This window comes from Mytilus edulis, chromosome 1 (assembly GCF_963676685.1).
Source record: "Mytilus edulis chromosome 1, xbMytEdul2.2, whole genome shotgun sequence".
Classification (NCBI taxonomy): domain Eukaryota; kingdom Metazoa; phylum Mollusca; class Bivalvia; order Mytilida; family Mytilidae; genus Mytilus; species Mytilus edulis.
Window position 1 is genome coordinate 39682914 of NC_092344.1, and position 144179 is coordinate 39827092.

Sequence of the window (144179 nt, forward strand, 5' to 3'; positions counted from 1 at the left end):
CATTTTGGTCTCTTGTGAAAAAATGACTCGGCAATCATACCACATCTTCTTTTTTATAATTAATCATTTCAAATTGAAACACACCCCTTTATTTTCGGAGAAAACTAGAGAAAAGGAAAAGAATAATCAGTTTCAGACATATGACATATTCAATTGTACGAGATTAAGATTTCTTTTTGGAATTTTTAATCTGAAGTTGGTACAAACGCTATAGTTGATACGGTATATTTGATTATTAAAAGTCAAACTTCGCCAGAAATCTTCACAGACAAGCCTTATAATGCTAAAGGAAAAACGTTAATTCTAAAAGCGTATTTAGACTTGGATGAAAGTTTGTCAAATTGACACTCATACCACATCTTATATCTATGTGTAGGGTTCTATTGATAAGGCTTTCAATCACCAACTTAAATTACCGGTTAACCGGTTAATCGGTCGAACGATTATCCGAGTAACCGGTTAGGCAAAAGTGTACGATTTGACAACACTACAAAAAACTCATTAGTTGTGCCGGAATCAAACAGTTGAAAGACCAAATCTAATACAAAGTTGAAGATCATCAAAAGACAAAAATTCCAAAATGTTGTGCAAATACGACAGCCTATATTTGGTTTAAATAAAACCTAGTTTGTCGAATAATTAAACAATTTATAAACTATAATTTCTCAGAAAACATTTAAAAAATAAATGATACTATGTAAAAAAAAAACCGCTGTTATTCAAACAATAAGATTCTTTGAAACTGCTATAATCAAGATGCTTGATTTTTTTTATTGGCAACATTATTTGTTATATTCGGAGGACAAACTTGCGGAATCATACCTTTATTTATTTGAGGCAGGTCAAATCATGTTACCTCACGTTTGTTTAGCTAAATACATGATGCCCTCTCACTAAATACCTTTAAGTTTAGTAACTTTGTTGAACGTATTTATCCCACCGGACTTGAAATAAAGATGCAACAGATATAATACTTGACTTTGACTTTTGAAATTGACACTGACGGTCTGTTGAAAACAAAACTGAAGGAAAAAAGGAATGATTTAAGCTTTCCAATTGTTTTCATTCCTTTTCTATAAAGCTATATTCAATCAGCTCCTGTATAAGGAGTATATATCTCTTTGTGCATATGTTATTGGAGACCTTGCGTTTCCTATCAAGATTTCCTTAATAGACGGTTGCTTCTTACAAAGATCTATTGAACCAAAGATTCCAAGTGGTATAGGTACCACAATCCCATCCTCTAATCCTCGATTGTGACATCACCAAATGAGACATATTTTTGTATTTACCATAAGAAATGACGAGCGACTAGTGAAGCTCGATTTGCAAACACTCCCAGGCATTTTAGATAGTTTTTATAGGGTCCGTGTTCATCAGTTTTTACGTTTATTAGTAGTGTTTTGTAGATTTGTTCGGCTTTTCATCGTCTTTCATTATTAGCAATGTCGTTGACAGTTTCTCATCATCTTATGAGGGTTTTTTTTAATGTCCTCTTGTTATCTTCAGCCACCTTATTTCGTGTTATTTCTTTTTAAATTTTAATTCTGTTCAAGTTGATAAAGTAATAAGGATATATGTTGTATTTTATCGTTGCATAGTATAGATTTGATATTATAACTTTCATACTACATTTGCATCTAAGTAAAAGAGATGTATATCACGTTTATCTGATTTTATTTAAAGTCCTTTGGTTGGTAGTCTGTTATCCAAAACTAATAAATTTTAAAGAAATCCTATTCACTTTTACGGAAAAAATTGATATAACTACTTTCAGTATCATGCAAGGACACCAGCCTTTTCAACTGCAATCCAGCTGTATGCGGTGATCCTCACTTAAAAGCTTTATGTCCTCAGACATGTGGGTCTTGCAGTAAGTACCGTAGTTTTAATTGTGAATTTTGTCAACCATAATTTGTCTCGAAAATTCTAAAAGAAAAGATTTGCATTTTGCAACATTCTGTGTAGTATTTTGAAAAGCGTGTACCTTAACACTGTGATTGGTTAGGTATGCGTTGTTGCTTAGATACTTTAATTGGCTTTGAGTGACATCAAAGTCTGCTCATCTACGATAAAGGGAATGATTCAAAAGGTTAGGAACTTCTTCAAACGGATTTCAAATCACGTATTTTAAGCTATTTTTTTTAGTTTCAGCGGAGATGTGACCAACAAAAAATACATGGAACTTAAAGACTTCAAGTTTCCATTCCCTAATCTTATGTCTTTTTTCAGCATTGGTACATGTTTCCTTATAATAAACATCCAGTAACTACTTATATGTTTATAAAAGTAACTAGAAGTATATACAAGAACGAATTTTTAAAAACGGTGCAAAACAAATGGCTAGTTTTTCCTTCAGTCATTTTTCTGCAGTCTAAGGACATATTCACTAAAAATAAACATTCGACCTACGAAAGACTCGTAAATAAATTTCAAATTAATTTTGTTTACAGTATTTTTGAGAAATGCCCGGTGTATTTTAATCCACTTTACAATCTACGGACTATCTTAAAAGTGTTCAGACCAAAATTTGTGTACTAACACGGATTGATGTAAGGTCACCTAATTCAAGCAATTCTAGCATTAAAATTAAAAATGATGTTACACCATAGGATTGAAATCCATTTAGGAACCTTGATAGGACATACTGTTATAATATTCGTTTATTTTTAAATCATTATCAAAAATGCATTAGATTATAATACAAACAATTGTGGAGTTTCAAGACATTGAAACGAGTTTCTTGTAATTATAACGTCGAGGAAATTATTGAACAAATGGATGCATATATACTTAACTAAGTCATCCTATTCTAAATTTATTATTTATAATAGTTGTTACATGATTTGGTGTATTGATTTTTTTCTTTCAGAATCGATTAAATCTTTATTCATAGCTTCCACGTTTGTTTTTGTTTTCTTACATCACAGTTTGCACTTGCGATATGTGGTTGTCAATTTTTAACGAGTAGGGTCATGGTTAATGTTATTGCATACGAACAAGCTGTCGTCGAATACGGATACAGGAAGACAACAATTCAATTGCAGTACTTTTCTGAATATTTGAAGAAAATACAGATTTTTATTTTAAAAGAATGTTCATATACACGTGTTTAAAAAAAAATAACATTCAAGTATGTAAACATATTCAACTTTTTTTTGAAGTCTCGTATGACTTTAATGTTGAAATAATAGTTATTATACGGTAGATGTATACAGAATAACTTTAAGAAAGATTTTTACCAAATAGCCACTTATAAACTATTCAGCTTTCTCATGATTTAATGCATAGTTGTAAATGTGTTTTTTTCTTACCGATTTAAAACTTACTATACAAATTGATTTCAATGGATTTTTTTTAAATTTCAGATTCGGGATAATCTATTAAAATCTTATTCATATTGATTTGTTATTTTGCAACGATACCAGCATCGTTAAAAGAAGAATTGGAAATAACGTCTACAAGACAACAACAAAAACATCTTTGTTTTGTTGTTCAATTTTTATTATAGCAACGTTTTTAGCATACTAATATGTTGTCAAATACTGCATTGCAGAGAGTAAATATTACAACATAGATCAGGCTACCGGTAAACACTGATGGGACACATATATAGTTAGTTTCCTCTTACATATATATATTTATAACATGATAAAGGAGTAAGCCACTGTACTATAACTAAATCAAAACATTCTTCAGAGCAAATTGATGAATTAGCCGATTTGTTATATATTGGAAAGTATTGATATAAACTTTCTTTTGAAACAAACCATACAATTTCATTCTTTACAAAAGAACCTGAATGGAAACATTTGTCTTTCTATGTTGTGATGTAACACTATTGTTTCAGGTAAGGGTGGAGGTTGGTACCTATTGAAACGTTCAAACCAGCTGCATGTGTTTGAACCTGTCCTAAGTCAGGAACCTGATGTTCAGTGGTTGTCATTTGTTGATGTGGTTCATAAGTGTTTTTCGTTTCTCGTTTTTTTTTATATAGATTAGACCCTTGGTTTTCCTGTTTGAATGATTAAACACAAGTCATTTTGGGGGTCTTTGATAGTTTGCTGCTCGGTGTGAGCCAATGTTTCATTTTAAAGACCGTGCTTCGACCTATAAGAGTGTGCTTTGACAAATTGTGACTTGGATGGAGATGTCTCATTGGCACTTATACCACATCTTCTTATATCCAGTTAGGAATCTGTATTTTTTAATCAACATAAAAACAGCCTGCAAAAATAAAGGCAACAGTAGTATACCGCTGTTCAAACTCATAAATCCATGGACAAAAAACAAAATCGGGGTAACAAACTAAAACTGAGGGAAACGCAAAAAATATAAGAGGAGAACAACGACACAACACTACAATGTAACACACACAGAAACGGACCAAGCATCAGACAAAATCCCACGAGAATAACAAATATAACATCAAAACCAAATACATGAATTTGGGATAGACAAGTACCGTGACACGAACGTAAAATATCGAAGCTGCAGATGTATGTAACTATCTTTATCTCAAGTAAATCACTCACACAGTGGCCAACAAAAAATAAAACGAAAACAAAGATTTATATATAACGATCATTTACACATAACGAATTTTTCCCTAACTTTAAAAACAGTTGTGATTACAATTGCAATTTGTTACATAAATAAATCGATTATCAACATGGAGTACAGGTGTTTCGTCGTTGTCTGAAGATTGAATCCATTCTCTTTTAAAACATTTATGATATTGGAGCTTCAATTATCTGACTCGCAAGCATGATGAGTTTGTATAAAACATAAGAATGTAGTGTTTTTCATTGTTATCTAAATACAGAGCAAAATGTATATTAAATTACATCCCATTAAATAACATAAGTCTTGACAAATATCCTTGAACTTGTTGAACAAACGTACTCATTTAAAGATTTTTTGTTTGTTGAAATTCACATTTATTCAAATCGTTTGTTTTCAATTATTCTCCTAGTTCCTTTTTCATTTCTTAAATCTATTTCAGAATGGGTTTCCTCAGGTCTGAAAATTAAAAATAATTAGAGAATTTAGTTTTCCATTCATACTGAACCTGCTTGTACTCAACGAATGATGCCAATCATTAACTTATTAAATTTGCATTTACATTTTTTTTATTGTTTGTTATATTAATGAATATTGACAAACAAATGAGTGCTAATTTTCTTTGATAATATTGCATCGCCGTCTCAGGTTAAAGGGTTAGAGTTAAACACTGTCTGTTCCAAGCTAGGAGCGTGTTGTGGTCTGTCACGTCCGTCTTTTTTTCTTTTTAAATACATTTGTTCCTTTTGAATTGTTTATTTTATTTTAATATTCAAAAGCCTTTCATAGTTTATCAAACTATCTGTGTTTTGCTCACTATTGAAGGTCTCACGACGATCTGTAGTTATCAAACATTCTCCTTTTTTTACTGTAGATATTTGTCTCAATGGCAACATACCACATATCCTTTTTCCCGATATAAACTAGTTTTAGAAAAGTGTTTTCATTTCTCTACTATTACTCACATAATTTTGTCAATGTAACAGAACTACACTCAACTGTCATTCAAGCAGGAGATTTATTTTGCTATAAATCCAGGGTTAACCCACCATTTTGTTCGGTAATGCCTGCGACTGCAACAAGTCATGACTTTAACAGTTGTTTTCAATGTATTCCGTTGGTTGATAAAGTCACGTTTGATTTTGGCAGTTTTCATGGACTTCCCTTTTTATAATTTATCTTAGAGTTCGGTATTTTAGTTAATATTTTTTTTCTCGACAAGCTCCAGGCTGTAAATGATATTTGGATATTGACGAAAAGTGTGCTTTCTACGTACATGTATGGTGGAAAAGTATGTTCAAGTATCACTCCCCGGCTAACATTAGGAGAGTTTTACAAAATTTACGAAATGAACTCAGTTTGTTTTGGTTTGGACTCACTGAACAATGTGCAATGAAAAAGGTACTACAAGTAACGAGGAATGCTTTAAGGTAACCGTTCCATTTGCAAATGGGTTGGCGGGTACTTTAATTCACAATGAAAACACAATGTTTATAATACAGACGATAATCTGATATATGAGGTATCAGATCAAGACGGGATTCAAAATAAAATTAGAATTGAAGATCCTGAAAACAAATTACCAGGGCCAAATTTGCTTTCTGGAACACACTTTAGAATAAAACAAACTAAAAAGGAACCGCAATCTTGGTTTTACGTGGTGTAAACAAATCGTTGTTATCACCAATAAAAATGGAATAGTCCTCAATGTTTTTCAAGAAAAGACGTAGAGTTTGAAGCTGTAGCAACAGATACACGGGTGTCATTCGGTTTAACGAGAGAAATGATCGTGAAAGAATATCTAACGGCGGTCAAGTATTGAGGGACGATCGTGAAAGTTCTGGTAACGGATAGTTATGGCAATATTTTAGTAGCCGACTACAGAAATGATAAAGTCGATATATTGTCAGAAGATGCCTCGTGGCATCTTTCGACAAAAAAAGTGATGGCGTCAATGGTCCTCTCCTAAAGGACATTGACGAACTTGGTTATCTATGTATTGTCGACACTGGTCGGACAGAAAATGATCGAATTAGGAAAATTTATTCATATAGGTAAATACATTTCAAATTAAACTTTATTGTTGACAAACTTATTTGGCATTAATTCAAATAATCAAACAGATACTGTAATAGTTAGTTAACGAATAGGTAAAATTGTTTTCTTTGGTATACAAACCAAGTTTTAATCTGACAAGAATAGTGTCTAGATTGCTTTGACTGATTGTGCTATAGTAAATTTTTGTATTCTTGTTTTTCGTTTTTCTAATATGCTTTGTCTATATGCCTTTTTGATTTTCTTTGTTGACATATGCGTTTGTTGTTATAGTGATTAAGTTAACACAATGTTGAATGCTGTCTCTTTATTTTAGACATTTTTACCTTTTATGTCTGTTTGTTATGTTCACACATCGTTGTCAATATAATGGAATTGTATTCGACTGTCATACAAGCGAGAGGTTTAGCTAGCTATAAAACCAGATTTGATCCACCGTTTTCTACATAAGAAAATGCCTGCACCAAGCCAGGAATATCTCACATAACCAGTGTTGTTTGTTTTTATTAGTTTGTCTGGGGTTTTTTTCCGGAGGAGTCGCTTGTTGATTGTTGATTAGTCCAGTCAATCTAGCATAAATTTGACCCTAACCTGAAAGTAATTGCAACAGAAGATTTTTGAGTTTTAATCTTTAGCATTATACCCCAAATATACACAGAAAAAAGTCCCAAAAAATCTAACTTGAGGAAGACTAAAAAAATCACCATTTAAAATTCCTATGGAGATTTGCATTGAAAAGGGAAATAACTCTTGCAAAAAAGGCTGAAATATCAATAAAAATTGATATAAAATTATAACTTTACCGCTTCTATTCATCAGAATGTATTGATTCTTGTTTTTTTAGCGGTCTTTAGAGTATAACAAACAACTCTAAAGGTGTTTTCATATATTTTATCAAGCTATAATCTAGATTTCATAATTTATTAGTTGACCATTTATTGAATTTTTCAACATGTCAAGGTGAAGAATCTCAAATTTAATAAAAATAATTAAGCATGTATTCTTCTTTTTGTGGTTTAAAGTTTCTTAAGATAAGTAAGTTGCTGAAAAAATATAATATACAGATATAAACAATACCAAATTTTCACATTATTTTTTCAAAATGGTTACAAAGCTTCAAATTTGCAATTTCTTGAAAGAAAAATGTGCGAAAAAAATAAAACTACCCATAACACTTCGGTTTTGTACATTTCATGAGATGAAGATTATGTAATTTAGTCAAAAACAAACTTATAACCCCATCAAAGTATCATACTATACATAAATTTCAAGAAAAACAACCAAAAACTGACCAAAAAAGACTAATTTTTGCAAGAGTTATCTCCCTTCCCAATGTTAATTTCCATTGAAAATCTAAAATGCTGATTTTGAGTTTTCCTCAAGTTAAATTTTAAGGGACTTTTTTCTGTGTTTATAAAGGGCATAATACTATAGATTAGAACTGAAACATTTTCTGTTGCAATTAGTTTGAGGTTAAATCTTAGTTTGACTGGACTAGATGTGGTCTGTTGTGCTGTATTTTTTTTTTTTTTTTTTGCGATTTCTGTTATGCCTTTTTATGTATTCTAAAAATCAGTCACTTCTGATTTGTATGCATTAAAATAATTCAAATGATGACACACATATTCCTTATAGTGCTCGATTTCCTTGTGCAGAATAACATTAGAAAATTAGAAAGTGTTCCAACAATAGAAAGTTCTTATAGTTATCATCTTAATAACGTATTATTTTATTTGTCTTTATGAATATTACATTTACTGATTAGTCTATTTTTTGGTGATATGCATTTAACGTGGCTCTGTACTTGTACATCCCGTCAATGCATGTGTTATTGTGCTATAGTAATTTTTTGTATTATTGTTTTTCGTTTTTCTAATGTGCTTAGTCTATATGCCTTTTTAATTTTCTTTGTTGACATATGTGTTTGTTTTTATAGTGATTAAGTTAAGACAATGTTGAATGCTGTACCTCTATTAAAGACATTTTTACCTATTATGTCTGTTTGTTTTGTTCACACATTGTTGTCAATATAATGGAATTTTATTCGACTGTTATACAAGTGAGAGGTTTAGCTAGCTTAACCAGATTTGATCCACCGTTTTCTACATTAGAAAATGCCTGCACCAAGTCAGGAATATGGCAGTTGTTATCCTTTCATTTGATGTGTTTGAGTTTTGATTTTGCCATTTGATTAGGGATTTTTTCGTTTAGAATTTTCCTCGTAGTTCGTTTTTTTTGTTGTTTTACTTTTTTGTACCGATTTATATAGTTTCTCGCGTATTCAAGTTCTTGTGCATCCTTGACTTTCAATTTTTGAGGGGTTTGAGCATTCCTGATACATGAAAGATCTTCAGACTCGTTAGATATATAAACTTTTATTTTAAATTTAGATCAGAAAATAGATTGATTAGGTATCATTTAGTCTTATGACAGTAAGTTCATCGAACATAAGAGCAGTGTATTTCATAAGGTTAAATGTAATATATAAACTTGAGAATGGAAATGGGGAATGTGTCAAAGAGAAAACAACCCGACCAAAGAGTAGAAAACACCTGAAGGCCACCAATGGGTCTTCAACATAGCAAGAATATCCCGCACAGGAGGCGTGCTTCAGCTGGCCCCTAAACATAAATGTGTACTAGTTCAGGGTTAATGGACGTCATACTAAACTCCGAAATATATAAATGAACTAAAATTCAAAATCATACAAGACTAACAAAGGCCTGGGACAGGTGCAAAAATGCGATGGGGTTAAACATGTTATGTAAGATCTCAACCCTCCCCCTATACCTCTAGCCAATGTATTTGAATAAATATAAATTTAATAGTACACTACTATTCTCTGAAAGTCAATGCAAAATATGATCCTCTAACATAAATAACGGGAGGGATTTCTACCACTTGTTAGCTGGCTTTAAAACAAGGTTTGTTATAAGTCAGGAATAAGAGTTGTTATCCATTCGTTTGACGTGTTACAGCTTTTGATTTTTTACCATTTGATTTGGGACTTTTTTTTCTCGGAGTTCTGTATTTTTGTTATTTTACTTTTTGTTATACCTACAGTATCTTATTTCTTATACGAGTCACTACTTATGGGTATTCGCTTTTAACGAAACTGTGAACGATCAGCCTGCAATAAATGATATCACTATTCAACCAAACAAGGTGAAAAGGGACAAATTAAATTATAAACAAAAATACAGCATAGCTGAAATATCTCAACTTTGTGTTACACAAATTTACTTTTATCTTTTTGTTCCTTATCAAATCCCTCGACTCATCATCCCTGTTCAACTAAATTTGGTGTTTGGAATGACTATAAAGTGCTAAAGTCCTGTCAGACAGCGTTCCTCTTATATTTACCTCATGTCATGGATCAGTTGTATACTTTCTTTTCATAAGTAGGTCCGTTTTTTCATTTTAAATAATCAATAGGTCAACTATGTTTGGCTTATGGGATGATAGTGAATTTACATGTCCGCTTCATCTGACATTTATACACCGTATGCAGCACCTGCATACGGGGTATATATCTCCCAATTGATACGATATTCCCGTGCTTGCATTTCCTATCATGATTTTCTTGATAGAGGTTTGCTGCTCACAAGGAAGCTATTAAACCAAGAGTTCCAAATGGCGAAGTTGAAATCATCCCTTCGTAAATTTTACGGACGCCATCACGAGTTGGTTGACCGTTATGGAATAACCGTTTCACAAATGATATCGGATATGTTCCTTACGTCGTAACTACAATCCCCTTCCCTTTCATGAATATGACCTACCGAATTAGACTATTTACCGGATTTGTAATCACTTAAGCAACACGACGGGTGCCACATGTGGAGCAGGATCTGCTTACCCTTCCGGAGCACCTGAGATCACCCCTAGTTTTTGGTGGGGTTCGTGTTGTTTATTCTTTAGTTTTCTATGTTGTGTCGTGTGTACTATTGTTTTTCTGTTTGTCTTTTTTATTTTTAGCCATGGCGTTGTCAGTTTGTTTTAGATTTATGAGTTTGACTGTCCCTTTGGTATCTTTCGTCCCTCTTTTATCTTGTTTTTCACAGATTATTGAGTTTGGAATAAGTCAATACTTAACTATTGAATTTACTGCCAATTTGTATTTGTTCTTATTTGAAATTATAATTATTTCTGAACAAAAAACCAGTAATTCCAAATGTTTACTTTATTTGAAACTACATATATTGATTGATTGGTATTTATGCAACTTTCAGCACTATTGTGCTATTGTGTGGCGCCACATGCAGGATTCGAACTCACAACATCAGTGTTGACAGGCTAGTGATTAGGTAGGTCATCTACTTAGACCACTCAACCACCTAGATAATGGCCCGACATATAACACCAGCATCTATTGAATGTTGAATTAACAGAATAGCCAAATTCAAAATGTTCAAAAACCAGAAGACAACATGCTTTTTTTTCAAACATACTATTGAGGCCTAGAGTTTGTGAAAGTTGCTTTAAAGGTAATATGACACGACTTTTAACTATTGGAGAAAAATATACAGCTTTCAGTATCTAGATCTTAAAATCGACACAGAAAAGAAGTGATCTAGTCATTTAATTGCTAAAGTAAAATCACAAAAATACTGAACTCCACAGAAAATTCAAAAAGAAAGACCCCATCAAATGGTAAAATCAAAAGCTAAAACGTAACAAACGTATGGATAAAAACAGTCATATGCCTGTCACAACCTGTGCTGTATGACTAAATTGAATATCAGTTAACTTCTGTTGCCGCTAATCAAAGTATGAAGTTTTTTAGTTATGCATATTCAAACTCATATTACGGTCCATTGTTAACTTTCTTTGACAAACAAGACCATCATTGAGTCATTGATTACAAATAATGGCCTCTGTTGAGTAAACAATCAGTTAGATCTTTATAAACATACACCTTTCTCTAGCAACAATGATTTATGTACAAATCTATACATATTACAGTTTAATATATATATTAATATGTAACTCAAGGTGATTAATAAATAATTGATTCTAACATATCATTCATATTAAATGAAACTATTAATAGTTATTCAAGTTACTAAATGAAATTAAAAAATTTTAGAAAATAAATATTGCTAATTTTTGAAACATAGACAATTTCTCTGTAAAACGAAATATAAACTGTGACAACACAATGCAACACGAAATTGTAATCTATTTGTCAATATAAAAAATCCCGACACTGCTTTTTTTGTCTTTATACTATTTTTTTTTATTCGTCCGTCAGTATGTTTCAACTATTCAAAGATACACTCTGTCTTTACAATATCACAGCTATACAGGCCAACATATATTTAACAACAATCTGTCCTATATCTTTAGACTTGTGAGATTCTAAATGGCACTCGATAAAATGGTTATACTTAACTAATACTTTAATGTTAAAAAGAGTAAACATCTTTAAATATGCTACATTGCACAAAACAAAGTTTTCAGAAAACCTTCAGAAGTCGGTTTAAACAAAACATAAACTCAAGTCGCGAGCGACGACAAAGAGCATCTTAATAAAATACGAAGGTCATTCTACAGTAAAAATAACTTTCATTTCACTTCTGTAATCGAATACATTGGGTTTTTTTTAATTTTTAAATTGAATACTTTCATTTACCTGTTTTAACATATTTATTAGATAGTTAGTAGAGCTATTATACACTTAGTCATTGTTAGTCTCGTATTTAACATGTTTAAATCGGTAAAATTCGTGATAATGTTTTTTATAGAATTTTTGAATTCCTCGCAAATTTTGAATGTGCTTTTGTTATATGAATACATGATTGATAAATAATCTTAAATTTAAAAAAGATGGTTTCACATATGCTTTACATTTTGCATAGCTGTTGTAGAAGTCTCTAGTGCTTTTGTTACATTATTTTGATTTGTGATTTTTGTTTTGTTTATTCTGTCTATAGAAGATCTGATATAAATAAAAAGGATAAAAAGTATGGAACAAACCGGCCAAGGAATCACAGCTATCTGACAATTTCAATGATGAACTATCAAATTAGACGATATATTTCTGAGAGGAAGACAAACTTAGGTAGTTTACAAGTAAAAAGTTTATAAATATTTAGAACATAAACGCTGATGTTTGCCTGCCGTATTCAAAATTAATGATCACGCTCACGTGTCTATATTTTTGTTATTAAAATCGAGCTAAAACCTTGACCTTATTTCAACCTGTGTTACCTGATGACGTAAGCTGTAAAGTATTTCCGTGTTCCGGATTAGTGATTGGATTTAGTACTTAACCGTGATAATGTTTGTCAGAAGTGGAAACATACGATGTGAATCGATTGGTAGTCAACTAGTATATACCATTTTATTATAAATATGGCGGAGGCGGTAAAAATTATAGAAAGTGACTCAAAGTGTAAAATATGTCTGTCCTTTTACACAGAACCACGGCTATTGGGCTGTTATCATACTTTTTGCACACCATGTCTTGCAAAACTCGAAGTTCAGGACAAAAATATAGCATGTCCGTTATGTAGAATGAAAACATATTTACCGGAAAATAGTGTGAACACTCTTCAACTTTATCCTTTTCAACTCAAAGGGTCGAACGAAGAACGTAACCCATTGGATATTTGTGGATTATGCACTGATGACAACATTTCAGTAGCAAAATGCGTAGATTGCACGATTTATCTATGTTTAAATTGTAGAGATTATCATGGGAAATTGAAAACGTCAAAGGATCACGTTATTGAATCATTTGAACACTCGAAATTAGAACAAATTATAGGCAAAAGTCTGGACGATGTCAGTGAAGAATGCAAAGATCACAAAAAAGATACCACATTGTTTTGTAAACCATGCAATCTTTGGCTATGTAGTGATTGTTCAGAGAAATCACACCGTCGACACGATGTTCAAAATTTAGCAATGCTAATTCAGTCAAAGAAAAAGATGCTACTGTGTAGAACTGCATGCTTTAAATCTAGGATTTCAGTTCTTGGAAATGTGGTGGAATTAATTAAACAAGAAGAAAATAAGTACTATAAACACTGCAATATAGTGAAAACTGATCTGACAGCCCATGCCGAATTTTTGAAGTCCATCCTATGTGATACTATCGACATTCTAACAAGCAAAAATTTGGATATCATAGACAATATTAAGAAAAAAGATTTAAAGTCTCTTTCAATTTATTTGACAGAAATAGAGACTGAACAATTGTCACTAGCGGGTCTTATCAAAATTACAGACGATTTGGTCATCAAGTCTTCAGATAAAAAGTTTTTGAGAGAATTCCCTGCTATTGGTAAACATCTCGATAAAGTCCTTAAGAAACCTGTAAACGCCCTTGAATCGTTGCACAATATAAGATATCGGTGGGGAGATTGTAATGAAGCTAAAATAGAACAATTATTCGGAGAAGTGACCACAAATGCAATAGGAATAGGAAATATTATAAAACCCGAATACCCGTTCTTGCCAATACCTGAAATAGCATCTATAGCAAACAGAGTGTTTAGCTTCGAGCTCCCCAAAACGGTTATTGACATGGTTCCGGCAGATAATGATAGAATTTGGATATTGACGAAAGGTGTGCTTTCTACGTACGTGTATGATGGGAATTTGTGCTCAAGTATCTCAACCCCGGCTAACAGTAACCGAGTTTTAAAAAATTCACAAAATGAACTTTTGTTTTGGACTGAACAATGTGCAATGAAACAAAATATCACCAATAAAGAGAAATGCTTTAAGGTACCATTTGCAAATGGGATGGCGGGTACTTTAATTCACAATGAAAACTTGATGGTTTATAACACAGACGATAATCTTATATACGAGGTAGATGATCAAGACGGGATTCAAAATAAAATTAAACTTGAAGACCCTGAAAACAAATTACCAGGGCCGAACTTTCTTTATGGAACACACTTTAAAATGAAACAAACTAAAAAGAAGCGTAATTTTGCTATTACGTGGCGTAGACAAATCGTTGTTATCACCAATGAAAATGGAATTGTCCTCAATGTTTTCCAAAGAGAAGACGCCGAGTTTGACGCTCTAGCAACAGATAACTATGGCAATATTTTAGTAGCCGACTATAGAAATGATAAAATCGATATATTATCAGAAGATGGCATCTTCCAACAAAACTTATTAGACAAAAAAAGAGATGGCGTCAATGGTCCTCTCCTAATGGACATCGATGAACTTGGTTATCTATGTATTGTCGACACAGGTTGGCGAGAACATGATCGACTTATGAAAATTTATTCGTATCTGTAAAAATAGTAATGACAGTCTTATTTTTCTTCCACTGTTTATAATAGAATCGGCAAATATATATCTGTTGTTTTAAAACCAAGTCATAATGTGACAAGACTAGGTTAACTAAAGCAATGCTTCGATACTGACTTGATTTTTGACATTTCTTTCTTAAATGGATATAATCTTATAAAGAGTTATTTATCTTTTCTTTAAACCCTTGAGTGTTCTTAAATGTTTTGTTTTAAGACGTTTGCATCTGTTTGCTTTTGTGTCTATGTAAAATGAATATATTCTCGGTGTTTACAAGAATACTTGTATTAATTTGATGTTAAAATTGGATAAAAAAATTTAACTTTCATATATTTGAATATTTTCCCTTCTGGTATTTAAAACAAAAAAGATATATCTATAGTTGTTGTCTTTTGAATACCTATTATATATGGATGGCTATTTGAATTCCAGTGAAAAATAAAATGCATTCTCATAACAAAAACATTTAAATTGCGATATGAATATGAACCCTGCTTTGAAATGGATTGACAAACCGCTAAGCAAGATTTTTAATGCGCTAGTTCAGAAGTTACAGTCTGTAGGAAGACATACTACACTATTTGCAAACATTTTTACTCCAGACCAACAAGTGTTTGCTCTTATCCATCAACACTGCATTCTTAACAGAAAAGCAAAACATACTTATTTTCAAACCTTTTGTTTGGGTTAAACCAATGGCCACAAGACAACAGAGTCAGCATATACCGAAAAACATTAGGTTTAATTTTTATGCCCCACCTACGATACCTACGATAGTAGGGGGGGGGGGGGGGGGCATTATGTTTTCTGGTCTGTGGCTCCGTTCGTCTGTGCGTCCGTCCGTTCAGGTTAAAGTTTTTGGTCAAGTAAATTTTTGATGAAGCTGAAGTCCAATCAACTTGAAATTTAGTAGACTTGTTGCTTATGATATGATCTTTCTAATTTTAAAGCCAAATTAGACTTTGAACCCCAATTTCACGGTCCACTGAACATAGAAAATGAAAGTGGGAGTTTCAGGTTAAATTTTTTGGTCAAGGTAGTTTTTGGTGAAGCTGAAGTCCAATCAACTTGAAACTTAGTAAACTTGTTGCTTATGATATAATCTTTTTAATTTTGAAGCCAAATTAGACTTTTGACACCCAATTTCACGGTCCACTAAACATAGAAAATGAAAGTGGGAGTTTCAGGTTAAAGTTTTTGGTCAAGGTAGTTTTTTTATAAAATTGAAGTCCAATCAACTTGAAACTTAGTACATATGTTCCCTATAGTATAATCTTTCTAATTTTAATACCAAATTAGATTATTGCCCAATTCCACGGTCCATGGAACATGGAAAAGGATAGTGCGAGTGTGGCATCCGTGTACTTTGGACACATTCTTGTTTCATATGTGTTAATATATTTCCTGCTCAAGTCCTATACGGATTTAGGATATTTATCAATAAACTATTGTTGCCTCTAACTAAAACATTAAATTTTCCTCATACTGCGTTCAATTTTTAAATTTTTTTGACAAACAAGACTGACATGTGTGTCATCTAATACCCTGTGTCTTACTTTTGCTGCTGTCAGTGTCAAAGTGTACTATTGACTGAAAAGATGAGTCCATGTGTCAGTAAAATAATAAAGACTTTAAAAACAAATCAAACTTTTTTCAGTATATGCTATTTCTTGGTATTTCCTGGTGTTGCAGCGAACGCTATAAAACGTACTATAAAAATCCATGTAGATTTACAAATGAATCATGTCAACAGATGTGACCTGGGACTATCATACTAAGTATAATAGTCCCAGTTTACATTTAGATTTGGTGGCATTACACCTAAATGAAACTGAGGTCAAGGTCAGATTATACCAGCCAGACATACATGTGCACCTTACAATTATTCCGAAAACCAAATATTCGCTTTTGGTATTTTAAACAAGCATTCTGTGAGTATCGCATGGAAATACATAGTCCCCTACCCATTAAAAATTCATTGTGTTGAAACAAAATTCGAACTTGACCTATAACTTGTCATGGTGTAAACTATATAACAAATATCAAGTCAATATCTTAAAGCAATTTATAAAGTGTTGGAAACTGATTATAAAATTTAGTTTTGTAAGTCCAAGGACTGTAACTCTGCACAAAATTATCCGACTAGGACAAAATTCGAACTTGATCTGTAACTTGTCGTGATAAAACAATACACCGAATAACATATCATAAACCTAAAGCATTAGGAAACAAGAATGTGTTCATAGTACACGGATGCTCCACTCGCACTATTAATTTTTATGTTCAATGGACCATGAAATTGGGATCAAAACTTTAATTTGGTATTTAAATTAGAAAGATCATACCATAGGGAACATGTGTACTAAGTTTCGCAAGAGACGAAAGATACCAGTGGGACAGCCAAACTCATAGATTGATTGGACTTCAACTTCTTCAAAAACTACCTTGACCAAAATCTTTAACCTGAAGCTGGACAGACGGACGGACAGACGGACGGACAGACGAACGAAAGGACTTACCCACAGACCAGAAAACATATAAATGTCCCTCTACAGTTGTAAGTTGGGCATAAAAAGTGCGGAAAACTTATTATTTCCGTGAATGTTCTAAGTCCAAGGACCATAACTCTGCTCAAAATTATCAAACCTAAACAAAATTCGAACTTGTTCTGTAACTTGTCATTATTAAACAATATATCAACAATCTAAATCAATATCTTCAAGCATGAAGAAAAAAAGTGTGGAAAACTGATTTGCCGGACTGACGGATGGACAGACAGAGAGACAGACAAACAACGGAGTGCAAACCTAAAGTCCTCTTCGCTTCATCTGTAGGGGTTTATAAAGACCAAAGCAAAAACCCTTAACAATGACTAATGAACCATAAAAATGAGGACAAGGTCAGATGATACCTTTCTTCCAGACAGGCCTTACGGTGACCTATAGTTGTTAATTTCTGTGTCATTTTGGTCTCTTGTGGAGAGTGGTCTCATTGGCAATCATACCACATCTTCTTTTTTATGTGTACAATAATTTCATACAACAAATATAGTTGACCTATTATTTAAAATAGTTGAAAACGGACAACATAAAAACTTAAAATTGATTGATGAACTATGAAAATAGAAGTCAAGGTCAGATGAAAAATGGCAGACTGACATGTACCCATTCAAGCATATCATACACCAAATATATTTGAACTGCATATGGTATTTGAGAAACAAATCTAATTATGTCACTTTAAACTTGATCACTGATCCATAAAAATTAATTCAAGGTCAACTGAACTCACTCTGACAGCTATGTAGACGTTACAAGGAACCCATACACCAAATATAGTTATCCTATTACTCATAATACGTGAGAAATTCATGACAAAAAAAACTAAATATTTTTTAAAGGCAGTTGCTTAACCATGAAAATGAGGTCAAATGAAAATGGAAGTATGATTGTCAGAAACTTTGTAACATAAGGTATCTAGGTCGTCTACCTTCTGAAATATAAAGCTTCATACAAATAGTTTACGCTGCCACTTGATAGTAATACCTAAGTGTCACATAATGTGACTTTCATTGCAGGCCAGACTAAAAAAATTGTCTATTTATTAGTAAAATACCAAAAATGAAAATAACATTTTCAAAATTTTGCTTTGGATACTTTATTTTTGAACTTCATAAAATTCTGTGAAGGTTTGACAAAGTTCTTGATGTCAGTAAAAACTTTCACCACAGACTGAAACTAATTGTTGATGCTGCTGATGACAGAATCTAGATCATTATGTTTCACTTTCACAACATAAATGATACAGGCTTGACAAAAATGTCCTCTGTTGAGGTAACAATTGATAAATAAAAAGTTTGTAAGATAAGTTTATTAAAAACTTCTTTATAAACACACACCTTTCTCTAGCAACAATGATTTATGTACAAATCTATACATATCACAGTTTAATATATATCAATATTTAACTCAAGGTGATTAATAAATAATATGGATTTAATTAATATTGTGCAGAATTATGCATCAAATAGTATACATTTACCTTCTCATGCCCATTGATTTTAAAGTATCCAACTTGAAAAATTATTATTTAATAAGTTACTTTACAAAGCTGAAATGCCGCAAAAAAAAGTTGATATCTTTTAAAATAATGTAAACTTAAGAAAATCAATATTCTTAAAAAGCAGGTCCTGTGTCCACACTTTGCTACAAAGATCTGACAACATTCCATTTTACTTTTTGTTTAATTAACCAATGAAGTTTCTTTAACCAATTTTTTGAAAACCTGAGGATCCCAAATGTTGATTAAACAGAAAGTAGACTAGAGTCTTGTCAAATCCATAAAGAGAAGTGTGGACACAGATCAGTGTTTTGATAAAATTGAAAGAAAATGAATTGTGACAATGTAATGCAGAATTATATTTTTTTAGCCAATAAACCAATGAATCACTACACAAGATGTGTTATTTCTAGTTTTTTGTATTATTAGTGACCATGCACGGGCTGTAGCCAGTCAAGGTCATTAGAAGTTCCTATCATTTTTTTTGTGTTTTCCTATTTTTTTTAATTTTCGTGTCAATTTTCAGTCAAATCTCTGGGTGTATGTTTCAACTATTCAAAGGTACACACTATCACAGCTATATATGCTAACATATATTTAACAACAATCTGTCCTATATCTTTAGACTCATGAGATTCCACAATGGCACTCTATAAAATGGTTATACTTAACTAATACTATAAAGTTATAAGGATTTAACAATTTAAATATCTTACATTGCACAAAACAAAGTTTTAAGGAAACAATGAACTCTGCTTAAACATAACGTCATGAAATTTATGTCTTTTTGTATATGTTACATTCCCCCTCAAGATCTGTTCTGTTTTTAAAATGTATCATAAACAAACTTTTTTTTTTTTTAAATTCCTTGTATCAAATATGACATAAAATATTGAAAAACAAGTGAGTATAAGAAATGTTAGTAATGCATTAACTTTCTCTTGTAGTTAACTTTTTGGAGCCTGAAAAGGGTCCTTTTTCTTCAATGTTATGACATAAAACAAACTGCAAATAAAACAGAATTAAAGACGTTGTCTTTAAACATACCAAATTTCACTCACTTCTCACAACAAAATGAAAATATTTGCTATCAAAATGATATTTATTTTAATTGTATGACTTTCTTTGGTCAATAATAAGAGTAGTTCCAGCACAGTTTCGGGGTACTACACATATTATGTGTCTGTGGTCAAAAGTAAACAGAGTTCAAAGTAACCTTTTACATTAATCTACTTGGTAGAAAATAAATAATTTATTAGGTGACTAGATTGTAATGAAAATATCTTTGTGGTTCTTTTTTCACATTTGATATTTTTTCTCATGCTGTATATCCTTTGAATTGTATGACTTCTTTTAGACTGTCAAAATCATAAATTAAAATGGTGTAATAAATAACATAGCAATAAATTCAATGAAAACTGTGAATCTAACATAGCACACACTTATTCCTATAGTGATAAAATAAAATGGTCTTCACATATCAATAAATGTTTTTCACATATCAATAAATGATCTTCACATATCAATAAATGATCTTCACATATCAATAAATGATCTTCACATATCAATAAATGATCTTCACATATCAATAAATGAATGATGGAGGCATTAGGCTTAGCACACATCAATTCCAACTTTTTAAATTATTTCATTTAAAAAACAAAACAGAACAGAACAAACAAACAAACATGATTTCTTCATTTAAATGATTCATTTTGCAAAATTATCTAAGGTAAACTGCTGCATAAAAAATTAAATAACAAACATAAATTTAATCCATAAACACTAAAGAAAAATAGGATTAGCCAGTAAAAAATCTTACTACAGTAAAACCTGTATAAACCGGCTGGCTACGGGACTATGAAAATTGGCCGGTTTGGACAGTGAGCCGGTTTATTCAGGTTTCCGTTTTGACCGGAAGTTAATGACTTGTGACGTCCGACATTTTGCATGTAAAAGTTCTCTCTGATTGTAAATTATATCTGATAAATTAAAATACCTTCACTTCGTTTTTCATTGTTTGCATTTGCATCATAATGCTCGCATTGTTTGGAATGTAAGACGAGAGTTTCGATTTTACTTCCATGATCAATAATTTGAAATGTTAGAATGGACGATTAAAAAGCCAGAATATTAAATTATAATTATCAAACGTAATTTCATCACTTTCGAAACGTTGTCGTACAGTGTAAAATATGAATTGATTGTTGTGATCCGGGTGTTTTTCATTATCAAGGTCATTTGTTTAGGGTTTCACAACAGGGAACCCTGGATTTCGAAATCTCGATGTGAATTTCTTACTCCGCGATTTAAATTTGATTATCCAAGTTAAAACGTAAATTCAATCCGAGATATATTCGGTGTGTCTTTTCGTTTAATTGACACGTTTATAATGTTTTAATAAATAATACAGCTCACTACAGTACGATTGTAGGTTCACAGTTTGACACCTGACTAATTGATTATCACGAAAAGCCATATTGTATAAACAAATATGTTTTGATTGCTAACGATCATTGAAATTAATTAGACAAACCGGTTTTGACAGGTAATAATTAATGAAATTCAGAGTATTGGGACTTCATAATTAGACCGGAATTCGGAATACACAGGGTCCGGTTTACAAAGGGTATTTTAACAAAGACTTTGAATGGAAAAATATGGGACTTTCATTTTCGGCCGGAATGGACAGGAAACCGGTTTATTCAGGGTCCGGTTTAATCAGGTTTGACTGTAAAGCACTTATTTGAAAACCATAAAAACTCCTGTATATCATTTTAAATAGTGTAAATTCAGAAATTAATGCGTGCATTTATTATTGCTATTTGTCCTTTTACACTAAAACGCATTTTAATTTTTGCGATATTGAGAAAAATCCTGTTTAATCATAAGATATATTTCCAAATGCCAGTTTAAATCATTGCGATTATAACCCTGTCGCATTTTTAGCAATAATTAAAACATTGCATTAATTTCTGAATTCACAGTAACAGAATTTGATTCAATGAAATGATTATAAACAGAACTTGTTCAATGTTTAAATCATATTAATTAAAACAGGGATATGTGTCCATAGGACAGTATGCCATGTTTGCACTACCATATTTCCAATTTAACTATAATATCTTCACTTGGCTTAAAAGGTCGAAAGTCCATATTATAATGAACATGTGTGTTAAATAAGGATTTAATGAACATCTTCATAACAAAAATTTTAACCTGAGAAAGAACAGATTTTACATTTTCACATTCCCATGTTAAACTAATATACCACAAATTACCTACAGAAGCAAATTCAGAAAACATAATGCCCCCCTTTCTAGCTTGGTGAGGATTACAAAAAAAAAATTACAAATATCTTATAACAAAAAACATTGGCAATGTCATTAAATGAAGATTTTTTTTGATTTTTATAAAATAATTAATGCAAAAACTCATAATATTTTTTAGAAATAATTCAAATTTATTTTGATATTGATGTACATTTTTTTTTAAAGATAAATACCATTCAAAAATACAAAAACAAAAACTTGGAAATTTTCTTAATATATGTATTATAAATTCATAAATAAAATTAAAGTTAGTATTGCTGAGCTATCTCTAATCTTTAAAATAAAAAAAAAACATATTTTTTGTGTCACATAGTAATGGTTAAAGAATATTACACGTTTCATAATTATACTGTTCATATATACTATTATTACATTCAAACTATCAACCTTTTCTTAATGTACAGAGATCTCATAATTTGCTAACAAATGCTTTAGAAATAATACAAAAGTGAAAGCTTTAAGCTTTTGTAAGATAAAGTAACAAATAAGTCTTAAATGCCACTTGATAAAACAAAGAAACAACCATTGTAAAAACTATGAAACATAAGATATCTGTAACTTACTTAACAGTTCTCCAAATTAATGGAAAAACATATCAAATATAGGAAGAACACCACTAGTTCTTGTCCCCATTGAAGTCTATGTTATATTCTTCAATTTCCAGCAATCATAGCACTTTTGTCTTAAGTTAAAATAAAGTGACAGTAATTTCATGCCAAACCACTACCGTAGCTTATATTCTATTGAGAAAAAAAATAACATACCTTTAATTGCATATGCTCTTATACTTGTTTCCATAACTTAGGAAGTACCAAAACAGGTACTTCAGATCTGAGAAAGAGGCAAAATGTACCCTCCTTTTAAATATCATCTTGCCAATGAAAATTTATATTGGAGGAAAAACACTCAATAATGACATTTCTTCTTGCATCTTTAATATGAATTGTAAAGTAAAACAATGCCCCATTTCACCAAAGCTTGTGAATCTTTATAAAACATGAAAAATAGATAGAAATGCTTTAATTGAGACTGCAGTTTTATTCTATGATTTTATAACAAGACTATAAGATTACATCTCTTATACATTTTGATTTTGAAAAAGGATTTCCAAGATGACTACAAAAAAATCATAGAAGTGAAGTATATAATTTTATTTTTCCATTGGCGTACTTTATCATAGGCTATGAGTGTTTTATAATCTTAATGTAACATGGCACTGATGCTTTTTAGTAATTAAACAACTTGTGTTTTATTTGCAATGTTCTAAAGAACATTAAAATTGGTCTAAAAAATCTGACATTCTTGCCACTTTCAGATATCTTTGTAAGAAATGCAATATTTATTTGTACTTATTCTGTGTGGTTCAGCATATTTTTGTCCTTTCTTTTCATAGGATTTATCTAATTAAAAGAGTCACTAATTTCATTCATTTACTATTTTGTTTCATAAAGTTTCAAAAATATTCCAAATTGTAAATCATTTTTCAATTGGGGAATCTCATAAGCACGGAGTCAAAAAGTTCTTTATTCTTCAAAATGTATTATGTAAGACAGTTAGTTATAAATTCCACAAAAAATGTATACAATCGGAGCCCATTCATGATTCTAGAATTTTTTTCCTAATGTATAAGAAGCTCTTTGTATACAAGTAACATTAGGGTGGATTCATTATTGTTCATTGAATAACAATTTTCGCAGATTATGTGGGTACAGGTGAACCAGTAATTTAAATGTTTAAGTAACAACAATTTTTCTAGAACGTTGTATGCACACTTTGGCAAAACAACAAAATAAAATATCCACAAAAATTGTTACACACAAATATAAATGAATCCACAGTTTTCTAATCATTCATTCAACAGTTGCAATGTACACAAGCTTGCAATAAAAATTTGAAATGATGATCTTTTCCAAAAACCCAAACATACTACAAAGCAAAATAGATCCCCCATTTTCACCAAAAAATAAAAATGCCCCTTAAATTCAAGCTTCAGAGTCGTCTACTCCTTCCTCTTCTTGTGTTACAACTAAATCCTGGACTTTTTGTGTCATCTGGGTGTCTACGTAATTTGTATCCTCTAACATCTCATCATCATCCTCCGTTGCAGTAAGCACCAAATATTTGCCGTCGGGTGAAAGAGGCAAATTGTTAAGTTCTTCATCTGAATCAGCATCCTCAAGATTTTGAATATTTTGCAATAAAATGTTCTTTTCCTTGGCTTTAACCTTCTGAATCTTTTCCACTGCTTTTTTCTCCTGCAAGGAAAGGGAAATTGGAAAACCATTACACATGGAGGATTTGTTTCTAAATGAATTTAAATTTATTTTATAAGTTATTCATAACCAAATGTTCAATGTTAATCCAAAATATGTTCATATACCGTAACACCAACAATCTTTCTTACCTACTGAATCTTTAATTCTAAGTTTCATTTGAACATAAAACTTATGATAAAAATATCTAAAGAAAGTGCATAGTGTCTCATGTAGTCTGTAATTTTGGAGAAAATACCACTTTTCATGTGTTTTTTTCACAAATCTCATTATCAAAAGAAATTCATTCTATAGTACACACAATTCCATTCAAATAAGGGAAAACCAACTTACTTTCAGAAAGAATTCAAAAATTTAATGGAACTTTCATATTTATTTACAAGACAATTTCAAGGAAACACACAGAACATGATGTTAATGCAAATAGCCAGTGTACATAAAACTGAAAAAGGCAAAGCATGTTCCAGTTATTCTAGTTTTTCATGACCAGTTAATTTTCAAAATTCAGTTAAAGCAGATTTATGAAAGGGTAGTTCGTTATGTACCTACCAGAAGTTCCCTCAAATGCTATGCATCCATATATATATGGTCATATCTTTTTTACACATGGATTTGTCAAAGTACAACATAAAATACAATTCCTTATACATTTGTACTGATGAAATAACTATCAATATAATATTCTACAATATATTTATAAATTAAGCTAGCAGGTATTTAACATTTTTTCCCAGTATATACATATTTTTTTTCATGACTGTAAGCATTTTAAACATTTAATGGAGCTTTTAAGGAAGCATTGGGCTAGATCAAAAATAATCTTCACTATCAAATGAAACATCAAGAAAAGCATTTGGTCCAGTCCATAATTTTTCATTCTTAACTTGCATTTTGAAACATGCAAATAAATAAAAATGTACAAAAAAATCTGGCAACTGACCCATGACCCTAAACATTCATCATGCATAACATGCAACACTGAACAGTATGTTAATTTTTTTTTATATATTTGACGCACTTTCAAATTTTAGTTTCTAACTGATATATAATTGTCCTAAAATTATTATTCACTATCATTTTCTTTTGGAAAAAAATTGTGATGACTGTTTTATTCCACCTCCCCCTTTTATTCATTCAACTACAACATTATAGATCCTGATTAGATGTATGAATATAATATAAAGATAAAGCAAAAGAAGATATATTATTTTACTCACACCTGCTAAAGAAGGGTCGTTAGAAGGCTGTAAAATATTCGAGCAGTATCATACAATATATGCCACAGAAAAAGGACTTTGAAAAAAGAAAATTACATGTGACAACTTGAAAAAAGCAAAGCTTGCTTATTAGTCAACGATGATCTACAATAATTGTAATCTCATTAGGACATACACATTTTTTTACGGCAATATTTTAATTTAGGTTATCAACAAAATAACTTAAATTTCAGTCGCACAATATCATAGTCAGAGCTTTTTTAATTTTATATTTGCATGTAAGTGAATATCATAAAAAAACTGGTTTCCAACAAGCGTGCACATGCTGAAATGTCACACTTGTTTTACTTATTATGAAATCTATGTGGAAAGTCAGTAATATGAATGTTTTACTACGAGTATCACATAAAGTTACATTATCAATGTTCAATGAAAAAAGTCGCAGTCAGATGAACCATGCCAAACGTCAAAACATTGACCAATAAACCATGAAACTTAGGTCAAGGTCAGATGAAACCTGGCAGACAGATATGTTCAATCATAACATACAAGAAATATAGTGACCATTTTACTTATAGTATCTGAGAAATAGACCAAACCACAAAAAAATAAACATTGTCCAATGAACAATGAAATTGAGGTTAAGGTCAGATGAAACCTGTCAGTCCAACATGTACACATTACAATTATTCCATACACCAAAATGCTTATAGTATCTGAGATATGGACTTGACCTTTTAAATTTAACCATGATCACTGATCAATGAAATGAGGTCTGAAGCATCTAGGTCTTCTACCTTCTGAAATATAAAGCTTAAGGTGGTACCTAACACTACAGGGAGATAACTCTGTAAAATCAGCTTAACGTTTTAATTACGTTGTGTTGTTAAGGGAATATTAAGCTTCTCAATGATCAAAATCAGTGTTTGTCAAACTGCTATATAACCAGTGTATTTTTTCTGATAAAACGGTTGGTTCAATTTTTTTGAAATTTTGATATTTTTGTAAAAGGGTCAAAGTAAATACTTTGTCAAAATTTTAAGAAAATTAAACGAGCCAAATTAATTTTAGTTAAAGTGTTGGGTACCACCTTAATACAAATAAAGACTTAGCTGGCAGATTGAAATCCTATGTGTCACATACTTTTGTCTGTGTAACACTAAACAAAACTTAGGGATTCTCAAACCAAAATTCTGAAAACTTGATACAAACTTGAAAAAAAAAGAGAACCAAGATTCCAAAATATATTTTTACACATACAGGCAATAAATTTTTCATTAAAAGTTATGTGTTGTGTATTAGTTAAATGATACATAGGTTAGATATCTATGTGCCTTACTAGTAGTTATAATACTGACCCTGTCCTTTATATTTTACATACCATATATTATGTTTGATTTGAATCAGTCTACAAATGCATTTAAAATGTGAATGTGTGATAAATGTTTCCATGCATGGTTGATACTCTGATCGGTCAAACTGCAGCATTATACAGAAATAATTATATGCATAAGAGAGGAAATTTCTTTCAGAATTTTGAATACTTTTATTCTTAGTCAGCTATTATAAGCCATCTCAATTTTCTTATCTAAGACTTAAAAAAAAATTTATTTGGTCCATTTATTCTTATATGATGAATAACATTTTTTTTGAAATGATTGCATTGAGCATCTTTGTAAAAGTCACAACTCTATTTTAAATAAGTTCATTCCTTGTAACTTATTTTTTTATGAATAGATTGTTTGGGGGAAAACTTTGAGGATAAATGTTAATCTTCAACTAATACACTTAAATATCAAATATTAGTATTCAAGATTTGCAAATAAAAAAAAGTAGCTCTTTTCACTAAAAACTCTTAAAAAAAAATAGATCCTATACCATAATATGAATATTATATTTCATCCATACATCCTGTCTTCAATAAAAACATTCACATGCTTTGAATAATAAATTTACAATAGAAAATGATGTTATGCTCTTGTCTAAATGTAATCAAATTTGCTGCAAAGAAGAACAATTCTTAAGTATTGTAGAATATTTTCAAATAAAATAAGTTTTCACTACAAAGTTTTAGTGAAATGGTATCTACTTATGCCTTTATTACTGAAATCCCTCTTAAACAACACTATGTTAAATTAAAAAGCCAAAAGAAAACCCATGCCACTGGAACAGTTCTTTCTCAATAAACTGTGTACTTACCATTAAAGCTTGAAAGGCAAGTTTGGTTGCTGTTTGTATGGCACTGCATATCTAGCAAAATAATAATAAAAACATCTTCATGATCTGTCTTGAGTTAAATTTAAATATCTATACTTGGCTACAGTAATTGTGGAATTAGCATGAAAATCAACTCAAAAAATAATTATGAAAGACTCAATATTGTCTCTTAAAAACACAAATATTCTGACAGAGCCTACATACTGATAAATGTTTAACAAGATTTATAATACTTCAGAACTATCTTAATACTTAACATTAGAAATGCTACAACACCATTTATTCTCACCTCTTCTGCTGATACATTACATTCAAATACATGACAAGCAAAGGATGGATTAGGTAAACCTGTCTGTCTGTTTCTGGTAATAAAACCAAACAACCTAAAATAGCAAGAAATCTTTATAGTAAAAGAAAATCAGTTTTTTTCTTAATCTATAACTTTAAGAGTCTATAAAGTAAAAGCAAATCATTGTTTTTTAACTTTTAACTGTCAAATCATCATAGCTTTTATCAAATTATTATTATTATTTCAGCAGATGGTCAATGTAAACAATTGTTATAGCATACATACCTTTTGTTTTCATTATGAGCTGCCCAAAATGATATGTCTGCTAATGCAAATACTGTGCGTACAATGTTTGTAGATGGATCTATCAATCTGTAATGTACAAAGATGTGACATGTTATAACGATAGGACTTTCTAAAACTCTCTGTTAATTAATCTATATAAGGACTTGCTAACAGAACATCTTGTCCAAAATATGTTTCAAAGTGATCCAAGCTGTGAAAATACGTAAATATGTAACCTCATCACCAACTATAAAGATATAAGGGGACATAACTGAAGAACAGTGAAAGTGATGTTACCCAAATCTGTAAGTGATCTGAGTTTTGCGGTAATAAGAATGGTATTTAAGTTTCATAACATTGGATTGACTCATTGAGGCAAACTAAAGTTAGAGAACAGAAACCAACTTTGGGATGTATGGACAGACAAGGGTTAAACTCAATGCTCCTTCCAGCTGAGGGGGTATAAAAAGGAAACTAAAATTATAACAGTAAGTTACTTTGGCTACATGTCACATAAGCAGTCGCACACACATTCATTATAAAGTCTATACAGGAAAAATTATTTTTTAAATTTTTACTGGCTTCTAGCATTGTTTGATTACTTAGTTACAACAAAATTAATCACTGACAACAGATTAGCACTGTAATTTAATTGTTCATATTTGCATATTAATTCAGTGGCAAAAAAATATGGAAATATTGCTATCAAATTTGAAAAAATGTCCAATCAGACTCATCATTTAAGGAATAGTGCATGATCAGGAAAAATTTTCAACTCAAATTGATGAGAGATTATTAGTGACTTGAAAATACACTTGATTTGTAAGAAGACTTTTTTTTTTAAATTTCAAATCTGTTTTAATATTTTGGAAAACTGTCATTTATATTTCCTGTATTTATTTCACCTCATATTATCTGACACTGGTCACTACTAATAGAGACTCTTATACATATTGTGAACAATGGATTCATTATTATTCATGGGTAACCATTTTTTGGTGGATTTGTTAAGTATAGGTAAAGCACTATTTCAAATATTCAATGAAGCATAAATTTTCTTCAAGCCTATAGGGAGACTTTGAGGTAAAATCAAATAATCAAATGTTCACAAACAAGAATATGATGTACCCATGAAAATAACTGAATCTTTAGTATTTTATATTACTTCATATTATCACTGGATACTACTAGTCTAGACTCTGTCATTCTAAACACATTGTGTATTGCCCTGGCTGCCATTATCTGTCTCATTGTTTCTAAAACTAAAGGTTCGCCTGAAAGTAAAGACAGATACATTGTAAGCTTTTTATGAAAGAAAAACAAGAATGTGTCCCTAGTACATGGATGCCCCATCTGCACTATCAATTTCTATGTTCAGTGGACTAAATGGGGTGAAATCTCTAGTAAGGCATTAAAATAAGAAAGCTCATATCATAGGGAACATGTGTACTAAGTTTCAATTTGATTGGACTTGAACTTCATCAAAAACTACCTTGACAAAAAAGTTTAACCTGAAGCAGGACAAATAGAAGATAGAACGAATGGGTGAACAAATGGACAGACGAATGGAGGAACAGACCAGAAAACATAATGCCAATAAATGGGGCATAAAAACCACTCAATTTTTTAATCAAATGAATTCGGAGTAGCTTACATGTAGACCTTAAGCTAAATCTATTAACGTACCTGATGCATGAAATGTAGGTCATTGTTACCTTAATCTTTAGAAGAACCTTTTTTCTAAACGTCTAGTACATGCAGTTCCTTAGACATAAACAATATTCATTCAAAAGTAAAAATAAGTTACTAATTCCTGCATATTTGATCTTTATATAATGTTATGAATAACTGAGGAGAAACTGATTACAACTGATGTTTTACTTGTATATAGGGCCATAAAAAAGAATAGGTTTGTTTGCCCAAACACTACCTACCCAGAAAAAAGCTGCCTACTCAAATTCTTTTATTGTCCTGATTTGAAGAAGTTTTTTTTTAATCAGATAGGCATGAAGACTAATAAACACCCGATACTTCAATTTCTCTTTTTGAAAAAAAAAGAAGAAAATGCCTACCTACCTACCCACTGTCTCAACCTTTGGGTAGGGTTTGGGCAAACCAAAATATTTTTGATTGTGGCCTAGAAGTGCAGATGACAAAGTCAGAAGAGAAATGGTAGCAACTAAAGTGATTTCAAAATGAAATTTAGCGAGGTATTTAGCTGGGCCTGTTTAGTTCTATTTCATAGGACCAGAAATTGATTTTTTTTCATTAAAATCATATCAAACAGAAACTGACCTTCTTCTTGTGAAAGGTGATTTCTTATAACAACTCCTAATCATTTCAGGTCACTTTGTAGCTAAACTCAGATATAAATACAATTCACTAAAGCTTTTATTATAGGACATGGTTACCTAAATTTTGCCAAATAAGGGTGAGGTTTGGCTTACCATATAACCAGGTTCAAAACACCATTTTTTCTTAGAATTCCTGTAACAAGTCAGGCATATGGCAGTTGTTATCAAATAATTTGTTTCTTTGTATTTTGACTTTTTTTAATAATTATTTCCCTTGGTTTTAGTTTGTAACCCAGATTTGTTTTCACTTATAATGATTTATGGCTATTGAACAGCTGTATACTACTGTTGCCTATATTTACCTCTGTCTGCTTTTACTTCCATTGAACCTAAAAATCTGACAACAAAACTTTCTACATAATGGGCATCTGCTATTGCTGAGTCTAAATTATCTAAAACTTCTCCAGTGGACTGGTCAAATGGATTTATTCTCCTTAAAGAAAAGGAGAAAATAAATTAACAAAGTTGTGAAGGTATATGTACACAACTTATAGATTATCATTGACCAACTCAACAAGATTGACTTTCTCCCTTGAGCCGTTACAGTGAATGTGAGAAAAACAATCAAGTTGAGATGACCAATGATAATCTGTTAATAGCTATTTTACCTATGACGACATTGTTGATTTCATGTTAATTTCATTAACAACAGCACATGCTACCTTAGTTTCTAACAATAATTTTTCATATCACTGGACTCTGCTTAGAAAGGAAATTATTAGTCAGTAAGATCAAAGAAAAATTTTGTAAAATAGCAATTAACAAATTATCCTTCTCACAAATATACATTTGAAAATTTCAATGTACCTATATTACAATGATATAAAAGACACAGTAAACATTGTTCACAATGTGCTACAATTACAAAAGTTCATGCAAAAAAACATGACATGCTAAAATCCAAAACTCAAGATAAGAACAACGGTTTTACATTATTACTTCTACCAATAAGTTATCTGTATTAATAAAGAATATTCATAACAAAATCTGCATGCCTGTTAGCTTTCATGAAAAAATAAACCATGCTTTGGTCACAATATTATCAATGCTTCAATTGCCATGAAAAGTGATTAACCTGTTTACATATGTTTTAAACATTCCTATGATAGTTGCAATTTTGGAACCTCATCAATCTATTTGTAATCAAAAGACAAAAAGAAAAGTTACCATAAGCAATTTCAGATAGCATTTTTTTATGATTTGATCATGTAACCATTATAATTAGCACTAATCATAGAGATAACAACTGCATTCACTAAAGGCAATAACGACTTCTCTCAAACCTAGGTTCACAAATCAAAACTAAATTTAGAAATTATTGCATGCATTAATATTGTAATTTTTTTATTTAAGACTAGATTGTGTTTTTAATTTTTGCGATATTAAGAAACTAGAGGCTCTAAAGAGCATGTGTCGCTCACCTTTGTCTATGTGAATATTAAACAATGGACACAGATGGATTCATGACAAAATTGTGTTTTGGTGATGGTGATGTGTTTGTAGATCTTACTTTACTAAACATTCTTGCTGCTTACAATTATCTCTATCTATAACAGTACTTTCTGTGGAAAATGTTATTGAAAATCTTCAAATTTTAAGAAAATTGTTAAAAATTGACTATGAAGGGCAATAACTCCTTAGGGGGTCAATTGACTATTTTGGTCATACTGACTTATTCTTAGTTCTTACGTTGCTGTACATTATTGATGTTTACAGTTTATCTCTATCTATAATAATATTCAAGATAATAACACAAAAACAGCAAAATTTCCTCAAAATTACCAATTCAGGGGCAGCAACCTAACAACCGATTATCCGATTCATCTGAAAATTCCAGGGCAGATAGATCTTGACCTGATGAACAATTTTACCCCCATGTCAGATTTGCTCTAAATGCTTTGGTTTTTGAGTTATAAGCCAAAAACTGCATTTTACCCCTATGTTCTATTTTTAGCCATGGCGGCCATCTTGGTTGGTTGGGCGGGGCATCAGACACATTTTTTAACTAGATACCCCAATGATGATTATGGCCAAGTTTAATTAAATTTGGCCCAGTAGTTTTAGAGGAGAAGATTTTTCTAAAAGATTACTAAGATTTACGAAAAATGGTTAAAAATTGACTATAAAGGGCAATAACTCTTAAAGTGGTCAACTGACCATTTTGGTCATGTGACTTATTTGTAGATCTTACTTTGCTGAACATTATTGCTGTTTACAGTTTATCTCTATCTATAATAATATTCAAGATAATAACCAAAAACAGCAAAATTTCCTTAAAATTGCCATTTCAGGGGCAGCAACCCAACAACGAAATGTTCGATTTATTTGAAAATTTCAGGGCAGATAGATCTTGACCTGATGAACAATATTACCCCCATGTCAGATTTGCTCTAAATGCTTTGGTTTTTGAGTTATAAGCCAAAAACTGCATTTCACCCCTATGTTCTATTTTTAGCCATGGCGGCCATCTTGGTTGGTTGGCCGGGTCACCGGACACATTTTTTAAACTAGATACCTCAAATGATGATTGTGGCCAAGTTTGGCCCAGTAGTTTCAGAGGAGAAGATTTTTGTAAAAGTTAACGCAGGACGACGCCGGACGCCGGACACCAAGTGATGAGAAAAGCTCACTTGGCCTTTCGGCCAGGTGAGCTAAAAAATCATATTTAATTCATTTAAAAAAATTAAAATGTGAGTTTAAATTATTGCGATTACAACCCTGTCGCATTTGCTATAATAATAAAAACATCACAATAATGTCTGATTTTACAGTAGCCCATATCTTATAGATCCTTTTTATTCGAAAATCTTTGATCGGGTCTCATACCATTTCATTTCTTAATAATATTTGACATTTTTATGTGATACTTGTTTATGGAATCTGTATAAATTATCTTGGATTCATTATTATTTGACAAGTTTAAAATTTTGATGGATCATGAACTTTTGTGGTCAACCAAGTAACAATTTTCTATAGGCTTATCTGCAAAATATATAAAAATCATGAGAAAAAAATCCCAGGAAAATATACTTTTCCTTAATCCACAATATTGGCACCTATAAATACAAAATGAATTCCCTATATACAATAGGGAAATTTATTTGTCAGTAAATCAATCAGAAAATACCTTCTATATTTTTTAAACACTTCTACCTGAAGTAAATTACAAATATAAGATGTAAATCAGTATTACAGACTAACTTTGGTGGACCTTGAAGATTAGGAGTAACGTCTGTTATATCATCATTAAGAGGTTGGAGATCAAACTGTATAGGTACGTCAGACAACAACATATCGTTTGTTGCAGGTGCTGGTTTAGGAGCATGCGGTGATCCTAAACTTGCTGAACTGTTAATAAAAAAATACATAGAAAAGTATACATCACAACAATCAAAACACTCAAACTTAAGATATAATGCACTCAGAAGCTATACAAAACAATCACAAAATCTCTGAATATATTTACATGCGTGTGCCCAAAATAAACAATATTGTTTCCAAAAAACTCGAAAAAGGGAGATTTCCCTTGAAGGTGAAATTTACTGGTGATTTATTATTAGTTGTATATAACCATTACTATATATGTTTTATTTATTGCAGTTAATCTTTAACCATAAATTAAAAAGATATATCTTTTTACAAGTAACTTTCACAAATATATCTAAAACAAACATGTATGGTATATTGGGCAATCTATATTGTTTTAAAAAACAAAGAATTCTTGTACAACAACTTCTACCTAACAAACTAAAGACTTACAAAAGGCCCCCCCAAAAAAACCCAGTAGAAATCATTATTATTTGTCATGAAAAACGGAGTTTAGAAGAAGTAAAGAGTTAAGATTACAAAATTTTCAGAATACAAACTCTGGAGGCTCCCATTAAAATCTGAAGAGTTGACGACTATAAAATAAAATAAAAACACATCTTTCAGGATTTTTTCTTTTCCCCCTACATTTGAACATCAAAATATGACATTTTACTACTAACAGCTGATTATACAGAAGCACTGTACCTGTTTACATTGGCCATGTCAGGACTACTGCCGCCAGACTCTTTGGTACTGCTAGTAGTGCTCGGTGTTCTTTCCTGTAAAAATTATTGTTAAATCAAAAACATTTCTAGAAGTGTTTCAATTCCTCTGCATCTGATAACCAGGTGCTCCGCAGGGCACAGCTTTATACGACCGCAGAGGTCGAACCCTGAACAGTTGGGGCAAGTATGGACAAAACATTCAAGCGTGATACAGCTCTGAATTTGGATTGTGATCAAATTTTTGACATTACATGGTTTTTTTTACACAAAACAAATGTCAAGATTTTACAAATCAATTAAAGATTTCTTCTTATTTAAATCTAAAATTAAATAGTTGACACAGCATAGGTTTCTGACAAAGAATGAATGTGGTCTAATGAACTTAAAAGTTTTTTTTTTGCCTTTGAGCAATTCACTATGCTGTTGAATATTAATTCTCTCAAAAAAATGTTTGAAGACATTTTCTTTTTATTTATGAAATCTGAAATGAGAAAAATTTAAACCCCCCCCCCCTTTTTTCACATCCCCGTTTCCCTTTTTCCAAAACTGATATCAATTCAAATTTCTAATGGAGTTTGCAACAATAACTACTCTTTTAAATACATCATAAAATATTAAAATGTAAAATAAAGTGCTTGTTATCACTGAATGGTAAAGATTGGTTGGTAGTAAAAGTGAATATACATTGTTTATTGTATAAAACAATAAAAAAAACTTCATCAGTAACATTTTATATTGGCAAATTTCCAATGAAGTTATTTACATAAAGTTATTGGCAAATAAAAATAGAAAATGACATCATAGTCATGTCTGGCAAATTTCCAACATACATTATCTAAAACATTTTAGATAAGATAAGGAAAAGAAGCTTCATCAGCAACATTTTATATTGGCAAATTTCCAATGAAGTTATTTACATAAAGTTATTGGCAAATAAAAATAGAAAATGACATCATAGTCATGTCTGGCAAATTTCCAACATATATTATCAACTACTATTCTATACAAAGAAAGATAACTCCAATTGAAAATTAATTGCTACTGCACAATATTGTGCAATTAGATATTTCTTGCTATTGTGCAATACTGTGCAATTGAAAATTTCTTGCTATTGCACAATACTTGATATGGAATCCTGATTTGGACCAACTTGAAAACTGGGCCAATAATCAAAAATCAAAGTACATATTTAGATAAAGCATATCAAATAAGCCCAAGAATTTAATTTTTGTTAAAATCAAACTTAATTTAATTTTGGACCCTTTGGACCTTAATGTAGACCAATTTGAAAACTGGACCAAAAATTAAGAATCTACATACACGTTTAGATTTGGCATATCAAAGAACCCATTTATTCAATTTTTGATGAAATCAAATAAAGTTTAATTTTGGACCCCCATTTGGACCAACTTGAAAACTAGGCCAATAATTAAAAATCTAAGTACATTTTTAAATTCAGCATATCAAAGAACCCCAAGGATTCAATTTTTGTTAAAATCAAACTAAGTTTAATTTTGGACCCTTTGGACCTTAATGTAGACCAATTTGAAAACGGGACCAAAAATTAAGAATCTACATACATAGTTAGATTCGGCATATCAAAGAATACCAATTATTCAATTTTTGATGAAATCACACAAAGTTCAATTTTGGACCCTTTGGGCCCCTTATTCCTAAACTGTTAGGACCAAAACTCCCAAAATCAAACCCAACCTTCCTTTTATGGTCATAAACCTTGTGTTTAAATTTCATAGATTTCTATTTACTTATACTAAAGTTATTGTGCGAAAACCAAGAATAATGCTTATTTGGGCCCTTTTTTGGCCCTTAATTCCTAAACTGTTGGAACCAAAACCCCCAAAATCAATCCCAACCTTCCTTTTGTGGTCATAAACCTTGTGTCAAAATTTCATAGATTTCTATTTACTTATACTAAAGTTATTGTGCGAAAACCAAGAATAATGCTTATTTGGGCCCTTTTTTGGCCCTTAATTCCTAAACTGTTGGAACCAAAACCCCCAAAATCAATCCCAACCTTCCTTTTGTGGTCATAAACCTTGTGTCCTAATTTCATAGATTTCTATTCACTTAAACTAAAGTTATAGTGCGAAAACCAAGAAAATGCTTATTTGGGCCCTTTTTGGCCCCTAATTCCTAAAATGTTGGGACCAAAACTTCCAAAATCAATACCAACCTTCCTTTTGTGGTCATAAACCTTGTGTTAAAATTTCATAGATTTCCATTCACTTTTACTAAAGTTAGAGTGCGAAAACTAAAAGTATTCGGACGACGGACGACGACGACGACGCCGACGCCAACGTGATAGCAATATACGACGAAAATTTTTTCAAATTTTGCGGTCGTATAATCACTGAATGGTAAAGATTGGTTGGTAGTAAAAGTGAATATACATTGTTTATTGTATAAAACAATAAAAAAAACTTCATCAGTAACATTTTATATTGGCAAATTTCCAATGAAGTTATTTACATAAAGTTATTGGCAAATAAAAATAGAAAATGACATCATAGTCATGTCTGGCAAATTTCCAACATACATTATCTAAAACATTTTAGATAAGATAAGGAAAAAAAGCTTCATCAGCAACATTTTATATTGGCAAATTTCCAATGAAGTTATTTACATAAAGTTATTGGCAAATAAAAATAGAAAATGACATCATAGTCATGTCTGGCAAATTTCCAACATATATTATCAACTACTATTCTATACAAAGAAAGATAACTCCAATTGAAAATTAATTGCTATTGCACAATATTGTGCAATTAGATATTTCTTGCTATTGTGCAATACTGTGCAATTGAAAATTTCTTGCTATTGCACAATACTTGATATGGAATCCTGATTTGGACCAACTTGAAAACTGGGCCAATAATCAAAAATCAAAGTACATATTTAGATAAAGCATATCAAATAAGCCCAAGAATTTAATTTTTGTTAAAATCAAACTTAATTTAATTTTGGACCCTTTGGACCTTAATGTAGACCAATTTGAAAACTGGACCAAAAATTAAGAATCTACATACACAGTTAGATTTGGCATATCAAAGAACCCATTTATTCAATTTTTGATGAAATCAAACAAAGTTTAATTTTGGACCCCCATTTGGACCAACTTGAAAACTAGGCCAATAATTAAAAATCTAAGTACATTTTTAAATTCAGCATATCAAAGAACCCCAAGGATTCAATTTTTGTTAAAATCAAACTAAGTTTAATTTTGGACCCTTTGGACCTTAATGTAGACCAATTTGAAAACGGGACCAAAAATTAAGAATCTACATACATAGTTAGATTCGGCATATCAAAGAATACCAATTATTCAATTTTTGATGAAATCACACAAAGTTCAATTTTGGACCCTTTGGGCCCCTTATTCCTAAACTGTTAGGACCAAAACTCCCAAAATCAAACCCAACCTTCCTTTTATGGTCATAAACCTTGTGTTTAAATTTCATAGATTTCTATTTACTTATACTAAAGTTATTGTGCGAAAACCAAGAATAATGCTTATTTGGGCCCTTTTTTGGCCCTTAATTCCTAAACTGTTGGAACCAAAACCCCCAAAATCAATCCCAACCTTCCTTTTGTGGTCATAAACCTTGTGTCAAAATTTCATAGATTTCTATTTACTTATACTAAAGTTATTGTGCGAAAACCAAGAATAATGCTTATTTGGGCCCTTTTTTGGCCCTTAATTCCTAAACTGTTGGAACCAAAACCCCCAAAATCAATCCCAACCTTCCTTTTGTGGTCATAAACCTTGTGTCCTAATTTCATAGATTTCTATTCACTTAAACTAAAGTTATAGTGCGAAAACCAAGAAAATGCTTATTTGGGCCCTTTTTGGCCCCTAATTCCTAAAATGTTGGGACCAAAACTTCCAAAATCAATACCAACCTTCCTTTTGTGGTCATAAACCTTGTGTTAAAATTTCATAGATTTCCATTCACTTTTACTAAAGTTAGAGTGCGAAAACTAAAAGTATTCGGACGACGGACGCCGACGACGACGCCGACGCCAACGTGATAGCAATATACGACGAAAATTTTTTCAAATTTTGCGGTCGTATAAAAATTCACAACAGGAAGTCCCTAATCAAATGGCAAAGTCAAAAGCTCAAACACATCAAAGGAATGGACAACTGTCATATTCTTGACTTGGTACAGGCATTTTCTTATGTAGAAAATAGTGGATTAAACCTGGTTTTATAGCTAGCTAAACCTCTTACTTATATGACAGTCATGTAAAATTCTGTATAAAAGTGACCTTGTACATTGGTATGGTATATATTTTATTTGACTGCCTGGTGGTGATGGCAATATACTCATGGCAAAGATCTACACTCAGTTTGACAGTTTGGTGTCAGTGGCAAATATTCCAAAGTTGAAAATACTACTTTGGTGGGGCAGAAGCAGTAAACAAAATTTAAAAGAAATTCACTCAGTTTGACCACTCAAGTGACAGTGCAAACTTAACCAAAATGAAATGACTCCACTTAGTTTGACTGCTATGGTGAAGATGGCAGACAACACTAGAAAATAATTAGTGGTGATCACTGCAATGATCAATTTATCATTCATTATTACTAAGTTACAAGTATTAAACATATAAATGCAAATATTACAATGTTTCTTGCTCTATCATTAAAAGAAAAATGCAATGCAGAAAACAAACTTTTGACAAAAGTTTTAAAGGATAAGAAAAACAATTTTAAAATAAAATTATTTAAATTGGCAATACAATTTTTAAGCTGTCACAGTCCTGTAAATCCGTTTCAATCAAGGTGTGGTTTTTATAAAGATATAAACCCTGTACTTACTTTGTTGGCTTGCTGCTGCAGTGGTGACTTTGATTTAACATAGCCACTCTCTCTTACTATGTTGTTAATTGTACATATCCACTAAAAATTAAAACAATTGTGCTTAGAATACTTTTTTGTAGTCTTACTTGTTATAATTATCATTTTTTTCCATATTCATAACATGTTAAATCTTAATTCTTGTAAAGATTTAAGTCTTCTGTGACTGCTATTGTCAGAGTAAATGTTGATTGTTTTTTTTTTATAGAGTGCTACCTCTTAATAATGAAAAAACTTATGTTCAGGATTCGGTAATTGACAAATTCATTCAAATTTTGATTTGATTTTATAACGAGAAACTGCATTCAAACGATGACCACAAATTAAATCCAAAACAAGAAAATATTACAATAAAAAAAATTCTAGTCAGTGATGTTTGACTGAATGGGCTTATACTCATTTTCAAAAGGATTCAGGAAGCCTTGTCGTAATACAGCCTTTTTCACTGATGCTGGGTAGAACAAACACCAATCAATCCATCCATTAGCAGGAAGCTGAGAGTAGTCATTGCTCTATCTTAAATTATCTTACCTCATCTCTTTCCCTTTCATTCTCAGCTTGTAATACAACTGATCTATAAAAACAAAATTAACAAATATTATACTAACATGCATTGACATGTGGATAACTAAATTCATAAACAACAAATGAAAATAAAACTGATTATAAATACTTTTCTTTTGTTTATCTTGCTTTTTAATTTGTCATAAAAATGATTCCATTTATAGTGTCAATTTTTCTTGATAGTTCATGTATATCATCTGACTTTTCCACAATTTCTTCTTTCAGATGCAATTTCATTCAACAATGTTTTTACTGAATTTTTATAAAATTGAAATTTTTTTCTCATATTCTTAAGTACTTCTACTTGCATTTTTCTCAGGAAAAAATATACTGCTTATATTATAATTGTCTTTAAGATTAAATTGACAACCCTATGCAGAGACAAGCATTTACTTTCTTATTTTGGGTGGTGTAATAAAGTATCAAATAAACAAATCTTTCAACATCTGTTTGCTCTGTCAATACTTCTGTTAGGCACCAACAATTTTTTAAGAGAAATGGATGGAATTACAAAAACATGTTTCAGAAGAGGTATATGGGCAAGGCACAAAGAAAGATGAACAAAGTGTAGTGTATATTGTGCTACTACAAGTTCCAGCAAAAGTTGACCTCTGCGGTGTATAAAAATCTGTAGTCAAAGGACTCACTTTCTTAATTTTGGTGATGATACATGGAAAACAAATCTTCTATCATCTGTGTCATAAGGTTCAGCCAACACACCTGGTTCATTCAAATCTAATGATAAGCTACCAGCCACCTGTAATAAAAAATAATAAAAATTAATGGAAACATTACCCATCAAGGCTCATCTTTTAGCTTATTGTTTAGAGTCCACCCAAAAAAGAAAGATTCCCTATAAAAAAAAGACAGGAAGATGACAGTAGAAAGAAACAGACAGACAGACAGTCATCATCAGTTTCGAAAATGGCAGCAAAAACAAACTTCACTGATTTCTGGAAAACCTGTCCTTAATATTTTTTTTAAATTATGATACTATTCAAATTTCTTATTTAGAATTCAAAACACATGAGGGTCATTTAGTATTTGCTGTTGAAATCATTCCAGAGTATTTGTGTATACAATGTCTTAAAGAATGGAAAAATAGGATTTCTGTGCAAAATTCATAAAATCTGAGAGAGCATATATGTATTTTACCATTTGCATTAGGAAGTCAACATGACTATAAACATTTTTATTAATTTTGGTGAACATGACAGACCTTATGTTTTTTTTTAATATAGTTTATTTCAAACCAGAAGCAATACAGCTTATAGGTATATCATATATATATATAAATGTAAACCACTTTCGATTTGGATACAAATTATCATCTGGTATATTGCATGGACAACTTTTTCTCATTGAAGACTTGATGTTCTTTTGTACTCTATTTGTAAAGTTGCTTTTTTATTGATATTTCTCATTTATAGATCATTTTCTTGACCCATGACATTTCTATTTTCAATGTTCAGTCTTTATCAATAAATGTAAAATAACAAATATTTTTTAATAAGTTGAATATGTAATACAAGAGGTTGGTTTGTTCTTCTTAAACATCAGACAGTTAGGTCTAATATTCATTTTGAAAATCAATAATTATGATTGATTGATTGATTGGTGTTTAAAGTCATATGAAACGAGTGACTGGTGAAAAATAATGTTTATTCAATTCTTGTACCAATGCACGTAAATATCATGAACTTAGTCTTCTGTGCACGATTTTATCATTTTTTACGCAAACATATTGTATTACTTCAATTTTTGTTCTCTCGTTCTGTTATGATGTGAAAAATATGGCAGCTACTTTATTGTCGTGTTTTGAAGCCGAAGTTTACACTTTATAGTAAACAATCAACAAATAAGCCTGGATATTGAGGACGTGTATTACATGTACATTCAGATAATAGTTTATTTTAATGACAGATCCATGCGTATTGCGATCACCGGATTTTTACAAGAAGGGTCACGCTAAGGTCACTTGCATATGGAAAATATGTTTGAGAATTAAAAAAAAAGTAAAATTCTTCTAAATGTGGACAAAGTAAAGAATTTTCTTCAGAAAAAAAGTATATGTACATAAGTTTTATAACGAAAACTATCCATTTAGTTATAAAATACATTTGCATCATTTTTCTTTAATTTGAGGTTTCATATGACTTTAACACAAGTTTTAGCAATACTGACTATTTCGTGGCGGACAGTTTTTGTTGGTGGAGAAAGCTGGAGTGCTTGTGGAAAATGAATATGACATTCTTTTATTAAACTATGATCTCAGTGTCAATGCAAGTTTTACATTAACCAATATAACATATATCTAATTCTTCCTACCGGTATTCCTACTGGTAGCTTTGTAAAAACAATAAGTGAAAAAAATAAACTGTAAAGGACAAAGGAATGATAAAGCCAATTTTCAAACTTCAGTTTCAATTTAATGAATAGTGATAAATTATGCTTTTAGATTATATCTTCTTTACAATGTAAATTAACAAAATGGTTCCATTAAAGTGTCAATAAAACTGTTTAATTTATCATAGGGCAAAATTATTTCTAGTTACATATTTTTTCTTTAAACAAATTTTTTTTTATAAAAAAATCAAATAAATGAATAATTCATATTGTTACTAATGTACCATTTCCATGATTTCAGTAAAAGAAACATTTAAAAAAATCAAACATTTAATTTTCAGTCAATTTCCAGAAGCAGAATCACTACTAAAAAGGTTCCCAATAAAAAGATCCCTAAAATCAGAAACAGCCAATAAATTACAACTTTCTAACAAAAAGCTAGTAGACATCGACATCTTTTTCTTACCAAATCATAATAAAATAACAAATTCTCTAAGCAAATCATACCAATCACATATTGTCAGAAAAAAAAATGGAAGGAAAAAAGCGACAATAAAAAACATTCATAGGGGTAAAAAGAGTGAGTGCACAAGTGTGACAACATTGAAGGGAACAATATAAAACCTTACTTCTTGTAAGACAGCCTTTTTCACCTGTAAAATAAGTGTTAGTAATGGTATCAAAGTTAGTAGAATGATTAGCCATGCCTTAAGTTTAACATTGTAGGTATTTTATAGAGACTATATCGATGCCATTCCTTGTCATGCAATATCCCAATCAATTTCATAGGAAACAGTTTGCATACCCATTACAAGATAGAGAACAACAATTAGTCATGTTTCGGTATGATAATACATGTAGTACCATCAAAGAGGAAAACATTTGCATGCAAGATCCTTGGCTAATATACATGTACTTGTATATAAAAATCTGGCTAAATATGATCAAGATTGATAAATTAGTTTTAATTTCTTGATACTGTTGACCCCTGTCACAATCATTACACGAATAAATTCATAATAAATATAAGTTGTATGTAACCTATAAGCTCTAGAAGCCTGGATCATTCCCTTGGCAAATTATGCCATTTTGATATTAAAATAAAACTTTTTTTCACAATAACCCTTACAGACAATAAAATGACAGTTTTTTTCGTGTCTTATTAGTTTATAATATCCTGCATGTCTCATGATAATTCTTATTGTTTACAGTTTTATCTATAAATAACTGTTTAAGGTGGTACCTTACACTACCAGGAGATAACTCTGTAAAATCAGCTAAACGTTTTAATCACGTTCTTTAGTTAAGGGAATATTAAGCTTCCCAATGATCAAAATTAGTGTTTGTTAAACTGCTATATTTCCAATGAAATTTTTCCGTGAAAGTGATTGGTTCAAGTTTTTTGAATTTAAAAAAAAAATAATTTCAACAGGTCGAAGTAAATATTCTGTTTAAATTTTATGAAATTAAACAAGCCAAATTAATTTTAGTCAAAGTGTTGGGTAGCACCTAAATAAAAAAAACACAAACACACAAATTTATCTTCAACTGTTATTTGCAATCAGATATACAATCAAAATTGTTATTTGTAATCAGATATAGAAAATAATTCATGTTATATAATATCTATATTTTATCAAGGTGTTGAAATCAAACTAATGCAATAAGGAATTCAGGTAAATCTACTGTTAAATCAGAAGAGGCAATTTTTTCAAACTTAGGCAATATTGATCTCATTAAAACTTAAATTAAAATTGGTATAACATTAAACTCAAAATACTATAACATGCTTATATGAAGCTTGGAACCAAATGTCAGGAAGCTCTGATAGACAGTTCTTGTGAAAAATGTATAAAAAATTTAATACATTGGCTTTTTTGCAAGAATATACCGGTACAGTATTTGCTTAAAAGAAAGTTAATGAGCCATGTTTGCCAGAACTCCTTCTTGCTTACATAAAGCTAAATACATGAGAAGCTTCAATTTGTAGTCCTGGGAAAAAGTAACAGAGATTTTACTACACAGACCCAAAGACACACATAATAGTATATTATATTGACCTTCTTTGGAGCTGAAGTTTATATTGACTATAATATTAATAAAATGCCTGAAGAGTTATTGAACTGCTTAGCATACTATGATTGAATGTAGTAAAAGCATAGCCTATGTATAGATTTTTTGGTAAATATGAAAACTATGACTAATATAACAAATAAATATCTATATATGATTACAAAAAAATTAAAAATTAAAAAAAATAATTTAAGAAAAATATATATAAATACAGATATTCCTGAAATTTATGTATTTAAAAATCTCAATTCTACAAACAATTCTACAAACAAATGTACAAACAAAAGCATAAAAAAATCACAACATATAACTGAAACAATAAACTGAAGCACAGTAAAAGAAGTGTAATATTCAAATTATTCTTACCTCATCTTTTGGTTGACACATAAGGTTCCCTCCTTGGGTGAAGAAAAAACACCTGTCCCATCTGGTGGCTATCAGCTGTTTACTGTAAACATTTTAAAAACTGATATCAATATCATCACTCACAGTATAAAACATGCACAATGAAATTTAAATTTGATATTTGAAATGAAATTAACGGTACGAATTTTCTTGCACCAGATGCGCATTTCGACAATACATGTCTCTTCAGTGATGCTCGTGGCCAAAATATTTGAAATTATGAGTAAAGTTTTCTTATCTTATGATTAATATCTGAAATGGAAGTTTATATCATTTCAGATATATTTTTTTTTTCTATAAGATCTGAAGTACAATAAAGAGAAACAAAGCATAATCTAAGTAATGGAAAGCATTCAAAGAAAGATTGTTTAAACTCTTTTCTCATTACAGTTGTGTAAGGGATGATTGCAATAAAACTTTTTTTTTGTATATATGATTAATAAAAAATTGCAAAAAAGACCTTTCCCTTCAGATGTATGTGTTATAACGTATCTTTTAATTGGATAACTGCTAGATTGGTTATTTGTGTTTTAAACAAAATGGCAATATCAAAGCATGTCAACCATAATTTTATCAAACTTTCAATTTTAAGAGGTCAAGTCAAACAAAATATCTGCTATTTAAAAAAAAACATCATTGTAATTACCTGCGTATGAACAAGTATCCCCCTTTTTGTGCCAGTTGAGTATTTGGGGGAATATATGGCATTTCAGGATTAGGTTCTGCATGGTAATGCTGCACACTTTGTTGTTCTAATGTATCTATCAGATCTACTGTTTTCTTTGTGTCTTGTTGTAGTTCTTTCTGTACACTGTAAAGCAAAGTAAGTTTTAGTCATCATGTATAAAAAAGATAATATAAGATAAGAAATTTATTAATCTAATCAAGAACCCATAAAGGGCATCATTTTACAACAATATTATGCACAATATGATTGGAAAAAAGCAAAACAGAAACCTAATACCATACTATAAAGTTATGGACAGGATCAGAGCCTAACACAACATGTGTCTTACATAACTATTCCTGGTAACTTTCAGTTAGGCTAAATACTGCAGATCATTTGAACAGGTTCAGGTTTAAATAGATATAAAAAGATGTGGTATTATTGCCAATGAGACAACTTTCCATCTAAGTCACAATTTGTAAAAGTAAACCATTATAGGTCAAAGTACTGTCTTCAAAACGTAGCCTCTGCTCACACCAAATAGCAAGCTATAAAAGGCCTAAAAATGTCTTAATAGAATTGAGAATGGAAATGAAGGATGTGTCAAAGAGACAACAACCTAACCAAAGAGCAGAAAACAGCAGAGAGCCACCACTACAGTCTGGTTTAAACATGGTTTAATATATTTACCCTTGTACACTAGCATTTATGTTGTTTAAGAATTCTTCTATTTCTTTTTTACACACAGCATCCTGACCCATCTGAAAGAAGGCTCGTTGTGCATGCATATATCCCAGTATTGGCTCCAATAAGGAACATTTTCTTTTGTACTGTAAGGCATTTAAACTGGAGTAGTAATGCAGACCTGTCTGTAAAAACAAAAGAAATCACAAAATCACTAAACTGTTGGTTGGTTAAAATTTTGAGGTCAACAAATTGAAATTGTCATTATAATTTTCCCCTCTCATAAGCATAACTATGGGTAAGTTCATGTTTTGCTATGGGAAAACCGATAACCATTGACTGATTAAGATCTGAAAAATAGGAGAGACACATAACATCTTTGAATCAAGGGAAAAGATACAAGAAAGAATTACTCAGGCAATGAGATAAGGGCCTTATTTAACCCTTATTTATATCTTACTGAAAGGGCCATTTTATCACTTTTGAAGATAAATTACATTTGTATCTATTTCAAGATTACATGCAATGAAACTAAAGGCAGGTAGTCATTTGACCAGAAATTCACAATAATTTAAACGTAGTTTTGACTATACAGGAAAGCAAGTTTTAATTTTTACATTCAGACTCGTAAATAAAAGGCAGCCATTTATTATAACAAAAGTATTTTCTACAGAATTTTTGAAGTTGGATGGAACACCTTTTAAAATATTTATTTTTGTTCTTAAATTGACTCTATCCTTCCAAGACAAAAGTGATAAAGGACTAATCGACAAAAGGTTAAAAAATTTATTGTGATGAGAATATATACTGTAAGGACTTACAAATTTTATTTTTCTTCCAAATTTGTTTGCTACTACTGTAAACCAACTTATTTTCAAGACTTTCCACAGTAGAAAAATATAGTGAATATAAATAGTCATGAATATGTAAAACTTGGATTTTTTCTTACTTAACTACATCAAGTAAAATTTAGAATCGTGAAATTGGCTAAAAAGGGCTAAACATGAAATAAAGTATCCCCGAAAATAAGTTGGTTTACAGATTTGATGATGTTCTTACCTGGTGGAACTTTTTTCTCATTCCATACAATTCTTCATTATACTCCATTCGTTGTCTATCATTTTCTTTCTTTTTTGGTAATTTCATATAATTCTTTATTGCACTTTCATGTTCTATAAAAAAAATAGTTTGAATGTAAAGAGTTGGAAAATATCAAGCTTTCTTTTCACAGATACTCAACTTGCCTAAAATAAAATGTAGAAAACAAGTGAATCTGCGAGCTACTGCTCACTGATGATACCCCCGCCGCAAGTGGATAATATAAAGTGTAAAAATATGCAAGTATTCGGTAAACAGGAAGTTGTCGAGTGATGAATCTGAAAACGCATCACACGGTACAGCTGACTTATATAAATCCTGAAACCAAATTTCAGAAATCCTTGTATTGTAGTTCCTGAAAAAAATGTGACGAAAATTTTCAACTTGGCTATCATGTGTAAAATCATACAAGTGTTCGGTAAACAGGAAGTTGTCAAGTGATCAATCTGAAAACACATCACACGGTATAGCTGACTTAGATAAACCCTGAAACCAAATTTCAGAAATCCTTGTATTGTAGTTCCTGAGAAAAATGCGACGAAAAATATTCATGGGACAGACGGACTGACTGACGGACTGACGGACAGACAGAGGTAAAACAGTATACCCCCCCTTTTTTAAAGCGGGGATAAAAAATCATGAAATATTCAATAACTATTATACATTGTATTTCTAAATACTGAAGATTATATGTTGACCTCTAGATGTCTTTAGGTTTTTTGTAATGTTGGATCTCTACTTCATAGGCATTTACCCCACATCTTTTCTTGCATTAACTTTCCTGTAACTTCCCGTTCAGTTGGAAAAAAATGACAAAGTTAAAATTATCAGCTGACAGCATCAAGCAATATTCAATTAAAAGCATCAGTGGCAGCCATATTAGTTAGAAGATCTGCAAAGTAACTTTCTTGTTGCATATATAAGGCATAGTTCTTTCAAATAATATTTAAAACTTTTAAAGGAGTTCTCAAAAAGAAAATTTGACAACTATAAGCTTTAGATCATTCAAGACCTTTCTCTTTTTCCATTATTGTGAAACTGAAATTCTGAAAGAACACAAATCAATGTGCCTATACATAGACTAACCAAAAATTAACATCCTGCCATCCCTTTTCTAGGTGTTACATATATTGCTGTGAAGCGAATGATTCAAACATAATGTGTGGTTATACAAAATTCATCATCAAAACTTATTAATAATTCAAATGAGAAGAATTTGATATGTTTAACAACACTAGTCATTGCAAGGGAGATAAATCAAATGCTACCTTTCTCCAATCATTGCCTCGCTCTCCTTAAGCTATAGGCAGTATTTATATACATTCAATAAACAGTTGAGCTACAATCACACAATAAGCCAGGACCAAGAAATCTTTTAAATGCTTAAAGGGGATGTTTAATAATGGAGGACAAAGGCCAAGAAAAAGTTCTTAAATTCAGTTTTATATATTTTTTTGGTCAATCCTTTATCTTACTAAGCTTTTTGGTTATTCCATCTTCCATCTTACAAAGTTATTTTTTGAGTCCATCTTTTATCATGCAAAGTAATTTGGAGAGTCAATCTTTTATCTTACAAAGTTATTTGGTGAGTCCAACATACTTGAGTGAGATTGTGACATTTTTCAAATACTAGTCTATTCCTTACAAATCCAATTCCAATAACTCTCCATGGTTACAGTGAAATGTGTGAAATCAGTCTAAGAATCCTCATAATTTATACAATTGTAAAGGAAACTTCCAAGAGGATATGACCCAACTTATAAATATGAACGAATCAATAAAGGGACATAACTTAAGCCTTTCAACGCTACACAAAAAAATAGAAAAATGGCTGCTGCTGCTGCATTTTTTTTGTGTTCATTCATTAGAACAGTATATTCCTTTTCAGACTGCTGTATCTTTTTTATTATAAGAGATACAGAAAAGGTTATTGCATGAAAAATGCTCAGGAGAGTATGAACTGTAATGTTAGGCAGTTCTTTCAGTAAAACTTTTATCAGGTTACCTGCATTTTCAGGTAATTAACAGGTAAAAGGTGTAATTTATTACATTGGTGTTGAGTTTTGAATAAAAACTACTTTTAGTCTTCATCTATTTTGTTTTTTTATCTGCCATATTATAAAGAAGACACCAATTGCTCGATTCCGTAGCGTATTGCACCATACACAACGTATTATGTAATTATGGCACATATCAGTGGCTCCGTCCTCGAAATTTTCAGTCAACCTCTGTTTTCCCCCTTTTTCTACGTCTCGTAATGATCGATCAAATCATATTTCCCACATGAATTGAATGTAATAAACACATTGAGATAACAAGAAACCTTTTAACTAATCCTCGTCGTCAGTTTCGCCATAGAAATGCTGAAATATTTCCGTATTTACAGCTACGTTTCCGATTTCCGCCATTTGCATTTGTCAAAATATTCGAAATATTTGTTTTTATTTTCCTTCAATTTTCCTTCTACTGCATGATTTTACAATAAAAATTGCCGGGATTTCAAGCGCAAATGAGACCTTGCATATCCTCGATTCATACAAGGAAAAATTAGAGAGGACCCGAATGAAAACCGAATGGTTTAAGAGTCCTTATGAAAAAAAGGGTTAAGACATCGAAAGTGGTGCCACTCTAAATTGTTCTGTATTTGGTGGTAACAAGCATTTTGTATGAATGTCATAAAATTTGGTTCAGGCAAACTAACATTGGGAAACGGAAACCAATATTAGTACATAGGGATGTACAGACAGACAAGGGTAAAACCTTATTGCTCACTTAGCCTTGTGGTGGGCATAACAATAAATAAATCTTTCTTACCAGTTGTTGCTATCTGAAACATTTCACACAGGGTTGATACCTCTGAAAAGCAAAAGAAAAGATGCCATATATTGGACCTTTAGAAAAGTTCATTAAAACATTCTTTAAATTTCTCAAATTCACTTTTGTACACACTTTCATAAATGTCTTTTATAGTTTTATTAATTAACTTGATTTTCTTTGATAATATACAACTGAAGATTTCACTTATCTTGATATCAGAAATATTTGAGGTGTCTATAAAGTGAAGTGTTTTATAAGTTAAAATCAGTTATTTGCATTCAGTACTTTGACTCACTGAAAAAAATATTCATCAGAAGTCAATATGAAAAAGAAGATGTGGTATGATTGTCAATGAGACAACTGTCCACAAGAGACCAAAATGACACAGACATTAACAACTATAGTTCACTGTACAGCCTCCAACAAAGAGCAAAGCCCATACCGCATAGTCAGCTATAAAAGGCCTCGAATTGACAATGTAAAACAATTCAAACGAGAAAAATAACGGCCTTATCTAAATAAAAAAATGAACGTAAAACAAATATGTAACACATAAACAAACGACAACCACTGAATTACAGGCTCCTGACTTGGGACAGGCATATACATATTTAGCTAAAACTGTTTAACACTTTGAAATGAAGTAATCCCAGTTTTCTGTTTGATCAGTTACTATTCTGATTACACATATTTTAGATGACATTCTCATTATTTTTACCTTCAAGATCTGCTTGAATGAATCTAGACATAGGATACATCATTGTTTCTGAATACTGTGCTGATAAAACTTGCTGTATTGAACTTACCTAGAATGAAAATATTATACAATAGACTACAGTAATGTTAAAATTGGAAACACATTTTACATATAGACTGATGTGTTTATTTTAATATTGCTTCATGTATATGTGTCAGGGTTAAGTATGGTGTCAATTTCTTTTAACAAGTATACATTTTTGTTTAGGGGACAGCTGAAGCTGGCCTCCAGATGCTGAATTTTCTTGCTGCATTGAAAACCCATTGGTGGCCTTGGGCTGTTTTCTGCCCTTTTGTCAGGTTGTTGTCTTTTTGATCAATCCCCCTTTCCATTTGTAATTCTATGATGTTAAAACTGTTATACTATCATCACTCATCTTTCAACTTGTATTTACATTCCTTGGTTTTAAATGATTCAAAATTCAAAAAGTTTCTCATTATTATAGACCTTATGACAACTTTAATATTGACTACAACCTACTACATTGTACTGTGAATTCATTAATATTCGTTGGATAATAATTTTCGTGGTTTTCGAGGGTACAGGAGAACCACGAATTCAAATATTCAACAAATTACAAATTACCTAAAGGAATGTGTGCAGACATTTGCAAAACCACGAAATTAAATATCCACGAATATGCAAATTTTCCTCAAACCACGAAAATTGGTACCCACGAAAATAAATGAATCCACAGTATCATTCATATCATGTTCAGTGTGTATCAAAAAAGTTCTAATGATTATTTTTGGGGTGTTTGTGATATAACCAATTGACTACCTTCTAGCACATGTATGTGATTTAGTATTGCATTTACTATATAAATGATGCTGATGTTGATTGGGCCTTTGTTATAGGACTGATACATGCAATCCATTCTTGAATCACAGTCAGGGGTTTATTAGCATTAATGATTTATTCATACTTAATTGTATCATACTAACATCATCTAAGTAACTAGAAAACTGTTTTAATGTTGTAGTTAGTATACTGTCTTCTGGCTCTAAAGGAAAAGTCTGAAATAATATAAATATTATATGTGAAAACAACAATATATTTTATTAGATACAGAGCATATTAAGAGTATTTCAACGTCTCAAATAATGTAGCAAATTAAACTTCATATGTTTGTGAATGACAAATAGTCTTCTAGATCTATGCAAGTTATTATACAACTGTATGTATTAAATTTGACACTGGACATTCAGCATTCATCAATCAAATTTATTTTTTTACAATACAAACCTACTAAAATGCATTCCATATAGAGCCAAGAAAATATCTTTGCTCTCTACAACTGCTTGAATTGTATTTTTGACTTTATTACTTTTTGTTTCTGAAACTTTTAAAAAGTTCTCATTCTGTAGTATGTAAGATCTTATACCTGTATTTCATAATCTCTAAGTTGCTGAGACAATGCTTGTGTTGCTGCACATAATTCATTCTGAAATAGTCAATTATGAAATTTAAAATATAGAATATTCTTCACATCTGAAGTTTACATTGATAAAAAATAAGTAATCTCTACCTTAATCTCTATGACAAAATATTCTGTATGACAAATTTAAGGAACTTTAATCCCATGTATACACAATTCTGCAGTTTTCCTAATTTCAAATCTAGTTCAAATAACATCGATAGCAACTGGTTCAATGCCTCAGACTAGTAAACCTTTATTTGGTCTATTATTTAAAGTACATGTATTTTCCAAATTTTGTTTAGACACATTAGAAAAGTACTGGAATATCTGTCTTCAAACTTAATAGTTGGAAAAGATTTTGGTGTAGACTGCTACTAGGGTTTAGTATGTAATGTAGATAAAACTAAGGCAAAATAAAAAGTAAGACTGAACGTTGACTTTTAAATGTCTTCTGGTTCTTTTTTATTAATATTTATGTGTCATGTGGTTGCTGTCTTATTGACATACTCCCCCATGTCTCTTTTTATCCATATAAATCATCATTATGTACTATTTTCAATTATATTCATTATGTCATTAACATTTCAAAGCATTTTGACAAGGGGTCAATTATTACACATTATTAATTGCTGTGTACTGATTTATAAACATAAAAAGAAACATTTCCGAAGATCAAATTTTTTTTTTTTTAATTTTATGAATTTACATTGTATACTTTTTTTGAATCACATAAATGTAATAAACAGACTTAATAACCCTGTTCATTAAAACGAATCACTAGATGTGTATTTCTTGAAGATTTCATTTTATAATCAGCTTTTGAAAAGAAGAAAAATGAAGCAGTTATTGTCAAAATAAATAGACCAAACTCTTTTTATCTGGTTGATTACTCAATCTGACTATGAAAATAGCACAGCAAATGATGTTAAACACCAAAAATCAAATTGATCTATTAAATGGTGAAATTTCTACATAAAAGATTAAAGAACCTTAGTGAGCACGCTCACATACCCCACGTCCCCACATTGTCATTGGAGAAATTAAATAAGTGTAAGAAAAAAAAATTGTATAAGAAAAAATATTGAATAATAATTTCCTGTCAATATGCACATCAACATAGTATGTCCTTATTATCTACAAAATTTCATGAAATTCTGTTGTGTGATTTCAGAGGAGTTGAGATGACAAACTGTTGCAGAAGTACATTGAAGCAAATAAGTTCAAAGGGGCGTAACACCTAGAAAAAACCAGATGCTCCGCAGGGCGTAGCTTTATACGACCGCAGAGGTTGAACCCTGAACGGTTGGGGCAAGTATAGACACAACATTCAAGCTGGATTCAGCTCTAAATTTGGATTGTGATTAAATAGTTGACACAGCATAGGTTTCTGACACAGAATGAATGTGTTCTAATGAACTTAAAATTTTTGTTTTCTCTTAGAGCAATTCACTATGCTGTTGAATATTAATCCTCTCAAAACAAGAATGTGTCCTCAGTACACGAATGCCCCACTCGCACTATCATTTTCCATGTTCAGTGGACCGTGAAATTGGGGTAAAAACTCTAATTTGGCATTAAAATTAGAAAGATCATATCATAGGGGACATGTGTACTAAGTTTGAAGTCGATTGGACTTAAACTTCATCAAAAACTACCTTGACCAAAAACTTTAACCTGAAGCGGGACAGACGGACGGACGAACGAACGGACAGACGGACGGACGGACGCACAGACCAGAAAACATAATGCCCCTCTACTATCGTAGGTGGGGCATAAAAATGTTTGAAGAAATTTTCTTTTTTATTTATGAAATTTCAAATGAGAAAAATTGAACCCAATTTTTTTAATCACATCCCCCTTTCCCTTATTCCAAAACTAATCTCAATTAAAATTTCTAATGGAGTTTGCAACAATAACTACTCATTTAAATACATCATAAAATATTAAGATGTAAAAAAAACTGCTTGTTATCACTGAATGTTATTTATTATAATTTATCAGTTGGTAGTAAAAAGTGAATATACATTGTATATTGTATATAACAAAGATTTAAGTTGATTCTGGACAAAGAAAGATAACTCCAATTAAAAAAAAATCTTGCTATTGCACAATATTTTGCAATTAGATATTTCTTGCTTACTATTCTGGACAAAGAAAAATAACTCTAATTAAAAAAAAATTTGCTATTTCACAATATTGTGCAATTAGATATTTCTTGCCATTGCGCAATACTGTGCAATTGAAAAGACTTGCTATTGCACAACACTTAATATAATAATTTTAGATCCTGATTTGGACCAACTTGAAAACTGGGCCCATAATAAAAAATCTAAGTACATTTTTGGATTCAGCATATCAAAGAACCCCAAGATTTCAATTTTTGTTGAAATCAGACTAAGTTTAATTTTGGACCCTTTGGACTTTAGTGTAGACCAATTTGAAAACAGGACCAAAAATGAAGAATCTACATACACAGTTAGATTTGGTATATCAAAGAACCCCATTTATTCAAAATTTGATGAAATGAAACAAAGTTTAATTTTGGACCCCGATTTGGACCAACTTGAAAACTGGGCCAATAATCAAGAATCTAAGTACATTTTTAGATTCAGCATATCAAAGAACCTAACTGATTCATTTTTTGTCAAAATCAAACTAAGTTTAATTTTGGACCCTTTGGACCTTAATGTAGACCAATTTGAAAACGGGACCAAAAGTTAAGAATCTACATACACAGTCATGACAGTTAGATTCGGCATATCAAAGAACCCCAATTATTCAATTTTGATGAAATCAAACAAAGTTTAATTTTGGACCCTTTGGGCCCCTTATTCTGTTGGGACCAAAACTCCCAAAATCAATACCAACCTTCCTTTTATGGTCATAAACCTTGTGTTTAAATTTCATAGATTTCTATTTACTTATACTAACGTTATGGTGCGAAAACCAAGAAAAATGCTTATTTGGGTCCCTTTTTGGCCCCTAATTCCTAAACTGTTGGGACCTAAACTCCCAAAATCAATACCAACCTTCCTTTTGTAGTCATTAACATTGTGTTTAAATTTCATTGATTTCTATTTACTTAAACTAAAGTTATTGTGCGAAAACCAAGAATAATGCTTATTTGGGCTCTTTTTTGGCCCCTAATTCCTAAACTGTTGAAACCTAAACTCCCAAAATCAATCCCAACCGTTCTTTTGTGGTCATAAACCTTGTGTCAAAATTTCATAGATTTCTATTAACTTAAACTAAAGTTATAGTGCGAAAACCAAGAAAATGCTTATTTGGGCCCTTTTTGGCCCCTAATTCCTAAAATGTTGGGACCAAAACTCCCAAAATCAATACCAACCTTCCTTTTGTGGTCATAAACCTTGTGTTAAAATTTCATAGATTTCCATTCACTTTTACTAAAGTTAGAGTGCGAAAACTAAAAGTATTCGGACGCCGGACGACGACGCAGACGACGACGACGATGATGACCCCAACGTGATAGCAATATACGACGAAAAATTTTTCAAATTTTGCGGTCGTATAAAAATTGAATCGTAATTTCCTGTCGATATGCACATCTACATAGTATGTCCTTATTATCTACAAATGTTCATGAAATTCTGTTGTGTGGTTTCAGATGAGTTGAGATGACAAACTGTTGAAGTAGTACCTTAAAGCAAATAAGTTCAAAGAGATGTAACTCCTAGAAAAAAAATTGAATCGTAATTTCCTGTCGATATGCACATCTACATAGTATGTCCTTATTATCTACAAATGTTCATGAAATTCTGTTGTGTGGTTTCAGGAGTTGAGATGACAAACTGTTTTTTTTTAGGGTATGAAACGAATGGTGCAAAATCCTGCATTCTAGACATTTCCAGAGAGTTTGATAATGTTTTGAATTTGGACACTTTTTATATAAATTTTTCATATTTAAAGACTTTTGCTACCACCAAATTTTATACAACTTTATCAAAATTTATATCCGGTAAGATAATCATCAAAATATCAATTTGAGTCTGTCACCAGAACATAGAACAAACATCTATTCAGAAGAGTTTGCCAAATTTTTCTATGGCCGGTTCAGTCAAATTGATTCAAAATATTTGGTCTGCTGAAATCCTTATTGCGATGAACATGGAGCATGGCAAGACCGCACAATCTCTCGCCACTCATGCATGCATGCTCTTTCCCAAGTTTTAAGTCGTTTCAGGACAGTCTGTGTTTCTAGAGGTAGCACATTATCATCAACACAATGAGCAATGTCTTCTTCCTATTAATTCTCCATGGGCAATTCGGTAGCAGCATCGGTAGTAACAGTTTTGTTTGCAAAAGGGAATTAATTAAGCTTTCCTGTAAGCACCATCATACAGTCGCAGTTACAAAATATTAAAGATCATTAAACTCGCTTTTATGCTGACAAAGTGTAAACAAACTAGGGATAGAATGAGATAAGATACATATATATATATGATTCTATCTAGAGTAAGTGTATATGATATGGGGCGTCCGATTCCGAAACCTTGCTTATAAGGACACGAAATTGCGTTACGTCCCGAAAAGTAAAGACAAAATCCTGTTTTGAAGGTCCTACCCTTACTCAATAATGTCAAATTGTAATATGGGATGTGCTTTTTAAGGTTGAAGAAACATGAATAAAATCTTATCCTTGCATGTTTCATATTATTTATATCTATTTATCTGTAAAGAGCTAGAAAGATTAAAGTTGGTGAATCGAAGAAATGAATATGCAGACAGGACTGCCCCCTTGCAATGCCCAGTACTAGATTTGTCAGTCTACTTATCGTTTTTGGATTATTAGTTTTAATGAAGTTATATTTAATACTCAGACTAGAATTATTCCTCCTTTACCTTCAGTATCACTTGTCCTTTTTTTTGCAAGAGCCTGTTTTTAACCAGAGATCAATGATGATTATCGTTACTAGGTAAATGTAATCGAGAAACATCACCCGTTGGGATGCCGAGTTATATCCAGGAAGAATAATTTAAAAGGAATGATGACAAGTTATAGAAATTAAGGTTAAGACAATAAATGACTATTATATTTATATATGTGTATAAAAAAAATCAGTGTCGAAATTTTAGTGAGGAAATTGCCTCACTTGCCTCAATGGTAGTTTCGGCCTTGTCCACTTTCTGTCAACTAGAAACACTGCAGCTTCTGCATATTTTATTTTATGTAATATCCTGCATCAAAGCCATAAAACAAGGAGAAAAGCATTTATTTTCATTCAAAACCAAAGTTTCTTCAAACTGATTTGATTTTTGATTTTTGATTAATGTCTCAATGTATACATGAAATATGGAATAAGCAGAATATATGTGTACAAATATGTGTATGTTTTTCATCAAGCAAACACCATTTCTTCAAGTGTCATATTCTTTCCCAGTGTGAAATTTATTACGTTTCACTATTTTACAGTGCCAAAACAACATAATACATTACATGCATTATGCACCTTGTAAATTCCTATGAATTTTATGTAAAACTATATTTCACATTTGTACATATATATATAGCCAGCTTGGATTAAAACCACATTATAATTTCAGAGCAGTATTTACATACACCTATATATATATAATAATTAGGTATTATTGTTTTTCTAAATGGCACCATTTGTTTATAAATCTATTTACATCCAACTTTTTTTCCTAAAAAGTATGCCTGTGTATGTGTATTCAGAAAAGTTCAGCAAAAAAATACCATCTAAATAAACCACACCTTTTTTATTTAGTCAAAATGTAAAAATAAATGAGATTACATTACCTGTGCTTTCATAATTCTTTGACAACAATTATGTAATCCTAATGTATACTTTTTCAATGCAAAGGCATCATTTTCAAACACTCTTAGGAGGTTTCTTGTCTGAAAGAGATAAATAATACATTTATAAAGCTGATCATCAAAATTTAACTTCTTTTAAACTTCTTTATGCAATGTCATCTAAACATACTTTTATTTAGAACATCTTTTTTAAAAGAGAAACTCAAGAACATTATATATATGGCTGATTAAACTGTACTGGTTTTGCTCAATGATGAAGGTTCACTATTATTCAATTGCAATAGTTTAAGTGAAATAAGAATTTTGCAAGAAAATATTCCTCTGTATAATGATAACTGATACCGGTAAACTATAGGTTAATGAGATCTACGTGTATGTATCTATATAACTTTTGATGTTTTCCCAAATCACTGACACATGCTCTTAAAAAAAATCCCATACCAAGGAAAAATGGAAAATCTCATCAATTATGCCTGAACAAAAGATCATATTACAGCTCAAACTTAACAATGCCTCTTCAAAGAATAGTCCAATACAAATCAGTTGTCTACTCTGACTATCCTATTGAGAGACATGTCTACTCTGACTATCCCATTGAGAGACATGTCTACTCTGACTATCCCATTGAGAGACATGTCTACTCTGACTATCCCATTGAGAGACATGTCTACTCTGACTATCCCATTGAGAGACATGTCTACTCTGACTATCTCATTGAGAGACATGTCTACTCTGGCTATCCTATTGAGAGACATGTCTACTCTGACTATCCTATTGAGACATGTCTACTCTGACTATCCTATTGAGAGACATGTCTACTCTGACTATCCTATTGAGAGACATGTCTACTCTGACTATCCTATTGAGAGACATGTCTACTCTGACTATCCTATTGAGAGACATGTCTACTCTGAATATCCTATTGAGAGACATGTCTACTCTGACTATCCTATTGAGAGACATGACGTCTATCCTATTGAGAGACATGACGTCTACTCTGACTATCCTATTGAGAGACATGTCTAACTAATAAACTAACAAGTATCATCAGTTGATACATATGTTAGCCCAGTAGTTTTTCATTTACAATGTAAGTGAGAAAAAAACCACATGTAGACATAGTCATGCTGCCAACTATGAAGGGTTAAAAAGCAAAGTCCATGTTAATTTAATAAGAGTATGATGTGAACAATTAGCTTCTTTTTTCAATCAGATTCTAACCAGTTCTCTCATTCACTAAAATCTTAAGTCAAATCTGTAATTCATAATTATTACTGGGCAGAGAGAAAGATTATAGGTTCATTCAAATTACTTTTATTGGTACCTTGTTATAGGTCCCCTGTTATTACCAATTTGATCATTGGAATTAGTTACAGGATCCAGGGGGATCAGGGGGTGGAACAGACTGGAACCCTTGATGATCAATGCTTTTGAATGGGGACATGAGGACATATGAATGAAACCACCAGCCCCCCTTTTAAAATGACAGGATCAGCCCCTGACTGGAACTAGCTTTTTTGTACAATTTTCTTAAATGTATATATAACTGAAAGCAGATCTAGTTTTGATAATTCTACATTGCCTGAAAAGACTTATTACATCATTTGTATATGCACTTGGAGAGATTATCTAGCCAGTATACATACATTGATTGTTACTTGCTTTGAAGTAAGTACATTAGTTATAACAGATTACTTAGTTAATTTCAATCAGTTTTATTCCTATTTCTGGTAAGCTTAATTATTGTTTATAGGAATACCTACATTTATTGATGAAAAACCACACAAAATAAACAGATTGCCGTGATGATCTGTGTTCTAAAACTTTAATCACCATGTTTTTGGATGTGGTTTGTCACAGAATCAATATCTGACAATGAAGTTTTAACAATCTAGACAAATTTAGAACGACATCAAATTATTACAAATGGGTTATAGATTGAATTTTACTATTGCGACATACACAGAGGATTAGCATTAATTGTATCACCTAGTTTAGGTATTGTTTATAGCCAAACCACAAAACACAACTAAAAATATCCAGTAGGTTTAATAATTCACTTTGACTTAACGACATTTCAGTAAAAGAAAACAATCACCAATTACATATGCATCATAATTTATGAGGTACACATGAAGTTAATTGCTTTATAACAAAGACAAAATCCATTCTTTATTTCACTGTTTAACAAGCTGGAAAGTATTCATTTCTATGTAACTTTTGTATAAAGAACATAGACCAGGCTAAAATGTCTCGCCTGCTTTACTTATGATTGAATTTATATAGATAGTCTGATATATGAAGGTTTTACTATAGTTTTCACATTAACATAATATAAAAAAGAAGATGTGGTATAATTGCCAATCAGACAACTGTCCACAAGAAACCAAAATGGCACAGAAATTTTAAACAACTATAGGTCACTGTATGGCCTTCAACAATGAGCAAAGCCCATATCCCATAGTCAGTTGAAAAAGGCCCCAAAATGAAAATGTAAAACAATTCAAACGAGAAACTAACGACTTTATTTATATAAAAAAATGAACGAAATACAAATATGTAACACATTTACAAATGACAACCACTGAATTACAGGCTCCTGACTTGGGTCAGGCACATACATACATAATGTGGCTGGGTTAAACATTATAAAAAATCCATGAAAATGAAGTTAAGGTCAGAGTAACTATGCCAGACTCTGACAGACATGTACATCTTGCATTTTGCATTGACACAGAGTGAATCCTAGCTGTTGTTAAATTGTACTCCATTTTTGCTTTATTAAAGTTATAACACATAGTGTACTGAGTTTCCAAATTATAAGACACCTAGTGCGTTAAAAATATGGAATTTGTATATACAATAGACTTAAGGTTGAAGTCAGTGTTAAGAATAATCATGATAATTGGCATAGACCAGCTGCTGCAACTGGTTACAGGATAGCAGTGTTCTCTCAAAGTAATCATAGTTTTCCTTGCCGATTCTTAGAACTTCACTGGTAAGAGACACACAAGGCGACTCAGTTTTAAAAACATCATTCTAGTACAAAAAATATCTAAAAAGTTTATGTTACAACTTAAAATAGAAATAAAAATAAATACAAACAAGAATGTGTCCATAGTACACGGATGCCCCAATCGCACTATCATTCTCTGTTTTCAGTGGACCGTGAAATTGGGGTCAAAACTCTAGTTTGGCACCAAAATTAGAAATATCATATTATAGGGAGCATGTGTACTAAGTTTCAAGTTGATTCAACGAAGGAACGAACGGACACACAGCTAGACCAGAAAACATAATGCTCATAAATGGGGCATTCAAAAACAATAGTACATGAATCCCCACCTTTTTTGTTAGTGTAAATGTTTAAATATTTAATCACTATTAATTAATTATAACAAATTCACCTCTTTATTTGCCAAAATCAATAATAATTAATGAACCTGGCTGCAAGTCATGTGCTCACAGTTTATTCACCAGTACATTTGTACTTCATTTAATTAATGTCTAGAATGAAATGGGTTTATTTCTTAAAAGGTGTAATAAGAAAAACTTGCCAAACTAAATTGGTATAGTGTGTAGCAATTATGCATTGAGTCTAGTTAGACTATATGTAATATATAATACCTTGTTCAAACCAGTAGGATTTTTCAAATGGCAGCATTATTAAGGGCTACAGTAACAAACCCAGGGGAAGAGAGGGCTGAAGTAGTCAAAACCACCAAAAATTTGTTATTGCTGAAAAATTGTGCATTTGATGGTTTTCTTTGAAATCTCAAACAAAATTAAAGTCATACAGTATTATTATCTGTACATTATGTAGTACTACATATTTGCTTAAATAATGAATGTCATTAAGTATACTATACTTCAAGTAGATATCAATTATATATGTCTGTATATATATTTATTATAAATGAATCATTGGAGGAAATACAAAGAAAGTCTGTATATGACACACAGATTGATTTTGTCACATCTGTTCAAATGTGTTGACTCGCTGTGATTACTTATTATTACAGAAGCTTAACATTATATATAATGGTTGATGAATTCTAAATCTGATAAGTACACTAAAAGATTGGATATAGAAATAAATACTGCTTTGAACAGCTACTTTTGAACATACATATAAAAAAGAAGATGTGGTATGATTGCCAATGAGGCAACTGTTCACAAGAGACCAAAATGACACAGACATTAACAACTATAGGTCACCGTACGGCCTTCAACAATGAGCAAGGCCCATACCGCATAGTCAGCTATAAAAGGCCCCGATATGACAATGTAAAACAATTCAAACGTGAAAACAAACGGCCTTATTTAAATAAAAAAAATAACAAAAACAAACGACAACCACTGAATTATAGGCTCCTGACTTGGGACAGGCACATACATAAATAATGTGGTGGGATTGGCTGTTATGCTGAATAGATATTCATGTATATTCAGAAATTGAAAATGTATTGCATGCATTTATCATTGCAATTTTGTCATTTGGGACTAAAATGCAATTCAATTTTTGCGATATTGAGAAAATTTCTGTTTCATTCATATAAAAAATAATCAAAATGCCAGTTCAAAATATTGTGATTATAACCCTGCTGAATTTTTTCGCAATAATAAAAACATCGCAATTATTCTGAATTTACAGTAAGTAAAACAAAATGGTATTATAAAAAAGACCAAGAGTGCTAGTCTTGTTGTGCTAAGCAAACCCCACTAGCATTGACAGAATCAGATGTCTAACAAACAAGAGTGAGTGAAGAAAAGTGCTTACACACTACAATTCATGATTGTTGAGCTACTGGAGAAATATAAAGTCTTTCTGTTCTGGATAGTTTTTGAGAAAAGTGTGACAAAAGATAACCATTGAGGACAGAATAGTTTCAAAGGAGCTAAGATAGGAAGTGCATAAGTACTATGCTTGACACATATTCCTATTCATAGGCAGTATATGGGGAGTCCAAATATCAGTTACATTACAAAACAAATAGCTAGTGCATTTCCAAATCTGCAGTAGATTGATTGATTGTTGGTTGCTTAATGTCCAGTCGCAAATATTTCATACATGTTTAGATCTGCTGTAGAAATTTTTTTTTTTAAAACTCAGACGGATTACTATAAATATACTTTCAGAGGAGTTTGAGATGAGAAAAAGTATGTTAAAATGGAAGGCAATGGAAGATTATTTGTTAGCCTTAGTCTGCTACATATAAACATATATGTAACATAATGGAAGATATCAAAATTAATGTTCCTCTACCATTAAATGTGTAGAACTTACTTTAAATAAAGCTAATGATAACAATGACCACTGCCCTTTCCTCGATCTTGATATCTATATCATAAACGGGAAGCTTAATACAAAAATTTATGATAAAAGAGATGATTTTTCATTTCCTATTGTTAATTATCCATTTTTAGATGGTGACGTTCCCTTGTCACCATCTTATGGTGTTTATATATCTCAACTTGTACGATTCGCTCGTGTATGTAACAATGTATTAGATTTTAGCGAGAGAAATTTATGTATTACTGAAAAATTATTACACCAGGGTTTTCGATATCACAAACTGGTCAAAACATTTACTAAATTTTATCACCGGTATAAGGAAATAATTCGTAAATATAACTCAACATGCAGACATCTTATACGTTCAGGTATTTCACATCCAAAATTTTATGGAAATATTCTTTATAAAGCACAAAAATGTCAGTATTCTCCTCAGAAACTAACAAAACCTTTAAATAGACTTATTAAAAGGGGATATAGTTACGATACTGTTGTCAGGTCATTAAAGATTGCATATTTTGGCTTTAACATTGATTCACTGATAGGGTCTTTGCATCGGAACTAAACACATTTATTTCTAAAAAAACAGTTGTTGGCATGACACGGGTTATGTTCTTCTCATATATTTTATGATAGTATGATACTAAACCCCTAACGGGAGGGATTGTACCTGATATTCATATGATGAAGACATAATCTTTCAATCAGTTTAATTGAGGTCTGGAGCTGGCATGTCAGTTAACTGCTAGTAGTCTGTTGTTATTTATGTATTATTGTCATTTTATTTATTTTCTTTTGTTACATCTTTTGACATCAGACTCGGACTTCTCTTGAACTGAATTTTAATGTGCGTATTGTTATTGTTTTACTTTTCTACATTGGCTAGAGGTATAAGGGGGAGGGTTGAGATCTCATAAACATGTTTAACCCCGCCGCAATTTTGCGCCTGTCCCAAGTCAGGAGCCTCTGGCCTTTGTTAGTCTTGTATGATTTTAAATTTTAGTTTCTTGTGTATAATTCGGAGTTTAGTATGACGTCCATTATCACTGTACTATTATGCATATTTTAGGGGCCAGCTGAAGGACACCTACGGGTGCGGGAATTCTCGCTACATTGAAGACCCATTGGTTGCCTTCGGCTGTTGTTTGCTCTATGGTCGGGTGGTTGTCGCTTTGACATATTCACCATTTCCTTTCTCAATTTTATTGACTATAGAAATGATACATAAAATCTGCACCTGAACATACACATATACATGTACATATGATACATTTTCTCTTATCAGAATCATATCAACACTATGTTGTATCTAAACTGTACTATCACTTGTATGATTGTTAAAAATAAAGAAATCAAAAGTATAATGTTCCTCTACCATTAAATGTATATGACTATAGAAATGATACATAAAATCTGCACCTGAACATACACATATACATGTATATATCATGCATATGATACATTTTCTCTTATCAGAATCATATCAACACTATGTTGTATCTAACTGTACTATCACTTGTAAGATTGTTAACACATTGTAGGGTCAATATTTAAGTTCACAGCAAGGTGTTTTACTTCTTAGCACAAAATTATTAAATGAATTCACTAACCATATATCTTTTTTGTCTGTTACTTATATAGGATTCAAATGTGTCTAAGATTCAGTAAAATAGCTTAAAACAATTGGTACAGATCTTTAAAAAGTTTTGAGAGCTAGAGGAAAGATTCCGATTAGAAAGGAATATACATATCATCTATTTTTACCTAAACAAAATAGGTAATTATTTATACTGCATTTTCCTTATTTGAGTTATCTCTTCTCATTTAGCCTGAAGTTGAAAACATTTTGTATTTGTAAAATCAGTTGTAATAATATCATGAATATTGCCCTATAACTTATAAGATGAGATAACTCGTAAAATCTAATTTTATGAAGGAATTATACAGTTGTGTTGGTTTCATAAATTTTTTTGTAGCAAGGGTAGAAGGACCCACTTTTTTCTTTCTATTTGCTGAAAATGCAATGTAATTTTAAAATTTTGATTGTTAAAGTTTCACACAAAATAGTTTTTTTTCTTTTTTCAACCTATAATCTTTACAAAATCTTATAATTTTGCATAAGCAACCTAAGCTTGAATAAACAGCTACATGTCCCATGTTTTGTATTATATTTTGAAAAATAGCTTGTTATAAACTACATTCTTTGCAAGGTATCAAAATCTTTTCCAAACAATTTTGGCCTACTTCGATTCGTCCAACTCTAGTCATGCTAGTTAGTAGAGTCTGTCAAGTCTATTCGACTGCCTGTATTTTGGAATAAACAAATATTGTTCATCTGCATAAAAATCAACTACTGTCCATGATGTTTATAAATAAAACAGAATTTTTTTTTCACTAACAAACTTTTTTTTTCTAAAATAATCATACAGGATTATGACTTTCCTTTCTGAAACATAATGTATTTTTATTTTATTTAATGCTCAGTAGATACTATTTTTTTTCAATTCCCTTATGATAGTCAACTTGATGGAAGATAAAATTGAGAATGAAAATGGGGAATGTGCCAAAGAGACAACAACCCGACCATAGAAAAAAACAACAGCAGAAGGTCACCAACAGGTCTTCAATGTAGCGAGAAATTCCTGCACCCGGAGACGTCCTTCAGCTGGCCCCTAAACAAATATATACTAGTTCAGTGATAATGAACGCCATACTAATTTCCAAATTGTACACAAGAAACTAAAATTAAAATAATACAAGACTAACAAAGGCCAGAGGCTCCTGACTTGGGACAGGCGCAAAAATGCGGCGGGGTTAAACATGTTTGTGAGATCTCAACCCTCCCCCTATACCTCTAGCCAATGTAGAAAAGTAAACGCATAACAATACGCACATTAAAATTAGAATTGACTTCGATTCGGAAAGGTTGCGAACATGCGCATAAACACTGATCTTTTAACTCGATTGAACCAGAGTTGGACAAATCGAAGTACATTGTAGGCCCTTAAGATTCTCAGAATGCATTATCTGAAAAGCACAGATTTCAAACTACAGCATGCCTTTGAAAGATTTTCTATACATGGTTCCCGAGTTTATCAGGAGTTAATCACAGACCCCTTTTACTGTGTTATGATTTTTTTCTCTGCTTTGGGCAAACAAAAATTATGACACTGACAAAAAACCATAACCACCACCCCTTGACGTTAAATTGTTGCTCCCCAAGAGACTTTTGTTTTGTTGCTGAATTCTCTAATAATAATAATTATTCTTCATTAAAAGAGGGTTACACAGTTAGAAATGCTTGGTAATCATAATTATTATCATATATTATAATTATGACATTTCACCAAATAAGGTCATGAATGTCTACATACTACATAGTTTTTAATCCTTTACTTAATGTTATATATATTGCCCAAAAGAACAGAGTCTTGCCATTTCTCAAAAGACAACCAAAGAACATGTATAGGGAGGAAGGTCAAGGAGAGACCTTGGTAACACAATATAGGGTAGTTATAAATATTAAGTGGTAAGAGTTAATAAAGAATGTTTAACATTGTGAAAATTATTGATACATCATTAACAGAAAAAAATGAAAGCAGTTCATGTTTAGCTACCTAACAGTAAATGTCAAAATTAATTGTCTCCATACATATGTACATAGTTCCTGACTTGTATTTATATTATAATGTTATATTTTTTCATTTCATTTGGATATCAAAAACTGAGTTATATCTTACATGAGCAATTGAAAGAGTAAACAGAGGGGAGATTATCTTAAAAGGGATCATAATACAACATCATTTGTTTCTTAAAAACAAACTTTAGAACGAAAACATAAATTTTTCAAGGATAAAAATGTACTTTATAGGCAAAGCATTGCTTTCTCTAAAAGATGGAATTGAGTCCAGAGAGAACATTGCAGAATGGAAATGTTTGATGTGCTGTGCTCATTGCGGTGTCAGTTATAGGAGAAGGCTGTCTTGAGCGGTTCCACCAAAAAAGTGACAGGCTACCTTAAACTTGACATGACCCAAAGAATTATGTCCAGTGCACATGTTTTGTCGATATTGTCAACCACACATTGTCAACTTTATAGTGTCGTTATTGTGTTTAAATTGTATCCTATCTACATGTTCAGAACCTTTGTGTTTACATTGTTCCCATTGAATATTCGTGATGTTAACAATGTCGTGCCAACATCCTGTTTATATTGTATGCAGAGTTCATACCTTTCTGTTTACATCTATCACATCGTATACATCGTAATGTTAACAATATCATGTTTATGTTGTATATAGACTCTATAACTTTCTGTTTACATCGTTATAACATTGAAAACATCATGATGTTGACGATATCGTTTTTAAATCGTCAACATCGTATAACTGTTGTGAACCAAGTCTATACCCTTATGTTTCCATCGTTCACATCATATACATCATGATGTTGACAATTTCGTGTCAACATTGTGTTTATGTTGTATTTAGAGTCTATTCCTTTATGTTTACATCGTTAACATAACAAAGTTGAAAATATCAAGTCAACATCGTGTTTATGTTGTATATCAACTATTTAACTTTCTGTTTACATCGTTAATAACGTTTACATCTTTAACATGGTTAACATCAGATAAATAATGTGTACCAAGACTATACATTTGTATTTACATCGTTCACATCGTATACATTGTCATGTTGACAATATTCACAAAAAAATGTTTATATTCATTAATATTATTCAATAAAGTCTGTAGATTGCATGTGTACAGTTTGCATTTTTATAGTTTTTTTTTAACAAAAACAAATCTTAAAAAAAGGTGATATTGTAGCTCTAAATTGACACAAAATAGTGTTAAAATCGTTTATATGGCAATGTAAACAATGTAAACACAAAATCTTTTTAACATTGTATACATCATGATGTTAACCATGTTAACTATGTCAACGATGTTGACACAACATCTTATTAACATTGTATACATTGCAATTTTAACGATGTAAACAAAATATAAGGGTTCAAACAATGTAAACGATGTGACACAACACCGTTTAAACATTGTGAACATCGCAATGAAAACAATGTGAACAGTATATATATTTTCCAGATTGTATACATCTTGATGTTAACGATGTCAACGATTTAAACAATATATAAGGGTTCATACAATGTAAACAATGTTGACTCAATATTGTGTTAACAATATTGTAGATATTGTGATGTCTACAATATTGAATTATCTTCGTGCACTGGACATGAATGGACCTAAAACTTAAAAGCACAAACTGGATGTGCAGATGTCAATGAAGTTGCCATTTTAAATAAACTATACAATGCATATATATACATGCAATATCTAATCTAATTTAGAATAAAATACTTTTTAAGCTACTCTATAATATATCACATAAATTGAAATGCATTTGAATGCCTCAGTGGTCTTGTGGTAATGTTTGCGTTGAGTGCTGGAGGCGTGGGGTCGAACTACGACCTAGCCAAACCAAAGACTTCTAAATTGTTATTAAATGCTGAGCTTCTCTTTTATGCACATAGCTTTAAGAATAAAAGACAAAGACTAGTTGGCTAGCAGTCATAATGAGGTATCTGGCTGGCGAGTACATTTCTTCTTGGGAGTTACCAATGTGAACTAGCATGATACAAAGTGGACTCAGCATTTCAGTTTAGTACCAAGTATAATATATATTAATATTATATTAACATGTTCTCAGCCAGAATATGTATTTAATTTGACGCTGGATGTTATTGCTAAGCAGTCTTCAAGATAACCTTTATAATCAATCTAAAGGTCCACAGCTGAATTTGACAAAAATTTAAGTAAGATTCTATTGGTCTATGTAGATGATTTTTACAGACCAACAGCATTTTTACAAGCCTGGGCTGGTGGGCCTGTGGTTGAGCTCGAAGACAGAGTTAAGCAGCCATCCACTATTAACATAATCCAAATGATTGACTTAACAATAACTCATTGTAACCATAGTCACAAAGTTCATTGTTTCTACGAATTACCATGATTAGTCACAGTTCACTTCACCGCCTGATCTGAAATTACGGCAATTAGTCCTTAAATGTAACAATAATTATTACTTATTGTTACGTTTTTAAAGTGAAATCAACATTACCTATAAGTACAGTAATACCTACTAGGCTACTTCATATTTTTTCTTCCAACTGAAAAACTCTATTTTATTTTTTTTTAGTTTTGAATTTTATGTGAACGCTCTACAGGCAGCATTACTTTGTCACATTTATGAATTGATACTTTCAGAAGAATTACAGCTTTCTGTGAAATGTAAACATGGTAAATAAAATCATGTAGTGAACTAATAAGTGAGATGTGTATTAGTGAATTACTGATTTTTAGCCTGTCAATGCCAAGGTCTACACCCACAAATCAATGCTTTTTTACCTGAGGACTGTCTTCCAGTACATCTTCCAAATGTAATTTTTCCATTCCTGGCATTCTGAACTACTTTTATGGACCTTTATCGTTTGTACAAGTGTCACCTCATTTGCTGTCAAATACTTTAGATTTGCAAAAATTTTGTCTGCTAAATTTCCAATATTTCACAGGCTCGGGCTAACTAACAATATTGGTTCCCACTTTAATACAAACGAAGGCATGATAAATTCAAAATTATCTAATAATGATGTATATTTATTTAATGTAAATTATCTACATAGGACAAAATTGGTACAATTGCTTATTTATTTCATATAAAACACCAAACAGATACTGTCACGCAGTAAATTGTATACTTCCGGTTGTCAACATGCCGGTGGAAAACTTAGAAGAAGAAGGGTTGGAGAAAAATCCAAATTATGAGCTAGCACAATGGAAATTCTTGTTACAAACACCTAAATACAAAAATGATAAAGAAATTAAAACAAAAATCCTCAAGTTTGCAGAGGAAAATAGTAAGAAAAACATATCATTTAGAGAAATTTTCATCAGTTATTTCTCAATTTTGCTTTGTCACTAAACCATTATTTTTAATTGTCAAGCTTATTTAGTCCAATTTGTATATTTTTTAAAGTGGATAGTGTTCCAATGAGTGTCTATCTTTATGCAACTAAGAAATTTAGTGACCTTATCATGTTTGTACTGAAAATGAAATGGAGAAATATTTTTTTTTTTGTGTGATTTCAATCAACACTAGTGTTATTGTTGACATTTTTATCAATGAATGGGAAATAATGTAGTATCTTAGTCTACCATAAGTGGTTGATCAATTTAAAGGTACAGTGGAGTACACAATGTGTCCGCACGGCCGGTGATATTGTGCATCACCTGATTTCAAATTTATTGTAGCAAAAATGTAGAACTGATTGCAGTACAAATAGATATAACAGATTCAAAATCCCTGATAATTGTGTCAGTTTATAGACCACCAAGTAAATCTGATATAAACTACTTTAAACAAATGTTATTAGAAATAAATAATTTAAAACTTAAGTTTAAAAATTCAACCTTTTGGATAAGTGGAGACCTTAATCTTCCTAATATAGATTGGCCATCAATGATAATAGAAGGCAAAATGTACCCGAAGGAATTAAATGAAACCTTCTTGGATACCCTTAACAATCCGGGCTTAGAGCAACTATCAGATTTTCCTACTAGGAAAGATAACATTTTAGACATCTTTTGTACAAACCAATTATCACTTATAACTAAAATTAAATCAATACCTGGAATATCGGATCACAACATAGTTTTTGTTGATGCCATTTGTAAACCTAAAAGGGCTACACAATGCCCCCACAAAATTTTCTTATGGAATAAGGTAGATTTAGATAAAAAAAATATTACCAAATCATTTATATCTGATTTGGTAAGCCAGACTACATTAGAACTTACTATAGATCAGTGGTGGATTAAGTTTAGAGATGGAATAATACTAATTATCAATGAAAATATACCAAGTAAAATGACAAAAACTAAATATACAGATCCTTGGGCAAACAAAGAAATTGATAATTTATGTAAAAAACAAAGACGAGCATTATAGTGACCCACAAACACAATCACAAACACAATCAAATATTTTAAATGAACAATTAAAAAGTGCATTTACCAGGGTTCTCCCCAGGATTTTTGGATAGCACCAGGGTAACGCGTGTCGAAATGATTTGTACAAAATGTCGTGTCGCGTTGCATCGCTTATTTTTTCTTCTTGTTAATTTTTGTGCCATTACCTTTTTGTCTTTTGTTTTGTTTACTGTGTTATGTAGACTTTGGGTAAAAAAATACTGGTAAAAAAAAAAGTAAATCAAACAGTTTGTATACTTTAATATCTTTTAAGAATAAATAACAGAAAGCACTTTTAGTTTTTAAACTACATGTAGTCACTTTTTATACTTTGATCAAGCCAATTTTGTCCTGATACTTGTAGTTACACTACACATTCCCCATTTTTGTTAGATTACACCATAAAAATTAACTTTAAACAAGATTAAATTTTAATGCAGAACCTTTAATGAATTAAATACTATTTTCCATAGCTTTAGACATGATTCTTTTAGACATCAATAAAATTATTATTAGAATCATTGTGTTATTTCATGATAGACATGAAAAGTATACTTATATTATCTATGTGGACACTCGTGAAAGTTATCATGTCTAGCTGAGTTCCAATCTTTGTAAAAAAAAAAAAAATCTTTTTTAAAAATTGAACTTCTTTAATACTATACAGCTATATATCAAATGGAAGTTTTAGTCAATCTTGTTTGAATATACAGCCCTATCTCAGTCGGTAGATATAAAATAGGATATACTACATATTTAATATAATATGTCTGTGCTTTAATTAAAGTATGATTGTCAAAAATAATTTGCAATATATTTTTGTTGGTATGTTCAAAGAAAGTTTTTATCCTTGAGGTAACATCCTTATATAATTTTGCATTCAATTTGTACTTTATTTCTATTTCAAATGATGGATAATATTTTAGGAGCACATTTTTGTAATAAGCTAAATCAGGGGAAGTAACTCACATATTTTATACGCAAATCATTTACGACCAAAGGCTGGAGTAATAGAGTTAATTAATAAATGTCTGCTTGTCCCTCAAAAGTCTCATTAGTCTGTGATCATTAAGTTATGATCTCTTAATTAATTAAAACACAAGAATCATGTCTATCGATTAAATCCAATCAAAATTATCATCAAGGTTAACCTCAAAAGGTAAATCGATCACGTGGTGTAAACAATCTTCGTTGTCAGAACTGGTTTGAACTGGTCAATTTTCATCTGAAGACTCTTAAATTTAATACCCCACGGAAAGGTTTACCAATTTATGATTTTTTTTACCGAAAATTTTAGCACAACGGTGAAAAATTATACATCGCGGCAAGAACGATACCACCACGGTAGAAAATTATACATCGCGGGCCCGCAGGTCCTTTAAGGGCCTGGGGAGAACACTGTTTACTAAGGAAAACAACAACCCGACCAAAGAGCTGAAGGCCACCAAATGGTCTTTAATGCAGCGAGAAACTCTCATACATGGAGGCTTGCTTCAATTGACCCCTAAACAAAAGTTACTAGTTCAGTGATTACGAACTTCATAGTCATACTAAACTTAAGTTAGAACAAGGATTTGTATAGTAAGACTAACTATACAAAATTTACTAAGTAAATTTCAGGATTTCTTTGCATATTTAGACAGAAACATAAATTCCAGACAAAAAATAAAAACTGATATTTTCCATAGGTATGGGTTCTAACCTTTCCACTCAAATTTCCAGACATATCGACAACATCATGAAAAAAAATCCAGTGTTTTTAAGTAGTGTTATTTTAATCTCTAGCAGTGTATGTATTAAACAACAGTCCGACCATGTCCATAGCAATATGCCATAGACCTCCAGCATTGCCACCAATCATCAAAATAAGATTTTCATTTGCCTTTGCAAAACCAAATAATAATTGTATACAAGATACTCAACTAATTAGCTTCTTGTTCAACCTGTCACCAGGATTATTACTCAACAAAGTATTTATTAATAAAAAAACTTGAATGTTTAAAGTTTTAACACCTGGCTTTATTTGTTAGGAAAATATTTTTTGAAGTTTCTAATATTTTTTCATTAAATCGACAATGTTAAGATACACAATTTGCATAATATTTTGAAAACTAATAACCAAAGAGTGATCGAGTTGTAAAGATAATAATGTTATTATTTATAGATATGGCACCATATTATGAGGAGGTTTGTAAAGAGTTCGGCTGGCCATGTGATTCTGGTCTGGTAAAGAAAATGAAAGATTCAAACACAGCAGAATTAAAAAGACTGGATGATGCTATTGAAGATGCTGAGAAAAACCTTGGAGAATCTGAAATTAGGGAATTTATGTTGAAAAAGGCAGAATATTTGTGTAAAATTGGAGACAAGGTACGTATGCATGCACATTTTTATATATAAATGTTTGACATCATGTTACATGTACCTTACATTTTATACAAAATTTAAAATGTAAATCAAATGTTGGATGGTGAGTCAATTAAGCATATTAACAACTTTTGAATGATTGATGTTCATTTCTATTAAAAATTTATAGGTATAATGTACATGATGCCAGGCAAGGATTTCCTGAATATTCACAGAAGTAAAAATTCACTCAAGAATTCCTATTGATTGGTCATTTGTAGATATACAAAGTAGTACATGTGAAACTAATTGACATTCAGAATTTGTGCTTGAGAATGGATAAATCGTCAGATTTTAGTTTTAAATTAACCTGACAAGCTCATATAAATTAAAGAGCGAGTAACTATTCTGAAAGAACAAACAATCTATGTAAAGAAGAGCTTTTGACAAGATATTTGTAATTAAATTTTAAAATTTGTAAATGAAGAAAATTGACAAGAGCTGGATTTGAAATTTGATATTTACAGAATACTCATAAATAATTCATCTACACTTACTACATATATAACATGTACATGATCATGATGATGTTTAAAGGAGAGAAGAAAATAAACGATAATAATTTTGAATAATTTAATGTTAATAGGAAGCATCTTTAGCACAGTTCAGAAAGACACAAGAAAAAACTGTCACACTTGGATACAGACTTGATTTGGTTTTTCATTTGATCAGAATAGGATTATATTATATGGATCATGATCTCATCACAAGGAATCTAGAAAAAGCACAAACGTTTGTATTTTAAAGTGTTTTCATTTTAATATGTAGTTTTTGTAATCTTTATTTATTTAACGCTTAGATAGAATCCAATTTAATTATTAAAAAATCAGAATTTAGTAAGAAATCCTGTTGATAATTTTAAAATGTATATGACTTTTAAACTAGTAATAAACGTTAGAAAGAATTAAATCTGCAGCTTACAGTCTAGATGAGTTTGAACTGAGCTGCCATTATGCCATTAACCAAAGATGGGTTTTTTTGGTTTTTTTTAAGAATTGTATGTTGAGCCTATAAAACATGTGAAAGAAGTTCCATAATATATAACTAAATATTTAAGGTCAGATTGAGAATTATTTGATAGTAAACATCATGTCCAACTGTGAAGTCAGGTCCTCAGTTAGAGTCAGCAGTTCTGTATTTTAAGTATTTTGACAAAATATTAATATTGGGAGCATGGTGACAGACATAGGTCTAATAAGTAGGCATAACAATTGCAGCTACTCATGCTTGTTTTCAATCAAGAAGCACTTAAAATCCAACTTATTGTGGAAACAGATTAAATAAATAATTTTAATAATTGATTTACATAAATATTTTACATACTCAATACATTCCTGGACACAAACTTGTTTCATATGGTATCTTTTATTGCTATAAAAAGTATGTGAGTAGGTTGGTTTTTTCAAATAAATGAAACACACATACACATTGTTTATAAAAGAATCAATTAATCATTGAAAATTTTAATCAGAAAAGATGATAACAATACTGTAAAACATTTGTTAAATTACAGTAGGTGGAATCATACTTCCTTTAATAAATCTTAACTGACATTTAAGGGGACTCCTGGGTATAAATCAATTATTTTTTCTAATATAGGATTTCTCTATATTTTTTAATAAATGAACTTTATCATATACTTAAAGAAAAATGAAATAAAAAAATGGGGTCACCGTTCATTTAAGCTCACAATATGCCTCTGGATGTTAATGTCCTTTTTTTCTGTTGAACTAATAGGAGAAATAGAGGTAATATCGAAATAAAAAAATAACCTAATTACAGAAATCGCTTAAATTTTACAATTATTTAGTTTATGTACAGCTTACACGAAAACATAATAAAAAATATAGGTCACCGACAGGGCTTCCAAAACGGTCATATATTCCGGTCATTTGTATAATGTCCGGTAAAAGTCCGGCTGGGCAAAGCATGAAACGGTCATATACTTTTTTTATTTTTCAAGGCTTTTTCGGTCATTTTTACGTAATGCACGATCTTTTTGACCCAATCTTTTGCCTTTAACATCAACACATTTCCGGTCATAAATGTGACATGATGATTAATTACTATCAAAACAACACCTACTTCAATACTTTCTAATTTTAATCAAGGCTAATTAGTAGTTGAACAGCTGAAATCTACCTGTTCAGGTGACAGGTGATCTATGTTCAGTACCGGACATCGTATAAATTGATCGGTTTAATTACAATTATTTTCTTACATTTCAGCGGTTTGTATCTAATTGATTTCGTTCAAAAGATTAAAATTATTAGAAATTAGTTTATCAACATGGTTTGATGAAAAAGGTTTTAAATAAAAAATCGTCAGAACTATGTCGTATGAACTAGAACACGTGTGCGCATGTGCATAGGTGGGAAATTTAATAATGCATCCTACATTTCTTCAAAAATGCTAAAATTATCAATGATACCTGTATCTTACGTTCAATTCAAGTATTTTGTTGAAGAAATAACGTGGAAAGAGCTTCTTCTCTCAGTCGTGCTTTGTAAAATTACACGGATTTTACGTATCCGTTTATGGTCCATGTTTTACCATTGTCAAGTCAACATCCGGTTGAAAACGAAAGTAAAGTTTTTGACAATGTCATTTTGCACAAATAAAAAGTCTATGGCAGATATGAGCACGCTGATGTGCACACTTTGAATGATGCACTACCAATTTAACAGTAACATCCTAACATCAAATTCATATCATATCAAAGTAAAGTTTGAAATCGTCTTTTTTTTAAAATGTAATGTCAATCATTGGAATGGCCATCTGATTACCATAATTGCCTTTTGTGACTAAGTCTTAATCCTTTCGCCGATGAGTCCCGGTTTACCGGGATTCACGCTTCAGACAGCTGACGATGAGTCCCGTTTTACCGGGATCGGAATACCTCTTTTATATTTCCCGCTCAAAACAGTGCAAACATGAGTTATCTTTCTTTGATGAATTCCTGGATGAAAGTGTAAACATGGCGCTTCCGTTTGTTGAAAACCGTGTCAAAATCAGACGAAATTTACGAAATTTACAAGAATTTGAAATGAGGGAACAATTTTTTTGAAAGAATATGGAAGAATTGAAGCCAAACTAGTATACTTTTTTGACATAAAATGTCGTTTTATATACAAAACACTTGGAATGGACATCGTTCAGTGTGAGGAATTTGTACAGCCTCATAAAATTTTTCAAAATTTTGCCGTTTTGGGTTAAAAAATTATGATTTGGGGTCTTAGAGCAGAATTTTGAGAATTTCACCTAGATAATGCCGAAAATTTGAAAATTTGAATATTTTATGAAGAAAAAATTATCAAAACATGAACAAAACTGTGAACATGGTTTAAGTGAATGAAATAAATACACAAATAACTATAAACAAGTTTTTATTGACATTTATTATGAAGGTCTCCCACTTGAGTAAAAGTAGCCAGGGAAGCCATCGTCTCAGAGTAGCTTCTGTCTGGGCAGCAATCGGTGAAAGGGTTAAGGGATTAAAATCGGGATCAGATATGAAATGTCCGGCTAGCTCAAACATATTTTGGAAGCCCTGGTCACTGATGAGTTAAAAAAGACATTTCAAATTTAATGCCAAAAAATGGTATTTTTGCACCAAAGGGAGATAATTTGGAGCTTTTTCAATGATGTAAACATTTTAAAAGTCATCTGGGGCCAAACCGAATCGATTTTTTGGGTTGATTTTTTTTACCATATCATAAAGTAATAACTAATAGTGTAATAAATAAAATTTGTAATGAAAAAATAAAGGTTCAATTTTTTGCTGAAATTTTTGTACCCACGAGCCACCTTAATGTATTAAATATTCTATTTTTTAGCTTGATAGACGAAGGTGGTGACTGGGATAGAAGAAACAGATTAAAAGTATACAGAGGAATGTATTGTATGTCTATAAGGGACTTTAAAAAAGCTGCCGGTTTATTTCTGGACACTGTTGCAACCTTTACATCTTATGAATTAATGGACTATCCTTCATTTGTAACATATACAGTAATCTGCAGCATGATTGCCTTGGACCGACCAGATCTAAGAGAAAAGGTAGCATTCTACTCTGCTTGAAGAGACATATTTTTATTAGTATAATTATGTGGAATTCATCAATGATCTGATATTAAAAAGCATGCAGAAAATAAAATGTTTTCAATAATTCTAACAAAATTAAAATGACTTGAACTCTTAGATAAAGGGAACCATCTCAGGGGGGGAGGGGTTTATAGTCGTGTACTTATCTCTAGCATTGGATGGTTATGATTTGACCCTTCACCAGTTCAAAAGAATTACTTTGAAGTTAGTAATGCTTAATCTTTTTTAAAAGTTTTAAAGGAATACTATTTAATAATACGAAATAGCAATGTTGTGGAATATTACATTTTTTTTAAAGAAAATATAGATTTATTGTAATAATAGAAAAATTGTCAATGAAGAAAACTCTTGACATGAATATGCTTCTTCTTATTTTGTTTATTCCATGTAATCACATTATATTCTTGACTTTCAGGTTGTAAAGGGATCAGAGATTTTAGAAGTATTACATGGTTTACCTAAAATTAGAAGATATCTATCCTCAATGTATGACTGCCATTATTCAGATTTTTTCAGGTTATTAGGTAAGGTAATATAAATATAAAAAAATAATAAAGATATTCGCTAAAACTTTATAATATCATGAATATTAAGATAACACCTTTGAAGGTCATTTTCTATAATACTCATTGACAACATCTGCATTTTGGAATTTTATTCTTTTCATTTTTCATTAAAATGTTTGGATTATCTTGAGAATCAGTTGGAATAGGAACTGATTTCTTAATGTCCTTCCTTTTTGCAGATTCAGATTTGTATCAATACATCTTTATCCTTTGAGAACATTTTCAATTGCATTCACTGCACAAAATATATGATAAGAAACCAAAACAAACAAATCTACACAACACATCACCATGCAGGGGCGGATCCAGCCATTTTAAAAGGGGGGGGTTCCTAACCCAGGACAAAGGGGGGGGGGTTCCAATCACATGTTCCAATTCAAATACATTGATCGTCCAAAAAAAAGGTGGGGTTCCAACCCCCGGAACCCCCCCTCTGGATCCGCGCCTGACCATGTGCCTAAATGAAACCTTTCTTGGTAGAAAAAACAAATAATGAACCAAAACAATCCAAAATATAAAAAACAAGAATGTGTCCACAGTACACGGATGCCCCACTCGCACTATCATTTTCTATGTTTAGTGGAACGTGAAATTGGAATAAATTCTCTAATTTGGCATTAAAATTAGAATGATCTTATCAAAGGGAACATGTATACTAAGTTTCAAGTTGATTGGACCTCTACTTTATCAAAAACTACCTTGACCAAAAACTTTAACCTGAAATTTGCACTATCATTTTCTATGTTCAGTGAACCGTAAAATTGGGGTCAAAACTATAATTTGGCATTTAAATTAGAAAGATCATATCATAGGGCACATGTATACTAAGTTTCAAGTTGATTGGACTTCAACTTCATCAAAAACTACCTTGACCAAAAACTTTAACCTGAAATTTGCACTATCATTTTCTATGTTCAGTGAACCGTAAAATTGGGGTCAAAACTATAATTTGGCATTTAAATTAGAAAGATCATATCATAGGGCACATGTATACTAAGTTTCAAGTTGATTGGACTTCAACTTCATCAAAAACTACCTTGACCAAAAACTTTAACCTGAAGCGGGACAGACGGACGAACGAACGAACGAACGAACAGACGGACGGACGAACGGACGCACAGACCAGAAAACATAATGCCCCTCTACTATCGTAGGTGGGGCATAAAAACAAGAATGTGTCCACAGTACACGGATGCCCCACTCGCACTATCATTTTCTATGTTTAGTGGAACGTGAAATTGGAATAAATTCTCTAATTTGGCATTAAAATTAGAATGATCTTATCAAAGGGAACATGTATACTAAGTTTCAAGTTGATTGGACCTCTACTTTATCAAAAACTACCTTGACCAAAAACTTTAACCTGAAATTTGCACTATCATTTTCTATGTTCAGTGAACCGTAAAATTGGGGTCAAAACTATAATTTGGCATTTAAATTAGAAAGATCATATCATAGGGCACATGTATACTAAGTTTCAAGTTGATTGGACTTCAACTTCATCAAAAACTACCTTGACCAAAAACTTTAACCTGAAGCGGGACAGACGGACGAACGAACGAACGAACGAACAGACGGACGGACGAACGGACGCACAGACCAGAAAACATAATGCCCCTCTACTATCGTAGGTGGGGCATAAAAACAAGAATGTGTCCACAGTACACGGATGCCCCACTCGCACTATCATTTTCTATGTTTAGTGGAACGTGAAATTGGAATAAATTCTCTAATTTGGCATTAAAATTAGAATGATCTTATCAAAGGGAACATGTATACTAAGTTTCAAGTTGATTGGACCTCTACTTTATCAAAAACTACCTTGACCAAAAACTTTAACCTGAAATTTGCACTATCATTTTCTATGTTCAGTGAACCGTAAAATTGGGGTCAAAACTATAATTTGGCATTTAAATTAGAAAGATCATATCATAGGGCACATGTATACTAAGTTTCAAGTTGATTGGACTTCAACTTCATCAAAAACTACCTTGACCAAAAACTTTAACCTGAAATTTGCACTATCATTTTCTATGTTCAGTGAACCGTAAAATTGGGGTCAAAACTATAATTTGGCATTTAAATTAGAAAGATCATATCATAGGGCACATGTATACTAAGTTTCAAGTTGATTGGACTTCAACTTCATCAAAAACTACCTTGACCAAAAACTTTAACCTGAAGCGGGACAGACGGACGAACGAACGAACGAACGAACAGACGGACGGACGAACGGACGCACAGACCAGAAAACATAATGCCCCTCTACTATCGTAGGTGGGGCATAAAAATCACAGATTTATTGCAATACCATTTCCAATGTAAGCAGATGCTTACTACTTACTAGATTAACTATGATTCAACCCAACAACTTATCATTCATTAATTTAATGTATCACAATATACTAGATTTCAAAAAAAATATTTCAACAAAAATGGCTTAGGCTTTACTATATTGAATCCATGACCAACAGAATAAACCAATTGAATGTGACAATATAAAGATTAAAAAAACAAATTTGTCCAATTTACCTTCCCATGTATGCCCCACCTACGATAGTAGAGGGGCATTATGTTTTCTGGTCTGTGCTTCCGTTCGTCCGTCCGTCTGTCTGTCTGTTCGTTCGTCCGTCTGTCCCGCTTCAGGTTAAAGTTTTTGGTCAAGGTAGTTTTTGATGAAGTTGAAGTCCAATCAACTTGAAACTTAGTACACATGTTCCTTATGATATGATTTTTCTAATTTTAAAGCCAAATTAAACTTTTGACCCCAATTTCACGGTTCACTGAACATAGAAAATGAAAGTGCGAGTTTCAGGTTAAAGTTTTTGGTCAAGGTAGTTTTTGATGAAGTTGAAGCCCAATCAACTTGAAACTTAGTTCACATGTTCCCTATGATATTATCTTTCTAATTTTAATGCCTAATTATATTTTTTACCCAATTTCACGGTCCATTGAACATGGAAAATGATAGTGCGAGTGGGGCATCCGTGTACTTTGGACACATTCTTGTTTTTCTGCTTCTTTTATGAATGGAGGAAGATGCAGAAGCCGCCGAAAGACATGAATAATAGAGATGAAAAGAGAATACTCAATAGGGCAATGGCATATTTTTTTTATAAATGAAAATATGAAATCTCCCAGAAACAACATTAGATTCTTATCCTGTAAATGACATATGGTATAAGAATAACATCTATATTTAATTTTGAAAATTTCAGCTGAAGTAGAAGACATAATGAAATATGACAGATTGTTAGCTCCACATTATAAGTACTATGCCAGAGAAATGAGAATAATGACATATACACAATTATTGGAATCATATAGAAGTTTAACATTACAGTATATGGCTACAGCGTTTGGTGTTACTATCGAATTTGTTGATCAGTAAGTAAAAACAGTCAGTCATTTCGTACAATTGACAATTGTACCATGTTTAAGATTGGAAAGGAGTAAGTTCGGTAAGGGCCATATTTGGCCCCAATTATAAAGTCCATAGTTACAAGACAATAAATGTTTTAAGTTGCCGTAAAGACATGAGAGAAAGTTGAACAGAACTATTTTTGTCAAAGTTTTATTCTAACACGCTGATTTTTACATCCCAAAAAGGTCAACATAAGGGAGTTTTGTGAAATTTGACAACATCAGCTGGATTTCAACCAAATAAAGGACCAGGAAACATAGAGCGCAGGCGTCGACAAGCTTAATATTCAAATGAGACATGTGAAATGTCTTCACAAACATTATTCTAAAAGATCTTTGTTGTCGACGTATGCGGTCTATGTTTCCTGTCAAATAATCTATGGAAATTTATCTATTTTCATTGATTTTTTTGTGAAAAATCAATATGAGTACAACTTGTGACGTCATAATGAAACGCAGAAACGTAAAATTTTCAACAAAATGGCTTATATCCTATCTAGTCAATGTTTTAGCTATAATTTATCGTGATTTTGGTCAATAAATCCGAATTTGAAATTTACGTTAAAAAAGGGGGCCATTTTAGGACCTTATCGAACATACTCCTTTATCTTGACAATAATTCTTTTTGTACAGAAAATAACTACTTCAACAATATTTATTTAGTATTCCCACACATAAGGCAGTTAATAGGATTAGCATGTTCAAAATAGAACAACATCTTTATTTACAACAGCTAATTACTCTACATGCCTACAATAACTATCTTCCCACTTACCATTTGAGACTAAACATTGAACTTCACCTTAATGTCTCTTATTTTTGCTAACTTCTTTCAAACAATTAATTGTATTTATGGTCTACATTGTAAACAAGGCTAAGACTATACAAACTCCTATGATAACTAATTATGTTGATGGTTGGTTTTAAAACGGAAGCATTTCAGCTTTGCATAATTTATCTAGCAGGTTGTCCATTGAACAATGAAATCTTTATAGATTGTTGATTCTTAATAAACATCCCAATATGTATGTGCCTGTCCAAAGTCAGGAGCCTGTAATTCAGGGGTTGTCATTTGTTTATGTGTTACATACTTGTTTTTCCTTCATTTTTTGTACATAAATAAGGCCGTTAGTTTTCTCGTTTGAATTGTTTTACATTATCATTTCGGGGTCTTTTATAGCTGACTATGCGGTATGGGCTTTGCTCATTGTTGAAGGCCGTACGGTGACCTATAGTTGTTAATTTCTGTGTCATTTAAGTCTCTTGTGGAGAGTTGTCTCACTGGCAATCATACCACATCAACTTTTTTAATATCATACAATATATACAATTTAAAGTCCTTTTCCCCTTATCTTTGCTGTTTCTGACAGTATCCAACTAAAATATTTTTTATAAATTTTCAGAAGTTATTTGCTTTTAGAGAATTGTTCATTTATCAAAACATTTTTGCTTTGTAGGGAATTATCTAGGTTTATTGCAGCAGGCCGACTCCATTGTAAAATTGACAAAGTAAAAGGCATTGTTGAGACTAACAGACCTGACAGTAAAAACTGGCAATACCAGGTAAGATTTTATATCAGCCTTTGTAACAAGAAATGAACACAGATTGGCATGTTTAACTTTACTGCTATACCAAAAAGGGAGATAAATTTTTCAGTATTTTATACATAAACGTAATAAAACTTACTTTTACTGCAAATTTCTATAATGAAACCAGTTGCCTACAAGAGGAGGACTGAATACAATAAATTAATATAAGTATACAATGTGCATCACAAGAAATTAGGCATTAAAAAATAGAATTACCTTCATATTGTATTGGAAATTTGAGGATATTTTTGTTGATATAACATTCTCTGACAGTGAAACTCTTGTTGAAAGTCCCCTCCTCTTTCAATTTATAACAGTCTGATAATTAATTAATTTTTAGGATTAGTCAATTTCTTCCCTTACACCTTCTGTTATTTGTTATATATATGTTACAGTAAATAGGTGAAATTAGGAATTACATGTAATTACTAAAATTTAGGAATTACAGGTAAATCCCGATGCACTTCATGCACTTAGTTAATACAAGTAATTCCTTAAACGGCCCAGTTATTACCAGTAATTACTAAATTTAAAATGAATATTTACACCTATTTACTGACTGCTAACACAACCATAACTTTTGATCACCTGACCATAATACAACATTGTTTTAGCTGTGTAATACTAACTAGAAGATCAGTTAGTACACTTAAAATTTTGAATGGTTGATATGTATAAAAAATATCTTTCAAATATTTGGTTAAATCAGAGTAACTTTAGTTTTAATCCAAAATGGTTTAAGTTGAGCATTATAATACAGATAATTTTTGACCAACTTCAGCAGACATGGAAATCAGAAATGGAAAATTCTCCCAAAGCATTATGTCTTAACTTTTTAAAGAACTCTTTGAATATGAAGAATATTTAGTCTTATTACCTTATAAAGATAAGATAACGTTATGTAGGTTAAGAACTGGAATGAACTGTTATGTGCATTAGCTTCGAGATATATAAAAAAATATCTTTTTTTTGTTGTTAAATCATTTATAAAAATGATATTGTAAAATTATAATTCACTGTTAGCAGCCATTCTGGTTTTATTTTGTTAAATTAGCTGAGAAACAAGGTTGATGAGTTGTGCACTTGCAAGTGAATATTTGAACCTCATTGAATACATATTCATGTGACCTTCAAATCAACCCCTAGCTGGAGATGGGTTATCGATGTATTAAGCTATTAAAATTGTAAGGGTTTTTGCAGAACAAATACATGTAGTCTCGGTTACTTTTGCTGTTAATCGCAGGCTCAACAAAAATGAGGAAAAAATATTAAAATTTTCCTCTAGATACTATCTGTTGACTAGTACTGTAAGAAGCTTCAGTCAAAATTGGGTAAAAATCCAGGATGGTTAATAAAATCTAATGTTTTAAAAACTTTAACTACAGAGTGTATGTAATGTTAACTGGGACAAAACTAGTCCATTTATAAGTAATATATACGAAAAAAAGGATTTTTTTCAAACTTTACTTTTGGATATTATTTTATGATCATAAACATTTAGCTTCTGTCCAAGTTCATGAAGTTTGGTAGAAATCCAGGATATTTGGAGAAAGTTTTTTTTAAAGTTTTGAGCCACAGTGCATGATGGAGATTTTAGTTTGATTTTGGATAGATATCATTGTCTTGCATACATATATTTACGGAGTTTCAAAACCTATAAAACAACCATTTTCCAGTTTCAATTCACAAACACTAAAGAGTATGCACTTTTGATGTGCATTATATTCCTACATCCTTAAGTTAGCGCCGTTAAAATCCCTACCCCTTTACTTTCTTATTTGATATCTTGAATTATGTTTTTAATTTTAAAACAAAAACATCAAGTTAGTAAATAGCTGTAAAAATGACCAAAAAAATCAGTGATTACCAGTAATCACTGAAACAACTAGTAAATACATGTAATTACTAAATTGGCTAGTAATTACAGGTATTTACTGAAGTGTTTAGTAATTACATGTAATTCCTAATTTCACCTATTTACTGTAACATATACCATTGTGCAAAATATACAAAACATATATCTAAAGTCAAATGAAAAACTATGGTAACTCTGACATGCTTGAGTCATATTTGTTCAGGTTTGCTTCAAAATTCTGTATCTGCAATCTATTTAATATTTGGATATATTATTTCTAGAAAGATTTGTAAGCACTAATTTATATGGTACTAGGCAAAAGAATTGTGACATTTGAACAATGTTATAAATAAAATGAATTAACTATTACTAATTTTAATCAGTTATGTACTTTCTTATTAATAAAATCTTTTCTTTTCAGGCTACTATAAAACAGGGAGACATTTTACTGAACCGAGTACAGAAACTGAGTCGTGTTATCAACATATAAAGGAACAAAGTGCTAGACTATATATATACACGTATTTAATTTCATTGCTGTTAGCTATTCATTTCAAGTAAACATGTTGATTAATAAAACTCTTTTTTGTAATATTTTTGTTTTCTAGCCTCATTTTACAAAAGACTATGAATTGAAGGGTAAACATTTTTTGATACAGTAATTGAAGATATCTGTAATTTCTTCATCAAAACTTTATTCGTGATTTATACCACTGTTATTTCAATATATCAAAGACAAACAAACACACAGTTACAGGGCAATCTCAAATTTAAAAATATAAAATAGGTCTCTTTATTTATATCATCTTAATGTAAACAAACCAATGTCTAGTCTGGACCTGCATTGTTGCATGCAATTGATACTGGAGCTTAACTCATCATTCCAATACCGTCCAAATACTTAACTTTTGTTATTCTAATTTTCCTTGTACAAGAAATGTTGTAAAACTTCAAAATGGCTACAAAGCAGATGTAAGAATTGCTTATAAAAAAGATGTGGAATAATTGCCAATGAGACAACTCTCCACAAGAGACCAAAGACACAGAAATTCACAACTATATGTCACTATACCGCCTTCAACAATGAGCAAAGCCCATACTGCATAGTCAGCTATAGAAGGCCTCAAAATTAGAAATGTACAACAAATCGAACAAACTAATGGCCTATTAAGATTAATGTACAAAAAAAGAATGAAAAAAATATGTAACAAACGACAACCACTGAATTACAGGCTCCTAACTTGGAACAGGCACATACATACAGAATGTGGCAGGGTTAAACATGTTACTCGTTATAACTCCACATTATCAAGCTGTAAACAAAATTTTAAAGTATTGCCCTTCATAGAAGTCCAGAAAACTTTGACAAAGGAGTAGGTCCGGTAAGGGCCAATTTTTGCCTCAAATTTCAAGTTCATCTAACAAAAGATTTTGGACACTTTTTACACTTAAGGGTCTATTTCAATTGATTCAATTAGTTTATGTGAAAGATTTTAACTGATTTAGTCATTAAAAACGCTCTGATTCAAGCTTAAATATGAAAAACCTATCAAATATATGCCAAAAAACATCACTTTTCAGATGGTTTTTGTCAAAAATGAAAGTGGCCGCATCCGTGTTCATCCTCAACCTTTAAATATGTTATGTATTACCATCAAATACCACTTACATTTCAATATTATGAATGAACACGAATGCGGCCACTTTCATTTAAGATGGAAACCGTCTAAAATTTAACTAAAATGCTAAAATTGTGAAGATTTCAGTAATTTAGCATGACTTAATGATGCTAGTACCCGATATATGTGCATTGTATTGTCAAAAACAGCCCATATTTATGTAGCAGAAGCATTATACTTTCCAGTAAATAGCTCAAAGATTACATTTTCACAATTTTTTTAAACTGCTATATTTTGGGGCCAAAAATGGGTCTTACTGAACCTACTCCTTTCTGATATATAGACAGACATAGTCAATTGGTTCAAAGACCTGCTACTGTCTCCATCGACCCAAGTAAAAAAAGAGAATTTGTATTTTAAACAATTTCAGCAATCATAAAAAAAAGTTGATTGTGTCTTGGGTTTTGCAAAGACATTCATAGTTTGGTGTATATTAAATTACTTTCCCTTGATTTCTCTTTCTATCATGTTAAAGGGCAGATAATTACTTGCATTAAATGATGTAATTGCTTCCACATAATTTGATGTTTTTAGAAAAAAATTAACTAAAGGTGTTGTTTTAAAAATAAGAAGATATGTATGATTGCTATTTGATCAACTTTCCACAAGAGACAAAATGATGAGGATGTAAGGAAAGTAAAAAAAATTTGATTTTACACCCTTTGACATTGAGCAAAATCCATACCAGCTGAAGTAAGCAATAACATGCCTCCCTATGATAACAATAATATAAATCATACTAGAAAACCAAGGCCTGATGTTATGATTTATGTCTTAGCCTTCAAACCAACATTACTGCGTTAACTTAAAAAATGAGCTAAAATACTAATCTATCTTGATTAAAGCTGAAAAAATATATTCTTGATAATGACTAGAAGTAAGAACTTTGGAATATGAAAATGAGGTTTTGGCCAAATGTTAAACTCACATAATTGGATTCCTTATTATTTGTTTGATTCCAATTTTCATTGGTATAGGTGAACTAGAAATTCAAATAGTTATTCGTTTCTGTGTCATTTGGTCTCTTGTAGAGATTTGTCTCATTGGCAACCATACCACATCTTCTATTTATATTAGAATAAAGAACAAGAGTGCCAGACACACAAGATCAACTTAAAATCATCCCATGCATCAAATTTAGTTGACCTATTGCTAAATATCTACGAAACAAAGTTAACCAAGAAAACTGAACACTATTGATCAATGAAAATGAGGTGAAGGTCAGATGATACCTGCCAGACAGACAAATACACCTTACAATCATTCCATACACCAAATATAGTTGCTTAATTATTAAGAAAAATTAGATCAAAACACAAGAACTTAACATTGAGCAATGAACCATGAAATTGAGGTCAAGGTCACATTAAACCTGCCTGGCTGACATGTACATCTTGAAATATTTCCATACACCAAATATAGTCCTAATGCATACAGTACTAAAATAACAGACCAAAACACACATTTATAATTTGAGCAATGAGCCTGAAAATGAGGTCAAGCCTCAAGGTCAAACAAAACTTGCCAGACTGACATGTATATCGTAAAATATTTTCATATACCAAATATAGTTGACCTTTTGCATTCAATATTAGCTAAACAGAACAAAACACGAAAACTTCAACCTGCCAGTTGGACATGTTCACCTTACACTCATTACATACACCTAACTAGAGGCCCTAAGAGCCTGTGTCGCTTACCTTGGTCCATGTGCATATTAAACTAAGGAAACAGATGGATTCATAACAAAATTGTGCTTTGGTGATGGTAATGTGTTTGTAGATCTTACTTTACTGAACATTCTTGCTGCTTACAATTATCTCTATCTATAATGAACTTGGCCCAATATTTACACATGAAAATATTTTGTAAAAATTTACAAAAATTTACAATTTTATGAAAATTGTTAAAAATTGACTATAAAGGGCAATAACTCCTTAAGGGGTCAATTGATCATTTTGGTCATGTTAACTTATTTGTAGATCTTACTTTTCTGAACATTATTGCTGTTTACAGTTTATCTCTATCTATAATAATATTCAAGATAATAACCAAGAACGGCTAAATTTCCTTAAAATTACTAATTCAGGGGCAGCAACCCAACAATGGGATGTCCGATTCATCTGAAAATTTCAGGCCAGATAGATCATAACCTGATCAATAATTGTACCTCGTCAGATTTGCTCTAAATGCTTTGGTTTCAGAGATATGAGCCAAAAACGGCATTTTACCCTATGTCCTATTTTTAGCCGTCAGCCATCTATGTTCGCAGGCAGGGTCATCGGACACATTTTATAAACTATATATCCTAATGATGATTGTGGACGAGTTTGGTTAAATTTGTCTCAGTAGTTTCAGAGAAGATTTTTGTAAAAGATTACAAAAATTTACTAAATACTTTTAAAAATTGACTATAAAGGGCAATTACTCCTTGACCATTTTGGTCATGTTGACTTATTTGTAGATCTTACTTTTCTGAACATTATTGCTGTTTACAGTTTATCTTTATCTATACTAATATTCAAGATAATAACCAAAAACAGCAAAATTTCCTTAAAATTACCAATTCAACAACCTAACAATGGGTTGTCCGATTCATCTGAAAATTTCAGGGCAGATAGATCTTGACCTGATTAACAATTTTACCCCAGTCAGATTTGCTTTGAATGCTTTGGTTTCAGAGATATAAGCCAAAATCTACATTTTACCCCTATGTTCTATTTTTAGCCATGGCGGCCATCTTGGTTGGCTGGCCAGGTCATCAGACACATTTTTTAAACTAGATACCTCAATGATGATTGTGGCCAAGTTTGGTTAAGTTTGGCCCAGTAGTTTCAGAGGAGAAGAATTTTTTTAAAGTTAACGATGACGGACGCCAAGTGATGAGAAAAGCACACTTGGCCCTGTGGGCCAGGTGAGCTAAAAAAGTAGACCTTTTGCTTAACCCTTTCCTCCATGGAATTGTTTTTTTTACATACTTGATTCGCATAGGATTTTTTCAATATAAAAAAAATCATCGGGTTTAAAGTCTTCATGCATTGTTAAAAAAATATTTCATCAATGAAATTCCAGTCGCATATTCTCATGAATATCGTTTTAAAATTAGATACAAATTTTTATTAAGTCTGATACAGATTTTTGGTAGGACAACGTTTCAACTGAGGCACTACACAGGCGTCAAAAAGCGTAATTATGGAGTAAAGGGGTGGCATCAAAGGCGTCATTATGGAGGAACGGGTTAAAGTCTCTAAGATATGGACTTGACCACCATGAAATGAGATGGAGTTCAAGTGAAAACTGTCTGACAGGTATAAATCAAAAATTAACATCATAACATGACAAAAAATCTTTTTTTTTTCAAGTAGTCGTGAAAATGAGGTCAAGGACAATGGTCCAAGACTGACAAAGACTTCATATCATAAGACATATATATACAAAGTATGAATCATCCAGGTCTTCTGAAATATTCAGCTTTTAAGAAGTTAGTTAGCGCTGCAGCGACTACTTCTTACAGATTGCTATCCCTATGTTCAGCCTTCTGTGACAGAAGTTGCAGGCTTGACAAAAACCACAAAATCAAATATTCATATATATAGTTTTGTGCCACAATCAAGGAATAAAAACGAATCCACAGTAACCACTTACACTCTTGCAGAGTACACACCAAAACTACCAAAAGTGCATTATACAGGAGAAACATGTCTTATCCTGAAAATAAACCAGACAACTCAAGCATGAAAATGAGGCAGGGTCAAACATACACTACAATAATTCTATACATGTATCATTGATGTGGTGTGGATTGTTTATGTTTGAATGAAGTACAAATGTAATCATGAACTTTTAACCTGACTAAAGCAGCATGCAAATGAGATATTTCAAGGGTGAGCTAACAAAAGATTGGTTTTTTTGTGTATTCAGAAATTTAAATTGATATTACTAAATAGTTGAAAAAGTTTAAGACAGATGAAAACTCTAAGATAAAACTAAGTTTCAACAGAGTAATTTTTGTTTTACCACCTTATATATTTCAAAATATCTGGATTACATTTAAGCAAAATAATAATTTACCAAAATTGGTTAACATGTACATTTCAAGCTGTCACAAAAAAAATCAAAAAAATCAATATATATATATATATATAACTTTTTCCCTCAATCCACGAAAATTAGGAACCAAGATGAAAAAAACTTCATTGTTGAAGGCCTTATAAGGTTATGGTCAAATGACCTTTTAAACTCACATACTGTGGGTTCATTATTACTTGTTGGATACTAATTTTCTTGGATTTCTTGGGTATAGTAGAACCACAAATTCAAATAGTTGTTAACTTCTGTGTCATTTGGTCTCTTGTGAAGAGTTGTCTCATTGGCAATCATACCACATCTTCATTTTAATATGCACCCTGAAAAACATAATGAAAATGAGGTTGATCTTTTTAATATTGTTTGAAGAACATTTGTGTGTAATAAAAAATGATTAGAAACTGATTTAAAGTTTAATCAGCAACATATGTTTTACCTTCAACAGCATTCATCTTACTGGTTAGACAAAAGAAAATTCCAAGGTTTTATTTACATTTATGAAATCCAGACATTTTTAGCTTTCTAAATGTCAACAGCAACACAAGAGATTGAGAGAACAGCAGAGATTGAAGGGGTTAAACTTTTAGCTTCTGTTCAGGAATGATAATCCCACTATAAGTATTCATTAAATAGAAAATAACAGGGTACTCTGATTCTTAGTTCCTAAGAAAATTTTATAAATGGTCACTATGTGTAAGAATATATAGTTTTTGCAGGTAAGCAGGAACTTGAAGGGTGAATGTTAAAATGCACCACACAATATAGCATGCTATAAGGTAGCTTTGATTTTTAGTTTGAGAAAAATGCACAACAAAATTTATCAGACGGACAAACTGAGAGACAAGGTGAAATCCCCTTCTTCAAGGGAATAAATTTAACAATAAGACATTTCAATTATGAATAAATTAAAAGCAGGAAGTCAAAATAAAAACATTTTATTTATCTTTTTAGCACATAGTCATATTTATTAACATCATTCTATAATCCAACAAGTGTTATCATTTTGCTCAAGAATTACAAAATGATTATCCATACCTAGAATAGCCTTTTCTTTTCAAGTTTATAATTCACATGATTGTAATTTATTCAACAAATAAGAAAAACATGAAATTGTGGTAAAATGCAAAAATTAATTCATAATAATCATAGATATCTCTGTACAACAAAGACAATGATTTATAATTTCATTCACACAGAAGAATGGCAGTGAATAAAAGCTTAGCACCTCATACTTTTTTCAAAACAACGTAAACCTGACAATTCCATCAAGGTCCAACACAGCGACATATATAAATAGGAAGTTAAAATCACATCTGCACATTTGGTCAAATTAAGTATGTAGAAAATGAGTCCATGTTTTGCTAAAGGAAACCCCACACAAAATAACTAGTAATATAGAAAAAATTGTATAAGCATGTTATATGACAATATGCATTTTCAATCGTTTTTAACACAAAACACATTGTGTTGTTGTTCATCAAATACCGTAACTGTACACAACTGCACTCCATTTTAAAAATATAAATATACATCTGAATATTGACTGTTTAAATAAATGCTGACTGAATAAAGTAAATGCTTATTAGACTGACTTTATAATTCTGTAATATGTGTTTGATTTAGTTGAAATTAATTAAAAATTTCATTTCATAATAAAAATATTTTACTGGTAAATATTTTCTACTAAGACTTAATTTCTACACTGACAAAATAATACTTTCATAACAATGAGTATTCAAGTGCATTTATAGTACTAACTGGATTTAGACATTTAGAAAACAAATAAACTTAACCTTGTTTTTCTTTGTACACTTTAAAAAATTAATTCACTCTGTCTATGTTGGGTGTGCCAAAAACTTTTAGATGTCCACTGAGCTGTCCCTATAGACTGGACCATTTATTTTATAATACAATGCTTGGGATTCATTATTATTCGTTGGATATCAATTTTCATAGATTTCGTGGGAACAGGTGAACCATGAAATTAAATGTTGAATGAATAACAAATTTTCTAAAGGCTTGTATGCAGATTTCGGCAAAACCATGAAATCCATGAAAATTGGTACCTACAAAAATAAATGAATCCACAGTATCTTGGGAAAATAAGTACCGGTATTACTTTTTTTAACTGAATACATGACAAAAATAACTTTTCAAAACATTTCACATATCTATTGCACATTCAAAAGTGTGAATAAACTATTCATGAATGGTAATTTCAAATTTTGTTTTGTAAACATGTCTTTCAGGTTATCAATATTTCAGCCATAAGCTAAGATAATAAATAAAATTCGTAAGGGTTCCACGGAACCCAGTGTCTCGCCTACGCTTGCTGTTAATCGCAGACTCAACAAAAATGAGGAAAAACATCAATAAAAATTTCCCTCTCGATACTGTCTTTTGATTGAAAGAAGCTTCCAAGTTTGGTAAAAAATCCAGGATAGTTTATGAATCTAATAAATGTTTTATAAACTTTAACTGCAGACTGTATGTAATGTTAACTGGAAGAAAAACTAAGTCCATTTATAAGTAAAATACGGAAAAAGTGATTTTTTTTTTTACAAAATTTACTTCTGAATAATATCTTATGATCAGAAACAAGCTTAGTTTGGTAGAAATCCAGGATAGTTTAAGAACATTATAAAAATTTTAAAAACTTAAACCACAGAGTGAATGTTTTGTTTCTGGCAAAAAAAATAAGTCCATTTATAAGTAAAATACAGAAAAGTGAAAATTTATTTTTACAAAATTTTCTTCTTGATACTATCTTATGATCATAAACAAGCTTCTGTCCAAGTTTGGTACAAATCAAGGATAGTTTATGAAAGTTATTAAAATTTTAAAAACTTTAACCACAGGAGACGTTGGTATCTCTGCAGGCCTAGTTACGGTATGTGATACCCTGCTAGGCCTAGATAGCCTCAACTGACTAGCACCAGGAGCGAAAGGCATAGTCCTGACAGGAACAGGTTCTGAGTCCTGTTCCATACCGACACCCGAAACACCTGGAATAAATTCCAAACTTCTATCCCAAAAGTCATCAGAATGGGTGGCCGAACGCCAAGGGGACAACAAATTACCATTGGAAGTGTGAATTTGACTGTCACTTACCTCTTGGGTAGCTGAAGCTGGAATTTTATCCATAATATTCAGATAAAATTATTATAAAATTATCCAAATATACTATAATTATTAACAAAAATATCAATATAAATATATAAATTATCAACTTGTTAAACTGTTTGCAAAAAATAAACTTTTTCCTCCTCCAGAAAAACGTGCAGCATGCGTTGTTGAACCGGAAAAAATGATGGAGGTTTAGGACACACAGGTGTCAGGTGGGAGAGGTTGTCACGGGGTCATGGTTCTTTTTCTGGCTGGTTTCCGGTTGAATAATGCAGCGAGTGGACTGATATCTAAATTTATGAAGGTGAGGTATTTAATGTAATAAAAACTTTAACCACAGAGTGAATGTAATGTTTCCTCGCAGAAAAACTAAGTTCATTTATAAGTAAAATACAGAAAAAATGGAATTTTATTTTTACAAAATTTACTTCTGTATACTTTCTTATGATCATAAACAAGCTTCTGTCCAAGTGTGGTAGAAATTCAGTATAGTTTAAGAAAGTTATTAAAATTTCAAAAACTTTAAACACAGAGTGAATATTTGTGGACGCCGCCGACGCCGACGACGTAGACGCCGCCGACGACGACGGAATGTAGGATCGCTTAGTCTCGCTTTTTCGACTAAAGTCGAAGGCTCGACAAAAATGATATGTGGAGTAAAAGTAAATTGACAGCAAATTTACTATACAAAAGAAAATATGACATCTACAGATCAAACTAAGGTTTTCAATAATGGATTACAATATGTGAAGCTCTAAATCACACTGAGTCCAGAAAAGTTGTGAATAAATTTGAGTCATAGATCAATTATCTGAGATCACTACCAAAGTACAAAGACATTATTATTTAACTAAAGACATTTTTTTGAATGGATTCCAGACTTTTATATTCCATATATTATATGTATACTTAAAATATAAAGTATTCTAATGCCAAATTGCTCAGGACAGTAACCAACTGGATAACAATTGCACACATGGACTATTTACGCTTATTTGGGCTCAGTTGACTTTCACAGTTTTGATTCTATATAAAGAAACTTCAGAGAGTCACATTTTATTACTAATGGTGTAGTTAGGTTACAGAACTGTAATTTAAAATGACAATACCATGATTGTGGAGAAACGCAGGCTGAAACAAGCCAATAGTGAGAGCTGCATACAATGTTAATAAGTTACATTACCATTACTTTCAAACAATATTTTGAAACATCAATCATTTCATACAAATCAAAAACTATGTAATGCTAAAAATTAAACAACTATTATCTTCGTCTCTTTGGTTTTGGTCGAGATCCTTTGACAGGTAAAGAATGTTTTGTTGGGCGGCCTGCATTGCCACTATTGTGTCTCTTCTTGACCGACATCTGTTGGTCAATTAGATTTGCTAAATGTCCTTCTTTGGCTAACATTGATAAGAAGGTACAGATAAATTCATCATAATTATGTGTTCTTCTACAGTCATCTATCTGCAAGTAAAGGAAAAAACTGGATGTTATTTTAGCAATGTTATGATGAGTGAACAATGTATATATATGATAAGACATCTAATTCCTGCCAAAAACACATTTTTCAATGCTTTTTTTTTAAACAAGGCACATTAAGATCTATCTTTATCATGCCCCAACTTCAATAGCAGATGGGCATATTTTATGTTTGGTCAAAATATAGATTCTTACATTAGTACCAGTGGATTCTGAGATTTATACTACTGAGATATTTTAATGGACAATTCAAATATTGGGACTGAATTAATCTTATAATCCAAGATTAACTCTGTAAGAATCTGCTTTTCTTATGATTTAGAAATAAACCTTCATTTTTTATATAAAAAAAAAAAAAAAATCCCCTTTTGAGTGAATTCAATATTCAAAATTTTTACACCATACATTTATGAAATTGATGTGAATTAAATCAACAACATGGGTCATTGCATTTAATGAAATATATATTCTTTTGTAATAGTAAGTAACTTGAACAACAATTGATGAAGGTGGAACTATTTCTGTGTACAGTAAAAGTTTTGTAACACCTATTAACTGATGAAAGTTATGACCTTTTTACTAAGGAACTAAGGAATCAACTTTTGAGATCATTGGAATTGCAAGTTGCAGCAAAATCTTGTAATGCATACCATGAATATTATACAATTAATATCAACTATAATACCAGCTTACCCTATATTTCTTTCTTTTTTCTAATTCATCTTTCAAATTAACTTCACATAACTTTATCTCATTTTCTACATTCTTGAGAAGAGCTAACAAATCCTAAAATAAAAGACACTAACTATTGATTGCTAAATTTCCACTGAAGATTCATACATATTCTTAAAACATTCAATAACATTTAATATCTGTCCATTTATAAATGTTGAAGGGATCAAAAGCTATTAGACAAACATTTAAATTTTCACTGCCATTTGCAAAGTAGGGAGTTTAGTAACAGTAATGTGGGATAATCCGTTTTTGTTTTGGTTTTTCTGCAAACTCTTTTTGGCTACCTTTTCTGCAAAGCACAAAATATAACTCCTTGAATATTATCTTCTTTATAAATTTTTGGCCTATCCGAACTATCATAGCTGTACTTAATCCAGTCATTTGCAAAACTGTCAAGATATTCTTGTTCATCCAAAATTTGATGAAATTTATTAGCCTGAAAATGTAAGTGGCTGTCTCAATTTTAAAGTGCACCCATCTCCCAATCATGTTCGAATGCAACAATAAAACTTTCCTCCATTAACCTGTACAAATGTACAGTAAAGCATTTAAGGAGGTAGATCTAGGTTAAGGGAAATAACTCTTAAAATCATCAGTACGTTTGTGTCAACCATTTTCATAAATATATTCTAAGCTTCTATGTTACATAGATTATTTTCAATCTGTTTCAGGTAAATGCTTAAAATGCGTTGATGAAACTTGACTTTTACAAACACACAACTGATTTAAAGAGTTATCTCCCTGAACCAAGGTCTAACACCTTAATATATCTGACCTTTGGTGTAAAAGCTTGATGGCTATGAAATTTCCTTTTATGTTTATGATGGTGACTAGAATCTGAAGATCTTCCCTCTGACCTTCTGTCTGATAAAGTATCTTTTTTCATGTCTGAAAATAGATAAGTAATGTAATGTAAATTTTAATTTTATGATTTGAATATCTTCTTAAAACACCACTATACCATAAAGACTGAATACATATATATTTGTATATGTGCATGATGTGTACATGTGTATAAATTATTTAAGCCGGTAAAATTCAAAATTGTATGTCATCATGGTTATCCCCATTTTATTGGATTTTTTTCGTACATAATGATAAAAAAATTAATGTAGCATCTGTATTTTTAAGCTTTAAGGGCATACGATACAGTTACAGGGGAGGTAATGACATTGCTAACGTAAAATGTTATTTTCGCAACGTCAAACTATGACATATCGGGAAAAGATGCATTTTTCGACTGATTTTTATCATTCAAACTGATTTAATTTGAAAACGAGTGCATGGACCCCTATTTTTTCAAACAACATTTTGTTTCATTTTGCAGGGAGATTATGCGGACCAAATTTTATAAAACTGTAAATAGCGCATTTTTTTTAAATTTTGATAAATATACAGCAAAAAATGAAGTTTTTTTCTCAATTCATGACCATTTGATAAATATGAGTTATTTCTGAATAAAAAAAACTCATATCTGAATAAAAAATCCATAAATTTGTAGGATATTTATAAAATACAGAAATTAAAAATCATTTAACAAAAATCAATTTGTGTTTATCTTTTAAAACAAAAAAGTTATGTCTGTCATTCGAAAGGAAAAATACTGCCACAAATCGGAATTTTGAGCAAATATATATACCAAATTTCGACCTCATTTAACTCAAAAAGTAGCACATGAAGGTATATTTTTTATTACATATTTGATTTAATCAGGCAAAAATTAGCCTATATGGAAATTTTCATCAAACTGTAAATACGGGATCAAAACTGTATTGTATGCCCTTAACAAGGACCATCTGAATTTATTAGAGAAAATTCTAAATTTGACAAATAAGCCAAAGCAGTCTTTGTATTTTATTTGGTACATGTATATATTAACTGACTCATTTTATACTAGTTTTCATCCTTAAATGTTTTACAGATTGTGGTATATTCAATGATTCACTATTTTTCAAGCCATGTTTGATTTAATCATTATTATTACAATGAATGAATGAATGAATGAATATTTTAATATTAAAGTGCAACCTGAATTATAACAAACAATTACATTCATATATACAAGTAATTTTCAGCCAGCCAAATAGGCTAATGATGCACTGTACATTGTGTATCATTATTGAAAATAAAATAAATAAATAAATATACATTTGTAGTTCAAATTTATACGCAAATTATAGCAAAGCACGTTATCAGTTGATCACAGATTGTCTGATGGTAAAACAGTTCAAATAAAGTTAGAAACAAGCTTGCTGTAATTACAAAATAAATGTTTTAATTCTATGTTCACTGGTAGCGTAGTTAAGCCTATATTGTACTTATCTCGGATATCATTAAATAATGTTGTTCGTAATTGTTCATAGCGTTCACAAAACAGCAAGAGCATTATACTACATTAATTTTGCTATCAGATGACATTCATGCAAATTCTGTTATACCTTCAAATACTTTTTTTTTATAAATCATGATTAATTTTTGTAACTTTTTTTTTCCTTCCTTGGTTTAAAACCTAAATTTGCATAAGATTTAAAAATTGTTTATCAAATTTTGTTTTAAAATCAATCAAAAACAATTTGAAGTTACTGTAAATTAAGAATTGAATGCTATGTTTTTAATATTGCGAAAAATACGACAGAGTTGTAAACGCAATAATTTAATATTTTATACAAATTAATCAGGATTTTTCTCAAAATCGTAAAAATTTTAAATCGCATTTAAGGAGGCTCGAGGGTATAAAAATTTCAGAAAAAAATCAAACATTTGTTTTTCATTACAAATTTTATTTATTTCCTTTTGTAGTTGTTACTTTATCATATGGTACAAAAATCGTTCAAAACAATCAATTCATGTTGGCCCCAGATGACTTTCAAAATGTATACATCATTGAAAAAGTTCAAAATTATCTCCCTTTGGTGGAAAAATGCCATTTTTTGGCTCTAAAATTGAAATATCTTCTTCAACTCATCGGTGACCTATCTTTTTTAATATAATTTCATTATAAGCTGTACTTAAACTAAATTATTGTAAAATTTTAGCGATTTCTGTAATAAATTTCTTTTTTTATTTCGATATTACCTTTATTTCTCCTATTACTTCAACAGAAAAAAAACACCTTTACAAAAATGTATGCTTCTTTCGAAGGCAGATTGTGAGCGAAAATGAACGGTGACCCCACTTTTTTATTTTATTTTTCTATTAACTATAAGATAAAGTTCATTTATAGAAAAATATAGAGAAATCCTATGTAAATGATTTAGACCCGCGAACCCCCTTGAAAGCAAATAAGAAGATTGTTAAAGGGAAACTTCGCAAAAAAATCAAAAATTGATATTATGTCCATTCTGTATAAAAATGCTCAAATTTATAGATATTAAAGTTTTATTCCGCTAAATAAGAGATCGCCATCGATTTTAAATTTTGAGTATCAGTTCTCTACTCTCCGCCATCTTGTCACCTTCTCCGATGAAAAATCCCGATATGTCAATAAACCACAAAGGAACAAAACTACAGTAAACGATGTAGTCGTAATTGCGTGTCGATATCTTGTCAATCGTACGGTTGTTTTATCTGACTGACTAACTTGATACGGAAAATGGTCTTATATTTTTAAATAACCATATAGTCTGTTATTTTTAAACTGATAATATTGTAATTAGTTAAAAAGTCAAAGTTCAAATCATAAAATGATAAATAAGTGTTCCGTGGAAATTGTTTTCGAAAATCTAATTCGTTCATAATTCTTTCAAGTAATAAACTTTATTTAAATAAATTCGGATCTTCCCTTATCTGATCACCAGCATGGCTAAAGGTATTACTCCCAAAGGTGACACGTCCAGGTATTCAATCGATTTCCTGTCCGGCGGGCTTGCAAGTTCATGCATCGTTTCACTTCTGTAGGTATTGATCAGTGTACACGACCGTTACTTATAACTTTCCATTTTGAACTATCAGGTGCATGTATAATATACATTTTTGTCTTGCGTGTCCGAAAGTGATATAATATACTAGTCATTACTGAACTCATACGCTTGTTTATAAATAACATTTCTGGTGTAAAGAATATTATTTATAAAAAAAAAATAATACAAAAAAACATAATTGAAGAAATACAAATCTATTTACATATTTTTCCAAGGGTTATTTGGGAAAATGTAATATATACTCGTTGTCAATAGTTTAGGACAGATTGGAACATACCAGAATTATTGATCTAAAAAAATGTGCGCACTTGTCGACGATTCGTGTATACATACGCCTGGTAGAAAGTTACGGAACTATAGTCAGTAGCGCAATTTAAAATATGTATACATGTATACATTGAACATAAGAAAGAAACATACATTTTGTGTAAATTGTGGTAAAAGTTTTGTAAATAGACTAGTCCATGTATGCCAACAGTATGTAATCAACGAATTCGATAGACTATTGTATACCAAAAGAAGAAGAAGAAAAACTAGAGGCTCTAAAGAGCCTGTGTCGCTCACCTTGGTCTATGTGCATATTAAACAAAGGACACAAATGGATTCATGACAAAATTGTATTTTGGTGATGGTGATGTGTTTGAAGTTCTTACTTTACTGAACATTCTTGCTTCTTACAATTATATCTATAATGAACTTTGCGCATTAGTAACAGAGAAAAATATTTGGTAAAAATTTACATGAATTTACCAAATTAATGAAAATTGTTAAAAATTGACTATAAAGGGCAATAACTCCTTAAGGGGTCAATTGACCATTTAGGTCATGTGGACTTATTTGTAGATCTTACTTTGATGAACATTATCGCTGTTTACAGTTTATCTCTATCTATAATAGTATTCAAGATAATAACCAAAAACAGCAAAATTTCTTTAAAAATTACCAATTGGAGGGCAGCAACCCAACAACCGGTTGTCCAATTCATTTGAATATTTCAGGGCAGATATATATTGACTTGATTAACAATTTAACTCCTTGTCAGATTTCCTCTAAATGATTTGGGTTTCAGAGTTATAAGCAAAAAACTACTTGTTACCCCTGTTCTATTTTTAGCCGTGGTGGCCATCTTGGTTGGATGGCCAGGTCATCGGACACATTTTTCAAACAAGGTACCTCAAAGATGATTGTGGCCAAGTTTGAATTAATTTGGCCCAGTAGTTTCAGAGGAGAAGATTTTTGTAAAAGATAACTAAGATTTACGAAAAATGGTTAAAAATTGACTATAAAGGGCAATAACTCCTAAAGGGGTCAACTGACCATTTCGGTCATGTAGACTTATTTGTAAATCTTACTTTGATGAACATTATTGCTGTTTACAGTTTATCTCTATCTATAATAATATTCAAGATAATAACCAAAAACAGCAAAATTTCCTCAAAATTACCAATTCAGGGGCAGCAACCCAACAACAGGTTGACCGATTCATCTGAAAATTTCAGGGCAGATAGATCTTGACCTGATAAACATTTTTACTGCATGTCAGATTTCATCTAAATGTTTTGGTTTTTGAGTTATAAGCCAAAAACTGCATTTTACCCCTATGTTCTATTTTTAGCTGTGGCGGCCATCTTGGTTGGTTGACCGGGTCACGCCACACATTTTTAAAACTAGATACCCCAAAGATGGTTGTGGCCAAGTTTGTATTAATTTGGCCCAGTAGTTTCAGAGGAGAAGATTTTTGTAAAAGATTACTTATATTTATGAAAAATGGTTAAAAATTGACTATAAAGGGCAATAACTCCTAAAGGGGTCAACTGACCATTTCGGTCATGTTGACTTATTTGTAAATCTAACTTTGCCGAACATTATTGCTGTTTACAATTTATCTCTATCTATAATAATATTCAAGATAATAACCAAAAACAGCAAAATTTCCTCAAAATGACCAATTCAGGGGCAGCAACCCAACAACGGGTTGACCGATTCATCTGAAAATTTCAGGGCAGATAGATCTTGACCTGATAAACATATTTACCCCCCGTCAGATTTCCTCTAAATGCTTTGGTTTTTGAGTTATAAGCCAAAAACTGCATTTTACCCCTATGTTCTATTTTTAGCCGTGGCGGCCATCTTGGTTGGTTGACCGGGTCACGCCACACATTTTTTAAACTAGATACCCCAATGATGATTGTGGCCAAGTTTGGTTCAATTTGGCCCGGTAGTTTCAGAGGAGAAGATTTTTGTAAAAGTTAACGACACCGGACGCCGGACGACAGACGACGGACGCCGGACGCAAAGTGATGGGAAAAGCTCACTTGGCCCTTCGGGCCAGGTGAGCTAAAAATAAGAAAATTAAAAATCAATGCCTATATAAGGTTTTGTAATTCTCTTCTCTTTATTTCTTGGTAATTAACCACCAACCTCACAGATCACAGATTAAAGAAGCTTTCTGCTTTAAATTCTGATTAGAATACAAAACACTTTATTTTCCATTGGGATTTATTTTGAGATTTAATTGAAACAGACAGGGATGGAAATAAACAGATTGAAACCAACACAATCTGGTTTTTCCAATTTTAAAGGAGTATTTGACCTTTCACATCAGTTTGTGACCTTTATCATCAGCAACTTGACCAATGGAAGGTAATCATTTGTAGATGTAAATATCATATGATTATTATGATATCACCAAAAAAACTCATCAAACAAATGTCTATAGAGGGTTGGGATCCCGCTGACATGTTTAACCCTGCCACATTATTTATGTATGTGCCTGTCCCAAGTCAGGAGCCTGTGATTCAGTGGTTGTCGTTTGTTTAAATGTGTTACATATTTGTTTTTCATTCATTTTTTTACAAAAATAAGGCCGTTAGTTTTCTCGTTTGAATTGTTTTACATTGTCTTCTCGGGGCCTTTTATAGCTGACAATGCGGTATGGGCTTTGCTCATTGTTGAAGGCCGTACGGTGACCTATAGTTGTTAATGTCTGTGTCATTTTGGTCTTTTGTGGATAGTTGTCTCATTGGCAATCATACCACATCTTTTTTATATCTAGACTATAGATAATCAAATGTCAGTGGCAGATCCAGGGAGTGATTTCAACTCCCAACCCCCTGGATTAACAATTAATGTTTTTTTAATGGGGATATATGGTTGGAATCCTCTCCATTTATTCTGGTTTGGGAACGGCTGGATCTGACCCTGAATGTGATTCAACTTGAAGTTGCCAAATTGCCACCATCAATTTGTGATTTGACATTGGCAATTCTTCAAACCGACTTTATAGTTACTTCTGTACTGTTACACCAATTACACCAAGATGTCGTAAATAAAATTGGATACCCTGCATTTATCATGCTTTTCAATAACATATGCCATGTCCTAAACTATTGAAAATTATCATTCACCATAATATCATGGTGTACATTAGACACACCCATTGAAGCTCACGCCCACAAGGTGTATCTTATACTTGTTTGGTGCAAATTGCCAGCTTGTTTATGAAATTTAACATGATGTATCTGCAAACATTGACTATGGTATAGGTAAAGTAAATTCCCATAAACATAAAAAAAACACTAAATGACCACTTTAACAAATTCATTTCTACACAATGGGATAAACAAATAGAAATATTGGTTCTTCAATTACTATTGATTGGACGATTATCCTAAATATAGAAATGATTTAATAAATGAATTGAGTGTTAAGGGAATTAACGTCTATTCTAATCAACTACAATGTAGTTTTTCTGATCATCAAACCTCATAAATACATCTCTATATATATGTATTGAGTGGTTCAATAACTATCCACCAGGGAATTTTCTTTATGCTGCCTTTCTAACCTTAGTGTCAGAAATTCTGATATAAAGCTTAACACTTACTTCAATAAAGTCGCTCAAAAACAGGGTAAAGGCACACTTTGGGGATGAGGGATTTTATGGGGTTAAGAACTAGAGGGTCCAAGGACCCTGTGTCGCTCACCTGATATTTTTATTTACAATTGTTGCATGATAAATGCAACTGTTGTACTGTTGTTTAGTTTCAGAGATATAATACTAAAGAGTGCATTTGAAACCTATGTTTTATTTCAGCCATGTGGGCAGGCAGGGTCATCATACACAGTGGTCCCTGGATATCCTAGTGGTGATTTAAACCAAGTTTGTTTTAATCCGACAGTTGTTCAGGGGAGAATTTTTGTAAAATTAATCTAACAAGAAATGCAAAGTAATGAGAAAGTTGTGAAGTAGTTTTGTTGTTGCGCAACCCCCCCCCCTGCCTTTGCCAAAAAAAACAAAAAGGTAATAAAAAATTATCATATATGGGCAATCTATCCTATAAATGATTTCTGCAAAATTCAGTTGATTGTGCAACAGTTGTATAGCCAGCTGAGGTCGTTAAAAACTCTCTTTCTTTTGTTGTTGCAGATAGATCTTGACCTGATAAACAATTTTACCACATGTCAGATTTGCTCTAAATGCTTTGGTTTTTGAGTGATAAGCCAAAACTGCATTTTACCCCTATGTTCTATTTTTAGCCATGGCGGCCATCTTGGTTGGTTGGCCGGGTCACCGGACGCAATTTTTAAACTAGATACCCTAATAATGATTTTGGCCATGTTTGGTTAAATCTGGTCCAGTAGTTTCAGAGAAGAAGATTTTTGTAAAAGATAACTAAGATCTACGAAAAATGGTTAAAAATTGACTATAAAGGGCAATAACTCCTAAAGGGGTCAACAGACCATTTTGGTCATGTTGATTTATTTGTAGATCATACTTAACTGAACATTTTTGCTGTTTACAGTTTATCTCTATCTATAATAATATTCAAGATAATAACCAAAAACAGCAAAATTTCCTTAAAATTACCAATTCAGGGGCAGCAACCTATCAACGAATTGTCCGATACATCTCAAAATTTCAGGGCAGATAGATCTTGACCTGATACACAATTTTACTACATGTCAGATTTGCTCTATATGCTTCGGTTTTTGAGTGATAAGCCAAAAACTGCATTTTACCCCTATGTTCTATTTTTAGCCATGGCGGCCATCTTGGTTGGTTGGCCAGATCACCGGACACAATTTTTAAACTAGATACCCGAATGATGATTGTGGCCAAGTTTGGTTTAATTTGGCCCAGTAGTTTCAGAGGAGAAGATTTTTGTAAAAGATAATTAAGATTTACGAAAAATGGTTAAAAATTGCCTATAAAGGGCAATAACTTCTAAAGGGGTCAACAGACCATCATGGTCATGTTGACTTATTTGTAGATCTTACTTTGCTGAACATTTTTGCTGTTTACAGTTTATCTATATCTATAATAATATTCAAGATAATAACCAAAAACAGCAAAATTTTCTCAAAATTACCAATTCAGGGGCAGCAACCTATAAACGGGTTGTTCGATTCATCTGAAAATTTCAGGGCAGATAGATCTTGACCTGATAAACAATTGTACCCCATGTCAGATTTGCTCTAAATGCTTTGGTTTTTGAGTTATAAGCCAAAAACTGCATTTTACCCCTATGTTCTATTTTTAGCCATGGCGGCCATCTTGGTTGGTTGGCCGTGTCACCAGACACAATTTTTAAACTAGATACCCTAATAATGATTTTGGCCATGTTTGGTTAAATTTGGCCCAGCAGTTTCAGAGGAGAAGATTTTTGTAAAAGTTAACGACGACGGACGCAGGACGACGACGGACGACGACGGACGACGACGGACGCCGGACGCCAAGTGATGAGAAAAGCTCACTTGGCCCTTCGGGCCAGGTGAGCTAAAAAGAAACAATTTGATTTAAATACAGGTCAATTTATAACTTGCTTTGGTTCATCGAAGTTAAGAACATAGTAAACTCACAGATTTATATATCAATTAAATTGTTCTCGAATAAAGGACGAAATTCGTCATCATCACAATTGTTCCAACATTCATGTAAAATATATGCAACTGGACGTACACTAATAATCCCCAAGGAATGTGAATATTTTCTAGGAAAACTATTGAGTATCAATTTCGGGATTTATTTTCTTTCTTGATATTCAATGACAGCAATTTAAAGAATAAACTGCTTGTCGGATATTTGTCCGCTTTAGGGGTATTCTTGCAAGTTGAACAGACTTATAATAACATTCAAAAATAGGGAAAGATAACATTAAATTCGTTGTCTTCTAATTTTAAACATCGTTGATCAAATAGTTATTTAAGTATATATATACGTTGGCAGACGACGATTATTATAGTTGTCTCAGATTTTAATAAGGACGTTCCCCATTATGAATAAATTTGGTTGACGTTTATCACACTTGAAAAGAATATCTATTCGTAATTTTTCGATTCCATTACAAAAATATTTTTTTCTTTATTCGTACATATTATATTCCGCTTCGGTAGAGTTATCTTCAGATAGTTTCATATATTAATTAATTATATACATGGCTTTCAAAAGTCTAAATGTAAGTGTTCTCGTACATTTTTTCGCCTAATAAAGACAAATAAAAATGATTTAGTAAAGCTATTTCTAATTTCTAAGTCCCCCTTTTTTATGAGACATAAATCAAGGACAAGACTTGTTTATCATTTCATTCTGACATATGAATTAAGTTTCCCGTCTTTAACCGAAAATTGTGTATTTCTTAGTAAATTAACTTATTTGAATTCAAATAAATAATAGCACCAAATATAATTAAATAATTCCACGGCGACCAATTTTTATTTGTCACCAACTTGAATATGTATTTTTAATGTGTGTATTAAATGCTACCACTGATCCGAATAGACAGTCACACCTGGCAAGGTGTGCCCTAGAGGCGTGGTTAAATACCGAAGTGCAAATAACAATTTACCTTTCAACAAGCCATCTACGAGTATTGCCACAGAACCGTGAATACACACATCGTATAAACCTAGCCATAGCAGAGATAGTAAAAGGTCAATAATAGTACACCAACATATTGTCTTTACAGATTATTGTACTTTAATTTGTTCACCTTATCAGTCCGAAAATGCATTTATTAAAAATAAATTTATAACTTTTTGTGTTGTCTACAAAAATAATTCGAATATATACGTTTAACATAGATAATTTATCTCACGAATGAGTACAATTGAACGTCTGTGCGTTATATCTTCTTATTATCGGATGGTTATTAGATAAAGCATAAGTCATCGGCGCGCTTACGATTACGTTAAAATATGATTAAAAACCAAGACTTTTAATGATTGTATTTTAAATCCCGGCATGCAAAAATCAGGAGAAAACGTCACGACCTACAGGAAGTAGTTGATATTTTTTCATTAATTATTGAATTTCTCCTTTATTACTGCACATATAGCGATAAAACTTTGTGAATATATATATTATGTCATAATGAACATATTTAAACCATAAGTAAAAAATCGTGAATTTTCCCTTTAAGGTTCAGAATTTAGTTACATCTCTCTCAGGAGACTTTAGATGATACATGTACATCTTTTTTATTTATGTACCTGCCTTGCCATTTTTCAAATTTCGAATTATCAATACCTGTCATCAGAATTTCATATTTGGCCCTGTACCAATTGATTTCAAAACAGAAACATGATTTGTATGCCAAAAACATGGCTATCATACCTTTACATCAAATAGATGTTTTCAAATTATAATTTCTTACCTGTACTTTCCCCATTACTACACACAGGGCTATTCTGACATGAATTTGTATTTGGTGAACTAAAACAACTCCCTCCTTCTGAAGCTGTGTCTGTACTCTCACTACTGGGGCCAGATGGACCTCCAAACTTTGTTTCTATAGTCAATGGTTTAGTAACATCTGTCGACGCTACCGATCGTGGAATTGTCACACCCTTCCCACAATCCCCATTGTCAACAGAGATCTGAATTTTCACATTTTTATCGTCACTACTTGTCACTTGCATTCCTTCAAGAGATTCTTTATTACTTAAAATAAGAGGCGGTTCTTCAATAGATTCTGTACAAGCAGAAGTTAAAGTAACACTGTCAGATTCAATCTCAACAAAACCATCAGATTTCGATTCAATTTCAATTTTACTATCAAAATTATCTTTCTTGATATTTCCAATTGTTTCTGACAATTTTTCATTATCTTTTATATCAGATTCTGTTTCCATGGAATCAACATCGATTATAATGTCTTCACTGTTTTCTGAAATATTGACAACTTTATTTTCATCATCCATAGGCACTATTTTTGATTCCGAAGAACTATTTTCTTGAACAGTCGTATTGTTATCAGAGTCATGTGATTCTGTAATATTTACTATACTTCCGTCTTGAGATGTCTCACTGGATTGTGATTGGTCGCTATTTGTCATATTACTCAGAGATTTTTCCGCTATGTTATGTTTTGCTGCTGATTTGGCAGCAGCATCCTCTTGAGCTTGGGCTATCAGAGCTTCTTCCATCTTTTCATGCTGTTTCACTGCAGCTAAATATTTGTCTTTATCAGAAGATGTTAGTCCTGGATTTGTTACCTTCACCATCTGAAAAATATCATTGTAATGAAATTTGTGTGTAAACAAATCTGTAATCTGATAATGTAATGTGTAATAATTCCAATATTTTTGTATTTTATTTCTAAGTTCATAGGTCAGCATCATGAAAACCCAAAAAGTTCCAGGATCTAAAAAATTTAAATTCGTACACATGAAAACTAAATTCGTGAGTGCTGAGTGAAAGGCTGAATTTATCGCCAATCAACTCGTTAACAGTATGTTGGAGATTTGCTCATTTTTGAAGGCCGATTGGGGCTTTTACTTGTTACCTTCTATTTCAATTTGTCTTTAGTGAAGAGTTGTCTCACTGGCAATTCAACCACATCCTCTTATTTTGATATTTATGGATCATAATTCTAATAAAACGTACTTAAACTATGTTCAAATTTAAATCAAAATATATTTAGATATTCTTCAATGCTATATTGAAATATAGATAGGTTCAGACTACATGGGAAATCAGTAAAAGTATAGGAAATAACATCTTCGCTAGCCAAGGGTTACGATCCACTCCCGTTCTCTTTACCCTTGGCAGATTGAGATAAAATTTCAGAGACACAAGGTAAGGATTTTTATTGGTTGCAGTCGAAACTCGCTGCATCCAATCAAAAAGCCCCTATAACATGATCACGTGTAAATGTAGAAAGTGTTTGTAAACAATTGCCACGTGTTTATTGTGCAACAAGTCTTTACATTCTATAATCATACGACTATATTTAGTGACAACTCGAATGTTTTTAATAAAGAAGAAGAAGTTCCTGTGTATGTTTCATGCACAAAAGCATGAATGTTGACGTATATTTTCGTTTCCGGCTTTATCAAGCGTGTAGGTTCTTGACGCTACCGTGTTTTTACCTCCAAATTGAAAAGTTCAAGTGCTACCATTGGTCAAGAATAATGTATTCGGAATGGGCGTGACTTTAATCTTCCGACAGATGGCGCAACATTACTTTCACAAATGTTGGCTCAATCTGCCAAGGGTGAAGAGAACGGGAGTGGATCGTAACCCTTGGCTAGCGAAGATGAGGAAATAACAACAAATAATAAAAACTTTGATATGTACGCAAGGGTAAATGTAAAGTAAGAAAAACAGATTTGTAATTTTTGTTTTTTTCAAAATGAAGATCAAACCCTCGCAGTAGTATTTATGAATATTGGATTACAGGTTTAACACAGCTTCATAATAAGACATTTCTGAATAATTGTACATATATGTATATCAAAGAATTGGTAGCCACAGTGACTTAAATAAATGAACCCACAGTAAATTAGTTTAAGTGCTATAAAAATTATTATGTAACAATATAACCTTCAAAATAAACACAGTTTACCCTAGACTTAAAATAAACAAGCAATGAGCTGTCATATTGACAGCAAATTGGGTTTTCTGTATTTTAGAAAGCAGCTTTCAGGATTTTTTTGCCTGCCACGTTCTATGTCTAGTTGCCAATCTTTCAAGGACCATAACTCGTGAACATCAAAAATTAAAATCATCAAAATCAAACTTAATTGCCACTTTGTCATCCCTAACAACACAATATTAAAAAGAGCGTTGGCTGAACTTATCATAGGTAATTGCATGGAAACAACATAAAGTTCCAAATCTACAAAGGACTTGTATGACAACAGTAATGTGAAACAACAAGTAAAAAAAGATTGCTAATACATGTGTAAAGTTAATAATAGTAATTATCAAGAAGTTTTATGTTCATGTGAATTATGCTTTATAACACTTAGTCGTTACTCTTCTATATTCCACTGATTGGAAAAAATCTTTTCCCAATAAGAGATATCAGAATATTGTAATAGTTGTTTTAAATGTCCGTGTCATTTTGGTCTCTTGTGGACAGTTGTCTCATTGGCAATCATACCACATCTTCTTTTTTTATAATATCCTAGAACACACCCCTGATATCGCGGGTCCGTGACTGAATTAAAGTATATAACTATGTGTATGCCTTATTTTAGTATTGGTATTGTCATCTGATAAAATCATGCCGATTATAAGATGCACAGTTTTCTCTGCTTTCAAAATCTTTCTGTTTGTACGAGTCGACCTGGAACCTATCAATTGTTGGTAATATTAATTATTTGGAAAACAAAAGGGCATGGAATGGAGTATTTTTTTATCAAAGCATTGTTCTTTATTAGTGATAAATAAAATTGAATTCTTTGATTCGCTGTTCTACGTCATGCCAGCTAACAAATTGAAAACTGTACCTATACGCCTCATATTAAGACCAGATTTTTAGTATTCGTATTGTCATCTTAGAAAGTAATACTGATCACAATACTACAATAGGGAACAATGTGACAATGATTGAATTTAGTAGTGTCAACCCTGTGATTATGACCCGTGTATACAGCAAATCCTAATACACCGTTTGGTGGTGCGCCTGTCAGATGCGGAACGTACAGATAAGGTAATAGGTAACAGGGTATCGGTATCAGATTCGAACCGGAACTTGTTTATTATTGGCAATATTAATTATGTGGAAAACAAAAGGGTCTGTTAGTGGTGTAATTTTTAATCAACACCATTGTCCTATATTAGCTATATATAAAGTTGAATTCTTTGATTTGTCGTTTTTACCCCATGAATGCTGACAAATTGGACCTCGTTATTTTAGTATTATAGATATATATGCATGACAGCATTGACATGTATTGTTTTTATGATCTTTTATAAGTCAAATGAATGAATCTTTATTTGTCCTTTTTCTAAAATAAATTTCCTCTAATGACTGTTAATAATCTAAAATCAATTAGTCTTATTGTGCCTTTATTTCTATTGACTGTTAACAGAAGAAGCAGAGCTCAAAGTAGGTGATTTTTTTTTTTAATTTACATAAAAAACAAACAAATACAATGTGACTAAGCATTCACACTTTAAAGATCTGTAGTGACTAGTGTCATTCATTTAAAATTCTATGTGTATAGAGCATTTTTTCATTGTTCTTTTTATAGAAAAGAAAAGATATGGTGAAACAATTCATGACAAAAAAAATCACTAAGTGCATATTATAGAAAATAAAAGAAGAACAAGTCCACCGGACAGATGCCCTTGTAAATATACAGCATATTCAGCAAGTTTTCCATTTATAAAGGGACATAGCTTGAGATCAGTGAAAATCACAACACCCAAAATTGATATGTGTTTGGTAGTAATATGCACATGTATAAGTTTAATAATCATGATAATGTTAAGTTGATAAAAATTTATAACATTAGAGAAAGGAAACCAACTTTTCAGACATACAGATGTATGTGCAAGTGTACAAGTTTAAACCTTCATGCTGATCATTATCAAAACCAAATGAATTTGTTGTAACTTAATTTTCTATTTATTCATCTTTAATCAACAATTTCTGGTTCTGAATATTTATGTTATATCTGTAACCCAAACATTAAGCAATTATTGTCCAAATATTGTTTTATTAGTGGAAAAGAAGGTATTATTATCATTTATAGGGGAAATTCTTGCGAATTTGAACTAATAAGAGTTTTCATTTGGGAGAATGCATTTTACAGTTTTAAATTTTACAATTTTAAAATTGTTAATATGTTCAATATCAAGATGCTTTACTTCTTTTGGTTACGTTTGTGTTATGGGGTTGCTGTCTCATTTGTGTACAACACACCTCTTGTTTAATTCAAATACATTGAGAGCAAATTGTTATTTCATTTATAGTGTGCAGTTTCATCAATTTTAGGCTAATGGAAAAGAAAAGATATGGCGTAACAATTAATGACATAAAATCACTACAGGCATATGAAAATAGCCAAAAACAAAGGAACATCTTTTACATAGTTCACTGTTCATTCTTTGCCTTAGGTGGCTTACTGCATAAATTAATCTGTCTACATGAAAAGAATACAAAAATAAACAACAGGAAAAGCACAAGTATTTCTTTCTGAATATAAAAATTTATAAGAAAACAATAATATAACACGACAATAAAATACAAAGGAGATATACCTTGGCATCCAGCAGCTTAAAAAGGAGAAAATGAAAGTAAATCAATCTATCTGATGCAAATATATTTCTTATTCCTGTCAACCAGCTATAAATAAATTAGATTGGAACTCATGAGTTATTCCCCTTTTACCAATAAAAAAATTTCACTTCTTGAAAATGGTAATTATTTGTATTTCTTTACATTTGATACCATGATAACGTCTAATTATGTAACTTTGGAAAGCTTAGCAAAACAAATTTCCATGCTCATCTTTGCCGGGTGTCTTCCAGCTCAAAAATATATGTCAAAGCTCAGCAAGTTTGCAATTTATAAACAAAAATTAAATCAGTTACAAAACACCCATTCCTCTAATAATACAAACAAATATATTTCAGAAACTAAAGCTAAATCATTAATTACTAAAAATATAAATATACTACAGCTCATATAGAACAGTTTTCTATCTCTCCAATCAAAAAGTAGGTACAGGTTGCACAAAAGTCCCCCTGTGACCATCCTATAGAGTTGTCATCCCTATGTCTTTTCTTCCATCCTCAGACTTGCACATAAACTAATTTTGAAACATAAGTTTGGATTTATTTATTCAAGACTTTTACAAAATTATTGGATTTATTTATTCAAGACTTTTACAAAATTATTGGATTTATTTATTCAATAATTTTACAATGTTTGAGTGAATAGATATATTTACACTTTGGGTGTTTAGCTAAATTTTGTCTCCCAATGTCCACTGATTGATTCCCGAAGAACCTTCTAACGTTAAGCAATAATTACTTTTTCATTATGGCAACAATTTTTTTAATTGTGATACAAACTTGTGTAATACAAAGTAATGGCTGACAAATTTGCATACCAGTGTAAATATGCCTATTTGATTGGGAAGAAGTAGGCTGCACGTCGTGGACAGGTGAAAAATTATCAACTCCATCTGAGCTGTAGTGTATTTCTAGTTTAAAAGTGATTTTAACATGTCCTATTCCACCTTTTAATTCCATTTAGAATATCCAAACCTACCTGTTGTAATGTTTCCAATACAATTTGTCTGTTTGTTTTCAAGGTAGCTAACTTGTGTTCATATAACTGACATTTGTCTGGAACCACTGCCATTAAGTTAAATCTGATATCATTGTTAGGTTCACTGAAATACAGAGCAGATTTATATAAGAAATGACTGTAATGTTTTTCCTGTCTATGAAGAAATAATTTTAAAAATGTGGTGCACACTGAATAACCTGTGTAGCCGGTTATTTTAAAGTGTGCACCTCATTTTTTATGTTATTTCGAATAAACAGAAAAAATGTTTCAGTCATTTCTTATAATTTAGTTCTAAATTTCACAACTGGAGAAAACCATGAAAAAACGTTGATGACGTCACGGTCACATGACAAAATTATGTCTATGAGCTGATAAACAAAATAACGTCAGCCAATCAGAAGACGTGTTACATCCAAAATTAAATTATCATAGTTTAACTTGTATAAAAGTTAAAATATCTATGCTATGCAAAATTACAAGATATTGATTACGTGTGTAAAAACCCTTGTAATGGAAAAAACTTTTTAATTGGAAATATTTAGTACATTTTAACATCAATCATGTTTAATATATGAAGTTGAGACATTCGAAAACAAATGTCAAAAAAACGATGTACAGATACTAAAAAAAAAAATTTTTTAAGAAAGGGCCCCTGTCTTAACTGAGAGTACTTAACTCGACATGTTAGAAGATGCCATAAAAAATCAAAGTAACTTTTTTACAAAAGCTTACCCTCCAGCAGCCATTCCTAATCTTTCTGTTATCACACGTCTAAATTTCTCTGTCCAGTATTCATCCCTTTCCCAAGGACCTGAAGAAATATTCAGTTTAAAATATATCACGTGAGTGATGTGACATTTACAATTGGACATCATAATAAAAAGTTAGCTTTCTATTAAAGTTCTTCAATGTTTAGTAACAGTCTCCAGTATTAATTGCTTTACAGTTAAAAAAATCTGAACCTATAAAAGTAAGGTTAGTATAAAAGGGTTTTAAGTTTCAACTTCCTGTGTGAGGAAACCATTTGTTCTTTTAAGTTGTCTGTAATATATTTGATGCAAAGATTATTAAGGATATTAAACTGATTTTACCTATACATGATATTTCTGTTAGTTAAAAACAACTTTCAGTAACTGAGTACTCATAAATTGGTACCATGTGGTTTTTTTTGTTTCAGTTTCTTGCAGATCTAATGAGTCAAGCCTTCTCTTTTAGATTTCTATATTTTTTTCTTGTTCATTTTTGTTGTTACACCACTGTCCAAGTTTAGTACAGAATTGAGTGTTCTGTAATGCTCTGTACAGCTATGTACTTTAAATTCAGTGGTTAATATTGTTTTTTTCTGTCCTATTTTCTTTTCGTTTGTTTTTTAGCCTAAATGAAGCCATTGCTTTTGATTTTATATTTGTTTCTCATTTTGTCAAGCCAAGGCCTTTTATGGCTTACCATATTGTATGAATTTTGCTCATTATATAAGGTCACACAGTACCCTAAAGTTGTTTGTATCCTCTTTTTTTGGTCTCAGGTGGATAGTGGTCCCATTCGCAATCATACAACATCTCATTACTTAAAATAAATGATAGCCCTAAAACTTACCATGATCTATAGGATAAGGTTTCAGTCCATCCAATTCAAACAGATGATTTTTTATAGGTACATAACTGACAAAGTGAAAAGCTTCCATAGTTTTAGTTGTCGCAATACCTTGCTGTTTCTCTGGAAGGTGACGTGGCTCAGACCTACAATAAAATAATACTAAAACTTTTGATATGAAGTTTAAATAATTGAAATAGTATTTTTTCTCTTTTGAAAATTATGAAAATGCCAGGAGATAACTCTGTTAGAATTCCTATAATTATAGTATGAGATCATGTAGAGAGTAATTTCAAAATCAACCTTCTTTCTTCAGTAATTTTACATACACCAAATTGATATACTGTAAAACAGAAATAATTGTGTGCATTTATTATTGGGATTTTGTCTTTTTTTACTTAAATGCGATTTTAATTATTTATGATTTTGAGAAAAAATCTTGTTTAATTCATACAAAATATTTCAAAATGTGAGTTGAAATTATTGAGTTTACAACTCTGTTGCATTTTTCGCAATAATAAAAACCTTGCATTTATTTCTGAATTTACAGTACTTACATACATGACCAATTAGACAATGACCCATTTACAAAAAAATAAGTTTCCTTCTTACCTTTCCTATATAGTTTCAATGAATGACACTAAATAAAGAAACAATGCTTTATCAAAAGGCAAATTATTGATCATACTGCTGTTTTTTTTCAATTTGAAGTTATTAAATTATGACTACTATACCTTGCGTGACTGTTATGTGCTTCAGCTAATTCAGGCATATTTCCAATGGCATAACCTTTGTCCTATAATTACAAAGTAGGTCATTCTTTTATATGTCGCATTAGTAATGAAATAATATCCAATATTAACTGAAGATTAAAGAAGATAACTGCTACCATGAAAAAAGAGAACTCTCATAGATATTACAATAAATGGAATATCAATATAAACCAATATTTAAATTACCTCAGGATTCATGCCTCTAGAGAACAGTTTAAGCTTTGACAATGTATCTCCAAGTCTCACTTTATCACAATTTAACAGGACACTCAATAAGGCATGTGTAGCGCAGGAATTAGGAACCACCTACAAAAAAGTAAAAATATCTGTTTAACACTAGCAAATTAAAACATATTAACATTTACTTGTATTTTCATCATTTGAACTCTGGTGGATAGCTGTATCATTACCATTGGCAAATATACCACATCTTCTTATTTTTAAAATGATGCAATTTTTCAGGTACTGTGACACTGTGTTGCTGATTGTAGATCTGTTTTCACTATTTTACTTTCAATAACCACATGTTCTTATTTTCTTTTAGTTAATAGTGTCTCTGCTCAAATACAAGTAAGAATTTGGTCCTGCAAACAGTTCCTCCAAGAAACAATAATGACTAAACATCAATTAAGGGTGCTAGTGGGTACAAAAATTTCAGTAAAAAACTAAACCTTTATTTTTTCATTACAAATTTTATTTATTTCACTATTAGTTATTACTTTATGATATGGTACAAAAATCAACCCAAAAAAACGATTCTGTTTGGCCCAAGATGAATTTTAAAATGTTTACATCATTGAAAAGCTCCAAATTATCTCCCTTTGATGCAAAAATGCCATTTTTTGGCATTGAATTTGAAATATCTTTTTTAACTCATCAGTGACCTATATTTTTTATTATTGTTTTCAAATAAGCTGTACATAAACTAAATAGTTGTAAAATTTAAGCGATTTCTGTAATTAGGTTATTTTTTTTATTTCGATATTACCTCTATTTCTCCTATTAGCTCAACAGAAAAAAAAGACATTAACAAAAATGTATGCTTCCTCCGTCGGCAGATTGTGAGCTTAAATTAACGGTGACCCCATGTTTTTATTTCATTTTCTTTTAAGGTGGTACCTAACACTACAGGAAGATAACTCTGTAAAATCAGCTAAACGTTTTAATTACGTTGTGTTGTTAAGGGAATATTAAGCTTCTCAATGATCAATATAAGTATTTGTCCAACTGCTATATAACCAGTGTAATTTTTCTGATAAAACGGTTGGTTTAAATTTTTTTAAATTTTTATATTTTACATCTTCTGTTTATCATGTTTATATATTCAATTTAACCAACAAAGGTTAATTTATCATCTGCAAACCACTTTATTTTCTATGAAGATTCCCTTATTCTGATATTTCAAAAAAATATTTCACACAAATAATGTTCACTTGAAATGTTAACTATTAGGGAAACTGAAAATGCATATGTGAAAGCTGTAAATAATTGCTAAGATTGAGAGCTATAACTATCTTAAATCTTTTCAAGTATGTATATACATGTTTAAAAATGTATGGAGTTTTCCATATACCTGTTGTGCAAAGAATAAATTGTTAACTTCATCGTCATTTGTAAGAAATGTTTCTTCTTCTGTGATTGTTTTTCTTCTGCTTCTTCTTTCTTCTATCCATCGGAATAAAAAGATAAATCCATAAACTGGTCTGAAGAATAAAATTTTATATGATATAATTATGTCATAAACATTACATATGTTTTATCAAGCCCAGAAAATAATAAAATACCTTTCAGAATGAATTACGTGAGAGTTAATTCAAAATAATCATAACCTTCCATATATCATAACAGCAAGGTAATAATGTAAAACAGAAGGAGTCCAAATTGAAGTTAGAAAACACTGCATTCTAGATATCAAAAGAATGGCAAGTAAAAACAGCAAACACAAAAAACTTCAAACACAAAAAACTTAAGTTTTTAGCTAAAGTCGACTCCCATCATACCTGGAGAGATAACAAATACAGACTTTCCTTAACAATATAATTCATTTCAGAATTATCAAGTAAATAGATATAGAAGACACAGATGAAGCCCTCGCTTGCATATACATTTTTGTACTGTTATAAAGCGATACAACTAGAGAACCGTAAAAGTGGTGCCACTTTAATTCAAATTTAATTGTTTTATGGTAATAAGGAATTGTGTATAAGTTTCACAACATTTGGTTCTGGCAAACTCATATTTGAGACATACAGACGAATGTATGGACGGACAATGGTAAAACTTAATGCCCCCTTTGCCTCAGCACAGGCATACAAAGACTTAAAAAATATAATTGTATGAAAACAGGACAGTGCCCTATACATGTTTGTATCCTTGTTCATCCTCATTCTTTTGGTCTCTGTTGGAAAGTGGTCTCATAGGAATTATACCACATACATGTATCATTTATTTTATATGGATGTTAAATCATGATAATTTTACCCATCAATGGCCTTCTGTAGGTCATAAATTTCTTCTACTTGAACTCCTTTCACTCCTGGAAAAAAGTAAAAAGTCAATAGACATATTTGGTTATCGACACTCTCACATTGATAAAAATTTATGTTGAATCCATTTTAGGTGTCCACTTATCATGCTTATACAATGTTTACCGGCAGTATTTTCTTATATTTATCACAAAGATGCCAACATTTCCAGTAAAAATATTTGCTATGATAAAAGCATCTTCACTGGAAACAGTATGTTCTATACTTCACCTACTATATGTATGTCAAGGAAAATATTTTGTAATGTTATCTGCTTGGAACATGTTTAACCCCGCTGCATTTTTGCACCTGTCCCAAGTCAGGAGCCTTTGGCCTTTGTTAGTCTTGTATTATTTTATATTTTAGTTTCTTGTGTACAATTTGGAGTTTAGTATGGTGTTCATTATCACTGAACCAGTAAATATTTGTTTAGAGGCCAGCTGAAGGACGCCTCCGGGTGCGAGAATTTCTTGTTGCATTGAAGACCTGTTGGTGACCTTCTGCTGTTGTCTGCTCCATGGTCGGGTTGTTGTCTCTTTGACACATTCCCCATTTCCATTCTCAACTTTATTGGAAACATGATGTACATGCATGAAAAATTAAAAACAGGCATATAATGATTAAAATATATCTACCAAGTTTTGCAGCACAAGTTGAAATCATCAAGAAAGAATTTAAATGTTAATTTCTGATGATAATATACTAACAAGAAAAGTGAGTAAGAAAGTTTTTCATTCTGTGTCTTACTTCCAGTTCTTTTTTTCAAGAAAGTTTCAGATTTATTCTGTTTATTTTGACTCATTAGCTGAACTGTACATTGAATTTGTCATCTATTCTTATGTTTAAAACTTAATTATATCCTTACTTACCAAAATCTTCCAACAACAATGTAAACAATCCTAAAATAAAAATTAGAAATATAAATATTGTCATTTTATTCGACATCTCATACGTTTTATTGTACATGTAATATCATCAGCTTATATATCAAATTGTCATTTTCCATACAAATCATCTTCAAACATCATTTTCAACATGTGATCTAGAAAAGAATGATGATTTGATCTACATTTTGTAGAAATACATTTGTAACATCTATCTAAGCTTATAAGGCCAAAATAAAAAAAATATGTTTGTTTCCCCTCCCCCAACCCGGGTCATAAATAAGCCCTTGAGTAAACAAATTATTTTCCACAAAAAAAATTAAATTATTATTATTCTAGAAAATAATCTATTTCCATTTTTGAAAAGAGCTTAAAAGCAAAAGGATTGATAATCTAAATAATACACTCAAATTGAGCACAAAAAACTAATATTAAGTGACCTCAAACCAGTCATGTGACCATGCTATATATGACATTCAGTAATAAAAAATATAACCTGCCTTCCTGGTCTGTTTACAAAGGCTAGACCCAGGGAGGGGGAAACAGACCTTCTTTTAAATGTGGCCTAAAATTCATTTGTTTTTGGCATCAAACATTTTCTCTTGTCTTTTTTAACAATTGTGTGATCACTGATGTCCAGCAATAGCAAGAAGGTTAATAATACATTATCTTTAACTGTATTTTCCTCCTGGTAAAAAATTTACAACACAAAAAAAGTATTTTCATGTAACATTATATCATGGCTTTTCAGGCCTATGATGCCCAACTGCCCACTTCCACCCCATAATCAGATAATGTATAACTATAAGCTGCAATTGAAATTCTACAGTATGACCAATATAAATACTACATGTGGTCTGGTTGGCCTTTAGGCAAGCATAAAGTCTGCCAAAGTTGGGGATCAATCATGTCAACAAAACAGCAAAAACCACCGGTATATTTTTATGTTTATTTAAAATCAAAATAACTCAATGTTATTAACAACCAGTGAACTCAAATATGGCAAAAACCGAAGCTTATTTTGATATTTACCTGGATCACTTTCTAGCTCAAGCCATCCTTTGTTCATTTTTGAATAATATTAATTCAAAATTTAAAATAATATTGATCAGCAAGTGCTTTTTTTGCATGCATTCCTACCTCTAAATAGGAGAAGAGAGGGACCAGTTATTATAGTAAAACATTATAATTTAATCAATCTTTTTTTATATACATATGTCTATATTTTGAATATTCTATCTTATTGAAAATTAATTTCAACTACATACATATATTGCTTAGACAGAGTTTACCTAATGAATAAATATTTCTCAAAACTTGAAAATAAAGGCAATAACTGCTCCCCATATTAAAGATTTTAGGAGTCTCTCTAGAGCTTTCCAGTTGATTGTTGCATCATGAACTTTCCAGTGGCTCTGGCCTTTCTTGTATTATTGTTTGCATTAACCTTTTTTGCCATTCATAATGAACAGGCAGATCCATACATGGATGAGATTTTTCATATTCCTCAAGCCAAACAATATTGTCAAGGAAATTTTAGTCATGTAAGATATTTTCTATACCATTCATGATACAAGTTTTCTCTTACTTGTTTTGGTTTGGAATAATTGATCTGGGTTGTTTTATCAATGTTTATATGAATGAGTAAATGATGTCCTTTAACAATCAATTCTTAAATTGTGACGTTTATAATATAACCATAAAAAAGGGGTGAAAGATGCCAGACATTCAAACTTAAACTTATAAATCAAAAATTAACGGACAACACCATGGCTAAAAAAGAATCAGACAAACAAGGACTAAGCAACAAGAACCCCAGGTGATCTCAGGTATTGCAGAAGGGTTATAAAGCAGATCCTGCTCCACACATGCTTATGTTAGGCAGCAACCATTTGATTTTCGGGGAGGGGAGGGGGGGCTATGGATTTTTTTGGAAAAAAAAGTTTGTTTCCAATTTTTGGAGAAAAAAATCAGGGGCGTAGCTAGGTATCAAATCAACTGTAGGCACAAATCGGCAGGGGGTCTGGGGGCCGCTCAAGGCTCCCAGCAGCTCCAGGGCAGAGACGGAAAACGGTTTTCAGCATTTTAGTTGCATAATTTTGTGTACAAAAATATCATATTTACTGGTTTTTATTATGATAATATTCATGAAGAAAAGTTCGAAGAATGTATGATTAATTTTACATTAACACCTGAATTAATGTAGTAGTGAACAATCAAAAATCTGAAAAAATTATTACAATATGCCCAGTGTAGATCAGACTAGTTTTAGATTAAGGCCCACAGAGGGTCAAAGGAAAAGATTTTCAACTTTTTTGAACGAATCTTTTAACTCAAATTTGTTTGTTTCACCCTCAGCTGCCACTATATGTAATGCTAAAATTGAAAGAAAAAAATTGTTTTCAACTTGTCGCCAAAAAAATAGATTGTCTTTCGCCAAAGGCGAAAAAAAAAGTTTGTCCAGAAAAAAAATCCATAGCGCCCCCCCAGAAAATCAAATGGTTGCTGCCTTAGCACAAACCCAGTAATAAGTCTTAATTTGGTAAGTCACAATTGTGAAAATGGAACAGGATTGTAGTTGCAACATTATTGAGGAACATTCCGCTATCATCTGTGAAACAGATATTCTATAAAAGTCAACCAACTCTGATGGCGTTAGTAAAATTCACGAAAGGATGATTTTAACTTCACCATTTAGAACTTATGGTTTATAGCTTTCTTTGAGAGCAGTAACCTTCTCTCCTAATGTTACAAAGAAAATGTATGAGAAACGGCACAAATGTGAAAGTTGTCAATTTTAAAGTATCATGTATATAAAAATAAGAAGATGTGATCATCATGATCATATTATATTTATAGTTAAAAATAACAATGTCTTGAAAGTCAATTTTTATTTTTTCTGCAGTAAGGAATCACATAAAATATTAAATAGCCTTTCAGACATCATAATTATTTGGAGTAATAGAATAATTGCATAGGGGACCTTGTTGGTTTTTCCTCATGAAATACCAATATACCTGTTTGGTTTGAGATTTATGAGGATTCAGAAAGAAAAGTTACTATCTTTTCATTCTATGTTAAATACAATGGTAGTAAACTATTGTGTATTTGTTTTAATGTTGTTGTAAAAAGTGGTAATTGAGAAAAAAAGAATTAAATACTGCAAGAAGAATCATACTGCCATACACTGGGGGTCTCATTATAGTATTATAGCACTATGTATCTAAGCAATTCTCATTTTTTTGTAATTTCCCGTGTCCCGCTAGACTTCATTTCCCGTTTTCACTGCACAATAATTTAACTTTCACTTGTCACCCTTACAAAAAATTGACAATCCTGCGTCACGCTTAGACCCCAATGAGACCCTCTACACTATTTGTACAGGGTAGGAAAATGTATACTGTTGATTCATTTATTTTTAATGAGTACCAATTTTCGTAGATTGAGGTCAAGTGGATATTTGTTTTTGTGGGTTTGTAAAAGTCTAATATTTTAGAAAATGTGTAGGTCATTGAACATAACATTGTGGTTCACCTTCAGCAATGAAATCTACATACATTATTATCACACAAATAATAATGAATCCATGGTTATTTATTTGTTGATACCCTGTATATAAATACACTGAACAAATATTGTATATATATTTACATTTTCAAGTTTTGTATTTTAGATTACTATTAAACTGAGATTGATTGGAAAGTGATACATGCAACTCTTTTTGACTGATATTTTTCAATCAATATATATTTTGGTAACAAAAAAATCATTTTTTTATCATTTTAGTGGGATCCAATGATTACTACCTTACCTGGCCTTTATTTGATGTCTGTAGGCATTCTGGTACCAGTAGGGAAAGCTCTTGGCGTTGAGACTGATAATGTGTGCTCGGTGTTATGGCTAAGATCTGTCAACCTCCTGTTTGCCATTGGAAACTTTTATGTAATATATGCAATTATGTGTAAATTACACCAAAAAGAAAAGGTATGTATTTGTAGATATTTACTTGAAGGTCAACTATAGGTGTAATATCACCAAATCATGGTACGTCACATCCGGTTGTATACGAAAATAGGTTAAAAAAATATATTCCTATGAATTTGACAGTTGTAGGTAATTAATCCTACATTTTATTGCAATAAAACATTTCTGTTTCATAAACATATGTTTTGGGTATTCAAAGCACCATTATTTTTTTATTTGGGGTTTCTATAGAATATTTTGTAAACTTGAGGTTACATGGTTACTTAAGCTTGTTCACAGGTTAAATAAGGGAAGACATTTGATTGGTTAACTTCCAGTAATGGTTATTTTCTTATATGCAATGAAATGTTATGTGAATTTTTTTCTAAAGTACTGGACAGGATAAAACTGTACTCATGCCAAGTATTTCTTTATTTGAAACAAAGATAAATTATGCACAATTTTTTTGAAAAGTTCAAATTTAACAAAGACTAATAGGGGGAAATCAGTGGTGGTATTATGAAAAATGCTCTTTTGTTCTGACGTTGGAAAGTTCCGGGCGGAAAGAACTAACTAGTCGAAAAGTTCAGGAGGAACTTATTAACTAGTTACTTTGTTCTTCCTCTGGTTTAAAAGTTCCACCGGAACATATCAACTAGTTAGAAAGTTCCTTTTTGCCAAATTAGTCAAAACCGGAATTTAAACAAACTAGCACAAAAGTTCCAACAGAGCTTATCAACCAGTCAGAAAGTTCCATTTGGAGAATTGATGCAAAGACCCACATGAGGACGGGGGTATTCTTCCCTCTCTTGAGGGTACTATGAATACTAAACTTATTCTGTTTTATGTGAGCTATGAAATACAACTTAAATTTTGCTGGGGGAGTTTGTTCTTCCCCCTCAGTACATCAAAATTTAAAATACATTTTCATTATTTCCCCAAAAATAAAGTTCCATGCCCTTTTTTCCATATTTGTCCCCAAAGAAACCCCTTTCAGTGCGTTGGGTATTCTTGTAAATTGATGATTTGCTCTTATTTATACTGATACTCATTCTTCCCCCTCATTCTTCAAAAAGGACGAAATATGGTATATTCGGAACGATGTTACTAGTTGTTGTGTTCCGCCAGAACTATTCAACTAGCTACATTGTTCCCGGACTTTTCGACTGCACTCAGAATAAAACAACTAGTTGGAAAGTTCCATCGGAACAAAATAACTAGTTGAAAAGTTCCGCCAGAACAAAGTAACTGACGGAACATTGTGGCTGTTACAATTACACCTTTAGAAGTAAATTATATTTTTGTAAAATATTAAATTTTGTATAAAAGGAGATTTGAGGTATGCATCAAGAGACAGCTACATGTACTACCAAACAGCAATGATCTTATCATTTTGTCTGTTAAAATTATTATAAATGATATGTAATATTTAAATGATATTAAATTACACAGCAACACAAATAGCAACAAAAAATATGTTCTCATAAATTAATCTATCTGACAGCCTTAAGGAGGCTCGTGGGTACAAAAAAATCAGCAAAATTTTGTTTTTCATTAAAAAATTAATTTGTTACACTATTAGTTGTAACTTTATAATATGGTACAAAAATCAACCAAAAAAATCCATTTATATTGGCCCCAGATGACTTTTAAAATGTTTATATCACAGAAAAAGCTCCAAATTATCTCCCTTTGGTGAAAATATGCCATTTTTTTGGCATTAAAATTGAAATATCTTTTTGAACTCATCAGTGACCTTTATTTCTTATTTTTATTTTCAAATAAGCTTTACTTAAACTAACCTATTGTAAAATTTAAGCGATTTCTGCAATTTGGTCTTTTTTTTCTTCTGATATTGCCGTTTTTTCTCCTATTAGTTCAACAGAATAAAAGTAACTTAACAAAAATGCATGCTTCTTTCGAAGGCAGATTGTGTCCAGCTTCAATAAACGGTGACCCCATATTTCATTTTTTTTTTTCCTATTAAGTATAGGATAAAGTTTTTCCATTAAAAAAAAGCGAAATCCTATATTTAAATAAAAATGATTTATACCCGCGAGCACCCTTAACAGAATTGATATTGTAAGACTCTACATGTACTTAAAATATAAGGAGCACTAATACTATCTATCATTAGCTGGTGTTTTGGGCTTCTGAATGGTCAGTTAAATATTTTATGTGTTCATTATTCTTGTACAGAACTTTTACCGTAGATGAACTGTGAAATGTTATTTAGGTAAATTTGCAAGAAAAAATCCCACAGATGAAGAAAAATATTTCTTTACTATAAATAACTTGCTAAACACCAAAATGAAATACACTTTACTATTTAGCTCAATTTATTCTTTTTATGAAGCTGCTATTTCTGTAATATATATTTTTACTCATTTTATAATCATTTAATTTTCTAATTTTCAGATTGAACCAAAGATTATCATAACGGCTTTGACACTAAGTCTTCTCCCTTTGTTGTTCTTCTTCAATTTCCTGTATTACACAGATGTTGGATCAACATTTTTTGTCTTGTTTATGTATTTACTTCATCTCCAAGGCAACAAAGCTCTGGCTTCATTAGTTGGAATCATTGCCATTATGTTCAGACAAACTAATATCATTTGGGTAGTCTTTATGGCTGGACTGACAGCAAGACAAGTCATTGTTGATTGGTTTAAAGAAAAAAGTGGGAGCGGCTACCAAAGAAAATCTATAAAGGAACATTTAAATCCATCAACAGCAACAAAGCCAAGTGGAGACAGCGAAGTTACATTATTTCAGATTGTTAAACTACTAACAAAACCACCACAAAACAAAAAACTTGATTTAATATATTTGATATTTCGCATTCTTAAATCAAGTGTATGCAACATTATAATTATTTTAGGATTTTTAGTGTTTGTGTATGTAAACCAAGGCATTGTTGTAGGCGACAGAAGTCACCATACAGCAGGCCTTAATTTCCCCCAGTTATTTTACTTCATTTCATTCACTTCTGTTTTTGCATTCCCATATATGGTGACACCAGGAAAAATCTACAATTTTCTTACATCTTTTAATAAAATATCTAGCTATGTGAAAGCTTTTATGTTTATAACTATATCTTTTCTTTTGATCCATTATTTTACATATGTTCATCTTTATACATTATCAGATAATAGACATTATACATTTTATATTTGGTCAAGACTTTATAGTAGACATTATTTAGTCAAATATCTCCTCATTCCTGTGTATATGTATTCATACTGGTCATTTTCAACATTGTTTAATACAAATTCACATACAGATGAAATATGGAAAATTGTTTTCAGCATATGTTTAATTGCAGCGACTGTGCCACAGAAATTGCTCGAGTTTAGATATTTTATTATTCCATATTTGATTTTCCGTCTTAATATTCGGCCAGGTTCCTGGGTACAGTTATGGACAGAAGCAATGTTATATATTGTGGTAAATTTTTTGACAATTTACTTATTTGTAAACAAACCATTTAAATGGGAGAATTCACCTGATGTACAAAGATTTATTTGGTAAAATAAAGAATGATCTGATTGTATATTATTTTCTTTTTAACATGCGTAATTTGGATTGGAACTTTTTTCTGTTTCTCTTAAAGTTTTAGCTTCAAGGAACTCCTTTGGCCCTGATCCTATCAGAATATGAGAAATGAATAATTCTATAGTTTTAATATAAAATTTTGGTTAACATAAGATCCCATTGAAAATTTCCACCTTTTATTACCACAACATTAGTATATGTGGCAGGTCTTTTAAAAACATCATTAATCAGATAAACTTCTTCAAAACTTCTGCTCTGGTCTTTTGCTTTACTTTAATTTAAGTTAAAAACAAAATCAAGAAGATACCAATAGGGGCAACATAAAGCTACAATTTATAAAAAGACCTGCATCACCATGCACGGCCAAAAAGAAAAAGATGAAAAACCAAACAACAGGATACTATACATTGAACAAAAACAGATTGAGCTACAGGAACCAACCACAACCAGACCATGAGCTCATAGGGGTAAGCAGATCATGGTGTTTTTTATGCCCCACTGTAGCGGAGGACACATTAAGTTAAACCCTTGTTTGTCTACGTCTGTCCATATGTTCTATAGTTGGGTTCTCTTCAATAAATCTAGTTTGCCTAACCAAATGTTATGAAACTTATACCCAATGCTTAATAATGTGGATTCATTAATTTTGTTGGTACCAATTTTTGTGGATAGAGGAAAACTTGCCTATTTGTGGATATTGAAAGTCATGGTTTTGACAAAATTCACATGCATTCTGTAAGAAAATATGCATTTCGTTGAACAATTAAATTCATTGTTTCCCTTTACCCACAAAATCCATGAAAATTGGTATCCAACGAATATTAAAGAATCCACAATACCACAAAACACAGATCAAGTTTAAATTTTGGTAGTGTCACTATACTGTGGATTCATTTATTTTTGTGGGTTCCAATTTTCGTTGATTAAGGAAAACTTGCATTTTCAGATCAACTGTATAACTTTATATGATATGCAAGTAGGGACATCATCTGTGTCCCATGGACACATTACCCATTTATTTTACTCAATTTCAATCTTGTAAGTCATATAGTCAGTGATAAGGATTAAAGATCCTTTAGACAATTGGTAGATTTTACTGTTCTGATGTTTTTGCTCAACCTCTGGATATTTGGTATATTTATTGTGTTGATACCAATTCTTTGTTTTCTATATAATTTTTTAAAATCAAAAGCAAAAAAATACAGGGTATACATAGGATATGCATGATATGATGCAATAACAATAAAAGAAATTTAAACTAGTGTGTACAGTAAAACAAGAGTGCACACACTGAAATGTCTCGCCTTCTTTACTAATCATTGATATTATGTTGATAGTCCTAAGCATAAAGCTTTATTACAACTGTCACATAAACTTAACATTAACCAAGATAACTAATCAAAGACCAATGAACCATGAAAATGAGGTCAAGGTCAGATGAACCATGCCAGGCAGACATGTACAGCTAACAATGCTTCCATACAACAAATATAGTTGACCTATTACTTATAGTTTAAGAACAAGAGTGCACACGCTGAAATGTCTCGCCTTCTATACTAATCATTGATATTATGTTGATAGTCCTAAGTATAAAGCTAAGCTTTATTACAACTGTCACATAAACTTAACATTAACCAAGATAACTAAACAAAGACCAATGAACCTTGAAAATGAGGTAAAGGTCAGATGAACCATGCCAGGCAGACATGTACAGCTAACAATGCTTCTATACAACATATATAGTTGACCCATTACTTATAGTTTAAGAAAAATAGACCAAAACACAAAAACTTAACACTGCAATGAACCATGAAAATGAGGTCACGGTCAAATAAAACCTGCGCGACTGACAAAGATCATAAAATATTTCCATAAACCAAATATAGTTGACCTATGGCATATAGTATTAGATAAAAAGACCAAAACTCAAAAACTTAACTTTGACCACTGAACCATGAAAATGAGGTCAAGGTCACATGACATCTGCCTGCTAGACGTGTACACCTTACAATCATTCCATACAACAAATATAGTAGACCTATTGCATTTAGTATGAGAAAAACAGACCAAAACACAAAAATTTAACTATAACCACTGAACCATGAAAATGAGGTCAAGGTCAGATGACACCTGCCAGTTGGACATGTACACCTTACAGTCCTTCCACACACCGAATATACTAGCCCTATTGCTTATAGTATCTGAGATAAGGACGTCCATCAAAACTTAACCTTGTTCACTGATCCATAAAATGAGGTCAAGGTCAAGTGAAAACTGTCTGACAGACATGAGGACCTTGCAAGGTACGCACATATCAAATATAGTTATCCTATTACTTATAATAAGAGAGAATTCAACATTACAAAAAATTTGAACTTTTTTTTCAAGTTGTCACTGAACCATGAAAATGAGGTCAAGGACATTGGACATGTATCTGACGGAAACTTCGTAACATGAAGCATCTATATACAAAGTATGAAGCATCCAGGTCTTCCACCTTCTAAAATATAAAGCTTTTAAGAAGTGGGCTAACGCCGACGTAGCTGCCGCTGCCGGATCACTATCCCTATGTCGAGCTTTCTGCAACAAAAGTTGCAGGCTCGACAAAAAACAGACCAAAACACAAAAACTTAACATTGTTCAATGAACCGTGAAATTGAGGTCATGATCAAATAAAACCTGCAGGACTTACATTTAGATTATAAAATATTTCCATACACCAAATGTAGTTTACCTTTGGCATATAATATTAGATAAAAAGACCAAAACTCAAAAACTTAACTTTGACCACTGAACCATGAAAATGAGGTCAAGGTCAGATGACACCTGCCATTTGGACATGTACACCTTACAGTTCTTCCATACACCGAATATACTAGCCCTATCGCTTATAGTATCTGAGATATGGACTTGACCACCAAAACTTAACCTTGTTCACTGATCCATGAAATGAGGTCAAGGTCAAGTGAAAACTGTCTGACGGGCATGAGGACCTTGCAAGGTACGAAAATACTAAATATAGTTATCCCATTACTTATAACAAGAATGAATTCAACATTACAAAAAATTTGAACTTTTTTTTCAAGTGGTCACTGAACCATGAAAATGAGGTCAAGGACATTGGACTGACGGAAACTTCGTAACATGAGGCATCTATATACAAAGTATGAAGCATCCAGGTCTTCCACCTTCTAAAATATAAAGCTTTTAAGAAGTTAGCTAACGCCGCTGCCGGATCACTATCCCTATGTCAAGCTTTCTGCAACAAAAGTTGCAGGCTCAACAAAAATTACATAACTCAAAAGGGAGAGAACTCATCACAATGACTAAATATGAATAAATTGACAGCTACCTTGCAATGCAAATCTAAATTGAGCATTGATTCAAGTCTTTGATGCATCAATTACAATCAAAACACTAATATTTACAAAAGTGTTTGATGGATGGAGAATAAGTTGGGTTTGATGGATGGAGAATAAGTTGAAAGCTGGTTTCTGACTTATTGTTGTCCCAAGGTAAATCTTTAGGACATCTTTATTTAATAAAAACAATTGTTTGACTTACGAATGTAAGTGAACAAGGTGTATATAGACAAATTTAAACATTAGGCTTTAGGTCCTTGTTGTTGAAAAAGTGATAGTAAGTGGAGTTTCAAGTATCATATATTTATTTTGTAAGGCAAATGGTTATTGGCCATTTTTGTGGTCAAATTAGTATCTCAGATACGGGGACTATATATCAACTTTATTTTGCAAATGGAATGACTGGTGAAGTTGTTCTTTTGGCAGTGTTCATTTTTACCAAACCTATTTTTTTCTATGACTAGGCTCATTTCTCAGATACTATAAGCAAAAGGTCATTAATATATCTATACTGTAAATTCATTAATTAATGCAATGTTTTTATTATTGCAAAAAATGCGACAGGGTTATAATTGCAATAATTTAAACTTGGATTTTGATTTTTTTTTACATGAATTAAACATGATTTTTCTCAATATCTTAAAAATTAAAATTGCATTTAAGTCAAAAATGACAAAATCCCATTAATAAATGCACAAATAATTTCTGAATTTACAGTATATATGGTGCTTGGAATAGTGATTGAAAGTTTTAGAAGTCTGGCAGCGTTCATCTGAATGTGACCTCATTTTTAGGGTGCATCAGTCAACATTTAGTTGGTGGTTAGTTATGTATCCCAGATATGAGTACTATAAGCAATAGGCCAACTATATTAGGTATATGGAATAATGGTAATGTGTACATTTCTGTTTGACAGGGTATATATGACCTTGATGTCACTTTCTAGTGTTCAAGTTTGGTGGCTAGGTCCATTTCTCAGATACTATTTGCAAAAGGTCAACTCCATATGGTGTATTGACAAATTGTATTGGTGAACAAATTGGTCTGGCAAATTTTATTTCTTATGAAAAACTTACAGCATATATTACTGTGCTTATTCAGTAGGCTTCAGGTATCACAATAGAAATCACCAAAACAGTTCACCAAATTGCATTTGAATAATTCTTTGAGTGAAGCAATTTGTTAAAATATTTTACCAGTTGATCAGTTTGTTGTAGCATTCAAACTGAAATTTTGTAAACTGTTTGAGCCATTGCTATTGTGATTCACCAAAGCCTATCTGGTAAACTGTATGTGCCATTGCTATTGTGATTCACCAAAGCCTATCTGGTAAACTGTTTGAACCATTGCTATTGTGATTCACCAAAGCCTATCGGGTAAACTGTTTGAGCCATTGCTATTGTGATTCACCAAAGCCTATCTGGTAAACTGTTTGAGCCATTGCTATTGTGATTCACCAAAGCCTATCAGGTAAACTGTTTGAGCCATTGCTATCGTGATTCACCAAAGCCTATCTGGTAAACTGTTTGAGCCATTGCTATTGTGATTCACCAAAGCCTATCAGGTAAACTGTTTGAGCCATTGCTATTGTGATTCACCAAAGCCTATCAGGTAAACTGTTTGAGCCATTGCTATTGTGATTCACCAAAGCCTATCTGGTAAACTGTTTGAGCCATTGCTATTGTGATTCACCAAAGCCTATCGGGTAAACTGTTTGAGCCATTGCTATTGTGATTCACCAAAGCCTATCTGGTAAACTGTTTGAGCCATTGCTATTGTGATTCACCAAAGCCTAACTGTTTGAGCCATTGCTATTGTGATTCACCAAAGCCTATCTGGTAAACTGTTTGAGCCATTGCTATTGTGATTCACCAAAGCCTATCTGGTAAACTGTTTGAGCCATTGCTATAGTGATTCACCAAAGCCTATCAGGTAAACTGTTTGAGCCATTGCTATTGTGATTCACCAAAGCCTATCTGGTAAACTGTTTGAGCCATTGCTATTGTGATTCACCAAAGCCTAACTGTTTGAGCCATTGCTATTGTGATTCACCAAAGCCTATCTGGTAAACTGTTTGAGCCATTGCTATTGTGATTCACCAAAGCCTATCAGGTAAACTGTTTGAGCCATTGCTATTGTGATTCACCAGTCTATCGGGTAAGCACAGCAAATCATGGTTAGTATGATATGCAGTACATTTAGCATGTAAACTTTTGTTTAACGTTTTTTCCCTTGATCTCCTTTGTAGTTGTAAATCCGACATTCATTTATTTGTAGCCAATATGGTCCTCCATACTTTTTCATATCCTGTCATTACTGATGGCAAATTTATGAAAATAAAACAATAAGGATAAGTTCTTGATTTTTATTCATAATTATCACCTTAAATATTACAGATACAGTAGTATTCCTTTTAGAAGAAATTACTGGTGTTGATAAATTAAGTTTCAACATAAAACAGTCACACATTGTAAATAAATTTGTATAAGTTGGCATTTTTTCTGACAATGAGGCTATATGAATGCATGACCGGACTTAAATTTCACTGTTGGTAGTATTTTGGCATAAATCATATTTCTTATTTCCCACTATTCATAAAACTGCTTTTGTGTACTGATGTTTTTCATTATACAGTGTATTTTCTAAATTTACATTCAATGTAAAGCAAACTGATGTCTGGTCCCAGAAAAATGCCATGTATCTTGAAAGTAAGAAAGGGACATTACATTAACGAATTTCACAACACTTAACATGAAACTAAAGACCTGAAATATGTAAATAGCACTTTGTTTTATGCACTTAAATTGCTTGCGGATTCTAAATAAAAATTTAGTCAATTAAGTCTGGAAAATAAACAATTATTGTTCAAAGCGTTTAGCTACAAAATAAATGAAGAGGTTATGAAAAATGCCCATTGATTACTATTATCAAAATATGTCATTTATTCAATTATTGTTCAATATTTTGTCACCTTAAGGCTTCCTATAGCAGTCCTGAAATGTCCTCTTAAATTGGTGGATAACATATAAACACCAATTTGAAATTTCTGAATGATTATAACAAAGTTCAATCAACTGTCTGTCCAATAATTATCTGACATAGACAGAAACAGATTATATACAGTGTAGAAAAAGTAATTATAATTTATTTTGCATTACAAAATCAAGCACATATACATTTATAGTCAGTGTTATAGGACTTATATTTGTTTAACATATAGGGCAAGTAGTTTAATAACATAACTTAAACATTGTCAAAGGACAGTGGTTCTAAAGTTCTTTTAAACTGGACTATTGTTTTTAGTATAGATAAGACCACTTTGCAGTTTTCAGGACTGTATAATAATGTAAAGGACATTACTCAATGAATTTACATTAACAACATGTACATTATTTGCCACTAGAAGCAATATGAGTGAATACCAAACTCACAGGGGGGAGAATAATGAGACCTAGGCATCATTTGAATATACTTGTATATACTTATATAGCTCCTGGAGAAAGATACACATGCACTGATGCATATCAATAAAAGCTTTTGTTATAAGGGTTTTCATTAATCACAATAGGGATGGCCCCCAAAAAAAAGCTTTCCAAATACAAACGTAGCATCTTCAGAAACACAGCCCATTTTTTTCAAGAGTGGTAACCCTCAGGGCACAGTGTTTGTTGAGATGGTACAATCAGTTAAACATTTTACATAATGTGAATCCAAGGAATTATCAAACTATAGCATATATATTTTTTTCTATACATTAAACATCATCAAATGTGTTCAAAAGATTACTGACATTAATTAATAAAATAGTAATTATTACAAATACAAATAACTATATGCATGGTAGAGACAATTTATATTCTATATCTGTCATAATAATATTAAAAATCAAATATATACATTCAAATTTTGAAATTGTATATAGAACTATCTATAGAGAATTGACCAGGAAGAAATTTGCACAAAATGAACACTGTCGACTATTCATTAACAAACATGAAACCATGCAATCGCTTTAAAAAACTTGGGATTCATTTCAAATCATGCCAAAATTTTGAAAACGTCCTTTAAATCTAATAACTTTCCTAACAGTAAAAGTTTAAATATGAAGAATAAAAATTTGCCTTCAGTTTCCAGTTCTATAAATAGTATGGACTTTGAGGTGAACATCAAGTGTCTTTTCTTTAAAAATAGATAATATTTTTTCTTTTGGTAATACACCTCATTATTTTCAAACTGGTTGTGTGCAATGATAGATCAACAAAGCCTCATATGTGCTAAGATACATATGAAATGAATATAATAGTTAAGATATAAAAATTTATCGCTATTTTGTGCAATTTTTCTTTTGATCTTTTTTTGTGATAATATCTCATATCATGCTAATCGCTTGAGATGGAAAATTATCACTAGAAACTAAGGAGGCATGTGGCATTGCTAATGAAATTAAAACGTTGTCATAGGTAAAATAGCGAAAAACAGATTATCACTGGACAAATGGTCATATCAACTCGATTGCTTTTATTGCTTTCGCTGTACCGGCTCAAGAGAGAAAATCAATTTCGTTGAGATGATCAACGATAATCTATAATTATAGGATGATTCAGATTTAGCATTACTCCATATCAGCATTTAACAATAGATTACCAATTCAGACTAATCACTTTCGTTCTACTGTCTTGATTCAAGAATTCATAAAAACTTTTAAGAGATATACAGGGGCAATCTGTTATATTTAACATTGTCAAATTTTGGGGGAGGGGCGCTACATATGATGATGAAATATTACAATGAAGACATAGGATTGCAATATAAAATCAATTAAACCCAGACATTAAAATTATGTTTCTATACTTATGAAGCTTTAATCATCAAAATGAAAACTCAAATGATTGCATTACCTCACAAAATTTGACATTTTAAAGCAGAACTATTTTTTCCCACAGACCTGTTACCAAATTAAACTGTAGGAATAGACGATTTGGTCATACTACATATAAAACGTTAAATATCACATGAATCAAATATTTTAACAATTGCTGTCACAGAAAAATGTTTTAGTTATCTTCCAATGACCGGGGTGCGTTTGACCCTGTTGAAATAAAGTTTTATATATCACATTCTATGCTTGTTTGTGTGTTCTTCAAGCTGTACACATAATTCAATGAGTTATTTTTCAGAAATAAAAATTATCCTAATAGATATTAACATCCACAACCCTCTTTGGGTTTACCACTGTCATTTGTTATTTTTATTTGATCGGGAAATTCGTTATAAAGTTCTACTTCTGTTTCTTGCGCTAATGCATTCTTGGCTACAGTCTGGAAAGCTTGTTCTACGTTGATGGCTTCTTTTGCACTGGTTTCAAAGTATGGTATATCTCCTTTACTCTGACACCAACCCTGTGCTCTTTTTGCTGTAACCTAAATAGAAAATGCCAGTATTAGAATATATATAATTTTCATTTACTATTACGTTGATTTTTCAAATATCAGGCGTTGGATTTCTCAATGGAATTATTACAATTTTTTTCATGTTGAAGCCTTTTATTGCTGACTATGCTGTATGGGATTTGCTCATTGTTGAAAGCTGTACAGTGACCTATAGTTGCTTCCACCAACCCAATTTTTATGCTGGTGGATAGTTGTCTCATTGGCAACATGTGACATCTCTTTACTTTTATCATAATTGTTGAATGGTATCAATGGCAATTTGAGAAAATATATGGACAAATAAACGAACAGTCCTCATTTTGCTAAAGTGATTTCAGAAAGTTTGAATGACTAAAAGTTATTTTCTTATACAGCTATACATGAATTGCATATTTGTTCAAAAGAAGAGTAGTTGTAAGAAAACTATTAACAGACAAAATTCACATGAATTACATATTTGTTCAAAAGAAGAGTAATTGTAAGAAAACTATTAACAGACAAAATTCACAAGTTAACTTCCCTCTTTAGAAAATACTTTGCATAAACAAACAATGTTTTAAGGTAACACATATTTTATATTTAACAATGTAAATAAACTACTCTGTTATAGTACTTATAGTGACATTTAAAAATGGTGAATTAAATTCAAGCTATAGTAATATCACACATAAAATCTATTTTTAAGCGATATGTGGTTTAACTAAATTTTACTTTGCTTCCTGCAGAAAAAACATTAACAAGACTGATCCATTATCATTTTCCAAAGTAATAAAAACAATTACTGTTTTGATTGTTGTGTATCCTATTAATTATTTTTATAACATCTTCAAAAAGATACCATCAATGGTAACAGAGAATTTCCAAATTCAGTAAACATGATAAACTAACAGTCAAGACAGTTATTTTCAATCAATTCATGTAAGATGTATTTTAGAAAATGTCTTGACAATTTTATGCAAACAGTTGTTTGATTAGCATGATTAGCATGATTAGATGATGGCATTTAGAGAACAAAATTGAATTTTAAGTTGACAGTTGTTCAGATAGCTGGTCAAATGTCTTATTGTCACCATTGAAATATTGTAACCTCACTAGACGTTATGCATTTAAGAATTCATTTTGAGACATATAACAACTTGGCTACAATTAGAAAGACGTAAACATATCTTCCATTCCACTTTTTAATTCTCATCTATATTCCCTATTCATTATACTTACAGCTCTATTTTCTAAATCAATTTTATTTCCTATAACCACAAATGGGAAATTTTCTGGGTCTCTCGGACTAGCTTGTATCAAAAATTCATCACGCCAACTGTCCAACTGTTTAAATGTATTTGGCACAGTAACATCAAACACTAATACACAGCAATCAGCTCCTCTGTAAAAAGCTACACCCAAACTCTGAAATCTTTCTTGCCCAGCTGTGTCCCATATCTGGAATACAAACAATTGGAAATAATCTTAAATATTTAACATGTTAAACCGTAAAAAGTCTATCATTGTCAATGAAACCAAACTTTTCCAAGTTTATTGAGGTTGGTTTAACCTTTACTTTGGTTGGTGTTTCCTACATGTAGTCTTTATAGACAGATAAAAGTACTAGTACTTCAAGCATAGTAAGTCTGAATTGCAATGTCAAAAGTTTACTGTTAGGGCTAATATACAAACCTGCATTGTAACTAATCTGTCATCTACCATAACTTCTTTTGTAAGAAAATCTGCCCCGATTGTGGCTTTGTACTGGTTACTGAACTTTTTATTTACATACTGGTTCATCAACGATGTTTTTCCAACACTGAAAGATAAAATAATAAAGTATTACACACATTACACAGATGCTGTGTTTTTTTCCTTAAAGCAGGATATACATCTATGACTGAACCAATGGACATTACATAGTAAGCAGCTAGTGTACTAAAGCATTTCAGTGGTCTTTGTACTGATGCAAATTATGTTTGGTGGATATTTGTTAAACTTCATGTTGCAAATTAAATGCATATCTAGGCATGAACTTAATAATGTATTTATGAATTTTAAACCTGCTTTATACTAGAGAGACATGCTAAGCAGTATTTTTGACATGCTAGTTCACCAGTAAACATGTACAGTCTGTAGGAAATCATGTCAACCTTCCCATGACCAATCATTTTAACTCTCAACTTAACAATCTTTCCTCTTACTCCTCAAATGCCCTCAATGCAGTGTGATAAGTGAAGGAGAAGAAGCAAATATCAATTTTAAGTGTTGATTCAACCACAAAATCACTGAAGCAGTTACTGTAGACTAGTCATGGTTGTTAAGATTTGAAAATTTTACATGATCTGATCTATTCTCAACCAGTTTTACAAAAAAACTTGACTGTATTACTTTGAGACATCACATACAGAAGTTAAATTTTATATGCCTTAATGGCTTATAATATCAACCTTATCCCTACTATTTCAGTAACAATATATATAATGTGTTGACCCTACTATACCAAGTATAATCAGACCTGAAACTAGAAAAGCCACCTTCAAAATCCATGCAACAAGTTACAACTATCAAACTGACTACGTTTTAGATAAAAACAAGAGTGCACACGCTGAAATGTCTCGCCTTCTATACTAATCATTGATATTATGTTGATAGTCCTAAGTATAAAGCTAAGCTTTATTACAACTGTCACATAAACTTAACATTAACCAAGATAACAAAACAAAGACCAATGAACCTTGAAAAAGAGGTTCAGGTCAGATGAACCATGCCAGGCAGACAGGTACAGCTAACAATGCTTCTATACAACATATATAGTTGACACATTACTTATAGTTTAAGAAAAATAGACCAAAACACAAAAACTTAACACTGTGCAATGAACCATGAAAATGAGGTCACGGTTAAATAAAACCTGCTCGACTGACATAAAGATCATAAAATATTTCCATACACCAAATATAGTTGACCTATGGCATATAGTATTAGATAAAAAGACCAAAACTCAAAAACTTAACTTTGACCACTGAACCATGAAAATGAGGTCAAGGTCACATGACATCTGCCCGCTAGACATGTACACTTAACAATCATTCCATACAACAAATATAGTAGACCTATTGCATATGGTATGAGAAAAACAGACCAAAACACAAAAATTTAACTATAACCACTGAACCATGAAAATGAGGTCAAGGTCAGATGACACCTGCCAGTTGGACATGTACACCTTACAGTCCTTCCATACACCGAATATACTAGCCCTATTGCTTATAGTATCTGAGATATGGACTTGACCACCAAAACTTAACCTTGTTCACTGATCCATGAAATGAGGTCGAGGTCAAGTGAAAACTGTCTGACAAACACGAGGACCTTGCAAGGTACGCACATATCAAATATAGTTATCCTATTACTTATAATAAGAGAGAATTCAACATTACAAAAAATTTGAACTTTTTTTTCAAGTGGTCACTGAACCATGAAAATGAGGTCAAGGACATTGGACATGTGACTGACGGAAACTTCGTAACATGAAGCATCTATATACAAAGTATGAAGCATCCAGCTCTTCCACCTTCTAAAATATAAAGCTTTTAAGAAGTGAGCTAACGCCGCCGCCGTAGCCGCCGCCGCCGGATCACTATCCCTATGTCGAGCTTTCTGCAACAAAAGTTGCAGGCTCAACAAAAAAAACCACCAAAATCAATTTGTATTCCTATAATTATTGTCTCAACTGTTCTTCTTTGAATTCAAATTTAACAGACCAGATTGTTATTTAGTTTAAACTTATTTATTTATAGTGGATTGGGAAACAAGTTTTGCAACTTATATAAATCCCTTTCCACTGATTGTTATTTAGGGGGAGAGGTTTAAAAAAAAAATTAAAACAAGATACATTAACCACAGATCTCTACACACAAGCTTGGAGTGGATATATAATATGACATGTGATAGCCACTTTAAATAACAACATCAGAGGTGCAGTTACATTTATCAGTTCACATACCAAATTTACATGTATTATGACCTTTATCTATTTACAGTGCAGACCTGATAACACATTTATGAACACGTTATATTCTTCTACATCTTTATACACATTTACTAAGCCAACTTATGTATACATGTATATCTAATTTACACCATGATATTTTGCTTTCTGCAAAATAATTGCTTTCAAACATTTAGTAATTCAATCATTCGACCTTATTTTAAGATAAAGTACAGGACACATAATTACATTTAATGATACTTATGTCACATGTATGTTCAAAGTTAATTATCAATTTATTAATACATGAAATACAAGGATGTTCAAAAGCAGTTCCCACATTCAATATCTTAATATAAACTTTTCATCTGCCTACTTATAGTTTTTAGTGGGAGAGTTAGCAGAATAAAGTTAAGGGTTCTCACTAAGGTTTTTTGAAGGCAATTGCAAGTCCACTGTGACCCTTCATTTTTTGCTATCGAGAGTCCATCAGTTAGAAGACCCAATTCAATTGATATTTGATATAATTTCAGTCCCCATGACAAAATACAGCAAGGAAATTACACGAAATATAGATGATTTTTTTTTTTACTTTTGTTATAAAATGATGATATGTACATTTACATGATACATGTCCTCAGTTGATACAAACTCTTATTATATTGAGGCATCTTGGGACTCACAAATTTGAAAACTTTGAGTCCAGACTGATTTTGATGAGTTCAGGACTCGTGATTTACCTTTTTATGAGAACCCTGAAATTTTGATCATAAACATTTATCTGGACATCTTAAGTTTTGTATGTGTGGACGTTAAGTTGCTAATATAATTCGGGATTTAAAAAATCCACTAGCACTAATACAGCCATCTGTAAATAAAAGCTGAATTCAACCCAGATGTAGAGGTTAAATGGACATCTTTATATTTATAGACTCTGAAATGACAACCACAGAAAAATAGTTACTCTTAATTAATATTTTGACATAATTAAATTTTTTTATGGTGTTAGCTTTGACTATAAACATACCAGGGGTATGTACATTTGTACAGTAAAGTACTTGAAGCATGTAAGGTATAAAAAATACATTACATTATAAAATTAAACGGTAAACCAAGCAAATCACATGTCAAACAGGTACAATGATATAGGTGTAGCTAAGTAATTATTGTTTGATGGATATCTTGTAACACCTACACTTCTATTAAGTGAGTGGTGACAAAGTCTTTACTCATTATAAATTATCTGTCATTTTATTTTTAACAAAATAGGAAAATAATTTTAAGAACTGATCACAAAATGAATGTAGGTGTTCAATGAAAAGAGATTTAGTAACATTGTTGTACTGTACATATATACAAAACTGGCAAATGACACATTAATTTGGTTATTAACTGAAAATATGACATTTTATATAGACACACTTGAAATTATGTCCATGTGAATGATGTGTATTCATATATAGGACACCATGCTCTGATTGCAGTGCACCATCATATTTCTAAGTTCATTGACCTGTAAATTAATTCTAGATGTGATGTAACCACAACTTCAAGGCAAGCTATCTTTATTAAACCAAAACAGGACTGATGAACAGACAGATGATTAGATTGATACTCGGGTTGAAAAAACATTATACATGTACCTCTCTTTCGTAGGTGGGACATAAAATGAACGTTTCCATTTAACTGAACATTCATCATAAATTTTAATTTATCAAGTTTGCATTATAAAGATACCACAATGAACTATGTGGACTTTTAATAAGTAAATGTTATCTACATCATCTTCATGTATAAAATGTGGTATGATGAGTAACACAATGTTATCTCATATATTTTTTTTGTGATAGTGAAAGGTCCATGCTTTAGATGATCTGACATGCAACACTAATTTCACTTTATAGATATGACATCACGATGATGATTGTCAATGACTGTCATTCATTCATGTAGCTTTTAAGGAGGTACATAACACAACAGGGAGATAACTCTGTAAAAATCAGCTGAATGTTTTAATTACGTTCTATTGTTCAGGAAATATTAAGCTTCTCAATGATTAAAATTAGTGTTAGTCAAACTGCTATTTGGCCAACAAAATTTTTTCGAAAGAGTGTGTGGTTCAAGTTTATTTAAATCTTTATATTTTTGTCATAAGGCTAAAGTAAATATTTTGTCAAAATTAAGCGAGCCAAATTAATTTTAGTGAAGGTGTTTGGTACTACCTTAAGCTACAAAAGCAGACAAGAAACTGTATGAAGTTTATGATTACAAATTTTCCATTATTTTTGCCAGTTGACTCTTAAATTAATATGCTCAACTACTTAGAACATCATGGAAATAAAACGTAATATTCAATTATTCATGCAATAGTAAGTACCGACAAAAGGAATTTCAAAATCATAACAATAACATCAGAGGGATTTAAGCAAACATCAACCAATAGACACATTCAAATGATGTATGACAGGGGTAAAAAAGGTACAATTCAATTAAGTTCAGATATCAATAAAAATCAGATTATAGTTGCTTACATCTTATTTTAAACAGATTAATACTGTTTTGCTTTGAATACACCTACAAATGTAGTAATGATCATGATTGTGGGGCATTTAGTATTTAAAAACAAATTTTGATAATAAATATTTTAGAACCTATATACCATTGCAATTTGTATACCAGTAATTCAATTAGGCCAGAAAATAAACTGTAGGTCAGAACTACCTTTTATTGATCAGGGATGCTTTCCCTTTTAAGTTAACTGATATTATTGTAGTGTATTTAAGTTGCTAATATCGTGAAAATGTGATTATTACATGTATGTATGATCATGTATGCCATGGTAGTATTTACATGATTATTAACACATTAACCCATACATGTATCAAAATATAAGTAAGTTACAGTATTGTATATACATGTAGGTATTCAATCAAGCAGTAAGCATATGATTACAGCTAACTTAAAACTAGAGGCTCTAAAGAGCCTGTGTCGCTCACCTTGGTCTATGTGCATATTAAACAAAGGACACAAATGGATTCATGCAAAATTGTATTTTGGTGATGGTGATGTGTTTGAAGTTCTTACTTTACTGAACGATTTTGCTTCTTACAATTATATCTATAATGAACTTTGCCCATTAGTAACAGAGAACTATATTTGGTAAAAATTTACATATATTTACCAAATTAATGAAAATTGTTAAAAATTGACTATAAAGGGCAATAACTCCTTAAGGGGTCAATTGACCATTTAGGTCATGTTGACTTATTTGTAGATCTTACTTTGCTGAACATTATTGCTGTTTACAGTTTATCGCTATCTATAATAGTATTCAAGATAACCAAAAACGGCAAAATTTCTTTAAAAATTACCAATTGGAGGGCAGCAACCCAACAACCAGTTGTCCAATTCATCTGAAAAATTCAGGGCAGATAGATATTGACTTGATTAACAATTTAACTTCTTGTCAGATTTGCTCTAGATGCTTTGAATTCATAGTTATAAGCCAAAAACTGCATTTTACCCCTATGTTCTATTTTTAGCCGTGGCGGCCATCTTGGTTGAATGGCCAGGTCATCGGACACATTTTTCAAACTAGATACCCCAAAGATGATTGTGGCCTAGTAGTTTCAGTGGAGATTTTGTAAAAGATTACTTAGATTTACGAAAAATAGTTAAAGATTGACTATAAAGGGCAATAACTCCTAAAGGGGTCAACTGACCATTTTGGTCATGTAGACTTATTTGTAGATCTTACTTTGCTGAACATTATTGCTGTTTACAATTTATCTCTATCTATAATAATA

The 144179-nt window shown here is 31.4% G+C and overlaps 5 protein-coding genes across 7 annotated transcripts in view; 2 read left to right on the top strand and 3 right to left on the bottom strand.

The window, feature by feature from the left end:
• Nucleotides 1-18753: 18753 nt before the first annotated feature.
• On the bottom strand, nucleotides 18754-70367 carry LOC139512388 (DCC-interacting protein 13-alpha-like). Of its 2 annotated transcripts, XM_071300000.1 has the most exons (24): nucleotides 70195-70367; nucleotides 58454-58552; nucleotides 52636-52695; nucleotides 52196-52267; nucleotides 51213-51300; nucleotides 50492-50533; nucleotides 47639-47751; nucleotides 46586-46764; nucleotides 45875-46039; nucleotides 45190-45271; nucleotides 43380-43403; nucleotides 41052-41161; nucleotides 40372-40414; nucleotides 39802-39882; nucleotides 34939-35012; nucleotides 34126-34272; nucleotides 31227-31357; nucleotides 29736-29844; nucleotides 28571-28657; nucleotides 28286-28379; nucleotides 27979-28029; nucleotides 25780-25806; nucleotides 21690-24544; nucleotides 18754-20778 (listed from the first exon to the last, which is right to left on the bottom strand). In XM_071300000.1, the coding sequence occupies exons 1-23, from the start codon at nucleotides 70246-70248 to the stop codon at nucleotides 24272-24274; spliced, it is 2205 nt and encodes a 734-aa protein (XP_071156101.1). In that variant the 5' UTR covers nucleotides 70249-70367; the 3' UTR covers nucleotides 18754-20778; nucleotides 21690-24271. The 2 variants fall into 2 exon arrangements, with proteins under 2 accessions (XP_071156101.1, XP_071156109.1); XM_071300008.1 differs by lacking the exons at nucleotides 18754-20778; nucleotides 25780-25806 and adding an exon at nucleotides 27161-27187 and having other exon boundaries at nucleotides 24424-24544.
• Nucleotides 70368-70528: 161 nt separating this feature from the next.
• Nucleotides 70529-86349, top strand: LOC139512406 (26S proteasome non-ATPase regulatory subunit 6-like). Its single transcript, XM_071300018.1, has 8 exons — nucleotides 70529-70703; nucleotides 73979-74184; nucleotides 74807-74952; nucleotides 78057-78276; nucleotides 78737-78845; nucleotides 82106-82274; nucleotides 83768-83873; nucleotides 86177-86349. The coding sequence occupies exons 1-8, from the start codon at nucleotides 70559-70561 to the stop codon at nucleotides 86243-86245; spliced, it is 1170 nt and encodes a 389-aa protein (XP_071156119.1). The 5' UTR covers nucleotides 70529-70558; the 3' UTR covers nucleotides 86246-86349.
• A 9156-nt stretch (nucleotides 86350-95505) lies between these two features.
• On the bottom strand, nucleotides 95506-121238 carry LOC139512415 (ubiquitin carboxyl-terminal hydrolase calypso-like). 2 transcript variants are annotated; one of them, XM_071300028.1, is made up of 14 exons: nucleotides 121124-121235; nucleotides 120077-120106; nucleotides 119164-119218; nucleotides 118256-118385; nucleotides 116869-116988; nucleotides 116644-116705; nucleotides 115913-116055; nucleotides 115049-115127; nucleotides 114296-114419; nucleotides 113281-113295; nucleotides 108440-109289; nucleotides 97640-97752; nucleotides 96823-96915; nucleotides 95763-96114 (listed from the first exon to the last, which is right to left on the bottom strand). In XM_071300028.1, exons 1-14 carry the CDS (start codon nucleotides 121158-121160, stop codon nucleotides 95911-95913), a joined length of 2055 nt encoding a protein of 684 aa, XP_071156129.1. In that variant the 5' UTR covers nucleotides 121161-121235; the 3' UTR covers nucleotides 95763-95910. The 2 variants fall into 2 exon arrangements, with proteins under 2 accessions (XP_071156138.1, XP_071156129.1); XM_071300037.1 differs by lacking the exon at nucleotides 113281-113295 and having other exon boundaries at nucleotides 95506-96114; nucleotides 121124-121238.
• Nucleotides 121239-121441: 203 nt separating this feature from the next.
• LOC139512431 (dol-P-Glc:Glc(2)Man(9)GlcNAc(2)-PP-Dol alpha-1,2-glucosyltransferase-like) lies at nucleotides 121442-127607 on the top strand. Its single transcript, XM_071300046.1, has 3 exons — nucleotides 121442-121635; nucleotides 123878-124075; nucleotides 126473-127607. The coding sequence occupies exons 1-3, from the start codon at nucleotides 121489-121491 to the stop codon at nucleotides 127583-127585; spliced, it is 1458 nt and encodes a 485-aa protein (XP_071156147.1). The 5' UTR covers nucleotides 121442-121488; the 3' UTR covers nucleotides 127586-127607.
• A 5715-nt stretch (nucleotides 127608-133322) lies between these two features.
• Nucleotides 133323-144179, bottom strand: part of LOC139512441 (ras-related protein rab7) — a 15427-nt gene continuing 4570 nt past the window's right edge. The window contains exons 3-5 of the mRNA XM_071300055.1: nucleotides 138072-138198; nucleotides 137619-137837; nucleotides 133323-136391 (exon numbers count right to left, since the gene is read on the bottom strand). Of these exons, the coding sequence (XP_071156156.1) occupies nucleotides 136173-136391; nucleotides 137619-137837; nucleotides 138072-138198 (565 nt within the window). The 3' untranslated portion in view covers nucleotides 133323-136172. The remainder of the gene's footprint in view (nucleotides 136392-137618; nucleotides 137838-138071; nucleotides 138199-144179) is intronic.

Excerpts from the sequence above, each read along its gene's own strand:
- LOC139512388 (XM_071300000.1), bottom strand. The coding sequence starts at position 70,248 with ATGCCAGGAATGGAAAAATTACATTTGGAAGATGTACTGGAAGACAGT. Across the intron at positions 52,696-58,453 it reads AAAGAATTATGAAAGCACAG|AATGAATTATGTGCAGCAAC; the intron begins GTAATGTAATCT and ends TGACTATTTCAG. Across the intron at positions 34,273-34,938 it reads GACATGGCCAATGTAAACAG|TTCAGCAAGTTTAGGATCAC; the intron begins GTACAGTGCTTC and ends TTTTATTAACAG.
- LOC139512406 (XM_071300018.1), top strand. The coding sequence starts at position 70,559 with ATGCCGGTGGAAAACTTAGAAGAAGAAGGGTTGGAGAAAAATCCAAAT. Across the intron at positions 70,704-73,978 it reads CAAGTTTGCAGAGGAAAATA|ATATGGCACCATATTATGAG; the intron begins GTAAGAAAAACA and ends TATTATTTATAG. Across the intron at positions 74,185-74,806 it reads TGTGTAAAATTGGAGACAAG|GAAGCATCTTTAGCACAGTT; the intron begins GTACGTATGCAT and ends TAATGTTAATAG.
- LOC139512415 (XM_071300028.1), bottom strand. The coding sequence starts at position 121,160 with ATGAACAAAGGATGGCTTGAGCTAGAAAGTGATCCAG. Across the intron at positions 119,219-120,076 it reads ATTGTTGTTGGAAGATTTTG|GAGTGAAAGGAGTTCAAGTA; the intron begins GTAAGTAAGGAT and ends ACTTTTTTCCAG. Across the intron at positions 96,115-96,822 it reads AAAAAAGAAAGAAATATAGG|ATAGATGACTGTAGAAGAAC; the intron begins GTAAGCTGGTAT and ends CTTTACTTGCAG.
- LOC139512431 (XM_071300046.1), top strand. The coding sequence starts at position 121,489 with ATGAACTTTCCAGTGGCTCTGGCCTTTCTTGTATTATTGTTTGCATTA. Across the intron at positions 121,636-123,877 it reads GTCAAGGAAATTTTAGTCAT|TGGGATCCAATGATTACTAC; the intron begins GTAAGATATTTT and ends TTATCATTTTAG. Across the intron at positions 124,076-126,472 it reads AATTACACCAAAAAGAAAAG|ATTGAACCAAAGATTATCAT; the intron begins GTATGTATTTGT and ends TCTAATTTTCAG.